This window comes from Molothrus aeneus, chromosome 17, assembly GCF_037042795.1.
Source record: "Molothrus aeneus isolate 106 chromosome 17, BPBGC_Maene_1.0, whole genome shotgun sequence".
NCBI classification, from domain to species: domain Eukaryota; kingdom Metazoa; phylum Chordata; class Aves; order Passeriformes; family Icteridae; genus Molothrus; species Molothrus aeneus.
Window position 1 is genome coordinate 4640053 of NC_089662.1, and position 140875 is coordinate 4780927.

The 140875-nt window shown below is 45.6% G+C and overlaps 4 protein-coding genes across 5 annotated transcripts; all 4 read left to right on the forward strand.

Annotated features, from left to right (window-relative positions):
- Nucleotides 1–1095: 1095 nt before the first annotated feature.
- Nucleotides 1096–64697, forward strand: PPP1R16B (protein phosphatase 1 regulatory subunit 16B). Its single transcript, XM_066561574.1, has 11 exons — nucleotides 1096–1174; nucleotides 19650–20052; nucleotides 50458–50528; nucleotides 52417–52562; nucleotides 54106–54209; nucleotides 54491–54615; nucleotides 56323–56448; nucleotides 56793–56868; nucleotides 57247–57376; nucleotides 58110–58278; nucleotides 58837–64697. Exons 2-11 carry the CDS (start codon nucleotides 19806–19808, stop codon nucleotides 59356–59358), a joined length of 1716 nt encoding a protein of 571 aa, XP_066417671.1. The 5' UTR covers nucleotides 1096–1174; nucleotides 19650–19805; the 3' UTR covers nucleotides 59359–64697.
- An 843-nt stretch (nucleotides 64698–65540) lies between these two features.
- LOC136564008 (protein FAM83D-B-like) lies at nucleotides 65541–70887 on the forward strand. The gene is made up of 4 exons (XM_066561738.1): nucleotides 65541–65990; nucleotides 68560–68727; nucleotides 69433–69557; nucleotides 69893–70887. Exons 1-4 carry the CDS (start codon nucleotides 65541–65543, stop codon nucleotides 70845–70847), a joined length of 1698 nt encoding a protein of 565 aa, XP_066417835.1. The 3' UTR covers nucleotides 70848–70887.
- Nucleotides 70888–72856: 1969 nt separating this feature from the next.
- On the forward strand, nucleotides 72857–75874 carry LOC136563970 (protein FAM83D-B-like). The gene is made up of 4 exons (XM_066561684.1): nucleotides 72857–73306; nucleotides 74215–74382; nucleotides 74963–75087; nucleotides 75310–75874. Exons 1-4 carry the CDS (start codon nucleotides 72857–72859, stop codon nucleotides 75698–75700), a joined length of 1134 nt encoding a protein of 377 aa, XP_066417781.1. The 3' UTR covers nucleotides 75701–75874.
- Nucleotides 75875–78984: 3110 nt separating this feature from the next.
- On the forward strand, nucleotides 78985–108920 carry DHX35 (DEAH-box helicase 35). Of its 2 annotated transcripts, none has more exons than XM_066561683.1 (22): nucleotides 78985–79062; nucleotides 80445–80578; nucleotides 80984–81076; nucleotides 81232–81309; nucleotides 82896–83000; nucleotides 83856–83917; nucleotides 84553–84622; nucleotides 85247–85306; nucleotides 87148–87260; nucleotides 87423–87519; nucleotides 88605–88763; nucleotides 90714–90924; nucleotides 93355–93479; nucleotides 93959–94013; nucleotides 98878–98973; nucleotides 99377–99471; nucleotides 100047–100124; nucleotides 101243–101372; nucleotides 102062–102143; nucleotides 102704–102775; nucleotides 104737–104875; nucleotides 107166–108920. In XM_066561683.1, the coding sequence occupies exons 1-22, from the start codon at nucleotides 79023–79025 to the stop codon at nucleotides 107208–107210; spliced, it is 2139 nt and encodes a 712-aa protein (XP_066417780.1). In that variant the 5' UTR covers nucleotides 78985–79022; the 3' UTR covers nucleotides 107211–108920. The 2 variants fall into 2 exon arrangements, with proteins under 2 accessions (XP_066417780.1, XP_066417778.1); XM_066561681.1 differs by having other exon boundaries at nucleotides 79016–79062; nucleotides 104737–104848.
- Nucleotides 108921–140875: the final 31955 nt, after the last annotated feature.

The window sequence follows — 140875 nt, forward strand, 5'->3', positions numbered from 1 at the left end:
CCACCTTAGCCAGACCTTCACCCTGTGGATGGTGTCTCACACTCCTGTACAGTGGAAAAAATTCAGGTTTGTTACCTGTGAACACTTACCTACACCTTGTCCTGTTTCAGGGAGTGACTCACATTTTGAACCTAAAGGCCTCTCTCGGGCTAGAAGGGTTTCAGTGAAACCTCACAGCTCGGTGTCACAGCTGCTCCCTGTGGATCTGTTCAGCCTGGGAGGAGGCTCTTTCCCAAGGAGAAATAGAGTCCATGGTGATTAATCCTCCAAACCTTCTGAAACCCATTTCACCCTGGAAAACGCAACGGATGCCAGACACAATATCTGACAGCAGCATGAGGAATCTGCTCTGCTTTGCTCCCAGTGGGTGAGTGTGGGCTCCCCAGTGCCACTCCCTGGCCCAGGAGGCTTCTTGACTTCTCTCCCAGCTCCAGTGACTGGTTTGACTCCCGGCAATGGCTCTTATCTGCCTATAAAATTGGCATAAGGCACACTTCAGGAATGGCATTTGGTTTTGGTATCAGTCACTGTGTTTAAAGCGATGTTACACTGCATTGGGGGGGGGGGCATGTTGTTCCTCCTAAAAAATTCTCTGGGACCCCATCATATAGGAACATATCCCAGCAAACAGGAACCTGCTGCCCGGCTCAGATATGCAAAAAACCGTGGCAAAACAGTTTCTAAACCACATATACATCTTCCAGGCTCAGTGGGGGCAGCAGCATCCTTGTGCTGAGCCAAAAGTCGGGGTGAATCTTACCCATAGGCAGCCGGGCGGGCAGGCAGGCAGGGGTGTGACCTTCCACCGAAATTCAAAGAGGTTTTTTTATTTAAAAAAATTTATTTATTTATCCGAATTACCCCTCCCGGCGACAGAAACCGCCCCGCCCGCCCCACGCGGGCGATCCCTCTCTGCCCGGAGCCCGCAGCGGCCGCTCCCGCAGCATCCCCGGGGATGCTCCGCGCCTTCACCTGCGGGGCGGGCGCCGCTCCCCGCCCGCCTCCGGCCTCGGCCCCTCCTCGGGGCGGAGCTGCGGCCGCAACCGGGGCCGGAGGCGGGCGGGGAGCGGCTCTGCGCGGCGCCGCCGCTGCCTCCCTGCGCTTCCCTCCGCTTCTCTCCGCTTCCCTCCGCCCGCCGTGCTGCGGGGCCGGGCCGGCTGCGCGCAGCTCCGCGGTGAGTGCGGGGCCGGGGCCGGGCGGGGATCGGGGCTGGCTCGGCTCGGTCTGGCCGCGGATGCTGCGGGGCTGCCGCGGTGCTGGCGGGCGCGGTCCCCGCCGCAGGCACGGCGGAGTTTGGGGAACTCCAGCCCGGAGCGGGCTGTGCCCTGCCCAGGAGCCCGGCCCGGCTCAGCCCGGCACGGCTCAGCCCGGCCCCTTCCCTGGCACATGGGTGAGGATGTTCCTTCCCCCTCTCTCCGCGCAGCTTTGGTGGCTCGGGTTGGAGCGGTGTTTGCAGCGCGGGTCACTGAGGATGGGGATGTGTTCTGGGATGTTCGTGGGTGGGTTTTGCTCGGTGCGTGTGGAATTCCGAGCCCTTCTGGCACGAAAGGGGTGTGGAAGAAATTTACTCGAGGTAGCGTAAATACGAGCAACCGTAATTGCTGAAATTGGCATCGCAAGTGCTGATTTCAGGTGGGGTGAAGGGCTTTTGGGGACAGTCTCCTTCAGGCTCGGGCAGACCCGGGGAACTTCAGTCTGAACTTCAGCCCCTTCTCCAGCACCAGGGCCTGAGGGAGGTGGCACTGGTGGTAGAGATGGTTTTGGTTGACTGTCAAGCCACCAAATTCTGGTTTATCTCTCTGCTTGCTTATCGTGAAAAGATCTGTGCTGCACGGTGAAAAGAGCTCGAGGAGGAAGATGCTTCAAGCTGCAGTAGAGTAATAGCTGGAAAAGTGGCTTTTCACAAATTATCAGAGAAAGGAGAGGGTTCACAAACCTGGAAAAAAACCCCAAACCCATCTCTGAGCCCTCCTGTTCCCTAACAAACCCTCAGGGAGCCTCGGGAGCAGCGGCTGCCTGGGCTGCCCTCGCTGTCACCTTGACCCAGCCTCCCCTGACCTGCTGTCCTGAGCCCTGCCATTACTGCTAAGTGGTTTTTCACAGAGGGAAGGGCCAAGTGCTGTTATGGCAGAAAGCAGAAGGGTTTTTTCTGGCTGGAACAGAACTTAGTCTGGAGGTGGGCCGTGTTTGTTGTGATAGATGTAATGTATTAAACCCTGATAGTGAAGAATACTTTTTTCATTCATGTTTTTCCTTCCTTTCCTTCTCAATGCTATAGGTTGGATAAAAAACTGTGGATGATATTATAATATTCTTATTACAGTATTTTCATGGGTTTTGCTTTATGCCCTGAGATCTCTCATGAGGTTGTAATTTAAAAAAAAAGCTAATTTTCCCTCTGACTGAAAAACATAAGTGACTATTTCATAAGAAAAATAAGATTTAAAGTGCTGAACTCCAGATAAGTGTGATGAATGTGATGAAATGCTGAGATATCACATCTTCTTTTTGCCATCAAGACCACGTGTCCAGGATGTGCATTTCTAACAATGTCTTGTTGTTGAGTCAGTTGTTGCAGGAAAAATGACTCTGTGTAAATGTGCTGGTACCAATTGTACCAGCTCCTCGGTGCTTCTGCAGTCACTTTGTTGGAACCTTATTTTCCCTTGGTTTAATAATTTATAAAATGCCTGTTGCCTCTAGGCACATTTCATCCAGCAAGAAGAAAAACATCAACCAGTGTTTACTGGTTACGAAGCCTGAGGTTGACAAATAATGAAGCTTTTGTGGATGAGGGGGTGTCTCATTTTTATTTTATATAAACTCACAAAAATGCAGGATTTGTGCTGAAAGTCTTGTTGGTTATTACTTGGTTCTTTTCCCCATCCTTTAAAAGGTCTCTTGCCTGCTGGTGGCAAAGTGGGTTTTAACTGTGACCTTCCTTACCCTGATTTTGGGTCTTCTTCTCCTTTTTCCTTTTACTTGTGTCTGACTTAAATACTCAAGAGCTGCTAAACTTAACAAATGTCAAGTAAGGTGGCGAAATCACATCCCACATCTTCACCAGCTGAGCTGCTTTGGCTGAAAGAGATCAACCTCTTTTTGGGCAATAAATTGCTCTCTCAAATCCTCTGCCAGATACTTATGAGCCACTATCATTAACTGCATTTTGAATCACTCATTGAGCTGGAGGGGGGAAATTGGCCTGCAGTTCATCTCATCTCCTTTGAAACTGCTAAATGATGATTCAGTGACCTCGGTGGGCAAATTATATCAGCAGTTAATTGGCCTAAGAAGAAAAACTTGCCTGATACCAAATAAACTGGCTGCTGCTGTTCATTATCCCGAGGAAGATGCTCCAGGTGAACGCTCCAGTTTCAAGCAGTGACAGGGTTTTGTTGTGGCACTGGCAAGGGGACACAGTGAGCTCCTTCTTTTTGCCATACCTGGATGTGGTGTCCACTCCACCTCGGGCAGGTTTTGAAGGTATTGTCCTTTGAAAATCTTAACACTTCAAGCTTGCCTTCCCCTGTGGACAGCCCTGTCTTCTTCCTCCTCCTCAGAGGGTGCTCGCTGGGGTGTGGTGTTTTTGGAGGACTTGGCTCTGGGGGGATCCTAGCAGAGCTGAATTTAGGAAGGAAGGCAAAGCATAATGCAGGGGCCCCTCATCACCTTCCCATTCCCATCCCTGCTTTGGCAAAGCCCTTTCCAGGAGCCATGTGCCACTTCCCAAAGATGCCTGGCAGCTTCGTGGCCTCATGCTGGGGACAGGGGTTGGGGTTAACCCCTTGTGGGCAGTGCTGGGTGCCAGCTGGGGAGAGCAGAGCAGGGCAGTGAGCTGTGTCGTGCTGCGGTCAGCCCGACCTCGCTGCTTGTTCTGAACGGTTCAGGGCCAGTGGCTTCTCTGCAAGGAGAGCTGGAACTGCAGGTGGGTGCCAGGGTAGAACATCCAGGTGTGGCCTGCTCAGCTTTCCTTGCTGAAGCAGCTGCAGGAGTGAGCAGGGATGTGTGAAAGGGGTCAGCTGGTGGCTTTTTGCAAGGCTGTTAGTCGACTTACACCACCTCCTAGGATGGGCTTGCCAGCTGGCTCATCCTTTAGGGAAGTTTCAAGAGGCTTATCACAATCTTACTAGAAATCTGTCGTCTTCTATTAATCTGCTTGTCTCTCTTTGTCTCCTTCCCGAGCGCTCCCCTGCACATTCACCTCCACAGCCCTGCTCTGCTGCTGCCCCACACCACCTCTGCTGCTTGCCAGAGCCTTGTCTAGGCCTTGCACAGTTCTGGACTGTCACTTTTTATTGTCCAACGTGTTTTTTCTTTATATATCGAGAGATATTGTATTTTGAAAGGTTTTTTCTGAAGGTGTTGCTCCTGAAAGGACAGTGGAGCCCGGGTGCTTTGCTGGCTGGGTGGAGGTGCAGGGTGGTACCAGCAGCAAGCTGAGTCCAGCTCTGATTAAGGCAAAGCCCCCTCCTAGGTCAGGTCCTGCTCAGCTGCAGGCTCAGAATGGAGCACAGGGTGCTTGGCCACGGCAGCAGCACCAGGGGCAACTGATGGTGGGTGGGAATCACCTGCACCTCGCCCCTGCAATCAGGATAGCTCCCAGGGATGAAATCAGGATCATTTCCTTGGCTTGGCTTGAGCAAAGAGCAGCAGAAAAGCTGTCAGATGGAGGAGGTGAGAGGAATGAGTGCAACACCCCGGATCTCACAGCACTGGGCAGGGGTTTGTCAGTGAGGCTCTGACACTGAGTCAGGACCCAGCGCTGCTGTGTGGGACAAACGACACCTGCAGAGTGGTGTGGCTCCTCCTCACAGAGCTTTTCCTTGCACTCTCAGAAGCATGTCAGCACTGGGGTTAACAGCCACGTGGGCACTGAGGAAAAGGAATGAATAGCTTGAGGAAGGCTAAGCCTTAATACCCAAACAAAGCAAAAAAAAAATGGTGTATCGTTTGACGGGGATTAAGTGAGCTGTGAGATCCCTGGCTCTAGAGGCCCAGCTGGGAAATGCACAGCCTGTGACAAAGGTGGCTTGGCTGTCCCTGCTCCCAGAGACAGCATCCATGTGCTGATGCAGGTGCTGAGCTGCTGGAGCCGCCCATCTGCCTCTCCCCTTGACTTTCACAGGGATGCTCTTTCTCCTGCACAACACATTGTTTGCTCTCCTTGAATGTTGCTGGCTGGCAGGGAAAGAGATCAGTCTGTTTTTTTCCAGAATAGTCAGCTGATTTATCCCATGGGAAGTGGTTGAAAAGCATGAGACAGGTGGGTTGGCATTCCTGCTTTGTAGCCCTCCATAATTCCAGCAGGAGAAGGATAAACGGGAGAAGTGCAGTTGCTGGGTACATTTCCGTGTTTGCATTTGAAAGAGCTTGATAGGCTGTGCTTAACGGGGCTAAATGGAAGCTTGATAAATGGTAAATTCAAAGGAACCTCAAACAAAAATGGCATTACAAGGAGGCCTTGGGGTGCTGTAAAGGGCAGGCTGTGGGTCTGCTGCAGTGCTGGTTGGTTATGGTGGGCAGAGAGCGCTGCAGGCTCTGTCCCCTGCCTTGTGTGTCCCGTGCACCTGCTGAGGGACAGCCCTGTGGCTGTGCAGACACTCCTGCAGGTGGCTGTTTTTCTCCTGGTTTAAGTTAATGTGATGTTCCCAAATTGAGAGTCCCACACCTGCATCCCAGAGCCCCCCGTGTCCCCATAGCCAGGCTCCAATTAAGGATGCTCTAAAAGCAGCAGGGCAGCTACCATGGCCTTGCAGATGAGAACCATTGGCCTAATCTATTTTTACAGTGAATTAAACTAGAAAAAGGTACTGCCACTCTAGAATAAGAAGCCACCTGGGGAGTTAACCCAGAATAGTTGTTCTGCTTTGAATTCGCGCCCTCTCTCACTTCAAGATAACTTTCCTTCCATCTATGCAGGCCCTGTAAATGCAGAATACAGGGCATGGCTCAAGCAGGATCCCCACCAGAGCCAGGAAAACACCTCCTTTTTCCTGAGGTCTTCTCTGCATCCACACACACGCCTTAATTCAGGCATCCTTCTCTGTCATGCTCTGTTTCATTCTCCATCCCCCGCAGAGAGCCGTGCTCCTTTCCCACCCCAGCTCTGTGCTTTGCTCCAGCAGCCTGACTGCAGCTCCCACAGCCACCTCTGCTGTCCTCCCCTGTCCCCATCCAGCTCCTGAGCAGGTGACACTCAGTGAAATGAGCATCCTGAGTGCTCAGTCAGGATTGTGCAAAGAGCTTTTCTCAGGCTCACCACCTTTCTCAGTGAGTCAGTGTGAGCAGCAGCTAAGAGGCAGCATCAGGTGGTTTTTCCGAGCTGGGGCTGATAATTTGGGCTGGCCAGGGGGTGGCAGGTGTAAATTATTTGCAAAATAATTAGCCAAAGGCTCTGCTCTGGTGCTGCTGTGGTCTTGTATCCATCAGGAGGAGCAGTGAGGATGTTGGCATGGTGGTTTGAGTTGTGCTGGGACATTGCTTCTCTGGATTTGTCAAGCTCAAGTTAAATGTATGTAATTTTAACATCTCCTGATTCTTCGGGGGCTGACTCATGCTTTCTTGGCCTGAATGATTCATTGCTCTTGAACTCCATTGCTAAATTCATTATGCAACAATTACAGGGTTGGGAATGCCACTCTAAGTGCACACAAACAAGCTGGCAGCAACTCCCCCCTCCTTTTCTCTCACCCTGAGTTGCCAAGAGACCTTCCTTGTGAGTTGGCTCTTGTCCTGCTTTGTAAGTGAGGGTCTGCTGTGTCTTGCTGATCTGCCCTTGAGCTGTGAGGAGCAGGAGTTGCAGGTTGGGTAATTCTGGAAGAGAGGAGAGCCTAGGAAGGAAGGATGGGGATGCACAGCTTCATTCATCTGGACCAGTTGCCTTAATTTTGTCCCAGCTGCTCCATATGATGATATGGCATCCTTTATGATCCATATGGGAAACCTCAAGTATCAGACCTTGCTCTGAGGTGCTCCATGTGGTGATGTTGGAGTTTGGCAGCATTTCATGGGCACACATTCTGCTTGATGACTGGCAGAGCAGCTCAAAGGTCAAATACTCCTCCAAGGAGAAAGACCAAGGAAGGAAGGAAGGCCCTGTGCTGGCTGTGGGGTGTCCAGCAATGCCTTCATTTTCTCTGCTTGGTGGGGCTAAGCTGAGATTTAGGGATTTGTGTAGGATTTGGCTTTTTACTAGTGAGGTGTCAAGCAAGAGTTCATCTGCTATTTGAAGTTAAGTGGGTTTTGTACTGGGTGGGCTTTGCTTAGCCCCCCCAAAGCAGTGGGTGGGAGCAGGGCTCTAGGGCTGTCAGTGGGATGCAGAAGGGTCATCCCCACCATCTGCTGGAGCAGATCAGATTTCAGGCTTTAAGGTGCCCCTGTTACCTGAATTTGACTTCTGCACTGGTTTTTCTGCCATCCAAAGAACATTTCTTCTCAGAGCAAATATTCAAGTGAGGTACCTGCTGAATGGCAGGGTTGGCACCTCTGCCCAGGAAGCCCTGCAGAAAGTCTTCCCTAAGTGTCACAGACACATTTTATGAAAAATCCTTTCCTTAGGATTTTTTCTCCTGAGAAGCTGAGAGGCCTCAGGAACAAAATGTAACCAATGGTTATCTGCTGCTGTGGAATGCAACAGGTGCATCTGGGATTGGTCTCATGAGGTTGTGTTTAATTAATGGCCAGTCACAGTCCAGCTGTCTCGGACTGAGGGCCACAAGCTTTTGTTATCATTGCATTCTTTTCCTTTGCTTGCTAGCCTTCTGATGAAATCCTTCCTTCTATTCTTTTAGTATAGTTTTAATATAATATATATCATAAAATAATAAATCAGCCTTCTGAAACATGGAGTCAGATCCTCATCTCTTCCCTCCTCCTGGGACCCTGTGAACACCACCACACCTAAGAGCAGCCATTCTTCCCAGCTGAGGCCCTTAAATCTTGATATCTTTGGGAAGAGTCTCTCCTGGAGAGCTCTGACTGTTTGCGCATTGGGACAGCAGAGAAGAATGGCTGAATGCTGGGCTCATCAATGCCTGAGGTTTGCCAAGGTTTTCCTTGGTCCTCCTTGGCCTGTGGCAGCAGAGCCCTTGTGTTGGTAATCCCAGAGATGGCAGAAGCAAAGTAAGAACTGGACTGGTGAGGAGGAGAGCTGCACCAGCAATTCTGGTTCCACGCTCACTAGTCAGGTTAATCTAAAGTATCAGAAATCCTATTTTCAAACGAGTAAGTGGTAAATATTTGATTAAACTAGATGTCAGAGAAATTGTATTGTCGGAGCAGCGAGTCAAGCCAACAACCATCCTGCCTGTGGCCAAGAGGAGATGCAGAAAGCACAGAAAGTAGGGCACGTATGGTGACGTGAGGGTTGATAAAATAAGGTTCTTCAGCAACAGAAAATCTGCCTCGCAAGCAAGGCAGTGGCAAGCTGCTCCCAGAGTCTGATTTCAGACTGAAACTGGCGATGTTGGCACCGCAGAGAGCCGTGCTAAGCTTTTGTTAGCATTCTGCTAGCAAAACATTTCGTTTCCATCTCCTGGCTCGCATGTGAGATAAGGCGAGTTCCTCTGGAGCGGGCGGGCGGCGTGGCAGGGAGAGGCGGTGCTGCTTTTCCCGTGCAGCTTTCTGCTCATCTGCATCTTAAGGAGCCTTTGTCCTCTTCAAGTATTGTGCTTCCACTTTTCTAGAGATGCTCTTGTAATATTCCTGCAGGCTTCCAGGGAAAGCAGCCTGGGTTGCCCAGGTGCAGGCGTGCTGATGGTGAGTGGGCTGGCCCTGGTACCCTATAGCAGCTATAGGGTGCTGCAGGGGGCCTCACCTGGTCTGTAAGTGTTGGATCAGCAGCTTCAGGGCCCCCTTCTTGCATGCTGGGGGCTAACCTTGGCCTGCAGAGTCTGGGGGAACTGGAGGATGAATTTTTTTGTGACATGTGCGTGGTTTAGGTCAAGAAGTCATCATGGAGTTCACCAAGGTATAAGGGCTGAAGCCTAGACAACAAATCCAGATGTTTGAGCTGTCTGGAACAAAGCATCCCACACTGTCACATGGATAATTCATTTTTTCCAAAGTCTCACCTCTTTACTCTCCCAGCAGAGCCTATGGGCACCCTGCTGGTCCCCCCTCAGCAGAGGCAGGAGGGTAACACGATCCTGAGCAGCTGTACGGGCTCCCTGATGGATGCAGGATGGGTCAGAGGGTGTCTTTTTATCTTATTTTGTTAAGACCTTTTGAGGATTATTTGAATTGTTATAATGTCAATAATGTCCATAAGCTTTAGGGTTGAAAGCATTTTGTTAGTGGTAATTAAATGCAAACGCTGTTTAAAATGGATGGATCAGATGGTCGGGAAGAGAATCCTCTCATAAATCTCCCACAAAATCAATATTCCTCCTGTCAGGTGTGTAGCAAATGCTTTTAAATTCTGCCAATCACTGGCTTTGTCACCGTGGTGCCACAAGGCTGACAGAATCACACCTTTCCTTGGAAAGGGACCAGCGAGGCAGGGCTTTCTTCTGGTGGCAAAAACCCCAGAAAATCAATAAAAATTGTGGAATGCAGTCCCACAGGATGGTAACTCCCTGTAAGGAGGCACAGCCCTGGGGGTGCACATCTGCATGGGAGATGCTTGGAGTGGGAATTCCCAGGGAAAGGCACATCCCTGTCCATAGCTGGGACCCTGCAAGAGCCCTGCTGCTGGCACATCCCTTTGGCACGGCCTCAGGTGCCCAGGAGCTGCAAATGGAAAATCCAGGCACTTATCTAGCTTGTTGCTGTGCCAGAATAGGGCTGTTCCTAGGATTATTTTTTATTCCGTGGGCCAAAATATGTGTAAAGGGCTTTAAACAATGGAAGGGTTTCTGTTAAAAAGAGCGGGGTGGGGGTGTGAATAGGGTTGTAATTTATATCTTGAGGGAAGGGTGTGGGCTCTTCCAGTGGTGTTTTTGAGATTCTATTGGAAATTAGCTTGGGGTTTGCTTTTTTTTTTTTTTTTTTTTTTTTAATTTTCCCCTTGTCTTATTTTCAAGGGGAAATGTTCAATTTCCCTGTTTTGAAGGAAAATTGTTGTTTTCCAAATTACAGATCTCTCAATGTGTAGCTGAAAATGTCAGGAAGAGGGATGCAGTTTTGGAAGCCTCCACACATCTGTCTGTGGCAGGGTTGATAAAAAATGGAAGCTCTAACCAGAAAAACAAATAAAAAGAGGTAATATCACTGTCACAGATGGGGTTGGGCTGCTTTCCCTGCAGGTGTCTGCACTGCAATCCCCACTCCCATATAATGTGCTGTGGAAAAAAATAAATTGAGAGCCCAATCGGAGACTTATGCCCTCAATTAATTTTTGTTCCACATAATCAGAGCTGCTGCATGCCTTTGCTTCAATATTTAACTGCCTGGCTCAGAGGATGGGGCTGCTCTCGTGCGAGGGAAGTTGGGATTCTCTTCGTGTTTGCACAGAAATCCCATTCTGATCCTTCTTTCTTTGCCTAAGGGCAGGGATCCTGCTGCTCCTCTGATGCTGCAGATAAATTTTGTTAGCAGACACTTTTCTGCTAAGGGGAGAGGGGAGTGGTGTGTGCTGGATTCTTGAAGGAATAAAATTTCCTTGTCTTCAAGCATCATCTTCCCTGGAGCTGTCTGGGGCAGGTCAGAGGGGAGAGCTCTGCTCTGGTTCCGTGTGCTGAGCCCTCAGCTCAGGGAGAAAAGCAATCAGGACAATTAGTGAGTGCTGTTGAGTGGGGTTTCTCTGCACTGGGTTAAAGGGGAGTGCCTTGTTCTGCTGTCCTTTGAAATTGAGCCCTGAACTTTCTGATTTTTAACTCGACTCAAAATCGCCGCTGAGATTTTCAAGTTCAAGCTGGCAGAAATGCCCCCCTCCCTTCTCCTTGTGGAATTTCATAGCCAGGAGCCCAGGGTGTCTGTTTTTACTGATTCACTGATAGACCTGAAAGCAGATGGGAGCCCCAGGTGTCCCCCTTGGGAGGTACAAGGGGGCTGAGCAGTTTTTACAGCTCCAGTGCATCCTTCAAGTTGTTCCCAGTGCCTGGAGTAGAGCTACAGCTCAAACTGGGGCTGGAAAAACCCATCCTGCCCATGGATGTGGAGGAAGGGCCAGTGAGAGTAGAGCTTGGCTGGTGGGGAAGATGATAGGGAATAAAAATAGAGAGGAGAGAAGAAACCCCCAACTATTAGTGAGTGGGAAAACCATCCCCATGGAAGTTCTAGACTTGAAAATACCCCCAGGCAAGGGCAGCTCAATGCAGAAAGGTGTGTGAGAAATGGTACTCACTTTCAAACATTTTAAAATGTTTATTAAAACCATATCAAAAATACAACAGAAGACTGAGTAGAGAAAATATTACAGCGCTGGGAGCAAAGGATTTTTCCCACCGTGTGCTCATCCAAAAAATTGATGTTCCAGTTTTTAACCCTTTAGCCCCTCCCAAAGGTCTGTCCATCAACTCCTTCTTGCCTGTCCAGTGGTGGACATCTCCTACATCTTCATTGGAGGTCAGGTGCTGCCATAATAACAAGCCAACCCTCCCAAATGCCCCAGGCCACCCCTGATGATAACAATGCAAGGAGGGGCTGAAACATAAATATAAATCTATTAAACTTCCCTTAACATACACATAATATTTGCCCTTTAATTGTGAGAGTCAGCCATGGCATTGCTCATCCCTCACAGGTGGCAGCTTTGAGGGGCTGTGTTGGAGCAGGGACAGAGAGATGCATTTGCTCTGCAGAGCTTTTGGAGGAAGGTTCTTGAAGCACCTCCAGGTGCTGCTGCTCTGCCCAGGAGCCACGTGGAGGGAAGTGAGATCTGAGCTGGTTTAGCTTTAATGCTGTGGGGTGCTCCTAAATCCTGGGGGAGAGCTGTGCTCAAAGCCCTGCCCTGCTGTGTCTGCTGAGCCCCCAGGTGGAGTCATCCTCCTCCATCCCCTCTGTGTCTGGGCACCATCACCAGGTGTGGGTCACTCCTCACTGCACGCTGATCTGGGGGAGGACTGCTTGGCACTGAAGGGGTTTTTAAATTTTTTTTTAATTTCTTTAAGGAAGCCCATGTTGACATATTGCTAGGAAAAAGAATGTATATTGTGCTGTGTTGGGTGTTTGCAGGAAATATATAGTGAAAATACTGAGGGGCTTTCCTCAAACAACTGCCAGTATTGTTAGGAGTGGAACAGTTGGGAGGAGGAAAGAAAGAGGCACCTAAATTTTTCTATTACCAATGTTGGCTCCAAAGAGATCTTTTTGACTTTCTTCTTCTTTCTTTTGCTTGTATTTTATTCCCTCTGCTGGGAAGGAACTTATTGAAGACAGAGAGATTATCTGGAATTAGAGATAAAGCAGCCAAACCAAAATCCTTTTAGTTCTCTGGAGCAGAATTTAGCTTGAAATTTTGAGCTTTCCATCAAGTTAGAAAAATATTTTACAATGATGCAACTTCACCACATTTTCAGCAGGCAGCAATGAAAGTTCCTTTGCTGCAGATGGTAAAACAGTATCTTCCCTTTAAGAAGGTAATTGGGGCACAGATTAAGTTACTTACTTTGCATACAAGAAACCTGTGGGAAAGCCAAGAATCTCTCCCAATTTCTGATGAGAGATCTCATCCAGAATATTTCTGTACATGCTCTTCCCCACCAGCACTCCAGGGCAGATGTAGGAGTTGTGTTCCCTAAGGGGTCCTGGCTGAAATTAATATATATTTATATATTTCTATATATATTTTAATATATATTTATATATTTATATATTATATTATATATTTTATATATTTATATTTATGTATTTATAATTATATATTTATATAAATATATTTCTTTATATTTATATATTTATATATATATATTTAAAAATGATGTTTCCTGTCACCTTCCCTGTCATTCCCTCAGGAGGACCCATTCTTCTGCCCATTCTTCTGGTAGTGCTGAGCATCTGCTGCTTAAAGTGTAGCTGAAACCCTGAGTGAGGAAAGGAGCTGTTTACTTCTAGGATACCAGTGAAATTAAATCAGGCAGCAACAATTTTCATAATTTTCACTCCTCCATGTGGTTAACCTGTGGCTGCTGTGGGGCTCACAGCACAACACAGAGAATCACACGGTGTGCAAGAAGGATTTGCCACCAGAGCAATAGCCAGAGCTCTCAGAGCAGCACTGAGGGGCTTGCAGGTTCCACCAGCACCTTGTGGCAGGAGCACAGGACTGGAAATAACAATCCTGAGGTGGTGATGTGGCTCCTGCAGTGACTTTGATCTGTGTTCATCTGCTCCCCTGTGGATGCTCTGGAGAAGGGTTTGCTGCTGGCTGAGGTGTGTGTCCAGCTGTGGTTTGATGTGCCCGTGGGCTGTGGGCAGGTTTCTGCCCTGCCACCAGAGGAGATGATGCCAGTGCCCACCTGTGTCACTCCATGCACAGACACCCAGACAAGGGACATGGTACAGCCTGCCTGGCAGGGTGATACTGGAGAAATAAACATTTAGGCTTCAGGAATAAAGGAAAGCCTTCAGGAGGCTGGAAACATGGTTCTGTAGGAAATGGGGCTTTGCAGGTGAAAATGAGTGGTTTGGGGCTGTGATTCTGTGGAGGAATTGTTCTTGTGATTTGAAACCCTTCCCAGTTTGCCATGTGGTGCTGTTGGTGTCACCCCCGTGTCTGTGTTTGTGTGAAAACCCAGTGGCCAGGTGTGGGTATGTGAGGCTGTGCCAGGTGGGGCTCAGGGCAGTGTCCTTTAATGAAATGTTTTCCCAAAAGGCAGGAAGTGACAGAGGCAGTTTTATAAAAAAAAAACCAAACAGTTTTAGGCTGTGGTGGTCTAAGCATGAAGGACCCTCTTGATTTGATGAACTCTCTGCTAATTAAACAAATGAACCACCCAAACCCCAAGAGCTCCTGTCCAGCACAGGGCTCCTGTTCCCATCAGCAGGGCAGAGAGGGGTTGTTGGTTTGTTTCCCATTTTCCTGCAGGTGCTGCAGGTGAGAGCAGCTCAGGTGTGCCTGGTGGGGTGGCGTGTGCCTGGGCAGAGCTGCTCTGGGTCTGTGCTCTGTGGGACATGGAAATGACTGGAGATGTTCTCCTGGGAAGGGTGGGAGGAGGGCTCTGCTGCCCTTCCCTCCCAGACTGGGCTGTGGGAAGGAGGGAAAGGACCTGAGCTCCTGGAGTGTGCTCAGCCCCAGGGCACATCCCCTGAGCCTTGTCCTCCCTGGGGATGGCTGAGCTCCTGCCTGACCCTTGGGCTGTCCCCTCCTCCTCTCTGTGCCTTTCTGGCTGGCTCTGTTTGACTTTTTGTTGTGCCTCATTGGGGACCAAGGGGTGAAGAGCTGCTCTGCTGCTTCCTCCAGCCCCTGGGAAGATCCTGGCCAGCTGTTCTGCACCCATGCAGGACACACATCTTTGGCTGGCCTGTGTCCCTAGGCAGGGACAGTGCTGAAGGTGATGGCCAAAGGAAAATCCTGGGAATTCTTCATTGGTGCCTGCTCCAGAGGATGGGTTCAGCAGAAGGGCTGCAGTGGGCTGGGCACCTTGCATTTCATGGGACAGGAGCATGCAGATTGGCCCTGGCCCTCCCAGGGAGCAGAAAAGGTGAATTTGGCAGCTGCTCACCTTGCCACGGTGCAGGTGTTGTTGTTAATGAAATAAATCAATCAGGCACCACCTCCTCTGCTGGCTGCTCATGCTCTCAGATCCCTGCTGGAGGCTTTGGTGCTGGGTTTCCAATTCCAGTGCAGAGATTAGCCTGGTGTGGGGAGGAGAGGGCTATTCCTGTCTGCTGTGCCACTGCCTGGACTTTGTGCTGCAGACACCTCACCTGACATCCAGGCCCAGTCCTGCAGGTGCCTCACCACGAGCACTCCAGTGGCTGGAAACAATTCCTTAGGCCCAGAGTAGCCACTTCTGAAATGTTCTGCTTTCCCTTTGCTTGAAAACTTCTAAGAATCTCCAGTCTTTCACTTCAAAGTGTACCATTGCTCTTCCATGGTTTGTGGGTGTTCTTTTGTTGTTTTTTTGTTTTTTTTTTTTTAAGTGGAATAAAACTGAAATCAGTTGATGACACTTAAGTGAAGGACTTCTGTGTTTGTGTTCTGCATCAGTGTCATGCTGTGCTCTAAGTGCTGCCTTGGGAAGAGGTGACAGAGCATTTGCAGGTCTCAGCTCCAGCTTCATCACCAGATGGGGAGATGAGGAGCCTCTCCAGCCTCATGGCTGCTTTACCAGACCCAGCTCCAGCCTCAGCAGTGTTAGTTAGGGCAAACTGCAAGTTGAATGCTTAATAGGAAGGTCAGGGGGCAGCTCTGAGTGTGTGCAGGTGGAGGAAATGAGTACCTTTGGTTTTGACCTTTGAGGGAGGCAGGTTCCAACCTCAAAGAGTGAAATGGGAAGGAGTTTGTGTGTGAGACAGGGTTGGTGGCACAGTCTGCAGCCCCTGACTCAGTGAACCCCCACTTCACAGAACTGCTGTCTCTTCTTGCATTGGCAGTGAGTAACCTCGCCTTGAGAGTCCTCTTGGGCTGAGTCAGGTGATACAAAACACACAGGAAATGCAAATTTACCAAAAAACCCCACGATGGTGTTGGCCAACACTTGTGTGCCCTTCTTGGGAGCCAATCTTTGGTCAGAGTGAGCCTTTCCCTGCTGCAGTGCTGGCAGGAGGGGGATGGCACCAGTGCCTTCCTTGCCTTCCTTTTGGCCCCTGCAATGCCCCCATTGTCCCTGCAGGGCCAGGGGCTCTGTGTGTGTGCGTGGGGGCCAGGATGTGCTCAGAGTGGTGGCACCACTTCTGCTGAGCTCATGGAAACTGCTCAGCTCAGTCCCACACGAGGAAGGTGCTTTTTTCCCTGCCCCCTCTGCTTCTTTAAATAAAACAGAAACCAAAGTGTGATGCCTTGCAAGCCACAGACACCCACACAGGCACTTCTGTGTCACTTTGCAGGTAAACAAGTGCTGGGGCCTCAACCTGTGCTATAGTTAGCCTGACCTGTTTGTGCCACAAGTCAATGTGCCATTTCTTTAGGAGCAGGGAAGGAACCAGGGCACTGGAAAACAGGCAGCCATGGGGACAGAGTCTTTTTTGGGGCTCTGGGGTCTGTGAGAGTGGTAGGGAATTAAGTCTGAGAGAAATTGAGCTGTGTCCATTTCAGGAAGAGCTCTCAGGGTGCCCTTTTAGCTCCTTTAGAGGTTGGTTTTCTGGTTGGATTGAGGACATGCTGGCATTTGGTACTTCCAGACATGTCTTGATGTCTGTGGATCTCCCCTCCCCATTCCACTCCCCTTTGCAGACCCCCTGAATCTCCCATTTCTTCTGTTGTGAGAGCAGAGGAGCTGCTGGAGGATAAAGTGGATGCAGGAAAGCTGAAACATGGACAGGCCCAGCCACGCTTGTCCTTTACTTATAAATTGCACTTTCCAAGGTGCACTCCTAAACCCACAAGAAAACTTCCAGCCTGTCTTGTGAAACGCTGAAATAAAGTTTCCTGCTTTAGCAATCCCGCAGAGTGAGGTCCTCATTTCTACTCCAGGTATGTTTTGGAAAATATTTGTTCATCTTTGAGCAAACAATGGCAGAAGTGGCCTGGAAAAGGAGCGAGGTGGGAGTGCCTGTGCAGTATCCTGAGAGGCATTTCCTGCCCTTATCTCCCCTCCTTCGAGGTATTGTGACTGGGCCCTCAGATCTGCAGGCTGTGCTGCTGCAGCAGAGGCTGAGATTGCCAGCAGAGATACTGCCCAGGAATGCTTGCCAGGGGCAGGAGCTGAGCTCACCAGAGGTGCTGAAGAGCTTTCCAGCTGAGTGCCTGCCTGGGGAAATGGCTGTCCCAAAAGGAAAGCTTCTTGGGAAGTGCATTCATGCATTTTCTGCGGGGTTTCTGGGGACTGTGGTGAGTCCCAGCCCGTGGGCAGGGGTCAGGGAGAGCTGTGAGTGCTGTGGAGGAGCCCTGGCACCCTTCCCTTGCTTTCCAGTGCCATTCTAAAGCACGAGTTGGTATTTTCCATCTCAAGCAACTGAATTGAGGTTGAATTTTTGAGTTAGTAGCTCCCTTATGAAAAACTTTGCAAGGATTTGGGTTTGTTCCTGTAAAACTAAAGCAATTTTTTGCATTCTTAAATTCTTGTGGGATTAAGCAGGGGTTTTTTTTCTGTTCAGGTCTATCCTGAAGCCTTCAAAATAAGGTTTGCAGGTGCTGCTGAAGCTGTCCTTGACCATTTGCTGGACAAAGCAGCTGCCTGGACCTGCCTGTGTGCTCTGGCTGAGTTTGTTTGTTTTCAGTTCCCAAACCAATTATCTGTTGGAGGAAATGGCCTGTCTCGCTCTCAGTCTGCCCAGATATTTATAGGTAAGGTCAAAGCCCTGTGGAAGGCCTGGAGCAGTGTTCAGTCGGTGTGGATGGCCTCAGGCAGGATTCCCTGGGATGTGGTGGATGTGCTGAGTGCTGTGGACACTGCCCTGCAGCCCCTCAGAGTCTCCTCCATGGGCTGCTCCACCCTCTGACAGGGAGGAGCTGTGGCTTTTCCTGCCTCCCCTGCATGGGTGAGGTTTGGTGTCCTCCCCATGGCTCTCAGCTGGGTGAGGTTTGGTATCCTCACCTGGATGGGTGAGGTTTGGTGTCCTCCCCATGGCTCTCAGCTGGGGAAGGTTTGGTGTCCTCACCTGGATGGGTGAGGTTTGGTGTCCTCCCCATGGCTCTCAGCTGGGGAAGGTTTGGTGTCCTCACCTGGATGGGTGAGGTTTGGTGTCCTCCCCATGGTTCTCAGCTGGGTGAGGTTTGGTGTCCTCACCTGGATGGGTGAGGTTTGGTGTCCTCCCCATGGCTCTCAGCTGGGTGAGGTTTGATATTCTTACCATGGCTCTCAGCTGGGTGCAGCTGCCTCTCCTCTGCTCCTTTTCCCATGGATTCTCTGCATCCAGTGCTTACAAAGCTGTTGCTTCCTCTCTTTTGCAGCAGCAGAGTTTAGCTTCAGCTGTCTTATTGAGGCTTTCTCAGGTGTTTGTCAATACTTCAGTCCTTGAGTCACCCTTTCCATCAAAACTTTATTTTTCTTTTCTCTTTGTCCCCTCCAAGCTGGCTGAACCACACAAGCTCTCATCTCATACCTGGTTATTTGCTGCTTACCTGGATTTTGCATGAGCCATTCAATGTGCTTTGCACAGGTCTGATTGGAAAGGATGAATTCAATTTGCTTGTGATTTCAGCTTTATTTCAAATTGACATTTCTTGAAACCTGGGCTGTGTTTCCTCCTGCTGTGCAGCAGGTGACTGGTTGGTCACTGTGGGTAGCCCTGCTTAGAGGTTTCTGTTGTGGTCACACCAAGGGTCAGGAGCTGTGAACTTGTCTGCTCTCATTGCTTGTGGACCCTGAACAGCAAAACCAGAGTGATTTAGTGTGTGGTGAAGAGAAAACCTGAGGGAAGAGAGAAATGAACACAACCCCTGTGTTTTTTAGAGCTGAGGTGGTTTAAGTGTTATTAATACCTGAGAGCCAGGTCTGTCCATCTGTCCTCAGCTGGGGCTGGATGGATGAGGCAGAGCAGCACAGATGATGCTCCTGGTGGGTAGAGTTCCTCTGGGCAAACCTGCCTGGCCTCGTGGCACCTGGCAGGTAGCCCCAGGTATGTCCAGCCTCTGGCTTCTGGTTTATTTGTGCTGGAATGGCCTCGTCTGGTGTCTGTGGCTGCCCTGGGCACTGCAGCTTGGTCCCCTCTGAGCTGTGCGTGGCTGCTCAGACTGAAATGCCTCAGGGAGGTGGCTGCTGGTGTGCACTGGAGCAGGACTGTGGGCAGGGGACACCTGGAACAGGGGTAAGGGGGAGGACTGTGGTCCTGTTCCTCTGGGGGCTCACCAAATGTGGAATTTGTCTTCACTCGGGGTCACCAAATGTGCTGGTGTTCACAGGGGTCCCAGGACGAAGGAAGAGAGGAGAATCTTGACTCCATGTTTCAGAAGGCTGATTTATTATTTTATGATATATATTATATTAAAAGAAAATGATATATTAAAAATATACTAAAAGAATAGAAGAAAGGATTTCATCAGAAGGCTAGCAAGGAAAAAGAAGGAATGATAATAAAATCTTGTGACTGACCAGAGAGTCCGAGACAACAGGACTGTGATTGGCCATTAATTAAAAACAACCACATAAGACCAATCAAAGATGCACCTATTGCATTTCACAGCAGCAGATAACCATTGTTTAGATTTCATTTCTGAGGCCTCTCAGCTTCTCAGGAGAGAAATCCTAGCAAAAGGATTTTTCATAAAATATGTCCGTGACAGAGGACCAGCCCAGGGAAGGATGAGAGTCTCAGTACTCAAACTGCTCCCAAGTTCTCTGACAAATGGTATTCAACATGTGGAAGGTCTTTGCTCATTAAGACTTTATTCTGCTCCTAGGAGAAGGTTAATGTGAGCAATAGACATGAACAAGCTGTACAGTGGAACTTCTGTTAATAAAGAGGGTTTTACTGGGATGCTTGGAGTGGGGGAAGAGGGAACTCACCAAGGCTGGTAAGAACAATTAAAGCAATTAGAGCAATTAAAGCCCAGTTAACTCAGCTGCCTTTTGAGGTGGGAGGTGTTGCCTGTTGTGTTTTCAGCAGCCTGAACTCAGGTGCTTGATGTCACCTGATCTCTCCTGCTTTTCTCCTCCTTTCAGCTTCCCACCGCCTTCCCACCGGACTCTGCCATGGGCCCTCCCCATCTCAGCCTCAGCATGCTGGTATAGCAGCAGGGGGCTGCCATCCAGAGGAGCTGTGCTGGGACATCCCTTCCCCCTGGGCCATCCTCCCCGTCCCCTGTCTGGGCAGGAGCCATGGATGCCCACGTGGACCTGCTGACCGAGCTGCAGCTGCTGGACAAGGTGCCCACGCTGGAGAGGCTGAGGGCAGCCCAGAAACGCAGGGCTCAGCAGCTGAAAAAGTGGGCCCAGTATGAGAAGGAGATGCAGCACAAGAAGAGGAAGCATGAAAAGAAGAGAAATGCTGTGAACAGAAAGAAAGTGTCCTTTGAAGCCAGCGTTGCTCTGCTGGAGGCTTCCCTGAGGAATGACGTGGAGGAAGGTATGGCACTGGTGCCTGGCAGGGTCTGTCTGGCTGCCCGTGAGCTCCAGGTGGTGTGAAGGCATCTGTGGTGTCATCCACGGACTGCCCTTGCTGCGGTGTTGGGCTCTAAAGCATTGCCATCCCTGACACAGCTCTGAGGTCCCCAAGGCCCCAGTGTTACCTTGGTTGGCATCAGGAGTGGGTGTGTGAGTGCCAGGATAGGAGTTGTGACTGAGGTTTGGGTGAAGGAAGGCAGTTTTCATCTCTTTCCTTCTCACACTTCCTACTTACAGGAGGTGTGAAACACTTCCTTGCCTTCTGGGTGTGCCTCTCTGTGGCTTTAGAGGAGTCTGTCACAGGGATTTGCATGTCAGTGTGAATCTCTTCACTTTCCCTGCTTGAGGGCATGCATTCAGAGCTACACGAGTGTATGATTTTTTCCCCAAAATGCTGGGAAGCACAGCTTTGCTTAGTGCTTCCTGCAGAACAGACCTGCAAATCGTTCCCAAATTGGTTTAATTGCACCATTTCAAAGTGGATGAAAGTGCTTCTGCTACAAAATCTGAAGGGAGGAGGAAAAAATATGTCTAAAAGTCAATAACCATTAGCCTCAGCACGGAGGAAAACCTGTGAGCTCTGGGGAGCCAGAGAGTGCTTCTGTGCAGAGGAGTGAAAATATCTCTTGCAGGAGAGCTGGAGCAGCCTTTGGGGTTGGTGCTCTGCAAGGCAGCAAAACTGGTGTGATCTCCCTGATCCCTTGGTGTGGCAGAGGAGGGTGCTTAGGAAAGCTGGCCAGCTGAGCAGCTCTGCCAGAGAATGCTGCTCTGGTTTCCAGCACTCTCTACAAGAGGCAGTGAATCCTTGCCTGGTACGTGGGTGGAAGGCAAGGACCTCGTCTTGTCTGGTGAAGAATCTCCCCAAAATCCTGTCCCTGTTTCTGAGCAAGCCTTTTCTGTCCTTGTGTGTGTGTTTTGCTCCTGTTTGGAAGCAGAGCATGGACAGTGGTGGCCCTGCCTGGGCATCGTCACTGCATTTGCCCAGCCCTGCTGTGGCTCTGGTTCTTTGTGCCTTTGTGACCCCCCTGGGACAGCAGACCTGTGATAATGCCCTGGAAATGCTGGCTTTTATCCATTCATTCCTTGCTTTAGAGGTTTCACAGCTCTCTCCAGCTCTCTGCCTCAGTACCCCCACGTTGTGTTTCTCACTCTGAGCTGCTGTGGTTTTCTAGGAGGGCTCCAGCAGTGCAGCCAGCTGTGACTGCTGGCATTGCCTGAGGGACAGGTCTGGGTTTTGTATCACCTCTGCCTGTGCTGGCAGGTTGTGTTTTGGGTTTCATACCCAGCTGTTCAGCTGCCAGTTGCAGGTCACAGCACTGGGACAGGTGATGAGAGTTTTATCATCTTCCTTGTGGTGCTGGTGCCTGTGCTCAGCGCGGTGGCTGGGGGTGTGATGGCTCTGCAAGAGGCCCAGCCTTGCAGTTTTGCTTTCAGCTGTCTCTGGTTTGGGATCTGGGCTGTTTGGAAGGAGGAAAGCTCCTCACTGTCTGTCCTACAGATGCTTTGTCATTTTGTGAGGCAGGCAGGAGTGGTGGAGGTGTTTGTGGTCAGGGCCTGGTGAAGGGTGGCTGTGCTCCCTGAGGGTCATGGGCAGGCATTGCTGGCCCAGTGTGTCCAGGCTGTGACACAAGTGCTCTGCTGGCGGGGTCCTGTGCACAGTGCTCTTGCACCACATGTGGACATGGATCCTTCACTGCTGAAGCTGCAGAGTTGATCTTTCAGCTCCCAGCTTCACTCTTTTCATCCTGTGAGGGAAAACCCATCACTGCAGGTCCCTTTTGGCACCATAATCCTGTTCACATCTTCCTGTGGGCAAGCCCAGGTTGTGGGCTTGAACCAGCAGCTGCTCTTTCGAATGTGATGCTGGTGATAAAACCCAAATGTTACACAGCCACTCCCCTCTGACAGAAAATCCATTTCCCAACCCTTTGGAGGGGACAAGGGACAGTAGTCCCAGGGCACAGGTGCTTCCCAAGTAGCCGGATTTTTCAGATGCCTCGAGTTTTTACAATGAATTTGTTTTGTTCTCAATTAATTTAAGTCCTAAAAGTAGTGTGTGGGCAGGTTCTGTGCCAGCTCTGCCCCCTCTGTGGTGTGGGACCAGTATAAAGGGAGGAGGGGACAGAGACAAACCCAGGTGCCAAACTGGCAAAATTCTTCATCAAGAAAATGTGGAAACTCGTGGGCTTTTGGAGGTCCCAGGTGATTATTTTGATATATGAATCATCTTTTGTTTCCACGTGGGATGTGGAGGGGGAGGTGAAATATAAATGATGAAGGAGTTGATAAGTCAGAGTGAGGAGGGTTGGAGCTGGGGGCGCAGCTGGCACGTGGCACCTCTGGGTGGCTGTGCCATTCCCATCCCTTGTGACTTCTCTGTTCATTTTTGTCATTCTCACCCCCAAAGTGGGAGAGGGGATGGTGGTGGGTGCTGTGCAATGGAATCAGGGAGGAGAAGGTGGAGTTGGGTGCTGGGTTGGCTCTTTGTCCACATGGTGTTGGAGGCTCTGGTGTGTATGGCACCTCCTGAGGTGGTAGCTGAGTGCTGTAGGATGGAGCTGGTGGGTGCAGAACCCAGCCCTGCTCTTCAGGGGTCCCAAGGTCCTGGACATGCTGCTTTCACTGTCCTTTGCCTGCCTCTGGCCCAGGTTGAGAGAGCTACTGTGTGCCAGCTGTCATGGGAAAGCCAAGACGAGATGGCCTCAAGGGGTAGGTTTAGATGGTAATTGGGAAAGATTTCTTCACCCAGATTGGTAATTGGGAAAGATTTCTTCACCCAGATTGGTAATTGGGAAAGATTTCTTCACCCAAAGTATTGTCCAGTCCTGGCACAGGCTGCCCACTGCAGTAACCATCCCTGGAGGGATTTCAAAGATGCATCCCTGTGGCACCTGGGGCCATGGCTTAGTGGTGGCCTTGGCAGTGCTGGGAGAATGGCTGGACTCTGATCCTGGAGGGCTTTTCCAGCCTCAGCTGTTCTGTGGCTCCATGGTCTCAGTGTGGTGGCCAAGCAGGACTGAAGGCAGGGGCTGCTGCAGACCATCAGTGTGGGCAGGAGCTGAGAAGGGGTGATGGCTCCTGTCTGCCTGTTCCTCTCATCTTCTGCAACACCTCTGTCAAAACATCCCAGGTTTACAAACAAGCTGCTATTAAAAGCTCCCTTGGATGTCTGCTGGCAGAAGAGGGGCAGGGAGCACACTGCAAACAAGCTGGTGGCAGATGTGAGCAGGCAGCCAGGCTGGGGACAGCGAGGTGACAGGCAGTGGGTGACCCCAGGCTGAGGGCACCAGTGCCCCTGGGCTGCAGGGGCTGTCTGGACCTTCAGTTTGGCAGGCTGGGACAGCTCCACACAGCTCCTGGGTGAGCCTGAGGTGGGAGCCCAGAGCACTCCCAGCTGCCAGACCAGACCTGGGAATGGGAATGCTGGGGAGGGGCATCCCACACCATCTCCACTTTACTGGGAAACATGCTCCATCCTCACCCAGCTCTGGGCTCAGTCCCAGCTGGTTTCAAAGGGATGGTGCAAAGGGAGGACCCCCAGCCCACACAGAATTTCCAGGGGTGTGGTGCTGGGTGCAGCCTCTGGGCTGTTCCGATGGCTGCAGAGTTCCTTTATAATGCAATAAAGGAATGCTTTATGTTGTATGTATGCTTTATACTCTAGTGATGGCAAAGGATTTGAGAAGATAAGAAATTGCTGAGGGGTGTGGCCCTTTGAGGCAGCTGTGTGAGGTGATGGACTGAAACCATGGAGAGGAGGCTGGTCCTGCCATTCCCAGGGCAGCACCTTGGCCCCAAAAGCAGCCGGGGCTGTCATGTCCAGGTCTTTCTACATCGCTGAGCTTTTCTAAAAGTAGCCCCAGAGCAGGGGGAGATGAGCTGGTGTTCTGTAAACTGAAAAAAACCCCAGATCCCAGAGGTGGGTAAAGTGGCTGCTTGTACAAACATGTGGCATTTGCTGTCTGGAGCTCCCTTTGCACACCTGGGCTGTTTGTGGTGGGAGCTCCTGCTTGAATGACACAAACTGGAGGTGTTGGCATTGGCTTCAGGGTGAGCTGGGCTCCTTCAAGAAGCCAGCAGATAAGCAGAGACCCCAAGGATTGATTCACCTTCCAGCAGCACCAGAGGTGCCCTGGTTTCTCCTGCTCTTGGGTGAGAGCTGCCTCCCCCAGGCGCCCGCTGCAGAGTCCTTCAGCTCCCACCTCCTGGCACTTCATCCTGCAAGCAAAACCTTTATCAGAGCCAGAAAGTTGCATAAAGCAGCAGATCCATGAGGATCTGCACAGTTATCCTCCTTCTGCAGGAGTTTAACTGTGCAGATCCTCATGGCTGGAGAGCCTGAAGGTGAAGGAAAGCTCAGCTTTGGTGACCTTGGACTTGGCATTCGGTGAAACGGTGACAGAGCAGAGGGCATAAGCTTGGAGCTCACTGTGTGGGGAAGATTTCCTTGGGGAGAAAGCAACTTATTCCTATCAACACATCCCTTCTCCTTCCCTTTGGGCCATCCCAAACCTCCTGTGCCTGTGCTGTGGTGCCTAGCATGGTTCATGCACCTTCTGGGAGCATCCCCGACCACGCTCCCTTTGCACCTCTGGAATAAACCCAACCTTGTCATTTGCAAAGGCACTTTTAAAAGAGGCCCTAATTAGTGTCTATAAATTGCTTTCTTTAACCTTTCCAAGCTGATGTGATCTGTTCCCTTGTTACTTCAAACCCTTTATGAGGTGCCTTAATTTTCCACCCACATTATTAATCTCCCAAAGCTTTTTTTCTTGGGGTTCCTGCGTCCAGGTCTGTGAGTAAGTGCATTAATCTGTCTGAGAAGCTTTTTCCCCTGGGTTTTGTGCCCTTTGAAGGGCTCTGAAAAGAAAAGATCTCTTATCACCATCAGTCTGAGTGTCTATCTGCGTATTTGGGAATGGTTTGAGTCAGAAATGAAAACGTTTCTTTTTAATAACAAAGGCATTTCTTGAGTTTTAAACTCACTGGGTGTGGAAATGAGAGCTGTCCTCTTTAGGAAGCTGCATGTGGGAGCCCTTGGCAATGATGAATTTTGTTAATTTTGTTAATGGGGTTGGTATGTCTTCCAAAAGCAGATTCACGTATTTGGCCACATTTTAACTTGGCTTTTTCATGCAGTTTGGATGTGATGCCAAAGTGGGGTGATTTGCATATGGCAGATAACTAGAGGCATCTGGGAGCATGAGCAATATTGAATCAGCAACTTTCTCTGTTGTCATAACAAGTAAATATTTTTAATTTTTTCCCCCTACTCTCTGAAATTCAGTCAAGTGGGGAAATTATATCCATAAGAAATTCAAATGCCAACTTTCCTGTCTCGAAATTAACACTGAAAGTCCACCTAAGGTCTTCCTGGGTTGAGGCCCTCCCCTCCCCAAATCTGGAGTCAACTTCACCGATTCATTTGACAATTTTTCTTTAAACAAAAAAGTTTGATCAGAAATACTTCTTTTATTTCCCAAAAGTTAATCATTTCCACATCATTTCACTTTCTGGCTTTTACACGTGTGCTCCCTTCCACCATTTCTGATACCACTGAAAATATTTCTGGTGTATTTTGTAATAGGATTACAGGGTAATGAATAAACATTGGATTCAAGCTGCAGTAAGAATTCTGTTTGGTTTTAAGGGGTTTTTAATCAAACAGGAATTGGCCAATTGCTGTTGTCAAGATTTTGTTTCTTACAAGAGGTAGCTTAAACCACTTAATCATCTTCCAACATTTGGCTGCAGTGTGTTTTGGAGGAGAAACTCAGTGTCTCCTTGGTTGCATGTGCACCTAAATACAAACTGGACATTTCCTTGCTTTATTGGTGTTGTTAATGGTGTTAATATGGCTGTGTGTGAGCAATGTTCTGCCTCCCAAGGAGATCTGGGCAATAGGGAGGTGTTGTTTTGATTTTTTTAAGGTTTTTTAAGTCTTTTGATGTTTATATTTTTGTAACAAACTTTCTCACACACTTTATGTAAATAACTTATTGTTTTGCATTCTTTTATAAAAAAAGAAAAAAATTAATAAACTGTTAGTTTGTCCAGTGTCATTGGAGAGGTGACACTGTCATCCTCCAATCCACTGTCACTTTTAAAAATCTATAAATATTAAAGTCAAAATTAAACTTCCCTTTTTTTACCTTAAAAAATCTAATAGCCACATCTTTCTGTTTCATATCCTAAAATAACAGGGAGGAGAGGCTGGACCTGCTCAGGTTGTGCTGCAAGGTGCAGCAGGTAGGATATGTCAGGTCACCATCTGTTCTCCAGCCCTGCCCAGCCAAACCACAGCAGGGAGGCTGTCACATTCACATTTTCTGAAAAATCCCCTTGCCCAGGATTCATCTCCTGGGAAGCTGGGAAGCTTCAGAGAAAAAGGAAAACAATTTTTATCTCATTTGCTTCTCCTGTGTTTTGCTGCTTTGGAAAGTGGTTGGAGATTGTTTACCCAACAAGTGGTTGGTTGATTGGATTGTTTATCCAGCAGGTGGTTGTTTGATGGGTTTCATGTGAATTGTTTCAACTTAATGACCAATCAAGGTCAGGCTGTGTCGGACTCTGGAGAGAGAGTCACGATTCTTTGTTATCATTCTTTGTGGCCTTCTGTAAGTATTCTTTCTGTATTCTTTAGTATAGTTTAGTATAGCATTCTGTAACACAACACAACACATAACACAAAACATAACATAACATAAAACATAACATCATAAAATAATAAATTAGCCTTCTAAGAACATGGAGTCAGATTCTCAATCATTTCCTTCCTGCCACGGGGAACCCCAAAAATACCACAGGAGGGCTCAGAAGAGGCATGTCAGACTTTAGTGAGCTCAAGGCAGATTATCAATGGGACCTTAATTCAACCAGGTGCCTGGAGATGTCCCTGCCCACAGGTGCTAAATCAGTGCCATTTAACCCTTCCCTTCCCTGTCCTGGCTGCTCTGCTTCCTGTGACATGGAGGAAGCCTCACATGCCTGCTGGTTTCCTGGTGTCTGCAGAGCTGCCAAATGTCCAAGCCAGGATTTCCAAATCTGCTGCTGCTTGCTGGTGTGTCAGTGGCTGTAGGAGCCTCAGGGGGTGGGACAGATGGAGACCAGAGATCTCTACAGCCAGGGCTGGAACTTGGGGGTTATTGCAAAGGGCCCTGCTGGGAGCTGCCAGGCACAGCCCAGAGCAGGCCCCAAAAAGGGAGGGGTAAAAAAAAGTGGTAAAGAGAAAGAAGGCAAGAGTGTGTTAAAGAGAAAATGAGAGAGCAAAGAGTAAAAGAGGATAAGAGAGTTAGAGAGCAAGGTTCCCATTACAATTCAATAAATCTTCTTCTGTGTTGAATATTCTAATTCTCACTAACCAATCTAATACAAGATACAAATCCCATAGCATTTCCATACAGCCTATAAGAATCATTACATTACCATCCTGTGTTACATTTTAAACCCTAAAAACTCCTCTTTGGGTCCCTTCTGCCAAGCCAGTGGGGTCTGCTCTGAGCCTTGGGCCTGTCTGCAAACAGAGGGTGTTGTTCCATCAAAAGGGGATCACCTTCAGCTGGCCACACCATTGTTTTCCTGTTGTTCAGTAACTGAGGGATCTCAAAGCTTGCTTTCATTTCAATCTCGCTTATATTTTCCATATTCTCAAAATCTTTTGCCAGGCAATCATATCTGTAAGGCGTTCCTGTTTCATCTTCCCCAACAACTGGTTCTTTCTAGCCTGTAACTTCCCAGCTTGGTTGTCCTGGTGTTTCCTGCTGAGGGTACCACTGCCTGCAGTGTGCACGAGGAGGGGCAGGGGGATGGAGCACTGGGAGCAGCACATCTGGCTCCTGCTCACTGGGATAACAGCTGGAAGGGCTGGTGCTACAGCCCAGCCAGGTCCTTGCCCCAGGAGATGGCACATGGGGGTTTTTCTTGCACTCAGAGTGTTTCTTGCCTGCTTGACTGCCTTCCAGATGAGTGTTGTTTCCAATTCATGGTGTGTTTTGTTGTTGCAGCCAGGTAGAAAAATTATCAAAGAAAGGTTTCATAAGATCAGGCCTGCTCTGTTGGGTTGATGGCTGGCCTGTCATTTCTTTTAAGTGCAGCAAGTACTTTGCAAGTTCCCCAGTGAAAACAATCTTGGTGTGAAGAGTTTGTTAACATAACAGTCTATTCCTAGGTGAAAAACAGCTAGCACCTACATAAACATCAAATCTGTCCCACGAAAATCAGTGAAAGAAATATGTAAACAATTTAAGAATAGAGAGATTTGATGGACAAGTAAAATACCTTTTACTAACCAATAGAGTAAAACTATTGGTTAGTAAAACTATTAACCAATTCCAGTTGCACACGAGTTCTGTAAAAAGAGTATAAAATGAGTTGTCTGAATAAAGAATAGGCTTTTCCACATGAAGAAAATGGAGCCTCACATAATTTATTCTGATATTTTGTCCCACTCCAGTAGTGAGGGATCAGAGAGCATAAACAGCAGCTCCACTGGGGACTCTGGTGTTTTCTGTGTAGTAAGCAGCACAATCCAGAGGGGAATTTTGTGTTTTCTGTGCTTGGCTGTGAGCTCTGAGAGCCAAGGCTCTGTCCTGCTCTGGGGCTGTGCTGTGGGGTCTGATCCAAGGGATGTGGGACATGAGCCTGATTGCTCCTCAGAGCTCACTGGCTTTTTGCAGCATCATTTTCTTTTCCAAGTGTATTTTGTACAGCAACCCACAACCAAAACCACAGGTCTGCAGCCACCTATCTGATTGTTCTTTGCAAATGAGCGTTGGTGGGGAAATGAATACTTTTGGGGGTGAATCCTTCCTGCAGGGTGAAACCTGATGTTGCTGCTTTACCCTTGCTACAGCTGAAAATGCATTTCCTTGCCTCTAAGCTGTGGTTGCAGGTTCTGCTTTCTGCCCCTTTCTCCTGGTCAAGGAGAACTTGAAAAGTGGATTAAATCTATTTTTTTTTCCAGATTTAAATTCCTGCCTTTCTGGAGCGAGGCCAGCTCAGCTCAGCTGGTGTAGATTTCTCCCTCCTAGAATCATGGAAAATAGAGGTTGAGAGGGCCTCAGGAGGTCATGTAATCCACCTCCTGCCCCAAGGCAGGATCAACTGTATCTAAAATGCTTGCTAATGAGGGTGGAGTTAGGTATCTTAGTGTATTTATAGGCATCTCCACATCTACCTGTGCAAGGAGCCCTGCTTCTCATTCAGTTGTGCATATTTTTCCTACTTGCTTATATTTATCCTCCTTATTTATTTTTTTCTTTTTTTGCTTTGCATCTCATCCTTACTCTTATTGACTGGGAGTTTTCCTACTTCCGTGAAGAATGCTCTAATTCTTTCTTTAATAGCAGTTGCTATGGCAGCTGGTTCAGGCAGTGCCTTATAGCCCAGTGCAGAGCTGCTTCTACAGACACTTCCACTGCTTGTTTTTTCCTCTGGAGCTTGGCCAGATCTTTGGGAAATGTTACCATTTGCTGAGAGTGTCTTGAGAAAAAAAAAAATTTAAAAAAATCAGATGCTGGTATATAAAAACACCCCCTAAGCCTTGCCCACCCTCTAACCCAGCACTAAAGGATGCTAAATAGGCCAGGAAGCCAACTGTTTAATTCTGGCTGCTGGTGCATTTGTAATCAAGAGCCAAGATGCAATCAAGCACCTTGCACTCCCTTTTAATTCGGGGAACAAGAGCCCATGTGCAGCTCTGAGCCAGTGGATGCAGTTTCCACTGAGGTCCCTGCAATTTGCAACTGTTTGGTGCTGGATTTGGCCTCTGGGTTCCCTGGATAGCATGAGGTGGGCTGGCTGCAAGTGCCACTTGTGTGGGAAATGGGCTTTAGTTACTCTGGGTTGTTTCTCCTGCTTTGATGCCTTTTTATAACAGTTCACAGCATTTCTCAGTTTGGCCAAGGTTTTCAAGCCAGGCCTTAATTCACATTTTCCTGGTGGTTTGGGCTGCTGTGCTGGGCTTTGCTTTCAAAGCAGCAAAAAGGTCCCTGCCTTGAGTGTAAGAGCATCAAGCTCTGAAATGTAGTGGGGAACTTCCAAAGTCTTATTTGTCTTTGTCTGCTTTTACCTGGGCTGACAAGAGAAATCCCATTAGTAAAAATAAATGTTAACCACAATCCTCCTCCATAAGAAAACCCCAAGCCACCCACCCACCAAACAAAACAACACTCATATTTTTCTGTCCTAAGGGCTACTGCTGTAGAGTTCAGCTCTAAAAAAGGGGGAGACTAGAGCTGGAATTAACCTCTAAGGCACTGTCAGACCTTCTCCTTGCTTGCACCAGCCCTGCTCTGGTTGGCAGCTGATGGTATCCATGGCAGAGTTACCTGCACACAGCTTCTGTTTTGTCCTTTGTGGCACCTCCAAAGCATTTCCATGTGAGCAGCAAGGGTTAGAGGTGAGGTGCTGCCACTGCCATGGCTCTGGTTGCAATGATGAGGGCTGAGACACCATGGCTTGGTATGTTCATGGTCTTTTAAATTATCTGATCTGAAGGATCCTCTGTGTCAAACCCATCCTTATCAATAGCAGCAAAGTTTTATCCTATTCAGTAATGTTGAATGAAGAGTAAAGTCCTTGCACAGAGAGCACCAAGGCTTCATTGCTGCAGGGTGTTTGTGGTTTGCCCAATGACTTGGGTCAAGGAATTCAGCTGGAAATCCATCCCAGCTCAGCCTTTTGGGGCTGGAGAGGAGCAGGAACCCTGCAGTAACGAACATTGCACTGGTGTTAGGGACCTGGAGAGAACTTCCCCAATCTGCCTGAAGTCAACATTGGCTTCAGATCCTGTGTGCTGTCAGGGAAAACAGGTGAGATCTGACCTGGGGTGCTGTGATTCACCCTCTGGAGAGCCCATCAGCTCCTCAGAGACCAGGAGCTCCCTCAGGAGCCTGGGGCTGGGCAGCACACAGTGCCCCCACAGAGAGCAAGCTTCAGCCTACTTAGAGCTCAGGCTCGTCCTGTGCCCCTCAAACTTTTCAGACCTGGTTTATTTTATCATTTCAGATCCTGTCAGTTTGTCTTTAATTAGCAAGGCTAGAGCAGGGCTCCATGGGAGCTTAAATGGGCCTCTTGTTTTAATTAAAATTTTGGTGTAACAGCCTGAAATAGCAGGAGTTAGAAAGAGCCAGAGCTCCAGAGAAGGAGGACAGTCCCCATGGATCTGCAGTGACATCCTCCTGCCTGTCAGGGTTGTTAGCACAGGGGTTCCTTTCCTCCTAAAGCTGATGCTGTCACAACACTGATGCAAGACCTGAGTGTGATAGGAAATTCTAGTCTAGGCTGTAACCAGCCAACTTCCAACCTGCTGCTGGATGCTGCCCAAAACCACAGCAGCTCTGGTTTGGGAGGTGGCAGTGGGTCATGGAGAGGTGCTGGAAGTCCATTTTGCTTTTATTGGAAGAGCAAATGAGTTTAAAATTTCATCTGAAAAGGCACCTAAGGAGGATTCCTTGTGCTTTCATAGGAAATTTATTTCTTATAACTCCAATCATGCAGTTGTAAAATAGCTATGAAATAGCTGCTGCTCTGTCCCCTGACCCAAATTACTCTCATTTATGGCAATTTTCTATCACTCTTCAGAGCCAGGAAAGGTTCATCTGAGTACAGGTCAGCACTGGATCTGTAGCATTAATTCAAGGCTTGGCTCATCACTGCACTGTCTCAATCAGTGCTGTAGGATTTGCCATGTGCTCAGTAATGGAAATGTTTGCAGCACTGATCGGTCAGTTACCCTGTTGGGAACAAGAGAACAGGAAATATTTCTTGCTTTGCTTACATCCAGACACTTGTCTTGTAGCTCAAGGGCAATATTTGCTGGCTGATTTTTCTCCTGTGGGGTGGGACTGACAGCCTTGATTGCAGGTGGAGGTGGGAGAAGCTGTGCCCAGAGCAGGGTGAGGGTGCTGAGCCAGAGGTGTGGCCACCTCGTGTCATTCTCGTGGGGTTCAAAGCTTCCACAAACACCTTCCTCACTCAGCTGTCCTGGGTGCTGCCACTGGCTGGGGGCTTCCTGGGGATCCCTGAGCATTTTGGAACACACCTCTGAAGATATTTGGGTGTTTTGCCTTTATTGCAATCAGTTTGGTTGGGTCAGTTGACACAGGGAATCCTTCAGCTCAGGCAATTTAAAAGACCATGAACACACCAAGCCATGGTGTCTCAGCCCTCATCATTGCAACCAGAGCCATGGCAGTGGCAGCACCTCACCTCTAACCCTTGCTGCTCACATGGAAATGCTTGGAAGGTGCCACAAAGGACAAAACAGAAGCTGTGTGCAGGTAGCTCTGCCATGGACACCATCAGCTGCCAACCAGGCCAGAACAGGGCTGGTGCAAGCATCCTAAAGCTCCATAGGATCCAGAGTCCACTCAGCTCCTTCCTGCTGGATGCTGCTCCACAGGCCACCCCATTCATCACTGCCCTCTGGTATTAAAATATATTGACACGGCATTTTGAGTCCTCAGGGATCACCCTGATCAGAGCCAGGAGTTCCCAGCAGCAGTGGAAACATCCTGTGTGTGCCATGGGCAGGAGGGGTTCCCTGGGACAGCCAGTTCCCACTTTTGGAAGCTGACCCCAGTGCTGTGGGCTCCCCAGCCTCCTCCTTGCCTTCCTGCAGGAAGGGCCTGTGGGTTTTCCAGCTGTGGAACAGGAAAGAAGTGGGGATCCTGTTTAGCTGCCCACTGAGCTGCTCACATCTGTTTAAAGCTGCTCCTCGTGCCGTGGCTGTGGCCTCGTTTGTCAGCTGCCCTGTCTGTGCTGTTCCTCTGCTAGGAGCTCTGCATGGAGCATCCTGAGGTGCCACAGCCAGAGAGGCTCTCCAAACCCAGCCCTGTTCCTGTGTGACTGGGACATGCCAAGAGCAGCTTGGTCACCCAAGATCCTGGCACTGGAGGGCACAAGAAGGGCGTTTGCTGGCACTGCAGTGGGCAAAGTTGTTTCTGCCCTGTCCCAAACCAGCTCCCCTGTTAGATCCTAATGACATGCAACCAATATCAGCTCCTTGGGAGGTGCCAGGTGGCATCTGCCACATGCAGGAGGGTGGAGGAAGGTGGGACTCATGCAGAGTCTCAGCTGCGTTTATCTCTTGTCACTGTCACATTTTCTGAAAAATCCCTTCTCCAGGATTTCTTCTCCTGGGAAGCTGAGAAGCCTCAGAGAGAAATGAAAACAATAATTATCTGCTTGCTTCTCCTGTGTTTTGCTGCTTTGGATTGTAGTCTGGAGATTGTTTACCAACTGGTCATTGTTTGATTGGTTTCATGTGAATTGTATTTCCTTAATGACCAATCACAGCCAGCTGTGCTGAGGCTCTGAGGAATCAGTCACAAGTTTTCATTATCATTATCATTCTTTGTAGCCTTCTGTCTGTATCCTTTCTCTTTCTTTAGTAAAGTTTTAGTATAGCATAATATAATATAATATGATATAATATGATATGATATAATATAATATAATTAATATAAAATAATATATCCCTTTTAAGAACATGGAGTCAGATTCTCAACTCCTCCTTCATCCTGGGGACCCAGCAAACACCACAATCTCTCACTAAAATATGAGGAGACTTTGGGCTCTTATTTTGGGCATCCCTTTGCTCTTGTTGGGGTGTCTGAATTCTGCACAGCTGGGGTGGAGGCCAGCATGGGGATGAAGCACTGAACTCTGAGAGGGTTTGCTGGGGAAGTGCTAATGGAGGAGGTGAGAGGGAGCTGGAGGTGTCCCTGTCAGAGCAGGGGGAGTGCTGCAGCCTGCCCTGGCTCTGGCACAGCCTCAGCCACAAAAACCTCTTTAGATTGGGCACATTTGTGGTGTAGAGCTGTAAAACACTGCCTTGGGGGCACGAGTGTTTAACCTGAACCAAGTGTCACAGGCTTGGCAGTGTACTTGCTTTGGAAAAATGCTGTGTACCTGTGCTCACACATCCCCTGGGACACTCACGGCTCTGGAAAGCAGCAGGGCTGCCAAGAGCACCTGGGGACACTGCCAGGGTGGCCTTCTCTGAGCCTGCTGGTGGCAGGGAGCTTTAGTGCTCTCGTTATCTCTGGGCAGTGAGTCCTTCCCGTGGGCTTTGGGGACAGCAGAGTGGCTTTGGGGACAGCAGGAGTGGCTCCATGGAGCTTTTTACCCTGGCAGAGGGTGGTGTAGCTGCAAAGGCCCTTACCCTGGGGCTGAGGGGGAGGCTGTGGCTGTGCTGGGGGTGGCTGATGAGGAGCCCAAGGTCACTGAGCAGCTGCATTCAGCTGAAATGAGCCCTGGCCAGCAGTGGTGGCAGCTGTGCAGCAGAGGGTTTGCTGCAGGAGGTGGTGGCTGGTGCAGGGAGCAGGGTCTGGCTCAGTTGTTCCTTGGGAAGGCAGCACAGAGCTCCTGGGGGATTGGGTGTGTTGTACTCTGCAGTGCTCAGAGCTGCAGCATCCCTCCAGCAGCACTGAGCTGCCCTGCCTGGGGTCAGGGACCCCAGAGCCACACTGGCATCCCAGAGCCCTGGGCCTGGCCACAGGCAGTGCTGGCAGCAGAGCTGGGGCTCTCAGCAATGGGCTGTGCCCAAAGCTGGGCTCTGGCAGTGCATCCCTGCCCTGCTGCAAGCAGGACAAGGTGCCCTGAGCAGGAGAATGGCACTGCCAGCAGGCACTGACTGTCACTGTCACCCACTCTATTTAATTGAATTTGGGTGGCTTTTTTTTATGGCCTATTTTAATTTTTTCTTTTTTTTTTTTTTGTACAGTTGCTTAACTGGGAAAGTAAACTGGAGAAGAGAAGCTGTCCTGGTTTAAAAGGGTCTACCCTTAGCCCATAAATCTGGGCCAGATCTACTGGTACATGCTGATGCTTTGTGCAGCCCTAGAATGGAAAACAGGCATAAATATCACTTTATAGCTGTTCTGCTTTGCTCCATGAATCTGGATCAGTGTCTCTCTCCCTCTTAATCGGGTTAGTTTCCTTTTGATCTCCCTCTGTTAAGGAAATCTAAACTGATTTAGCTATTCCCATCCATTTTCCATTTGCCTGATGGCTCTTTGCACAAGGCTGTCTCAGCTCTACCCTAATTACTGATGAGTTGTCTGATGCTGTAGCAGGTGACACTCTGCTGTGGAACTTTGTAAATCTTAACCAATATTCACTGGGATTTTTTTTGGCAGATGTTTTGTTTCATTTTTGGACAGATTAGTTTTAAATTGGCAAATGCACTAGGCTTAAGGAGAAGACAATTGCTACTAGCTGCCAAAAAGAAAGCACTAATTATCAATCATGTTTTATTGAGCCTCTGTTGAACTGATTTGCTGTAGAAAACATAATTTTCTTGTTCTCTAGCTTCAGGAAATCTGATTTTTGAGAGTTCTGCTCTCTTGATGGCGGTGATGTATGATACAACATAGAAGAGAGGAAAAAAATTAGCTCAGGATTAAAATCTGTGACATCTTGGAATTTTAATCACCTGCTTTTAGGGACATAAAACCATTTTCTGTGCTGATGTGCCATAAAACCATTGCAGACACATCTTCCTTGTCACTCCTGCATGAAGAGCCTGTCCCTGCAGTGATTTACAGCAGAGCTCAGTGAATGCCATGCCTTGTTTGTTTGCTCTCAGTAGGTCCCAGTTTCCAATGCTGTGAGACAAGATAAGAGCAGCTGGGGGAAATCTCAGTGTCCCTGCCTTGCTCTGGGGCTTGGCTGCAAATGGGAGCAGCAGCAAAGCCCTGAGTACTCCTGGAATCACCCACAGTTTGTGAAGCTGCTGCTACAGCCATTGAGTTAAATCAGATGTTCAGTGAGTTGTTATCCACTGGGGTTACATGTGCTGGCTAAAACCTCTCTGACTGTGCTCCTGGTGTGTGTGACACACTCAAACTGCCCACTGGGAAAGGCAGCAGGGGGTGAAGCAGCATCTTCCCAACTCATCTTCCTCACTGGCTCATGTAGCCCCTCCCTGACTGCAGACTGGGCTGGTTTTTCCCCTGGGATAGGTCCAAGGGCAGCTTTTATCCAGCTGTGAGGGGAGGTGCTGTACCCTGTGTCCCTGCACACATGGGGCTGGCCCAGGAGTGTGGCCAAGCAGGACTGGTCAGTGGGTCAGCACAGCCTGGCCCCTGCCCATCACTGCTGGGAATGGGCCAATTTCTCCTTATTTTCAGCAAGACTGTGGGAAAAGAAAGGATTTCTTTGAAAACAGGTTTCTCTGGGAAACCTTGTAATTCAAATCTAGTCCACTCTCTGAAGAAACTCCTTGATTTAAATATTAAATGTGTTGCATGGGGAAGGAGGGATCAGATGGTTGCAAAGCATCTCAAAGTGTAAGGACCTCCTTGGTCCTTACACTCAAAGCATCTCAAAGTGTAAGGGCCTCCTTGTGAGAGCTCCTGCTCCTTTCACAGTCCTTTTAATGCTTTTTGGAATTTTACTGCAGAGCAGAAACCCAAGGGAAGGTTTGTGCACCTTGCAGAGCTGCTCTGGGGCTCAGGGCTGTCCTGGCTGGTGCTGGGGTGGAGGAGGAGATGGCTTTGCCTCTTGTCCCCTTCCCAGGGTGACTCTGCAGTTCCCAGCTGCTGTGATTTGCCTGTGTGTGCTGAGCTTTCATCTCTGCTTTTATGGGTGAGTTATTTGTTAGACTCTCTGGTGCAATATAGTCTTCTTCTTAATGCCTTTGATGCTGCTGTGCATCACAAAACACCTCAAACCAATCTGGCATTGGGTCTGTGAAGAGAAAGAGCCCTCCTGAGGAGCTGGGGTTGCTCTGGAGAGCAAGGCTACAGCAGCTAAGAGGTTAATGCTGTCTGTCCCAACCTCTCTGTGTCACCTGGTTGTCACTTTGATCACCACACAGCAGTTCTGTCCCCAGCAGGCTGTGAGCTCCAGGAGGGGTGTGTGTGCTGGGGAATGTCCCTTGCTGCAGTGCTCACCAGCTGCTCCTTTGTGTGTCCTTCAACCCAGGAGTGGGTGGTGGTGTGTGGAGAGCTTGGCCACCAAACCACGTCCATCCCTGAGTTGTAGGAGGCACAGAGGACGCAATTTATGCAATCAGGGCCCATTTTTAACTCACTTTTTGCTGCTGGTCCTCTCCTGGAGCTTGAGCTGCTCACAGTGACCCCGAGATGTGTTAAGAGTCTCTTTTCCCAGCTGAGAGCTCGAAGAAGGAGTCAGAGCTCTTCAGTTCTCGGTCTCAAGGTTGTTTATTGTTTCTTATCTATAAAATTCTTTCTTTGGCCAGCTAAGGTCTGCTCAGCAGGTCAGACAGAGGCACTCTGGTGTTATCTTTTTATACTAAAAACTACGTGTACGTTATTTACCATAACTTCCCAATACCTATCAGCTATGTTAGACAGGGAGCTTCTACTCTAAACCAATCCAAAAGTGCCACCATCACAGCAGAAGATGGAGGCCAAGAAGAAGAAGGAGAAAGGCTGGACATGCCCAGATTCCTCCATCTTGCCCCTGAACCCCCATTCTAAAAACCCCAAAATCTATTTTTTCACCCCATGACAAACTAATTATTATTCTACTTAGACTTTTGTGGCTGGCAGATCCTCATATAAGGTTGGTAACTTGCTCCATGGGTCATAATCAAAGTCACAGGCATCTGTGCCAGGTCTCTGAGCCCCCTGGCAGGGGTTTGGGCAATCCAGGACAGCCAGAGGGATGTCCTGAGTTCCAGCAGTCCTCTCCCTGCCAGCTGTGCTGCATGGAGGAGAGGCAGCAGTCCTGTTGGGATGTGGAGCCAAGCTGGGATCACAGCTGTGGGAGGTGGCAGCAGCCAGGGCAGATGATGTGTGCAGCCTTCACGTGCTCACTTCTCAAAGGGGGACAGGCAGAATTTGGTTCAGGGTTTGTAGGCCAGGTTTCCATTACACAACTGTACTGGTTGCAGCTGCTTGTGTGAGAGCCAGCCTCGTTGGATGCTCCTGGTGGGGTGGGCTCCTTTCCCTGGGAATGATTCTGTGTGGTCAGATGAACAGAAAGAAGCAGGGTTCCTCTCTTGTAGCACTGATTGGGTGCTGATGGAGGCTTGGAGTGGGATTGCCTCAGCCTGTGAAATGTGGGAAACATATCAGAAACATTTCTTACAAACAACTGACTGGAAAAAATAATAATTTTCTCTAAGCCTGTGTTTTTCCTAGACAAGGATGAACCAAAACAGCTGGGGAGGGATCTTGTGCTGGATTACAGGTCTAGCAATGAGGATCAGATCTCCTGCATCTCCCAAAACAGACACAGGTGCTCTTGGCACAAGTCACACTGAGCCTGTGGGGGTCTCTGCCCATGCCTTCTTGTGTGAGGAATGTTCTAGCCCTGGTTTAGTGAGGGAGAGTACAACCCTCCCACTTCATTTCACAGGAGATGAAATGGTCCATGATGTCTCCAGGAACCAGAACGCTTGGATTGCTCTCCTCTGCAAGGGCCCTGTCCCCTTGGCTTGCCAGCCCTACTCCTGTTCCTGAAGGGCTTGCTCTCACAAACGTGTTTAGGAGGATGCTCCAGCTCTCTTCTGCTGGGTGTTGGTCTGCAGAAAAACAGCAGAAGCTGCAGGAGTTGCTCAGTTACACTCAGTGCTGGGGATGCTGAATGTTGGGGTTAGGAGCAGGAGGAACCAGGGGAGTGCAGGGTCCAGCCCAGGGATGGCACAGGGCTGCACATCTGCCCATGCCAGCTCCTTTGCTGTCACTGGGATCCACCTCTGCAGCCTGTAATTAGTGCTGTCAGCAGAGCTGTAAGCAGCCACTTCAGCGTTAATTACTTTAATGAACTTACCCAGGTGCGTTGAGCTACTAAAGCATTTTGTTGTTCCTGTAAATGTTCCAGTCAAAATATCAAACTGCAGAGTTGGTGGGGGATGGTGCAAAGCTGGAGCCTGGATTTCCTCTTGCCTTAATGTTCAAAATTGGGGTTATTTTAGTTAATTTGGTCATGTAGTCTGTTCTCCTCAAGCAGCATGGCAGGAGAGAGTAGGGAGGCTCCTTTACTCCCCCTTTACTCCTCAGTGTAAGGGGAGCAGCGAGCTCAGAGCAGTCTGCCATTCATGCCCAGAAGATGGATGTCACCATTCCTGCTCTGTGACAGCTCCAAGGTGGTCCATGGCACTCAGGATCTTGTAGTGTTAAATATGTAATGAAAAACTCCCTGCTAAGAGGGATCTGCTGGTGAGGGAGCTTTCAGAAACAAACAGGGTGGGATGAAATGGCTCATTAACAGCACTGGGTTTACTACAGAAATAAGCAGAGTTTTCACTGCTGCTGGGAGGAGAATGGTCCTGCTGCTGCTAGTGGCAAAACTTAATGGGGAATTTTAATGGCTGTTAATTATTTTGCAAACTGCCATTTTATTGGGAAATGTGATCTACTTTTGCAAACTGAAGCTGTTCTCCACTGGTGCAGAAAGGAAAACTAGAATTCCTCTGAGCTGCCTCTTGCTGCAGAGGCTGGGGGAGGCATTTCACCTGCAATTCTGACATGGAGACTTGTCTTTTATCTCAGCATAAGAGTCCCCTCACGGGGATGAAGGGAGAGAAGTCAACAGATGGTTGGACTTGATGATCTTCAAAGTCTTTTCCAACCTTAGCAATTCTATGATTCTAAGTGGGATATATTGTGCTGTCTCTGCTCCCTGCTGCTGCCTGTAACTCCTTGTTCCCAGCATCAAGGAGCTGTGGCTTCAGTGCTCAGAGATACTGCTCTGATAAGTGGGGTGCTTTAAACCTGTGTAGGAGCTGCAGGGATGATGTATTTTTTAATTTGCTGGTTTGAACTATGTGTTTTGTTAATATATATTACAACAATAGATTCAGATAATGCATAATACATATAATTATAATAAGCTCAGCGTGTAAACACAAAGCAATGAATTAAAAATAAATAAATCAGTGTGTGCATAGAGACTGAAGTGCTCATCTCACACCAGTGACCTGGTCTGAAGCACTAAGGCAAAGCACTTTCTGGAGGAGATTTTCAGTTCTTTTCCTCTTTATGTTAAGTAAAAGGCTCTCAGGCTGCTCCAAAGGCTGGTAGAGTCCTGAGCTCAGAGCTCCAGGTTTAGGTTTGGACCCCAAACCTCTCCTTGCTCAAGGGAGCATCCTTGTTGCCCTGCCAGGAAATGGAGAGCTTTTCTCTCTCTGCCCACCACTGATCTGAAGGGGTTTGCTGAGTTCAGGCTGTATTGTGCAGATGAAAGATGGAAGCTGATGGAGATGGCTTTTGAAAGTGAGGTGAAAAAGGAAAGTGCTGCCAGCCCCATGCTCAGTTCCTTTCTTCTCTGCATCAAAGTGCTGCAAGCTCAGCAGAGGAGAGCTGGCAGCAAAAGCTGTCCTGAGTTCACATGAGGCTCCCTTTGGCGTCTGTGCACAGGGCAGGGATGGGTGAACACAGCCAGCTGGGCTTTTTTGTGCCTTTCTAAGGTCTGAATGACCTGTCAAGCTCTGGAGCTGCCTCCCGTGGGCCTCCCAGCAGTCACAGAGCTGCATCACCCTGCCTGGGAATGCTCATCTTCTCCTTCTGCAAGTGGTGGCAAGCACAAATCATATGGAACTTGTGGCAGAAGTTGTTTGAGAGAGTTTTCAACTTTGTGTAATAGAACAGATGAGATAATTATTAAAACAAGGTGTGCACAGCACTCCCAGTCAGGTTATAGAGCAAGGCTGTATGACTGTGTGCCTGCTTGTTTTGACCAAATTTGAAGGCTTTTTTGCAGTCTCTGCCTCATTTATTGCAAGCCCCTCTGTAGCTGTGAAAAACCTGCATTTCTGCCAAGCTCAGGTGCTAACTTTTGATTCCACTCTCACATGTATGAGCTGGATTCCCTGCAGTGCTGAATGCCTCTGGTGATGATGTTCACAGAGAAAGTTGACTTCTCTGACAAGAGTTTGTTGGTAACCAAGGCACACTGGACTTTGGGGATTGCTTTGGGATTGGAGGTGTTTGACCTGGAGAGCAAATGTGAGTGCACTGCTTTGTTAACACAAAGAATAAATTGTGGGCTGTGTGATTTGTCTGGGTGACAGGTGCTGAAATGAAGGTTCAGAGAGAAGTGGTTGGAAAGTCTGGGGGAATAGTGAGATTTGATCAGCACTTAAAAATTGCAGACTTGGACTTGGGCATGTGAGAGTAGGGATAAAAAATTGCTGTTAGCACTGAGATTTCAGCTGCTTTGTCCAGTTCTGAACAACAGAAAGGATGGGAGAGAGCAGAGTTTCCTTGTGCTTAAAGGGCAGGGCTGGGACCTGGGCTCGAGGGCAGTGTCACAGCTGTGCCATGGACTGTCACTGTCACCTTGGCACAGAAAGGTCCCTGAGCCTCCAGAGCCTTGGTCTAACTTGGGCTGAGATGTCACAGCTGTGAAATGAGGCAAAAACTGATTGTAAAATCCAGGAGACAGCCTGGAGCTCACTCCACTACAGGCAACTGCGCTTTGGGAGATCTCTGGATGGAAGGTACTGTTGAAATCTAAATCTCTGAAATGTGTAAAATTTCCTGCTGAATAACTGCAGGTTGCAAAAGCAAAAGGATTGCCAAAGATTGCCAGTGCTTCTCTGGTAAAGTTCAGGTTGCTGCTTAACTTGCAGGAAAGTTTTTTCTGTAACGTTTGTTTTTTAAAGTGAAACTATATTCTGTCTTTATCTGATATTAGAAGAGGGGTTGTGGGGAGGTGATTTTGTGCTTTTATAGACATTTCCCTTCCCACACTGCACAGCATTTCCAGTTAGAAACGGTGCCAAGGAGCTGAGGTTTTAGCAGATTACTCTTTGACTGCTGGCATGTCCCTTGTGGTCTCCCAGGTGGGTAATGGTGTGAGACACATCTGGGCTGGCAGCAGCTCCTGCTGTGCCACTGTCACACAGAGCTGGGCATGTGTCCTGGTGTGAAAAACGCCAATCACTTGTTTTTAAAATTTTAAAAAGTTTCATGATAATTAAATGGTTATAAAAATAGCAATATAATTAGAGTAATAATAATTTGGACAATTTGGATTAGGACAATGTGAGACAATAGAAACAAAGAGTTATGGACAGTCCAAGTACCTCTTTCTGGGCAACATAAGCCCAAAAAAGGACTCACATTAACAGAGGATTAACCCTTAAAAGCAACAGCCTTTTGCATATTCATACACCTTATCCATGAAGCATAAACTCCATTCAAACACAGGATTCTGTCTGGGCAGTGTCAGCTTCTTCCTCTGAATCCTGACAACGTCTTCAGGGCTGAGGAGTCAGGAAGAAGTTAATTTCTGATAATGGGGCAATAAATTCTCTTTCTCTGAAAGATTGAGGTGTCCTGTGGCTGCTCTCTCAGTGTGAGTACCTCATTCCTTTCTTAAAAAAATACCTCACTTACATAATTTCTATTTTAACATTATGTTATAACCTAAACTATATTTAACACACTACTTAAGAAAATTAACACAGCATTACTTTCTAACACAACACATACAATATTCATTTTAATATTTGCGAAAAGCCAATCATAAAATCTGCATTTTTCACACTGGCACACCAGACCCTTGCAGGCATTCACACCTGGGGCAGGAGTGCAGCCATGCATGGGAGCAGACCTGAGGGTGTGATGTGGGTCTGTGGCTCTGAAACATCTCCATCCCCATTGTACTCATCTCCATCCCCTCTGTGCTCATCCTAAACCGAAAAGAGACAGCTTTGGAGGTGGGGAGGGGAAAAACCCCCAATAAGCAGGATTGATTGAGGTCAGAGGGGAGCAGGTACTGAGACAGCCAGAGCAGATGGAGAGAGCAGAGCAGGGCTCTCTGAAGATCAGAGTGTGGTTAGAGAAACACAGAACAAGAGTCCTGGGCAGAGGAGGAGAGCCCAGGCTGGCAGGAGCTCCTGGGATGTGGTCAGCAGGCTGTACCTGCAGGGAATTGTTCAGTATGAGCTCAGGGCAGCTTGAGAAGCAGATCTGCATTTCCCCACCCTCCAGCACAACCTCTCTTCTGTTACTCTGAGTAGAAAGTTTCCTGTTTTATAATTGAAACTCTTAAAAACGTTCCTGTGGTTCAGGTCAGCATTCAGCTGCTTAGCTGAGGCCAGAGGATGCCTGAAACACGAGCTGGGGGCAGAGGCTGTTGGCTCTGGAACCTAAGAGCACTTTCAAGTGGCAATAGGAGCTATTTCCTGCTCCACAGAGCACATCAGAGTATCCTCTTGCAAATCCTGGCAGTCTGGCTCTGCGTGGAGGTTGGAGGGGGCCTTTGCAATCCTGCTCCTCTGATCACCTGTTGGGTTATTGTGTTAATGTGGCTGGGGAAGCTCTTCACAGACAGCTGCAGAAGTTTTCCTCCTGACACCACTGCTCCCTTTCATCTAAACACTTCTCAGGTTGTCATTTCTATTAAAGCCAATTAATTTTTATGATGCATTTCCTTTTTAGTACCCTGACAGACTTAATATCTAATAAGATTAGTACAGACAGGTGCTGAGTGCTCCATGTCTCAGTAGATGGATTTTGGTCCAACACATCAAAAGTTGTTTCTGAACTCATGTACAAGTGAGATCCTTTGTGCTGCTCAGATTAAAGGCATGTGTAGTGTTGATTTTGTGTAGCCTGAATGGATTTGCTTGTGTTGTAATCACTTCCAAGGAGTGCTTTTTGTAGGGAGAAAGCTGGAAGCAGCCAGAGGAGGAGGAGATCAGGAGGTGCTGCTTGAGTTTCTGGCTCTGTAGGTGCCCTTTGTCCTGCTCTGCCTGAAGCTCAAATTCAAAGGAGATGTGTTGCTCACCTGCTTGGGCCCACCAAACCCAAAATTCCAGGTGTGACCTCAGGAGAGGGGGATTCAGGTGCCCCTGGAGCTGCTGCTGGAGAAGGTGGCTGTGCATCATCCCTCTCTGTGTTGCTGCTCCCTGCTCAGGCCACTGACTCGTGTGGTTCCACACAGCAGGACCATTCCCTTTGGGAGCTCTCACACCCTAAGAGCCAGCACTGCTCTGCTGGTGCCAAGCTCCTGTGTCATCCTTGGGAAACTTGGCCTTGGCTTGCTTGGTCCATGCCTCTTAAAGTCTGAGTTAATATATTTTTTAGTACTCTCTAAATCAGAACTGTTCAAATAACTCGTCTGAAATGCCTCTGAAGAGAGAGGAGGCTCTGCTGCAGCCCAGGTGTTTCTGTCACGGTGATACTGGGGAATCTGCTTTCCTGGCTCCCTGCCCACAGCAATCCTGCTGAAGGCAGCTGAGCCCAAAGGTTATATAAAACACTCATCCCTTTCAAATCCCATCATCTGTTTAAAAACCATCCCAAAATGATTTATTTATTCTTCCAATACCAGATGACAAATGGGAAGCCAGAGAAGTAACCTTTGACTTTAATTTTGCTTTATGTATTTAACATTTCCAGTGTGGACCAATTTCACTGTTAGCCTGACATGAGAAGAGGATCAGGATACTTTTGAACATGACACTACATCCTTAGAAAGCTGTGTCAGAGGGCAGCATCCTCTAATTTTTATTTTCCCAACTGAAATAAATGTGGCTTTGCTTCTGCTATGCCCTTCAAGCACTGTGGCTGCAGATGGGTAACTTGCACATTTCTTCATCCCAGTAATCCCAGGTGGATGGCAGCCATTGAGGAAAGATGCTTTATCATCACTAGCCCTAAGTGGGTTATCAGAGCTTGAAGTCCTGCATGCACAACAAGAAAAATGAGGGATGCAGAAGGGTGGGGGCCAGGCTCTCCCCATCCACCTGAGAAGCAGCTGTAGGAGGTTGTTGTCCCTTTGTAGCATTGCTCTTGTTGCTGTGGTGCTGCAGTGATGGGCAAGGGTGAAAGCATAAAGCACGAATGGATTGAAACATGCACAAACAGGGGAGAAAGAATTGGACTCTATGCATTAAATAAATGTACAACCTGTTGACTTGCTGTCAGAATAAAACTTGTATAAACCAGGCCCCCAACCATGCAGGAGGAGCCTGCTGTGAAAAACAGGCTCCTGGAGGCTGAGGAGGGCTGTGCCCCTTAACTAAGAAGCATCAAAGTCAGAAATAGATTTTCCTTGAGAGAAGCAGCCCCTGGACTGAGCGTGGCTGCGTGCAGAGTGCCTGCCCTGGATGTGGCACCAAGCAGATGGGGCTCTGCTGGCCTCTCTCCAGACTTGCCAGGTTTTGTGAGTATATTAGAAGCAGTGTGTGTGCCTGGCTATAAACTGGGTGGGAAGTGTTTAACAGGCTTTGAACCTTCCTGAGAAAGCTCAGTGATCAGTCAGGATGGGATGTCTCAGTCACTGGCTCAGCAGGCAAACTGGGCCATATTTATTTTTAGGTGTACTCTGTGTTTGAAGCTGAGTGTGGCATTTTGCTTTCTGAGAGGTTTTTCTGTCTTTCAGAAAGCTTTAGGGAGCTGTGGAGTTTATCAATGGGCCAGCATGGGCTATCAGTTGTACATTGCAGGGGGTGGAGGATAAGGCTGAGTGAGTTCATCCTGTTATTGCTCAGAGTTGAGACATGCTGTAAAATGTGAGTGTCATTGTATGCTGGGCTAGGGAGCTGGCAGAGCACTCGCAGCTTCAGTGCTGTTTTCCTGGCATTGTTTCTCCTGTGTAATAAATATCCCTGCACAACCACAGCAGTAAACATGCAGCTTTGAAGTAGCTGAGCTCCTCCACAGCCCCATGCCTGGCAGGCTGGGATCAGTCTTTGCAGACATTTGCCAGCACCCCTGTGTGTATGTCACTACAAATAATGCTGCAAGGAGCTGCTTCTGCTACACTGGGTCTCTGACCAAAGCTGCATTTGGGTGAAAGGGACTTGGAGCAATGTGTAAAAATGGTTTATTAACCCGAGTGAAACCTCATTTTATGTAGTGAAGTCATGTGTGAACATGCAGAAATTATTGTACTGTCATAGACACTCCACCTTTTAAAGGAGACCTGAAAGTGCCTGGTTCACCAAAAAGTGAACATGAAGAGTTTGGATGATTTCAAAGATAAATTGTTGAGTAAAAAAGATTGAGACAAACGTGGATTTTTGCAAAGTAATGGCCTTTGTGTGTATGTAAACTTGGAGCACACAGGTAAGCTTGCTTGCCAGGAGAGGCAGTTTGCCATTATATATTTTTGGGAGGAATCAGGACCTCCTATCAGGAAGGTGTCTGTTGGATTTTTTTTAATCCCTCCATGATATCCATGTCAGTTCCAGCTGGCTTTTTCTCTTATGAGTTATTAATGCTTGAGGTATGCAAGTGCTTGGTATAGATGGGAGTGTAACAGTATCCAGGATTTTATGGTGTAGCTTATTGACTTAGGGGAAACTGCACTAACAGAGGCTTTTTTTTTCCCCTTCATCTGGTTCAGAAACTTTTCTGGAAAAGCTGTTTCTAGAGTAAACTCAGTGGGAAGTAACACCAATAAAAAAATGATAGCACTGCAACATCTCTTCAGGCTGGAGAGTCAATTGCCCTGTGTTGAATTTTCCTTAAGACCTTTGCAGTGTTGTTTTTGCCTTTCCCCTGCTTTTTAGTTTTTGGGGAGAATAAATGAGGCTGGGAGGAAGAGGAGCTCCTGAGAAGTGGTTTGCTATGTTTGGGGAGGAGAATCTTTCTAAGGCTGCCCCAGGACAGTGTTTGAGCCTCCCTCCTCAACCGAGGCTGTATTTTTACAGCTGTTGTGGGAGCTTTTTCCATTTAACACAGCGCAGATGTGAATGATAAAATAGAAATTGAAGATTAATGTACACCATCTTGGTGTGTGAGAGTTTCAATTATAGGCAGAGCAAGGAGAATAATGGAAAATACATTTGAGTGATCGCTCAGTTAATACAATTTGCAATGAATTATTCACAACAATTTGTTCACCCAGCTCTTATTGCCATCATTTTCATTCCTTCATTTGCCATGCTTTTGGAACTGCTTCCCACAACTTGTGCTGGATGTGTAATGAAGAATCTCCAGGCACCCAGCCCCTGCTCCCCACCTGCTTCTGCCCACGTGCAGCTCTGACAGGGCTCAGCAGTTTTGGCCCTGAGCTCCCTAAGAAGTTAATCAGGTGTTAGTGTGGGGCCTGATGCTGCTCAACACGCTGATGTGACCCCAAAGAGCCCCTTCTGTGGGGCTCAGGGGCTCTCAGAGGGCTCATTTCTGTGCTGTTCCACGAGCATGGGGATGATTGTGCTTCCACCAGCTCAGGCTGAGGCTTGACAGAAGGCAATCAGCTGGTGCTGGGTGATTATTCTGTGTCCTTGGGAGTGAAGGGCTTGCTTCCTACCTGGACAGCATCAGTCATGCCTGGAGGTGGGGGAGAAGGTGTGGGCCTCTGCAGGGAAGCGTGGGACACCAGCAGGGCTTGAAGGGAGAAGCATTTTGCACGCTCAGGTCGCTGTAACTGATGCTGTGTGTGAAGCAGCAGAGCAGGTCTGTACTGCCACAGGTGAGGGTCCAGCTTCCAGCACTGCTCAGCAGCACAAAGGAGCCCCCCCTTTCCTATTCTTAGGGCACTGGATAACCCACAAATGCACATTTTCTCCTGAAGTTTATCAGAAAGGAGGACTTGTTCTTCCTGGCTCTTTGGGAAGGGCTGTTCCTGGGTGGTGGCCATGGAGAAGGTGTCCAAGTCCTCCCTCCATGTGCCTCTGCAGCTCACAGGGAGAGGGGGTGATGGAGCTGCTCTTTGCCACCCCATGCCCTGCTGCTGGGCTGCTGGGCAAGAATGGGGCTGTGTTCTGCTCTGAACCTGGGCTGGTGGGCAGGAATGGGGCTGTGTTCTGCTGTGAACCTGGGCAGGAATGGGGCTGTGTTCTGCTCTGAACCTGGGCAGGAATGGGGCTGTGTTCTGCTCTGAACCTGGGCAGGAATGGGGCTGTGTTCTGCTCTGAACCTGGGCTGGTGAGCAGGAATTGGGGCTGTGTTCTGCTCTGAACCTGGGCAGGAATGGGGCTGTGTTCTGCTCTGAACCTGGGCTGGTGAGCAGGAATTGGGGCTGTGTTCTGCTCTGAACCTGGGCTGGTGAGCAGGAATTGGGGCTGTGTTCTGCTCTGAACCTGGGCAGGAATTGGGGCTGTGTTCTGCTCTGAACCTGGGCAGGAATTGGGGCTGTGTTCTGCTGTGAGCTTGGGCTGCTGGGCAGGAATGGGGCTTATTGCTGCCTGACCCTGTGCTGCCCTGAGCCCTGAAATGCATTTCCCAAGCCCTGAAATGCAATCTTCAGTTTAGGACTGGACAGAAAGCATCTGATCTCTTCTTCATGCCTTGTTTGCTTGGACTCTGTGGTACCACATCCATGCCTGGCTGCATTATCTGACTTTTCTGGGCCCTTTTCTGGTGTCTTGGGGCTGTCAGTCCTCAGTGTGTTGGGAGGTACTGGGCAATAAGGGGAGCCTGTCCTGAGGGCAGAAGGGAGCCAAGGGGAGCTGCACTGGGAACATGAGGGCTGTTGCAGGGGTTAGGGAAGAATTCAAAGCTTCTTTAGGGTAAGATTAAAACTTCTCTGAATCTTAACCCTTCAGGGCTTCTTACAAGCTCTGTCAAGCCATGATCACAGTGCCTTTGACACAAAACCCTGTAACAAGCTGGGATTTATGCTGCTGCTTCTTCCCATGGAGAGACAGCACTTACAAGGTTAATTTGCCAGCATCTACTTGTCCAAATCTCCATAATCAGGCAAAACATGATTATGGAGCTGTGTGTCATTAGAACACAATGGCACTTAACTGACTGAGATTGAATTAAAACCCTAATGGCAGAGCATCCAAGGTAAATAAGAGACAAGCAGACTCACTGGTGGATGACTTGTCTATCACTCAGCTTGGATTAGGAGAGCAGGAGCTCAGGGCTGGCCAGAAACAGTAGAAGCAGAGTCATTAAATTGGATATACTGGCTGAGGTTCAGTGCTCCTATTACTGTTCAGCATGCAAGTGTTGGGGCTGTGAGTCCAGTGTAGGCGTGGGCTTCCTGCACTGGCCTTTGAGCTGGAAAAAAAAAAAGGCTTTGAATTCACTGTGGTGCTGGGTGAGTTTTGTCTTTGCTGTATTCTCCTTTTTTGTATCAGTTTCACCAAGCAGGTGTCAATGCCTTGAAATTATTTCCAGCAAAAGTAAATCCAAGCATTCATTTTGAGTTGGGTGAAACAAGTCTGTGATGTGAAGTGTTTTATTTCACTTCTGTCTGGTTTTGCCTTCCTTTGTGATAACGTCAGAGCAGTGGCTTCCAATCAAAATTTCACTTTGCTTTCAATTTGCCTTTCTTGCAAGTGCCTTTTCCAGATCTTTTAAACAAAGCCTCATAAATCATCCCTGATGTCATGGTGGGTGTGTTTTCCATGTTCTGTTTTGCGTGCCAGAAGTGCTCTGTCCCCAGGGACAGCCCTGCAGATGGTTCTCCCTGTGAATGTGCTGGGGCAAGAGCTCCCTCTGACAGCAGCTCAGGGATCAGAGGCTGCAGGATGCTCTGGGGTGAGCAGCCTTGCAGTATTTTTGATTGCCAGCTCTGAGGAAAGTTATTGCCCTTTTAGCTCTGTCAGTGTTCCTGGCTGTGCAGCTCTGGTTTCACTCAGTGCTTGCATGCCTGCCATCAAATCAGATGTGATGTGAATATCTGTTGCTGCTCTGGTCCTGGGGAGATGATTATGAACCTCTGGCTTGTGCTTGTGCTGTCAGTGACATTTGAGGTAGGAAAAGAATTAGGTGGTGACATCTCTGGAGAAAAAACAGGGAACGAGCAAGGAAACAACAGAAAATGGGCATGGAACATCAAGATCTGTCAGCAGTGTTGAATTTGAAGAGTTTGTGGTGTTGCTATTAATTTATGCCCTCTGCCAACCTTGTTGCTGTTGCCTTGTGCAAGTTTTTCACCTAGGGGCTAATGACTTTACATGTGTTTCAGAAATTTGCATTTTAATGGAATAAATGTTACCCTTTCCCCCCAAAGCAGTGATTAAAAACTGAAGCCTCTGGAAAGCTTTCTCCAAACACCCAGCAGCTCAAGTGCAGTGTCCAAAGCAGCCCTGGTATATTCAGTGTGGCAGGGCCCTGAATGCATGGGTTACTTCTTGAGGCAAAGCCTCATCCCTCTCATGGTGGGAGGAATCTCTTCCATGGTTGTAACTCGGGACCCCAAAATCCCCTTGGGGCTCTCCTGGGCCACAGAGTGCAGAGGTTGCACTCAGGCATTGTGAAGCACATGGCAAAAATGGAGACTGCTCCAGCACAACTGAAGGAAAATTGTAACTGTGCAAAGTCTCCTTTGGAAGGAGGTTGGGGGAAAATTGTGTGCTGGTGCTCTCTGCTGGATAAAGCCAGGAAGGCTCTGCTCTCACTGCGGTGGCAAGCCAGCACTCTGCCCACACTGGTGGTGTGAAATGCATTGCCTTGAACCTGTCCAGGGCTGGCTGGGAGCATGAGATGTGGCAGGGTGGCTGCTCTGACTCTCCTGTGTGCTTGCCTTGCAGTGTGTTACCTGCTGAAGAGCAACATCAGCCCCGACCTGTGCAATGAGGATGGATTAACTGCGCTGCACCAGGTGAGCTCACCCCTCCCTGCTGCCCACTCAGCCAGCCTGGCCAGGTGTAACTGGGAGACCTCTTAGATTTCTTTTTTTTCCCCTCTGTTAAAGCAGTGAAATTTCACCATGTTGTGCTGGTGATCTGGTTTCTTGGGGAGCAAACTGAGATCAAATCCTTTTCTTGCTATCCCAGACTTTATTCAGTGATAATAAGAACTCAGGGTCAGGGCTGGAATTCACATGTGAACAGCATTTCCCCCACTCTTTAATTTTTGTAGGTGGGACTGGGCTCTAAATTCTCATAACAGATAAACTCAAATTTAGAGACCTTGGCAATCCATGAGGTTTGAAAGTGATTTAAATAAATGATGCACAAGATGCTTGAAGAATCCCCTGCTGCTCGCTGTAGGGACTTCCAAAGTCAGTATGAGAGGGGAGTAGCTGATCACCAGTGAAATACAGACTTGCTAGAGTAGTGTGTAGGTCTGTGGCCTTCCTTGGAGCCCCTGTGCTGTTTCCATAAGGGTTTTTCTATTCTTTCTCAGGCACGTGGGACTGGCCGTGCCTGGCAGCTGCCGCCCCCTCTGCCTGTAACAACAGTGGCGTGGTTGTCACACGAGCACTCGGGGCTTTCTGGCCAGAACTCCCCGCTCTGAATGCCCCCATTGACTTGGGATTTTGGATTATTGTGCCAGTTGCCTGCTCTCTTCAAAGCTGCATGAATGTTGGTTTAAAAATGCAAACTGGCTCCTGGAAGAACAAAAGGTGCCACCACCATCACCTCTCCAAAGAGATGTTATCCTGCACTCAGAGAGACACTGACAGCTCCTTGCTTTCCCAGCCAGGCTCTGAAGCCTGGAGAATCCCACCTTGCCCACTGAGAGGTTGTAAAGGTGCATTTGGGAGTTCTGATGGGAGCTTTGTATCCACTGGAATTAACTGAATCCCTGAGCACAGAGAAGCCCCTCAGTGGGCACATTAGCATTCCTTCCAGTGAATGTGACTTCCTTCCACTTCTGTGATAATTTGGCTGTGTGTCAGCCATGACTGTAACCCCACTTCCATGTACAAATAATGAACAAAGTAGAAATACCTGAAAGGTCCTTGTCACTCAGCTCTGAAATGTTTGTTGTGTGCTGGAATTCAGCCCCATTAAAAGCCTGTAATGTGTGCTGAGCTGTGTGGGTCTGCAGCAATGCACGGACCACAAACAGCCTTCTTGCACAAGAATAAATCTTATTTTAACATCTTTATCACATGCACATTCATGTCTAAAGGTGAACAAGAGTTGGATCAAAGAGCAAATTCCACCTTCACCAAAGGAAGGAGGTTGAGGCCCTTCTGGCCTCCTGGGCTATACTCTAAATGCAGGAAGGAAGCTGCTTTTTTTCAGGAAGTGAAAAGTGCCCTGCAAAGTGCCCCATCATTCTGGGAATCCAGTTTGTGCCTCCCCAGATAACTGTGGTGGGTAGCATGAGCTCCTGAGAAGACTTTTGCTCATCACATGCCAGTGTGTGGGATTCTCCCTAAGAAAAGGGAATGTCAGCTTGTCAGCTCATCCCTTGGTATGTGGTTCTACTGGTTACATTGAATTTCTGCTGTGTTTGCTCTTGAATATGGAAGACCCAGTGGAATAGAAGCTGTGAGCATGTTTGCTTTTGTTCCCTGCTGGTTCTGCTAGAACAGGCCCTGGAAAACACCAGTGACCCTTTGGTCAGTGTAGGTGTTCTGCCTTTTTGACCTGCTGGGGCTCAATTTGGTGTTTAACTCTCCTTGCCAAGCAGTGCAGGATAAAGTAGGTCTCCATGTCCAGATGCCCTTTATTATTTTACAGCTGAGCAGGTATGAACCCTCATGTTCCCAAAGTTTAAAAAACCCCAATGTTTCTGCATTTCTTCCTCCCCAGTGCTGCATAGACAACTATGAGGACATAGTGAAGCTCCTCCTCAGCCACGGGGCCAACGTCAACGCCAAGGACAATGAGCTGTGGACTCCACTGCATGCAGCAGCCACCTGTGGGCACATCAACCTGGTGAAGATCCTCATCCAGCAGTAGGTGGCTTTTGGTGTCTGTCCTTTCTGTGGGTCTCATTCTAGCCACAGCTTCTGTGGATGGAAAATGAGGCTGTTTAGGACCTTGGGAGGTTGCAGCAGTGGTGGTGATTCCCTGCTTTCAGGCTGCTCATGGGGGTCCTTCCTGCTTGGGGGAGAAGGGAGTGAAGGAGTGTCACAGACATCTTTTATAAAAAATCCTTTCCTTAGGATTTTTCCTCCTGAGAAGCTGAGAGGCCTCAGGAACAAAATGTAACCAATGGTTATCTGCTGCTGTGGAATGCAACAGGTGCATCTGGGATTGGGCTCATGGTGGTTGTTTCTCATTAATGGCCAATCACAGCCCAGCTGGCTCAGGCTCTCTGTCCAAGCCACAAGCCTTTGTTATCATTCTTTCCTTTTCTATTCTTAGCCAGCCTTCTGATGAAATCCTTTCTTCTATTCTTTTAGTATAGTTTTAATATAATATATATCATAAAATAACAAATCAAGCCTTCTGAATCACAGAGTCAGCTCCTCGTCTCTTCCCTCTTCCTGGGAACACAGTCACATAGGAGGAAGAGCAGAAAGGCTCAGGAGACAATAAACCCTGGATGAATAGGCTCAGTTTTGTGAAGCTTCTGGAGACTGGGCTAAAAATTGCCCCTTTTTGCCTGTGTTCTGGTGTGTGTGTGTGTGCCTGTGGAACTGTGATTGCTGCGGGGTAGAAACAGGAGCAGCCAGCAGCATCCACCCTCAAGCTCCTAAACAGCACTTCAGATCTTCAGCCCCAGTCAAGCAGCCACTGGTGTATGAGGGCAGCAGTGTGCTTGTGTAACTCAGATACCTGGGTGAGCCTTGGGACCTTTCTCACTGGGTCTTAATTAGTGATCACCAAACTTCCTGCAAGATTTGATCCCCAGTGGTGACACAGGGTGCTTGACCAAGTCCCTAAAGCTCAAGTCTTGCCAGCAAGGAGGAGGAAACCAGGTGTGTTTTGAGCTGTGTCATGAGCACCTGTGGTGACTCCTGCCTGGAGCAGATAGTTGTGCCTGTGTGTGGAGCCCTCTCCTCCCTTTCCCAGAGTGCTGGTGCTTTGGGAGTGTTAACCTGCTGCCTTGCACAGCTGTGCCTGCTGCTTCTTCCTCAGGGAGGGAGACTTCTCCCTGTGGTGGTGTCATCTGGGACATAAGCATTGAAAATTTGGCTCTTCTATGACTGTATAATGAAGGAGAGAAGAGGATGCAGTCAAGCGTCCCTTGGAGGATGTTCCCTCTTGGGTTAGGAAATTTTTGGAGGTTATAAAAATGGAGCAGATGTGGAATACGGGGCATTACTGATTCAGGAAGGAGGTGTAGTGTGCTGCCTTTCATCCAGTTCTGGAATTAATCTTCTCCACTCATAGCTCCACAGCTTTGCTTCAAATCTTTCTTATGTCATTTGTACTTTGGTGGCATTTGGGCAACTATCAAATCCCAGGTGGTTTTTCCTAAGCATTTATCCCAGAGTGTGGCACTGTCTGCTCTGAGGTCCTTGCTGGTGTAACTCAGTTTTCCCCTTGCAGTGGAGCAGACCTGTTGGCAGTCAATGCAGATGGCAACATGCCATATGACCTCTGTGAAGATGAGCCAACCCTGGATGTCATTGAGACTTGCATGGCCTATCAAGGTGAGGAGACTGAGTTTATGTAAAATACAGAAATGGGTCAATGTGGTACTAAAAATTACCCTGTTTTTCAGCTCTTGATTGGCCTCTGGAGAAAAGCAGAGAGCTGCTCCTGGCATAATTTCTTGGGACCTGACTCTGTGTGGTTATTCTGATTCCCAAAGATCACAAGGGTGAAGGATGTGGGGTCATATCAACCAGGATCCTAAATCTTATTTTACTCAGCCAGTGGAGAATTTTACTCAACCTTTCCAACTGTCCTCTTTTAACTGGAATTTTAACAGGGATTACCCAGGAAAGGATCAATGAGATGCGAGCTGCTCCAGAGCAGGTCATGATCTGTGACATTCATGACATACTTGCCACTGGCCAAGACCTGAACAGGACTGATGCCCAAGGTGCCACGCTGGTGAGTGAAACTGCAGTGGCTTCAGTTTTGCTTTCCTTCAGCCCAGAGGTTGTGAAACCTGCCCTGGAGCAGGAGTTACCCAAAATCAACAGGTGCAAGTCACTGAGAGGAGAAGTCCCACAGAACATAACACATCTGCTGACCTGCAGGGAACTGGGCCTGCAAGACCTCCCAGTGACCTCTTGCTTCTCATGTGCTGATTGGAGTCCTGTGGAGGGGATGTGAGAGCCCTCTGGCTTTCCCAGGAGCAGGACCCAGTGCTGCTGGAGACTTCTTGCCTCCTTTCTGCTTTGTGTGGGTCTGGCTCACAGAGTTTCACTGTTTGTTCCCCCTGGTGGCACCTGGCCCTGGGCAGAGGTGGAGTGCAAGAGTGCAGCACAAAGCAAGCTGGCATCTCATTTGTCTGCCAGGGACTGGGAATTCTGAGCAATCCCAGCTCTTTTTACCCCACAAATGTGTCTCCCAAATTGTGTCTTAGAGCAGTCCCAGCTTAGGGAAAGTTCAGTAATGAGGTCATATGTGCTGGGAATTTCATACAACCGTGGTCATTTAATGCTGGGGTCCAGACATAACTGATTACAGGGCCAGGCCATGGCAGTGTATTCCAGTTTCTTAATCTAAATGTCACCTTCAGCATATACCAGAAGTGTAAGGGAAGGGCGGGTTCCCTTGAAGGTAAGCTTAGATGATTGAAGTTTTTATTGCAGCTTATTTTTTAACACATTTTTCCCTTTAATAAGGATTATATATACACATTTAAGCAGACCTCTGGGCTCCCCCTTTTGTATCACCCCCAACTGATTCCTTATTAATTTATGTGGCCTCTAGAAAGTGGCATAAAGTTTATGTAGAAATTAATTGAGTTGCTAGAAAGCATCAGGAAATATTTCCCGATGAAGTTTTAACTCTGTGTGGTGGCATCCTCATGAAAATTTTTTGAAAAGAAGCTTTGATTCTCTCATTTAGCACAACTGAAATAGGAGGAGCTCTGAGTGGAGTTAATCCCTTCAGAGCAGTGCATGGGTCAATGTTTTGCTCAGAGATGCAACAGCAGACTGCAATTAAGAAAATCTTCAGAGACATGAAGTTGGGGAACTGAAAGAGACCATTACTGATTGTCTCCAAAGTGGTGGTTGTAGTTGGAAGCCAATATCTGAAAAATCATCCTCCCTTAAGTTAAAGTGGCCAAAGTTTAAAATGTTTTTGACTTTCAAATGGTGAAAATAATTACAGTGTGATTGGAAGTGCAATTGCACAGAGAGTCCTGACTAAAGCAGGCTGTAAATTTGATTCAAAAAAATCACATCCACAGCACTTCAGTGGGGAAGAGGAGATGTTCTTCTGGCATAGTGTGGATGATGTTCTGCATTGCAGGCTCATGTTTTGATGGTGCTTTCCCTACAGATTAGAAAGCACTTAAAAGCCCCTGATTTAAAATGTGAATACATTATTTTTCTCATCCATATATCTAAGTTATTCTAAGAACTGTTAAGCAATTTCCTCTCCAAACAGAATTACATGCAGGCAATACTGAGCTCTAATAACAGGAACAACCTGCTTTTGACCTGGTGCCATCTGCCCAGTGTGAAATGTGCTGCCTGTCCAGCTCTAGGCTCAAACATTATCCAAGAAAATCCTCTGAAACTCTGTGTATAAAACCATCTGTGGTCCTTGCAGGCAGCTCATGCTCTGTTCCTTATCTCCTAGCTGCATATAGCTGCAGCCAATGGTTATCTGCATGCAGCTGAAGTGCTTCTTGACCAGGGGGCAAGCCTGGATGTTAAGGACTGGGATGGCTGGGAACCTCTGCATGCTGCTGCTTTCTGGGGACAGGTAAGGATTTTGCTGTGTCACGTGTGAGGGTGGCATTTCTTCCTTCCTGGACAAACTGTGGAATACTCTGCAAATGGAATAAATCTGAACTGGGGCTGGGCTCTCTGGACAGCATCAGAGAAGATCCCATGGGCTCCAAAAAGAACCGGTTGCTGAAAAATTTCAGGCAGAGCATGCCAGTGCAAGTGGATGGTGAGAACAATGTTTAACATCACACACATACCAGAGTTATTTGAGGCAAGTTGAACCTGCCTCTCATTCCAACCTTTCAGCTTTAGGGAGGAAAGCCTAAATTGCCTAAAATACCTCTATCAACTCAGCTTGGCTTTCTTTCCATTCTTTAGATGCAGATGGCTGAATTGCTGGTGTCCCATGGGGCTAGTTTGAGTGCCAGGACATCTTTGGATGAGATGCCAATAGGTGAGTTTATGAAGCTTAAAGAAAGAAATGTTTAAGAAATGGCTGGAGTTCTCACATGGTGCTTTCAGAAGCATTAACATCATGTTTTAGGTATCCTTTTAGAATCAAAGTTAAAGTTTCTTTAACCAAGACTAAAGTTTTGAAGCACCACTTTACTACAGAAAATGCTTCTTCCTGCTCATAAAAAGAAGGAAGAAGGCACATCCCAAGCACCAGGTCTTCCTGCTGTGTGTTTCCTCTGTTATCCCTTGTGCTTGGGAGCCTCCCTGCTGTTGTGTGCAGCCCTAAGACCTGGGTGTCTAACTAGGAAGGCACAATTAGCAACGTGGTGTTAATGAGAGGATCTGACAAAGGGCTTGGTCTGTGTGTGTGCCATAGATCTGTGTGAAGAGGAGGAATTCAAAGTTCTGCTTCTGGAGCTGAAGCACAAACACGATGTGATCATGAAGTCCCAGATGAGGCACAAATCCTCCCTGAGCCGCAGGACCTCCAGCACGGGCAGCCGGGGGTGAGTTCTGCTCTGCCCTGCAGGTCACCTGGGCCACTGGCCTGGCCACCCAGGTGTATTCTCACCCTGAGGTCAGTGAGAACAACCCATCTGTCCTTTCTGAATGAAAGGTAGTAGCTCACTTTGGCTGCTGAAAGCAGAGCTCCTTTGAAGTGTGGTTTTTTTCACTAGGAAGAGGTGCTCATTCTTGGGGGGGAAATGGTTTTGTGCTGGTCTGGTTTAAGAACTGCCCAGAGCACAGGACCAAATGGTGAGAATTTACTCTGTTAAACCACTGGAACTGGTGTTGGAAATCACTGCTTCAAGTGGATTAATTTGAGATTTTCGGTAGTATGTCACATGGCCAAGATGCAGTGCTGAGACACAGTTTGCAGAGGTCTTTGTGAGATGTTTCTAGACACCAAAGCAGTCCTGCACACCACAAAGCTCCCTAAACAGCCCATGGGCCATTTCCTTCTACATTTACTCCACTGGTTGCAGAATAGGTCCATACGGTGACCTGCATGAACTCTAAAACAAATTTGCAGTGCCAGTTTAGAGCTCCTCAAAATTCCTCCCACCTTCAGTATCCACCTCAGTGCCTTTGCTTTGTGTGGGTGCCAGGAAGCTGAATCCACGTTCCATTCCAGAGGGAGAGGCTGTGAGGAGGAGGAGCAGGTGAGAAGAGCTACAGGCTAAGAGGAAATGTCATGTCCTGCTCACAGCTTTGATGGCCCTTGTCCCTGTCCCACAGGAAGGTGGTGAGGAGGGCCAGCCTTTCGGACAGGACAAACCTTTACAGGAAGGAGTGTGAGAAGGAGGCCATGGTGTGGCAGCAGCTGGGGGCAGCAGAAGAAGGAAGAAACTCGGGTCTCATTGGAGAAATTGGGGAGACTCGGTCTGACCAGGAGAATACAGACCCTGTAAGGAATCTCTTCTCTTTCATGGGGTCACTGAGGAGGGCTGCTGGTGCAGCTTCAGTCACAGTGGGTGGAAGGTGGCTGAAAAATTTGTAGACCTCATCCACCAGGTATAAGCAAAAGACCAAATTCTCGTTTGGTATAAACTGGGATGTCCCACTCAAGTGGAAAGCCTGTTCTGGATGTACAGCTGCATACGTAGTTTTGAGATAAAAATGAACCAGGATGCTCCAAAAAAATAGTGTCTGCCTTTCATTCTAAAGCCCACAAGCTGGTAAGCACAAAAGCATTGCAAACATGCTTTGCAGTGACTTGTTTTTAATTAAGTCATTGTCATTTTATGTAGATAAACATATTATTTTTGTGTGTGGGGGGGGCCTTCAGAGTTAAGGTTCCATGTCATGATTGGGGCTCACAGTATTAGTGGGGGAATTCAATGTTTGTGCTGCAGCACCCGTCTGGTAGAAAGGCTGAGTGTGAGCAGACTTAGGAGGTTGTCACAGGGATGAACCCTGCAATGGGGAATGGTAGAAAATTCTCTTTCATGTCTCACTGTTACAGAACTCAGTGCTGGAGAACTCCTCCCTCCTCCCGGAGCTAGCGAACAAAAGCACCCAGTGTGACACCGAGATCCCTCTCCAGAATGGACTGATGGCATCTGCCAGCCCTTACCAGTACACCTTTTCCAACGGGGACATTTGGAGCATGCACCCTGAGCCCGACAGCAACCCTGGGCACGTTCTGCCCTACAGCAGCCCCGGGCTGCCCGAGGCACCGCAGCTCTGGGGCACCTACAAGGAGCACAACCACCAAACGCTGTCGGAGCTGAAGAGGCAGCGAGCTGCAGCCAAGCTGCTCCAGCACCCCTTCCTCAGCACCCACTTCAGCACTGGCATGGCAGGAGTTGCTGAGAACGTGGCCGAGGCCAAGTCGCACTTAATGGAATCCAGGACTTCTCCCTACAGCTCCAATGGGACCTCGGTGTATTACACAGTGTCCAGTGGGGATCCGCCCCTCTTGAAATTCAAAGCTCCCATGGAGGAAATGGAAGAGAAGGTGCATGGGTGCTGCAGGATTTCCTAGTCTGGTCTGTGTCTCACCCCAGAGTGGACAGCAGATGTGGGTTGGATCTATCACAGTGGCCAGGTTGTTTGCATTTCAAAGGGAGAATTTGGTTATGGACATCCTGACTGTGGCAGCCTTGTTCATCTCAAATTGTACTTTACCCTGCCAATTACTTCCATTGCAGCTGGATGAGTAATGCAGGTGGAGCAAGGCTCTTAGGAGGGATGCACATCAATGTGATGTCAAAGAGTCTCCTGAGTCTTGCTCCCTGGGGAAGAAGGTATGGTGGGCTGCCTCCCCATCCTTGGGAAGCCATGAGATGCCTTGGAACAAAGAAAGGATCTGAATTCAAATCTTTGTGTCTGAGCCTCTTGCTGTAAGTCACTGAGCAGCTGGAAGGTGACAGTTCAGACCTGTATTGTCACTCTTGGGGGCTGCACATATCCAGCCCCCACATGAAGTTTGCAAGAGTGGACAGAACTGTTTTCCACACAGCTGGATCCAGCACTTCCTGGGCTGGAGCAACAAGCAAGCACAGATGCTGCACCTAGGAAGTTTGCAAGGTGTTACATTCTTGCAGTGACAGCTCACCATCACAAACTGTGCACTGGCTGGGTCCTGTTCTGCTCTGTCAGCTCGTCACTGCAGACTGCCATCAGGTTTGAAGCAGAACTTTCCCTGGAACAGGCTTCACTCAATAGGCTTTAAAACTGATGTTGCAATAAAGGGGCCCTGGCAATAGAATTTTACTGCAATAAAATACTGACAAAGGTCTATATTGGATAAGTAATTTAAAAAACTTATTTGTACTATTTAGACTCTTAATTTGTTAAAACTGAAAAGACTTTTGTTGATCTCACTTTCCTATTGATTCTGTTTGTTTACTCTGTATGCTCAACACAGATAGTAGGGGCAATATGCTTTGTGTTCTGATTTTTTCTGGATTTCCAGAACCACAGGGCTCAGGAGGGATGGGAAGGAAAGGCTTGCCAACACTAACGCAGGAAGGCCATGAAAGCATTTCTAATCCCATAGATGTGAATGACACTTGCATGAACCTGCAGTCTTTGGCTGAGAAATAACTGTGACCATTGCTGTGGTAGCTGCAGCAGGACAGGAGATGTTTTGTTCTGTTTTCCACCTCCCATGCTGAAGCTGTCAGCAGTGGGTAGCATCTGGCAGAGGAAGGTTTAAATGCCTCTGTGTCTGGGGGAGTTGCCTGACACTTAACAAAGCCTCTGTGCTGTAGAGCAGCTGCAGTGCCAACACTGTCTTGGTGGAGTTCATGTGAGCTCTGACAGACACTGGCACGGGGTCACCTGGGAGTTTGGCTTTGCAGCAACTTCAGGCTTTGTGTACCTGGGGGAGGTGAGAGGAGAGTGTGGGGCAGCTCTGAGGAACTGGCCACACTTCAGTTGTATCTCAGAAATAACTGTAAATCTCTAATTCCTCTGCACAGGGGAGCTGTCACACACGTAACTGTTTGCCTGCATGAATATGTGTCTTCTTGGGCAGCTTAAATTCCAAATACTGAAGACATGAACCTGTTTGGGTCTCTGTAAGCCTCAGTGGATTAAATCCAGCTCATGTAGTTGTGCTTCAGCCAAGCAAGAGCAAATGCACCTTCCACTCATTTTCCTTTTATCTGGCACCTGTTGGACACCAATATTCCCTTCCACATGTACTCTCCCTCTGTGGGGATCCTCACAGCCTTAACTTTTTTCTAGGCTATAAAAAGTTGACTGAGGCTGCCAGTGACTGTTAAGTGCTACCCTCTGCCCCCCATCAAATCCCCCAGTGCTGGGGCTGAATACATTCCCATGCAGGGCTCTGGGCTCCTCGAGGCAGCAGAGGTGGCTGTTGTGTGTCACCACCACTGCCACGCTGTGCAGGTGACACCTTTGGACCTGGGAGGTACCAAGCTGACAATTCAATGGTTTGAATTGTAAGCAGATAGAATTCTCTTTCCTCTCCAGTTTCAGGTGCAAACTAGAAAGTGGTAGCAGTTGATCTGGTTCACTTAAAACCCCAGTTCTGCTACAGGCAGAGCTTGAAGCATTCAGGGAAGTTGGGCTCCCTCCATTGTTGAAACATAAGCTAATTATAGAACTAGGAAATGCTTCTTGTGCTTGACCTTAAGGGATTTTTAAAGTCATTCTCTAGTAGTAAGAGGATGATTTGGTAACTGGAAAGACTTACTGCATCTGTGTGTGGTTGACAGTGGATCTTCTGATTACCTTGAGTAAATTATTCTGGGATAACACCAAGTGTGGCCTGGCTGTTGTTCAGAACAGGGGAGATGATTCTTTCAGGTGCCTCTCTTCTCCCATGGTGGTGAGGTTTGTCTCTCCACATCCATCCTGATGAGATTTCTGAACTCTAACAAATTTTGGTGCCGCTATCTACTAGGTTGTGTATGGTGCAAAACCTGGGCCCAGATGTTGCCTTCCCTCCCAGCAAAGGAGGAGTAGGGCCCTTTTCCTTCTCAGAGCAACTTTGTGCTAGCAAGTGTATTGAACCCTGCCTGATTCCAAGGAAATGAAAAGGAGATCACTGAATGCAATAGTGTAAAGTAGTTGGAGGCTTCTTTTCACTGAGAGCTATTAATGGGTTAAAACTGCAGGAAACCAGTCCATTTTAGATAAACAGCTTTTTGGCTTCCACTGGTATTTCACATAAGTAAAACTCTGGGAACTCATCATCCTAGCTCGGAATCCAGTGGTGCTTGATCAAATGTAATCCATTCTTAATCAGACAGGAGAGTTATTAATGGCAAGAGGCAGTAATGGATAAATCTTGCAGGATATATTTCACAGCCCTGCCAAGTATTTACCTGCCACTGGCTTTGGGCTGAAGCTGCACCAGGGTGTGAGCCGGAAGGCTATTGAAGAATAGCCTGGACTAGATTCATGCTTCTGTGTGGTGACATTTGGGATATAATGGTCACTGCCTGTGCAGCACTGGCAGGGCTGTTGGTTGTAGGTCTGGGATGAGGGATTCTGTAAGGTGGATAATTAACTTGCTTCTGGTGGACTATTTTTTGGAGAAAAACGGGCTTTTGGGGGAATAAAAACACAGATTCTGTACATGGGCATTGTAGCAGCCTACCTCCAGGAATAACACTTTTCATTGTAAAATTTAGCAGTGTTACAACAATAGTGGGGGTTTGATATCTGTGTGTTTTAAAGGCCATCCCAGAGGAAAGCTCTGAGGTACAGAGCAGAGAGCACTTGGCTGTTTCATTGGATCTTAATATGGCTGAAAATCTGTAAAACCTAGAAATCATGTTGTGACTGGTATATCTTAGTTTATTAGGGAAGTGTTTGAGGTTTTTATGATTTACTGAATAGTTTTAAGATCAATAAATATCTTATTACAGATTCAAGGCCAGATTAGAGTCCCAGTTCAGTTACCAGTGAGCCAAAGGTTGAAGTTGTTCATAGAGACTGTGCAAAGATCTGAGGATGTGAATGTACTGACAGGTCTGTTGCAGGCAGAGCTGCATGAGAATAACCCTTCCTTTTCCTCACATTTTCCTGTGTGCTGAATTTGTACTGTTTCTAGTGGTTGATGAGAGCAGTTTTACATTCCACGTTGAAAGAAATGTGTTAGATAAAGAAAAAGGTGTCTTTCAAAACAATGTCTCTACTTTGGTGGGCTCAGCACTGAAATGTTAGATAAGGGCTTAAGTCCCATTGCTGGGATCTGTTTGAAATCAGACCTGAATCTGTGTTTCACATACCACATGATGTGATTTCAGCCCATTAAATTTCACTTCTTTGGTGCTCCTGAATCTTAAAACCCTCCCAGTTTTGGGAAGAACTGAGTCTAGCTGATGTGATTCTGTGCCATCTTGGAGGTGTGGTCGAAGAACCACCTGGATGAGGAACTCCTGGTAGGGAAGGAGAAGAGCATGGCAGGGCAATAGCAATAATGACTCAGTGCAATACTCAGTGGAGGCAGTGAATTCTTGAGTTTATTGAGCAGGATCTTATTTCATGGGGTTGAAATCCCTTAAAAGCTCCAGAATGACATTATAACTTCTGCCTAGTGTCTTTTTTCTTCAGTCTTGGAGCTCTGATTACCCCCATCATCCCTGCTGGAAGTAAATCAGTTACCATGGAAAGGGGAATATCCTGAGAAAGCAATAGCACTGGTCTCCAGTGAGCCATGGATGAACTGTCTGTCTGCTGGAAGGTTTCTCCCTACACCTGGGTTATTTCTGTGCCTTATACTTGCTAAAGGTAACTCGTCTCTGGAAGGTTTGTGGTGACTATACAGTTCTTGCTGATCTTTAACTTGGAGACTTTTGCCAGGGGATCACAGTCCAGAGCATGCCAGATTGTGACATTATTCTTTGCTCTTTCAATTTCTCTCATGATTGCCACTTCTCTCTTCCTAAATACACAGAAAGGAAATGCACAGGAGCTTCATTGTATTTTAACAAATCACATTGACTGCTTTGGTGTGTCAGTTCTCTACAGGCAGAATCCAGAACATGCTTGCAGCAGCAAGGTCTCATCCTTTACACCAGAACACATTTACATTTTTTGGTTTGTTTTGCTGTGCGACAGAACAGTTCTCCCTGGTTGTTCTTCACCTTTATTCTCTTTTCGTGTTGGCCAAACTGCCAATGGACTTCTCAGTTCCCTCACACAATTCAAGTACCACTGGGCTCTCTGGGCAACATCTGCCATGGCACAATTATGACCTAGAACATTTTGCTGTATTTCAACCACGGAAGCTGTAGCAGAGGAGGCTCTGCTCAAGATACCTGTTCCCAAAGCCACACCAATGCAATGATCTCCACCCACAGCTGGAGGGGACACACGGGTTTTTAAACAGTGCAGATGCAGCCTTAGCATTGCCACCACCACGTCTTCAGCCTTTAGATTGCAGTGTGAGGTTGCAGGAGTGTGGATAAGCCTGGTACAGGACAGTAAGAGATGATGGCAAGCCTTCTGCAATAACTCGTAATTCCATTGATCAGTAGTAAACCATGTACAGATAAAACTTGATGAAATGTATTTTATGTGAAGAAAAAAAAATAATGTAAGAACTGTATATTGTATTAGCAGCTTTGTGTATAAAATGGCATTTTGGCAATCAGAGTCTAATATATTTAAAACTTTTTTTAAAAAAGGATATTTGATATTGTATGGAATTGACTTTATTGCTACTGTAAGTATGAAGATGGTTTCTTAACATGTTGAAGCAATGCATAAAATCTTAAACTTTATGTAAAACTCATGCCAAAAGCGTATGTTTGACAGTATTAGCACCTGACTCAGTGTCTTTAATAGAGAGATTGAATTTTTTAATTTAAAAATTATATTAAATTTCTTTAATAATACAAACATGCCACTGAGGGTTTTTTTTTGGTTGGTTGGTTGGTTGGTTTGAGTTTTGGCACTCTGTTATATTTCTCTGCCTCTCAGCTGTCTACAACCGGGGGAGATCTAGAGGAATAAATCTAGGCAGTGGGTGGTTGTAACTTTTGGTTTCAAATGCAGATCTCAGGAAGTGTTTGGTCAATGCTCTCAGGGCCATGGTGGCATTCTTGGTGCTGCCCTGTGCATGGCCGGAAATTGGACTTTGATGAGTCTTGGCGATCCCTTCCAGCACGGAATATTCTGTGAAGTGGCAGCAGTTGGAGCTGGAGACAAGCTGGACAGCCAAACCTGTGCCTGCCTTCCCCTTCAGGGCAAAAGCTCCGCGATCCCTGCCCGTCCCCTTAAGGGCAGCGGGGCTCGGGCAGGGCTGTCCCCGGCCAGGAGCTCCATTGAAGGGCAGCGGGGCTCGGGCAGGGCTGTCCCGGCTCCACTCAAGGACAGCGGGCTCGGGCAGGGCTGTCCCGGCTCCATTGAAGGCCGGCAGGGCTGTCCCCAGCCGGGAGCTCCATTGAAGGGCAGCAGGGCTGTCCCCAGCCGGGAGCTCCATTGAAGGGCAGCAGGGCTGTCCCCAGCCGGGAGCTCCATTGAAGGGCAGCAGGGCTGTCCCCAGCCGGGAGCTCCATTGAAGGGCAGCAGGGCTGTCCCCAGCCGGGATCTCCGTCCCGGTCCCGCCCGGCGGAGGCGGTGCCCTCCTGCCGGAGCCAACGGCGGCGCGGGGCGGGGAAGGCTCCTCCAGAGGCGGCCGCGCTGTTTGGATTCAAACTCTGCACAAAGCGATCCCGGCGGGCTCGGAGCCGCGCTCCGGCCATGGCCAACGCGTCGCAGTGTCTGGAGGAGGGCTCGGGGCGCTGGCCGCCGCCGGCCGGGCCGTACAGCGAGGCGCAGCGGCTGGCGCTGGAGGAGCTGGTGGCGGGCGGCCCCGAGGCGCTGCGCGCTTTCCTGCGGCGGGAGCAGCTGCCGCCCTTCCTGTCGGAGCCCGAGGTGCAGGACATCGCTCGGGCCGCGCTGCCGCCCGCCGCGGGCCCGGAGCCGGCGGCCGAGCCCTCGGCCGGAGCCTCGCTGGACGCCTCGTCGCTCACCTACTTCCCCGAGCGCTCGGAGCTGGAGCCGCCCGCGCTGGAGCTGGGCTGGCCGGGCTTCGCCAGCGGCGCCTTCCGCGGGCTGACGCGGGTGGAGGCGCATTTCCAGCCCGGCTGCGGGGACAGCATCTACGGCTGCAAGGAGGCGGTGCGGCGCCAGATCCGCTCCGCCCGGCAGGTGAGTGAGTGAATGAGTGAGTGAGTGAGTGCCCGCGGAGCTCCCTTCCTTGCCCTGCCCTGCCCGGGGTCCCTCTCCCCTGGGTCTGCGAGCGCATCAAGAATCGGCACCGCTGAGCGTCGCCATGGGACACCGAGCAAAGCCAAGTGGCTTTAAAACCCTTGTCGAGCAGACAGCGTCGTTGAGGAGGACAAGCTCGAAAATGCAGAAGAAGTGGCACTCTGCTGCATCTGCGAGCCCTCCCTTTCCCGGGTGCTCTGGGTGATGCGCCCAGCGCTTCTGCCCTGGCCAGCATAGCCGCTGGATCCAGCTGACCCTGCTTTCAGGGAGCAAAAGGTCTCCTGTTCAAGAGTCCCCACTGATGGTCTCTGCCACACAGGTGCGCTTGCAGAAACTTCCTTTAAAGGTGTGACACAGAAAAAGCCTCTTCTATAAGAGAAGGGTACCTATAGATATAACACCGTGACTGTATTTTCCTTCCTTAGCTCGCTAAGTGACGTACAGAACTGCTTTTGACAGGACTTTCTCCCCACAGGAGTGAACGCTTTTGTTCTGATGCACAGTATGGCTTGAAAACCACGTGGCGTAGGAACTTGTAACTGTTCCCTGTAACTCATTGCATTCCCGGAGTTTATAGCCTGCAACTGTAATCCCAGCCGGGAACCACCCTTCTCCTTAGCAGCCATTCCATTGGCTCAGCTAAAATTTAAATGTGTAGCTTCCTTTTTGGGTGGCCAGATGAAGCAACCTCTGTCTCTTTGTGTAACGTGCACGGCACACCCTGAATCAACAACCGAGCTTAGGCTCTACTCCCTTGCGAGGGCAGGAGCTTAGGGAGTGTGCGAGGATGACATGAACGACGGGCTCCTTGCCAGAAACGGTCCCAGAGGAAGCTCTGTTCTCAAACAATCCCTACAGGTATATGAGACCAGTCTGGTAACTCGAGTGAACACCATAAAGGCATTCATTCCCCCCAAAAGCTGTACTTGTTTGTAATATTGTTCTTGCAGCATCCTGGCAAACCTTCCCTCACTCTGAGCCAAGAGCAAGGTAAGCTGCTCCTGCCCTGTTTGTGGCTGTGCCTGATCCAGGGAGAATTTTTGTGGAGATAAATGGGCATGTTTGACACACTAAGATTTACTGAATGTCAGATTCCGTGTGATACTTCTCAATAATTTCTGAGTTCCTCAAGTTAATGTGAAGACTGGGAAAACTCCAGATGCTGCATAATTTCTTCCCTAATTAATGCACTCAAATGCAGTTAGTTCAAGTGAGTGCTGTGATCTTGTCCTTGCCATCCTGAATGGATGACTGGAGAAAAGGTTTTTCTGTCTTTCCTCTAAACATTTTGGGCAAAACTGTATTTCTTTTTCAGCTGCTAATTCTGGGACTAGAATTATCAAACGTGCTGTGAGTTGAGCTGTCATCTGAAGGCATCATTGTTCCCAAGGATTTAGTGTGAATTGTTTTGTTTTCAGGGGTGGTTTTCTCACTTGTCTGGTCTTGTCAAAAGCATCTTATTGGTTTTTAATCTTCTTCAACACTTATACAAGTGATTGGGTGGCAAGAAACTCAGAACACACGCAAGAAGCACCAACATAAAGTAACTTTATCTAGAAATACCCATGTGCTTGTGCATGTTATATGACAGAACTCAGCCAAGCAGAACCAGTGCCTTAGGGAGCAGGAGAGAAGTGGGAATGCAGAGCTCAGCCTGTTCCTGTGGGAAAGGTTTCCTCTGAGTACAGGCTGTGCCACACACAGAGCAGCTGTGTTGCATGCTTATACACCTTGGGTGTGCTGCAGCAGCCTCCATCTGATAAGGGCAGGTGCCAGGTACTCACAGTGGTTGTATTCTCATTGTTCTTTACGCTGGTTTAATAGAAAAGTGGAAAATTCAGTCATAGAGCTGAATCCTTTATATCTTTGTGTCCCTACACAGAAGTGGTTTGGGAGGGTGAGAACTCGAGCACCAAATCAGTGTGTGAGGTGGCTCTGAATTAGCTGGAGAGATGGTTCATAAATGTGATATTCCCATTTTAGGATTTGCCTTTTTGAAAGAACTGTTGGGTGAGTGGAGGGACTTCCTGTGAAGGTAAGGGATATAAACTCAGTAAGACCAGGAAGAGTCTGGAAATCAGCTGGAGTTTGTGAGCTCTGACAGCAAGGAGCTCATTTGAGCTAATTCTCCTGTAGCTGCTTGAAACACTGGGAGAACAGGTGTGGAGATGGTTTATCTTGAGATTTGTCAGATTCTGCTGTGATTGCTTCCCCAGCCTAGCCACACTACAGGGGGTTGTGTAGGAAAGGAGAATGTGAAGGTGTACAAAAGCAGCAGACAGAGGAATAACCTCTTCAGGCCTTTGCTTTGCATGCTGGGGCACAATGAATTTACAGGAGTGTTGTGGGAATATAGAAGAAGAAATCTTTTAGAGCTTGCTAGAGCCTGTGCAGCAGGACAAGGAAATGCATGAGACCCTGATGATAACAGCAAGAGAAAATGCTTGGGGGAGGCAGTGGTCTTGTGTAAAATAAGTCCCTTGAGTAAGTGGTGTGGCTTTCCTTGCAGGTGATTGCCCTTGTGATGGATTCCTTCACAGATATTGAGATCTTCAGTGACCTTCAGGATGCCTATAACAACCGCCAAGTCCCAGTCTACATCCTCCTTGACCAGGACTCTGTACCCCATTTCTTGGAAATGTGCAACAATTTGGGAGTTTGTCCTGAGCAGGAAAGTGTAAGTACTAAATTGGGGTCGGTGTGGTTTGTTTTTAGTTTTGTGGTGCAGTGTATGCATATCAAAGAAGCCTTTCTACAAAGCATCAGACTGCCTTGAAAGGCCAAAGCAACCTGTCTGTTGCCCATATGTAGGAGCTACAACCCTGATGTGTACCAGCCCCATTTGCTGTGTGCACTGGGATCCCTATCCTGAGGATGCAGCAATTTTCAGGGATTTAATTTTGCAATGTTTAAATAGTTTTATTCTTTGGCTCAAGGAACTGCTTGCTAAGCAAAACAGAAACGTGGGAAGCTGAAGGGTGGTACAGCTCTGGTACCATCTGCTTTCTTTCCTAATACTTTCTTTTAAGAGGGTTTGGGTGATGTGAGCCAGGTGATTTGCTTACTGCTGTGAATATAAATGGACATGGCTGTGTTATGGCTTGGATAGGCTTCTGTTCAGTGCAGTAAGTTTCTCTGGAGAGGGAAAAACACTCCTGCCTTCCTGTGCAGTAACTAATTGGAACTGACTGTTGTCACCTAATCTAACAGCAATTTAGCACTGTGTGACTAAAAACACTCATACACAGCCTGTATAAAAAAGTTCATTTCATTCCTATCTTCCATACTGTGCTTAGGTGCTTTTAAGTAAAATTGCTAATCAAAAGTTTTTGGAAGTTAACTTAAATTTGATGTCACTTTTTTCCTTTCTTTTCTGAACCAGATGATGAGAGTTCGAACTCTCACAGGGAGCACGTACTACATGAGGTCAGGTGCCAAAATTGTTGGGAAAGCCAAGGAGAAGTTCATGTTAATTGATGGCATTAGAGTGGCAACAGGCTCCTACAGGCAAGTATTGGGGGTCTGCTGGTGCCCAGTGAAGCTGTAGAAATGGAGATTTGCTGCAAAAGTATGCATTAACTTTGCTGTTTGTCCTGTGTTAATGAGTGCCAATGGCACATGGACCAGCTGAGTCCAAGTGGGGCTGACACCAATCTGAAAACACCTTTGGAAAACTGCTTTACTCAACTTTTGGCCATGGCTAAATAGAGTTCTTTCTGCAGAAATTAATAGCCTGTTGACTTCTTCTCTTACCTTCATTTTTAAGCTGAGTCTTGCTGTCTGTAGCTGCGCTGTTGAAATGCATTGGAGATTAACTGTGAGGTTTGGTTTGTTTTCAACAGTTTCACATGGTCTGATGGGAAGCTGAACAGCAGCAACTTGCTGGTGTTGTCAGGTCAAGTGGTTGAACACTTTGACCTCCAGTTCAGGATTCTTTATGCCCAGTCACTGCCCATCAGCCCAAAGCGACCGTCCAGCTGCAGGAACAGTGGCATGTTTGATCACCTGCTGACCAGAACAGAATCCTCCAAAGAATATACTGTGGAAGGCAACTTGAGAGCAGAATTTGCCAGACTGTCTAGCACGCCAAAGAAATTGCTGGAAAAAGCAGATCAAACTGAATATACTCCTGCAGGAAAGCTTTGCAACCTGCAGCTTTCTTGCCTGTGTGAAGAGGAGTCGTTCAGCAATCAAGTGGGCACAGTGGAACAGAGAAGTGCATCAACTCAAACTGGCCCGTGGGAAGAGATGGCAGCTGTGACCAAATGCAATGCAGCCACTCAGGCCAGCACTGCCACAGCAGACAGTGGCACTCAGGCTTCTGTCACGGCCAGAGGGACAGGCACTCAGACATCCATTTTGCTGAAGACTGCAGTGACACAGACAAAGGAAGAGGAGGGCACAGAAACACCCCTCCTTCCCAGAAAGTTTTCAAAGGAAGAGTATTTTCTGTCTGCGAAGGCCGTATCCAGCTCTAGTCTGCAATCATTGTCTTCATCATCGTCCCAGTGCTCTCTTGCAAGCTCTACAGGCTCAATATCCTCTCTCCGCTCCTTTGAATATTCCAGTAGTCACAGGGCACAATATTTCCAAAAACTGCACAAAGAGAGGCAGTTCCACTACTCCACCATCAGGTCAAAGCTGAGCCACATGGTGGCCATCCTGTCCCGGCGGGGCCGTGTCCCTGCCACCTACCTGAGCCAGGTCCCTGCCGGGGGCAGCCTGAAGCAGAGGCGCGACATCAGCGCCAGCCTGCACAGCCTGCGCCACGCCTCGCTCTATTCCCTCAGTAAATGATTCCTGCCCTGACCACACACCACGCAAAGCCCAGGCTCAAGTTGCTGTCACTTTGTACCTAAAATTCTTCCATTTCCGTCCAGCACTTTTATTTCTTCGATACTTTTTTAATACACCACTCTCCAGCACTTTGTTTTATAGTATGCAGTGTAAGTGATGAAAAAGAGACATTATATAGTAACAACTTAGAGGTTCCTCTTGTATGGATTAGAGGTGAAGATCATTTTGATTTTGGGTATTTAACTTCAAAACTGAACTTGTTACTGCTTTCCAGGATTGCTAATGCCCTAGTTTTAATTTATGTAAACTTGGAAAAATCTGAGTCACACTGAACTTGCTCAGAGTAGCTTTGGAGATCTATGTTATATCAAGGAATTATATTATATCAAGGAATTCTCAATCTTTTTTTTTCCAATACTGACTTTTATTTCTACTTTATCTTTGACAGGAGAGGAATCAGCTTTTACAAAGAGCCATGAAGCTGATTTTATTCTAACTTCTGTGATTTATATGTTACTCTTCCACTCAAGTTGCAAAGAGGGTTGAAACAGTTGCAGGTTATCTTCAACTGTATTATTTTTCCTTTCTTTAAGCCTCCTGAAACAGAATGAGCTAACTAGCCCTCTGGTTTGATCATGCTCAGGTGCCTTTGTTTAGAGATATATAAATATATGTGTGTGTGTGTGTGTTTCCTTCTTTGCAGTGGGCTCCAAGGCGAGACAGTCACTGAGGGCATGTGACAAAGCCCCTGTTCAAAAGTAAACTGACAAATGCACTACAGAATGTTATGGGTTATGTTGGGTAATGTTAATTTACAAGTAACTGTAGGAAATAAATAAACATTTTTCTCTTTTTAACTTTGCTGTCTGAAATACTCTTTCCTGCTCATCATTTTTTCACTACTAACTTGGTTTGAGGAGCTAAAGTGCCACTCTAGTTTTTGAAGATACTTCCAATACTGAGTGGACCTGAAGTTTGGTTGCTTTGCAAAGCCTTTTTGTGACTGTTTGCAGATTTCTGTGTATGTCTGTTCTTGCTGGGTCTCTTACCTGAGCAGTGTGTGCAGTCTCTCCCTGAGATCTGGCCTGTACTGTTGTTCTTTAGACCTGATCTAAGTACTTCAGTGACCAACCACACTGAATTCTGCCAAATCAAATCAGAGTCTAGGTTATGTATTTTTTTATTCAGGAGCATGTGTGTCCAGTAGATGGCACATTTCAGCTGTTTGCTTGAACACCGAATGAATGAATGAATGAATAGAAATATCCATAACTCAAAAAGGCTGCAAGTGTTGAAAGTAACTAACTTTAGAATTTCTGTCTGAAATCTCTAAGGACAATGAGGCTTAGCTACTTTTATTGTTTGGATTTCTAAGCAGCCACTCCTTCACTAAAGGTGGAGGTGGGGAAAAAAGTTCTGTCTGCACTTGTTCAAAATGATAAGGTACTTTATTGCTTGATTTGTGGATCTGGAACACTGGCACCAAACCAAGCTGCATGGAGGGAGCCAAGATTACACCTTCAAAGCCAATATCGAGTTGTATTTTTAAGAGCCCAAGTCCTGCAGTTCCTGAATGTATGTAAAATTACCTTGTTTGTTCTATGTGTTTTTTGACTTTATTATGCCGTGCAGCTGTTAAGGTACTCTAACAGGAACAAGAAACAGTTTACAAATAAACTCCTTTTTGCCTTGGGGGCTTTCACCTGATCATCGCTGAGCTTTGCTTTCTGTTTATTTGGCATTTTAAATCGGGGTGACTAAGTCACTTCGTCGCCGCTCGGTCCTTTCCGGCTGGGGCCATTTGCCCTCTCCAACTTTTGGAGCAGCCTTTTGATGCGGGCTGGGCTGATCTTCCTCCTTCGAGGCTGGCGCTTCCCTGGGCGTGGGGAAGGCTGCGGGCTGTGCCACCCGTGACTGTGCCGTGGGCGAGCGGCCGGGAGGAGCGGAGCCGGGCGGGGAAGGAGCAGGAGCGCTATAAAGAGCCGGGGCAGCGCCGGGGCGCTCCGGCCATGGCCAACGCGTCGCAGTGTCTGGAGGAGGGCTCGGGGCGCTGGCCGCCGCCGGCCGGGCCGTACAGCGAGGCGCAGCGGCTGGCGCTGGAGGAGCTGGTGGCGGGCGGCCCCGAGGCGCTGCGCGCTTTCCTGCGGCGGGAGCAGCTGCCGCCCTTCCTGTCGGAGCCCGAGGTGCAGGACATCGCTCGGGCCGCGCTGCCGCCCGCCGCGGGCCCGGAGCCGGCGGCCGAGCCCTCGGCCGGAGCCTCGCTGGACGCCTCGTCGCTCACCTACTTCCCCGAGCGCTCGGAGCTGGAGCCGCCCGCGCTGGAGCTGGGCTGGCCGGGCTTCGCCAGCGGCGCCTTCCGCGGGCTGACGCGGGTGGAGGCGCATTTCCAGCCCGGCTGCGGGGACAGCATCTACGGCTGCAAGGAGGCGGTGCGGCGCCAGATCCGCTCCGCCCGGCAGGTGAGAGAGTGAGTGAGTGGGTAAATGAGTGAGTGAGTGCCCGCGGAGCGCCCGCTCCCGCTGCGCGGCTTCCCGGGGCCGCCTCGTCCTTTCCCGCTTACTCTTACATACTCTTACTTACATACTCTTCCGTTTTTAATTACTCTGCTGTTTCGTATTGCTTCATGTCTTTTCCGCCCTCTTTTGTAGTTATTTTTTAATCAGGTTCATCATTTGCCAGCTTTTTCCACTCCCACAGTGCTGAAAACCGGGTCCGGGCTCTCTGGGTGCCGCTGAGTTCTCTCGGATTTGGCACCCGGAGTGCCCATTCCCGGCTCTCTGAAAGAGTCGTTGCTTCCCTATCCTACAGAGGATCCAGAAATCCACAAATCCTGGGGTTCAGATCGTGGGGGAGATCTGCGAGGGTAGGAGCTGGCTCTCAAGGGATGTTTTAATCAGATCTTGACTTGAAATATGAGAATCTGAATAGTAAGGTGAGGATGAACCTGACTTTTATCTCAAACAGAGAGCTGAGATATAAAGAGCAGTCAGACACTGGTGGTTTTGGGTTTTCTTACTGTTTCTTTTTATATTTGAAATGTTGGAAGATGGGAAAACTGTAGTATTGGAAGTAAGCTCAACTTTTTCTTCTGGCAATGCTTTTGAGGAAAAGTCATCTGTTCTCAAGAAAAAAACCTCTCCTGCTTAGGAAGAGATCAAATTGCCTAACATAGGGCAAAACCAAGGGTCTAGTTCTATCTCAGGGTGAGGAAGAACACTCTTTATCACAGAAGATTGTACCATGTTCCATAACCACCTGAAAAAAAGTCAGGGGGGAGTATTTAATTTGAAACTCAAATTTCTCATGTGCTATCTCTTTTGCAATGCTGTGGAAACAGTCTAATGGTTTCTTCTGAAACTCATTTCAGATGATTGCCCTGGTTATGGATTCCTTCACAGACACTGATATCTTCACAGACCTCTTGGAAGCCTGTAGCCAACGGCAAGTTAAAGTGTATATCCTTCTAGATCAGTCTTCATTTTCCCATTTTCTAAAAATGTGCAAGGATCTGGGAGTTGACCTTGAGCAGGAAAAGGTGAGCCTTGTCATATTTATAGGGGTAGGGAACTGATCATCTTATGGCTGTAATCTTTAAGCTGTGAAGTGAAGAAATTATTATACTTGCTGCCACAACTTAAAATGGGTGTTATGTAGCTCCAGCTCTATCTTGGAAGATTTAACTATTCCTACATAAGATAGTAATTAATAGAAAATCTGAAACCTTTGTAATTGGATGTCACAGCTGCTTTCTGAGCACAAATACTAATTGAAAGTTCAAGGAAATGCAGGAGGAATGTCCAACTCCTAAAGCATGACTGGAGTTGCTTGGGCTTGTCGAGACTTTGAAGGATGAGGGAGAAGCAGGTTCTCAGGAGTCTGTGGAATTTGGATCCTGATGATTAGGTGACAGGAATTTTCACAGTCCCATTCTGCACGGTCAGTTTATGGGTTTGCCCCTAAATGTCACCTCTTTGCCTACAAAATTCTCACTTTGTTCCCTGTGGGTGACTCTTGTGCCAGTGCACAGTTCATCAGGGATGGCTGTTGCTGTGTTACTCCTTTAATGCAATCACTGAACTTTGCAGTGCACCTGACTCTTGCTGTGTCATTAACAGCTGATGAGGGTTCGGATTATCACGGGGCGCACGTACTGCACCAGGTCGGGCACCAAAATCATTGGAAAAGTCCGGGAAAAGTTCATGTTGATTGATGGCATTAGAGTGACCACAGGCTCCTACAGGCAAGTGCCAATTTCTTTCTGTTGCTTTACATGATTTCTCTCCATAGAAAGGAAAACTGATCAGATTTTATGACCAACTTTTATCCTTAAAAGCGCCCACTGCTCATCAGTTGGGTTGTAAGAACAACATAACTAAACGTGATGAAGGAGAATTTCCAGTGAATATTTTCTTTACTGATTATTTGGAATTAACTCATCATTTTCTCACTCTTCCTTTGCTAGTTTTACGTGGACAGATGGGAAGCTGAACAGCAGTAACATTTTGATCCTGTCAGGCCCCGCAGTTGCACACTTTGACCTGGAATTTCGGATTCTTCATTCACGGTCAAAGCCTATCAACCTCAAAGAGTTTTCTAGCTGCAAGAAGAACAGGGTGTGGGACCAGCTGTTCAGGATAACAGTGGCTTCCAGAGACATGACCAGGGAACACTTCCTGAGAATGGAATTTTTGTATCTGAGAGCATTTGTAGGAGATCTGAAGAGGAAGAGGAGCTGGCTGCACGCCTCCAGGGAGGCCCTGTACAGCCCAAATAACACGCTGCACACCTCTCCCCCGCTGACTAAGAGGAATGGCTCCCTGGTTATGAGGCCACACTGGATCATAGAGAGATGAACTGCATGTCCATGCAGAGCAAGCAGCAGAAACTCAGGAACCACGTCTGTCCATCCCTGCCCAGCACTGTCCTGCAGTGTGTTTGTGAGGGCAGCTGGGAAAGAAACCTCAGACTGAGAGAAAGTGAGACTGGAATTGTGGCTTTGTTTGAAGAATACTATACAGCCATTATTACTTCTACTACTACATTATGACTTCTACTATTCTGTTAAATTTTCATTTCTCAACCTGTTCATGCATGTTTTAAACTTATGGGTTGGCATGGGTTGGCAGTGTCACAGCTCAGTAGCTCAACCCTTTTTTTTTTTTTTTTTGTTTAGAAATCTAGGTATTGAAATTCATATTGCTTGAAAGTCTGTTCCAAGATGAAAGCAGGCTCTGAAATCAGTCTTGGTCTTGTACAAACTCTCCACCAACTGGTTCATGACACAAACCAGGAGTAACCCTAATCTAGAAACCAGTAGGTCAGTACCACACTACTACTCCTCCAATGTTACATTTTCTTCATACAAAGCTATGCTGGCAGGCAGAATGAGCTAATGTGTCAGCAAACAAGGCTTTAGTGTGACTGAATTTCAAATGGCCTTTATATTAGACTGCTAGGGTTGTTGGACATCATGCAATAAATGTGTGAGTGATAATATCCTAAAGGACCCACTATGTTTGTAGGAGAGCCAAATGAGACCAATTCCTTGGCATTACCAGACAGACTTTTTGTTATCTTTGTGTCTGCTGCTGTTGTCTGGTTGTGTGGGAAAAGCTGAGTAGATCTGAAATCTGTGAAGCTGCTGCCTCTTCACAGAAGTCCTAATTTCACCAGAAATGCAATGACACAGAAGTCAGTGGCAGAACCATTTTTAAGGTCTCTTGGAAGCTCAATTTTATATTATTATTTTTTAATCCATTCATTTCTGGAGAGAAAAAAAATCACCCTCAAAAGAATAAGTTATCCTCACAAACAGCTGCACATTGAGGCACTGAAGTTACAGCAGCCTGCCAATGCAGATACTCATTAGCCAAAACAAAGGTTTATCATTTCTCAATTTATCTTGTGGCTCTTCGACTACAAAATACTCAGATATGTGCTTGTGTGAGTGTCTTGTGGGTTCTGGGCTTCAGAGGGGAAGGTTAAAACTTGGCAGAGGAATTTCACGTGGGTTTCAGCTAAACAGCAGCAAGGTGACATTAAACTGGACAGATGGAGCTTGCAGAAATGTACATTGCAAAAATGTACTGATTAGTATGCAGCTAATCTGGGCCCTCTTTCTTCTGCACTGACAATCATGGAAATGTAATCACTCTGGCTCTCCTAATCTGTAAATATTCAATAGTTCATAGCTTTGTACTATTAACTTCCATCCAGATGTAAAGAAGTTTGAAAGATGTATTTTTATTCTTAGCTCTATTTTCCATAAAGGCAAACCCCATACAATGTTGGACTCTATGCAAAATACTGTTTGTGCAAGTCTTATTTTCATAATAATTATCTGTATATATTTTCTCAAGCATAACTTCTCCACTTGCTATTCATCTCATTACTTTAATAGGCAGCTCTTTCCATGTGGGATTTTTTCTCAATGATTACTAATATATTGATGATACAAAATACTGTGAGTTGTGTTTATTTTTGATAGTGTGGACTCAGTATCAAAAGTACATTGAAACATATACTTAGAACGTTAAAGAACATCATAATTATAACTTAATAACCTCTTTTACATATGGTTACTCAGCATAACAGGGAGGTAGAGTGTTGTGAGGTACAGTTTGTGTTAATCACCATAACTGCACTGCTAGTGTGGGAGGTTATAAGAATATAAGATGTGATTAGATTTTTACTTTCCCATAAGCATGAATATATGACAGTATTACTAAACTTACTAGAAACAGTTTGGGCTTTCAATTTTTTATATTTCCTTTAGCTTCTACTTAATTAACTCAAAGCCTACATTAAGTTTGATTCAATATTAACTTCCATGGGCTTTCATGGCTGTGTTTGTAGTCTAAACAGGCTGTAAGCAGGCTGTGGTGGGGCACAGCTGTATCTATTCACTATTAGTATGATAATTTTCTTTTTTGTCCTTTACACCTTGCCTGGTGTAAAGTGCAGCAGCTGTGGAGGCATCCTTCACTGGAGAGGGAATCAGCTCTAATTAATTAATTAATGAGCAGGGACTTTCTGGCAGTGATCTTTCGACCCCGTTAAATGCTCCCCCAGGTGACCACAGAAGGGGTGGGGTTGGAAAAGACCTTAAAGCCAATCTCATCCCAACCACTGCCATGAGCAGGGATGCATTTCACTATCCCAGGTTGCTCCAAGCCTCAACTTGGTCATGGACACTGCCAGGGATCCAGGGGCAGCCCCAGCTTCTGTGCCAGGAAATAAGGTGCAAACCTGATGCCAGTTTGAACCTTATTCCCTCATAGTCCACTGTTCCTCGGCCAGCCACTGCCAAGCCACCCACTGCACTGCAGTTTGCTGGGCAGTACCTGTTCCTAAGTGCTAACAGGAACTCTGGTGTCTCTCGGCTGCAGATCTTTGCCTTGTGAGGGAAGAAAGGCAGAGAGAATGTGAAAAATGCCAATCACTTGTTTTTTAAAATTTTAAAAGTTTAACAGTAATAAAATTATAAAAATAGTGATACAATTAGAGTAATAATAATTTGGACAATTAGGATTAGGACAGTATGAGACAATAGAAACAAAGAGTTACAGATGTCCAGGTACCTTTTTCTGGGCAGCATAAGCCCGAAAAGGGACCCACGTTAACAGAGGATTAACCCTTAAAAACAACAGCCTGTTGCATATTCATACATGATGCATAAATTCCATTCAAACATAGGATTCTGTCTGGTCAGTGTCAATTTATAATCCTAACGGCATCTTCATGGCAGAGCGAGGCAGGAAGAAGTTCCTTTCTAGTGATAATGCAGCAATAAATTCTCTGTCTCTGAAAGATTTAGGTGTCCTGTGGCTGCTATCTCAGTGTGAGTCCTTTCTTTAGGAAAAAACAGTATCCTAAATAGCATAGTTTCTATTTTAACATTTTGTTACGACCTAAAACTATATTTGACACGCTACTTAAGAAAATTAACACAGCATTCCTTTCTGACACAACACATATAATATTCATTTGAATATTTGCGAGCAGCCTATCATAAAATACGCATTTTTCACGGGAAGAAGGGCGGATCTGCCACGGGCCAAAACCTTCGGGCACTACGCGTGAGGGGAGGGCCCGGGGGGGGGGGGGGGGGCGGTCTCCATGGCAACGCGGGCCGCGTCACGTGGGCGCCGCTTCCGGCCGCCCTCTCACCCCAAGATGGCGGCGCCCGTGGGGCCGGTGAAGTTTTGGAAGCCGGGTGAGGGATGTGGGGGTGCGGGATGTGGCGGTGCGGGGCACGGAGCCCCGCCGCGGGCTGCCCGCGGTGAGGGGTGCGGGGAATGGAGCCCTGCTAGCCGGGGTGAGGGGGACAGAGCTCCGAGCTGGCTGGCCGTGGTGAGGGGTGCGGCGCTGCCCCCCTCGGCTCTTTGGGGTCGCTGGCGCGTTTACAGTGAAGGGCAGCAAGGCTGTGAAAGGATTCGAGAATGTGTCTTATGAGGAGCGGCAGCTGGGTTTGTTTGCTTCGTCTCCAGAAGAGGAGGATTAGGGGTGACCTCATCGCTCCCTACAACTCCCTGACAGGAGGCTGTGCTGGTCCCTTCTGCCGTGTCTGCCGTCAGAGAACCGGGGAAATAGCCTTAAACTGAGACTCGGCATTAGCTATTATATTTTTTCCATTAGCTATTATAATTTTTTATTTCACTGTTCAGGTGGTCAGGCATTGGAATAATTTCCCGGGGAGGTGATGGAGTCACCCATCCCTGAGGGTTTTTAAGAGGCATCACAGTCCGATGCTGGGTGATTTACGGATTACAGTGGTGGTGCAGGGGTGATGGTTGGGCTTGATGATGGTGAAGGTCTTTTCCAACCTTGATGACTCCACGAGGGCAGTGGAGAAATGGCTGTTTCCTCCCTGCCCAAGCCCAGGGGGTGTTTGTGGCTCCCCTGGGTGCTGCCCGGTATGGGGTGGCAGGGGAGGGGATGGAGGGGGGTGGTTTGTAGGGTGGGTGTGCTGCCCTTTGCCGGGGTCTCCAGGGGATGTGAAGAGTGCAGGGGGATCCCAAGGAGTTCTGAGGGAGGAGCAAAATCCTGGCCATGGGTGGGAGTAACCGTGGTTAACACCAGGGAGAGCAGCTCCGAGAGAAGCACCTTGGAAATAATGTTGGTAATTGTTGATTTGTGGTAGAACTGCTTGGCAGCTCTGAAAAGGAGTAACCTTTTAACAGTGGGAGAAGTGCAAGCAAGGAAATTCTACAAAACAGGGAAATCCTCCTCTTTGCTCTCAGACTTTCCTGGTTGAATCTGCAGCTGGAGATGACCCATTCTGTTACTGAGATGAGTTTTTGTCTCTAGTTCCCTTGTGTGATTCCACAGTTTCAGTTGTCAGTAGCTTTGTGATAATTTGCAGCAGGAATAAATCAAGTTTCAGTTCCTGAGGTGAATTCAGAGCTGAAATGGGGGGCATATCCTTTGTTTATTGTTAGGTAATATTTCAATTGCTTTCACAGAAAACTTGTTTGGTTTTTTTTAAATGCTGTCACCCATGATTCCTACTTGTATGAAACATATTTCTTTTGGCTGTATTGTGATGTACCAGGCAGATGTGTGTTGTTCCAGTTAAAATTCACTCCTGTTGTGTAGGCTCAGAAGGTCCTGGTGTCAGTGTCTCAGAGGAGAGGCAGAGCCCTGCTGAGAGCAGCGCTGTCACTGTCATCTACAACCCTTATGCTTCCCTCTCCATTGAACAGCAAAGGCAAAAGCTGCCTGTTTTTAAGGTACAGGGGTTCTTTTTGATGTATTAAATGTGTTGTATGATGCCTGGTTCTTGTGGGTTTTTTTGTTTGTTTGTTTGTTTGGTTTTTTTTTTTTTTTGAAAGAGCAGTGTAAAATCACTTTGCAACATAAATAATAATTTTATGGCTTTGCTCTCTATTTGTTGGAATTTATTGTCCTGTTTGGCAACTGTAACTGACACTTCTCAGGGCTTTGTTGATGGATGTTATTTACTATATGCTGTACATGTCATTTATAGATTTTAAAGGACTCTTTAGCTTTTGGCAGTGAACTCCATGTAACAAGAAGCTACTGTGTCTGCCAGATATATAAATATTGTAATTTTAATAGTTTTCTTATTTTTGTACTATTTGCTTTTTATGTTTAAATGTCATCTTCTCTTTCAGCTCAGAAATCACATACTTTACCTAGTGGAGAACTATCAGACCCTGGTGATTATTGGGGAAACAGGATGTGGAAAATCAACACAGATTCCACAAGTAAGTGTCTGTTGGGTTGGTGAAATCAGGTAGTCCCTCAGGGGAATTCATGGGATATTGAGCAGAACCAGGTGAAAACACCAAGTGTGAGGGGCTGACACCTTGGTGTAAGCACAGCATGACAGTGTCTCTCTTCTCCCCACTGTTGTTTGCAGTACCTGGCAGAAGCTGGCTGGACAGCTGAAGGCAGAGTTGTTGGGGTGACACAGCCTCGTCGGGTCGCTGCAGTTTCAGTGAGTGTCCCCATCTCCCCAGTCTGCTGGCATTAGAACCTCCAGTGTATCAGCAGGTTTTGTTGAATGGCAGGAATCTGCACAAGCTCCTGAAGGAAAAGATGTTTCTGCTTGTCTTTCTCTAAGAGCTGCTGGTGTTACACACTGAATTCTACCTGATTAGTGGGTCTGGACAAACATTCCAGCATTCCAGAACTGCAGATGTAGAAGCTTTGAAGTAAAACTGACTGATGTCAGCAGAACTGTGTGCAGAACTTAGGGCTGAGCTGTGATTGACTCAGGACTAGGACTGTGCTTGTGTGACCCTCAACTTCTTTCACAAGGTGAAACAGTGATGTAAATCTGCATATAGTTATGCAGCCAGTGGAAGAAGCAAGAGATTGTGTACCTCTTTCTAGCAATTCATAACCAAGTTTTTAATATTTTTTTTTTGTGTTTGGTTTTGTTGTTTTTATGGGGTGTGGGTTTTTTTTTTTGGTTTCCCCTTGTAAAAATGTCAGGCAGAAGGAGAAACAGTTTTATTGTGAGAGATGTTTGCATATACATATTTTGTCTTGGAGAGCATAACATCATCTGGATGTGCTGTGAGGGGGAAAAGGAGATGCTGAGGGCAATGACTTCTCTCTGTTAGCAGGGTGCACAGAAAGCATCCACTGCTCTTTTGTCTTCACAACTGCTGCCAGGCTCTGATTTGGGTGAAGTTTCTGCTGCAGCATTCTTTTTATACAGAGAGCTGAGGTGCCATTTTATAACCCTCATTTTGCCTGTTCTCTGTAATATAGTAACTGGTATGTACAACACAGCAGCATTTACCTCAGTAGATACTGTAGAATCCAGTACTCCTTGACCAGATCCAGCCTGGTTAAGGGGACAGTCTCTAGCAGTGCTCTGCATCCTGTGCTTTGGGCAGTCTGCCTGCAGTGTCCTCCCTTTTCTCCTTCATAGGGCATCCAGCTGACAGAGCACAAGTTTTACAGGAGATGTTGTGAGTGCTGCAATGATTTCTCACAGCAAACTCTCTTCTCTTTCCCTTTCATGTCTCAATGTGTCATTTTTAAGCTTAAAATAGAAAGATTATTCCATTCAGGCTTAGTACATGGACACAGCAGGGTTTTTCTTTGAGACTGTTGTTGCAGCCTGCCTGGACTGTGGCTGTTACTGGAGATGAGAAATATAACTGATGATTTATTGCTTTGTCCCGAACTGAAAATGAGATTTTATTTTAATAGGTGACTTATCTGCTCTCCCATCTAGAGCATGGGGGTTGTTAGAAATAGAGCTAGGTAGCTGCAAAGATATAAAGCATAGTTTAGAAATTCCTGCACTTCTGCTTGCATTACCCAGATTGACAATTATCCTGAATTCTTGGGTGATAAGATTCCAACTGAAATCATGAATTCACTGCCTGTAGGCATGGGCTAGAGTGTCACTCAAATGACTGCCACTAACTTGTGGTTGGAATTCTACAGGGACTAATTCATGTATTGTGGAGTTTCATTGTGTCTTTAGATGTCTTTGTAGCTTGCCATGACACAAGGCTGCAGGGTGCTGAGCTGTTGGTTGCTCATGAGGATCTCTTTTCTCAGGTTGCAGGCCGAGTTGCTGATGAAAGAGGGGCAGTGCTGGGACATGAGGTTGGATATTGCATCCGCTTTGACGACTGCACAGACCCACAGGCCACAAGAATTAAGGTGAAACACCAACAGTGTGTGGTTACTCTGAAGGGATTGGTTGAAACTCTTCAAGTTCTTTTGCAAAATTAATGAGAACCTTGTGATGCCCACTTAAGAGAATAGGTAACATTTTGGTTTCCCAAGTGGGTACCCCAAAATTGTGCTTGAAATGGCTGTGGCAATCCAAACCTTAATAAAATGAGTATCTATTCCATTCTGCTAGTCTAACAAGCACCATTTTAAATCTAGAGGACAATTTCAGGGTATGGCCAGCTGTTGGTACAGCACTGGTGTGACCTGTGTGTCACTCAAAGTCATAGGGAAAGGCTGTAGTGAATCACAGATTAAAAGTATCCTCCTCTAACAATAGATTTTGATTAAAAGCACAGATAAAACCCAAGATGAGTAGGCTGAGAGATAATTTGGTGGATTAAATAGCAACTTTGCAGCTGTTTTTCAGTGCTATGAGCAATGTGAGTGTTGCTTGTGTTCTGCAGAAGAGGATTTGCTTTAGTTGTGCTGGAATAGCAGTGATGATGAATGAGACAATTTGCTTTGTGATTTTTTTTTCAGAGGTTGGTTCCTTTTACAGTGAAAGAAATGGAGATATTTGTTCATTAAATAGAGCTGAATTTAACTTTTTTAAGCGTGATTATTCATTTAGAGTTGGAAATTTGGAGGGTTTTACCATCAATTCTTACCTAGCTCAAGACCATATTTGCCATCACAGTCTAATTTGGTAGATCATTAGAAGATTAAAGGCCAGGAAACATTCAGGAAAAAGCCTACAAAAGCATCTATAAAAATCACAGTTAGTGGAGACTATATAACAAGAATTGTTTTACTTTTTTTTTTTTTTTCATTTACTTCTAGTTTCTAACTGATGGTATGCTGGTGAGGGAAATGATGGCTGATCCTTTGTTAACAAGATACAGGTAAGAAAACGTAGAATGAGTGCTTTCTGAAGTGCAATTTGGTAAAAACCTGCTTTTTTCAAGCTATTATGATAGCAGTTTTTATAAATCATTAGTGGCTATTATAAATTAAATACCAAAAAAGTGAAAATTATTGTAGAAGTCTGAGTTTTTTATGTTGTAAAAACAACATTGTTTTTAGCAAAACATACTGTTAGTTGATCATTGCAACACCAAAACCAACAGGATTTGAACCTGTAGTTTTGAGACAAAAGCTAAGAGGGCCTAATGGAGTCTGAATTGTTTAATTCCCTGATTTTATTTTTTCTTCCTTATACTAATAAAACAAACCAACAACAAACAGGCTTTTCTGATATCCAGAAAACCTATGCAGTACAGACTTGTTTTCTTCTACTCCTTTCCAAAAACTAGCCTGATTAGAGAACAGTGTGTATGTCCCATGTGATGTCAGGTACATTTTTCTCCCTGCTTCACTGCTGGAAGCTTTTTAAACTTCACCAGTTCTGTAAGTGGCTGTGAACAGTAACAGTCCAGCAGCAGATTTCAAATAATGCTGTTCCTAGAGGACAGGGAGACACTGATTCTAGTGTCAGTCAAGTAATTTCTGAAACCTTACCTTTCTGCTTTTTTCACAGTGTCCTCATGCTGGATGAAGCTCATGAAAGGACTCTTTATACAGACATTGCCATTGGCTTACTAAAAAAGGTAATTCTTTAATTCACTGTAAATCTGTAATTTTAATTTGGTGATTTTAATACAGCTCTCTGTAACTGTTTTAATTTCCATCCTTTTCATTCAACCTCTGATCCTGATGGCTGGTAATTGAGGGAGTGTGATTGCTGCTTCCTCATTTAGGGAGTGTGACTGCTGCTTCCTCATTTATCCTGCAGCCTGTTGTACATACCCAGCTATTTACTTTGGTCATCTGACATTGAGGATCCTCTGTTTCTTTCCCCTGATGCTGAAATGTCTCCTTAGCTGATAGTTCCAAAAATACACTGTTGATTCTGCTGTTGCTGATCATGTGAAGTGATCTGATTGGGGCTTGTTGCTGACTTTCAGCCTACTAAAGATCTGACTCCTACCAGAAATCAAGAGTAAATTAAAATAACTGACTGAATGCCCTTAAAATAAATACATAAAACTATTAAACAGTCATTGGGTTCTTAGACCTGTGTGGTGATATGGCTGCTTCATTCATCACCTGTCTTGTAGTTTAAAGGAGTTTTACAGAGAGGTTTCTGGTAATCTGGATTCTCTAAATCTTGGTTCTAGTCTTATATTTCAGAAAGCAGTTTGAACTCTGGCTGTTGTTGGTCTCTCTCCCAGGTTCAGAAGAAGCGTGGGGATCTTCGCCTGATTGTGGCTTCAGCCACCTTGGATGCAGAGGTACAGCTCAGAGATTTGGGTTGAAATGAGGTGACATTAGGTGACAGCTCCACTGCTGCTATTCATGTACAGCTTGTCCTCTGTGCTGCTGGAGTGGTTGCAGGAAAAAATCTGCTGTAGTTCAGTTGCTCTGTTTGGTTTTCATGTTCTATTAGCAAACTGTTTTGGATGTGAATTTAAATATGAATCTGTTTTTTATGTATTGATATCTTTTTTCTCCTTGTTTGTATTCTTTATGAAATTATGTTCTTTTGGCTTAATTTATTAAGGGACATTTAGCTCAGTTTTGCTGATAGAAATAACCTGAGGCAACTATAGACAAGTAAAACTAAGTGATAAATTAATAGATTGAGTTTCAGTGAGATCTTACAACATCCCTGATTGACTCATGGCCTGTGGACACTTATGTAAACTTACTTAAAACATCCTGAATTTCATTTTGAGTAGGAAGAGCAGAGGAACTCTTAGAGCTGAGCAGTGTTTCACCCAGCCCTGTGTTCTGCTTGTAGCAGCAGCAACAGGAGATGCTGTTCAGGGAGAGCACGTGAGGCTGTGCACCTGCTGTGGGTCTGTTCAGTCTGAGCTGCCTCAGCAGCTGCAGTAGCTGTAGTACAGATATTAGCACCTTCCTGCTGTTTCCCTCTACTGTGTGTTTATGGACCTGCTGTTTGTTCATTTGTCTTTGAATCTGTAAGTCTCCAGGACACCATGAGTAATTTTCAGGAGTTTGCCACCTGCTGTATAACGAAGTGCTTGGTCTAATTCTTCCAAACCTGTTAGTTTCATCAAGGATCTCCCAGTTCTTGCACTGGGGATTTGTGTTTAAAAAAAACCACCCCCAAAACCAGTTTTACATTTACTTTGTCACCTTTGATTCTGTAAACCTCAGCTGTGTCTTCTCAACCTTATGCTCCCCAAACAAAGCCTTTTCAGTCTCTCCTCATATGGCAGCTATTCCATCTCCTATATCATGTTCATTCCTCTTCTGCCCTTTTCCTAACTGCTCTGTCCTTAATAAGGTATGGTGGTGAGAGCTTGCATGTGGCACTGAAGATGTGGGCAGACAGACATTTCCTTTAATGACAAATACCATGTGCCATGAATGTTGGTAGTGTGCTGTGCTCTGGTAGTGTTTGCACTGCTGTGTATCCTGTACATTACAATGCAAAATTTTAACTGCCAAAATCCACATTTCAAATAGATGACAGTTAATCTAAAATGAGTTAATATGAGCAAAATGATTGGTGTGACTATATAAATATCTTTTTTAATACAGAGAGTTGATGGTTATCTCTACAATGCTCATAAAAGTTGAGATGAATTATATGGGTCCTTAAGTTCCATCTTTTGCTGTTATTTATTCAAAATACTTCATGACAATAGATCTAAATTTATGAAGGGGTCTCACAATACATAAATCAAAAACTTTCATAAATCATGCCTAACTCTGCTTTTACAAAGTGAGGTCTTGGTGTTCAGTAAGGGCTGTAGAATTTACTCACTCACCCAAAAATGGATGAGAATATGCAGGCCCTACACAAACCTTTTTGCACCAATTATTTCTAAGTTCTTCTTAGCTTTGACTTTGCTAATTTAATTTTATTTCCCTTTCCAATTTTTACTTCTCAAAGTAATAAACATGCAATGCTATTTGTGCTAAATGCCTGAACCCCAGACAGAATAGAAGGCAACAAAATCAAACTTCCACATTTTTTAATTGGCAGTATCAAATTGATGAAGTAAACATCCAGGTAGTAGTAATTTAACTTCTTTGTCTTTAGGTTTTTCTCTCCATTCCTTGAAATGTCAACCTGAAACTGTTTGTTTGTATTTTAATGCAGAAATTCAGGGATTTCTTTAATCAAAATGATACCGGTGACCCCAGCAAAGACACCAGTGTGATCCTCACTGTTGAGGGGAGGACGTTTCCAGTGGACATCTTTTACCTGCAGAGGTGTGTTCCTGGTCTGGGCAGTAGTGACACTGTGCAACTGTGCTATCATTTTGTCTAGATGAGAGCTCTGGTGTCCCAAAGCTGCTCTGTTTGTCCCTGCTGGAGGGGAGCAATCTGTACCTATTTTTCTGCTCATGTCTCTGCTGTTTTCTCTCCCCATAGCCCTGTTCCTGACTATATAAAATCAACTGTGGAAACTACAATGAAAATTCACCAGATGGAGAATGATGGTGATATTCTGGCATTTTTAACTGGCCAGGTATAGACATAAGCTATTTTTTTTCCTTTTATTTACAGTGCTGTATTGTGAGCTTTGCAAAGCTGCCTCAGTCTCCTGAGGCTTTCCTTAGTTGTGCTTACTTTATCCTCAGTAAAGATGACAAACATTTCTCTATTGATGGGAGCAAAACTAGGCCAGTCCCAAAGATGTGAAGACAATATATGGCCTGAATTTGTCAAAGCTAGTGATGGATGGTAGTTTTTGTCATTTAATGCTGTACTTCTCAGCCTTGTTAGTGAGTGGAATTCTGTGTGGTTTGCTGGTGCAAGTCACATATACCCAGTTGTTAAATTGACAGTGAGTCATCATTAATAGTTAAGGCAAATGGAATTTCCATTTGTTAGGCTTAACATCTGAAGTGTTTGACAGAAAAACAAATTGACATGAGATGGAAATGTACTGGTCTCTTCTGCTCTATTTATGCTTGTCAGCTCACTTTGCAGCTGGGAAGAGCAAATGGGAGGCAACTCATTTCTCCAGTGAGGAGCTACCTTGAAGAACTTCAGTAACATCTTGCATATTTTCAAAAGCAATTCCTCATCCCCTTTATTGATTTCATTTTGGAATAATGAATTTGCATTTTCATGAGGCAATGTTTGAACATCTTGTTTTCTATCTTTAAGAGTGAGATGCCACAGCTGAGATTAAACATGAAACTGAGCAGGAGGTGTCAATGCTGTTCCTGTGCCATTCCTGATCCAGGCCCACATCATTCTGCTCTGCCAAAATATTTTGGCCTCCCATTTTGCTCTCACCAGTTGAGATAGACAGGAAAATTAACCTACTTCCTCTTAAGCTTGGTTCAGTCCTTCCCCCTGATTTTGCTCATGTTTTTGTGATATGACATTGACTCAAATAACAGTGAACACAAACATGTATATAAAACTTTATTTATTTATTACTAATAGCAATTTATCTTAAGAATATTACAGCATGGAGTGAGCTAGTCAAAATCCTGGAGTTTGGACAATTACAGTGGTATTATTTGGTGCAGTTTCTGTATCTAGGTGACAGGAATGTGCTGTTAAAGTGCAGCCTCTCACTGTGTGCTGCTGTGGCTGCAGGAGGAAGTGGAGACTGTTGTTTCCATGCTCATAGAGCAGGCTCGGGCCCTCGCTCGCACCGGGATGAAGAAGCACCTCCGTGTTCTGCCCATGTACGCTGGGCTGCCTTCTCCTGAGCAGCTGAAAGTGTTTGAGAGAGTCCCTCACACTGTCAGGAAGGTGAGCTCTTGTGTCTGTCTCAATTTCCACCACCCAGAAGGGTGTCTGCAGCACACAGGTTGCATTTATCAGGTTCACATCGTGGGACTATTGCAAATGGCACTTTGAGGGAGGCTTTCTGCATCTCCCATCAGTGCCTGCCAGCTTTCAAACTGGGAACCAAGAACATGTTCCTTGGCTTCCCTTTTCATCTTTGATCACTCCTAGACATGTCAGTTCCAACTCTCCTCTGTGCCTCATCAACTCTGCAATTTTTAAGCGTCTCCATACAACTTTGTATTTTCTTCTTACCCTCTGAACTCCTCTGCTTTTGCTTTTTTCTTTCTTTTTGTGATCTAAATGTCCATGGCTGTTTTCTACCAGTAGTAGAAAAATTGGTGACAGAGTGGGTAAGTTCTGTATTTTCATCTAAGGAACAAGTTGAAGCTTACTTGATTTTAGTGGGAAAAAAAGCTTTCTTTTGACTTCTGAAAGTCTCATTTAGACATTTAATGTCACAGAAGTATATAATTGGATGTGATTAGTGCTTTCTGCTTATGCAGAGCCTGTGTTGGGGCTGAAATAAGCTGACAAAACTACACCAAGGTGACTTGTAAGTCTTGTACCTGCTGGGGTTTGACAAGTGAAATTGTTCATCTGCCATTGAAGAACATTTCATATAAATACTTCTCTCTAGTCAGTTACACTTTCAAAATTTACTTTTTAATTTCAGGTGAAATAAACATTAGATTTCCCACTGTTGTCTGGGAATAATTATTTTATTATTTTAGGGCATACATATATAAGTGAATCCTTGCAGGAATGCTGAATGTGAAACTCCTAATCAGCTCTGTTCCCCTCCTGTCTCCTACCTCATTCCTTACATAGCTTTACATCTTCCCACCTCACCTTACATAGCTTTGAGAGTGTACAAAGAACAGTTCAGTGTAACTGAGAAGAAAGAAAACATTCTTAGTTTTGTGAAAAACGCCAATCACTTGTTTTTAAAATTTTAAAAGTTTAATAGTAATAAAATGGTTATAAAAATAGTAATATAATTGGAGTAATAATAATTTGGACAATTTGAATTAGGACAATATGAGACAATAGAAACAAAGAGTTATGGACAGTCTGGGTATCTTTATCTGGGCAGCATAAGCCCAAAAAAGGACCCACATTAAGAGAGGATTAACCCTTAAAAGCAACAGCCTGTTGCATATTCACACACCTCATACATGATGCATAAATTCCATTCAAACACAGGATTCTGTCTGGGCAGTGTCAGCTTCTTCCTCCTAATCCTAACCAGCATCTTCATGGCTGAGCGAGGCAGGAAGAAGTTCATTTCTTCTGATAATGGAGTAATAAATTCTCTTTCTCTGAAAGACTGAGGTGTCCTGTGGCTGCTATCTCAGTGTGAGTCCTTCATTTAGGAAAAAAGTATCCTACATAGCATAGTTTCTATTTTAACATTTTGTTATAACCTAAAACTATGTTTAACATACTACTTAAGAGAATTAATACAGCATTACTTTCTAACACAACACATAAAATATTCCTTTGAATATTATATATATTATATATATATATATATATATATAATATATATATTATTTGCGAAAAGCCAATCATAAAATACACATTTTTTGTAGTTTGCTACACAAGGACACTTGATTTACAGTCAGTTAATCTTTTTCTCTGCAAACACTGCCAAAGATTTTCTCTGCAAACACTGCCAAGCTCTTCTTTTATGAAGAGAGAATAAATTTGAATAAGAAAGTGGTTATGAAGCTGTGAGAACTGCTGTACAAACTGGGCTTATTTCAAGCTGACAACTCCTTCTGCTTGTACTGTAGCTTTTTATGCTCCTGAGCATGTCCTGGAGCTCTCATGGCTGAGATGTCCCTGGCTGTATTTGGCTGACGGGCTCACTGAGAGCTCACAGGATCCTCTCTGTGCCCGTCCCCGCAGGTGATCGTTGCCACCAACATTGCCGAGACCTCCATCACAGTGCACGGCATCTCCTTTGTCATCGACTGTGGCTTTGTGAAGCTGCGTGCCTACAACCCCAAGACGGCCATCGAGTGCCTGGTGGTGGTGCCCGTGTCCAAAGCCTCGGCCAAGCAGCGGGCGGGGCGGGCCGGCCGCAGCCGCTCCGGGAAGTGCTACCGGCTCTACACGGGTCAGCAGCTCGGGGCTCCCCGCCCTGCGTGCGCTTCTCGTGCAGTGCGAGACGGGGAGAAAGCGCTGGGCTTGTTCGCTCATGGAAGGAGCAATAGCTCCCTTCGTTATTTGTTATGGTCGCTGTTACTAATGAAGGAATGGATTACTTTTGGGTTAAGAACCGTTTATGATTTAGATAAATGTTAGTTTTAGAGGTTGTGAGATTTCTGAGATTAAGTAGCTGGTTATAGTTTAAGAGTAGTCACAAGTTTCTTAGCTACAAGATAATATATGAACTTTCTAGTTATATATTTATAGAATATATAGAAATTCTATATAATATCCATATTACACAAATATAATCTTTATATAATATATAAAATAATATTTATATATTATTTATATTATATAAAGATAATATAAACATCATACTATATAATTATATAAATATTATATCTTTTATATAATATATAACTTTCTAGTTATATATTTATAACTATTTATATGCTTTCTAGTTTAATGTACAGATATTACAAGGTTTATTTTGTTTTTTTAACTTATCACTTTTACTTCTACTGCACTGTGGATACTTTTGTCTAACAGGCTGCTTTTGTACATACACACATGTTTCTATTATAATTTCTAAACTCTTAGCTTATTCTGTATAACCTCTACACACATATATATATATATATATATTATATATATACTTATATATAATCTATGTAACCTCACCCCTGCATTATAAACCCTTCATTATCTTATCAATACAATTTCTCACTTACTTAAGGTATAGTCTTACAACTATAGAAACATAAGTTTATGATTTTTCTCTTTAATTTTTTTTTCTGTGTATTGCATTTTTGAGTTCTTCTGAGGCTGTAAATCAAACTCTTTAGTATCTGTGGAAGTTTCTATTTTTCTGATTCCACAGTTGTTCCTCTGGCTTGTCTAGAAATACCTCGTTCTTATGTGCTAGGTGTTAGAAACTGAATCTTTTTGTGACTCAGAAGCACAAATGGGGTAGAGTCAGCAGCTGCAAACATGAAATATTGATGCAGCTCTTAAAAGTGGTGAGCTTATTAAGAAGTTTGTTCTTTAAGGATTTTGGTTTCTGAGCAGTTTCAGCTTTTTATATTTACCACTATTATAATCTCTCTTCTCTGACTGAAGTCTTTATAGACCTTGCATTTAACAAAGGGGCTCTGGAAATCCTTTAGGTAACTCAGAGAAAACTTCATGTCTCTTTTTTTCCTAGGAACAGCTGCCAGCCCCAAATTCTTCCCTTGAATCAATGACCCTGGCAGTGCACAAAAATTGCTGTTACAAATAAATCCCTTGGCCACCTCACACTGTCCAGAGAGCTGCAATCAGTGTCTGTTCTCAGCTGCTTAATGAGAAAAGGCTTTGCAGCTGAACACTCCCATTGCTGATGGGCTTCAGGTCCCCTCTAGTTTTACTGGAGCTCTGAGATGTTGGAGATGAAGCATTTTCCTTTAAAATGTGTATGTGCTTGCCAGCAATTGCCACATTAAACCAAGCCATGATTTATGCTCTGAATTTATATGTATCCTGTAAGAATCAGGAGACAATATGTGCTACACAATATCCCAAGCTTACATAGCTTTGGGAGTGTTTTACTGGAGAAACCATGACTACACTGAAGACATTTTTGTATGCTCAAGAGCTCAAGGTCTAGGGAGTGCTTTAAGAAGTGTTTTAAAATAGGGAAAAATAGAAAAGAAAAGAAGAAAGTGCACAGAGTGAACAACAGCAGAGAAACAGCACTGTCTTTGTCCTAGGGAAGGTTTGAGATAGAAAAGGGTTCTGTAGAAATGAAAATAATGTAGAATGTGCCCTTTTTTTACTGCAGAACCATTGGTTAGTAGAAGGTTTTATCCTTACATGGAGTATTTTTCCAGACTTGGATTTTATAGTGAACGTGATTTTAAAAAGGCATTGTTAAATAAATTGTTTTTCCATCCTAAATCTTTATTTAAAATATATGTTTTAAACCATTTGAGTAGTTACAAAAACAGTGTTCTTATACTGAAAGCATGCTGCTTTGAAACTTTTCCATGTCTCTTTCAAAGAATGCTTTTTTTGTAGTATTGCACCCTGCCTTTTATTTTCTGACAAAACCATGAAACAGAAGAGAAACAAAACATTTCCAGATTTCTGTGAAGAATTTTTAACATTTCAAATTGAAATGTGGGTGGGTGAACTACAAAATCAAAACTGTAGCCAAAACCATTGAATTTATTTAAATAAAAGTAATGTAAAATACAGTAATTAGAGAAAGATCATCTTTAGGATAGAGATTGTCTTTTAACAGCTGTTAATTATCCAGATGTGATAATTTAAACTCGAAATGGGTGTGATTCTGTCATGGTGAGTGCACAGAATGGGAGCTGAAGCTCAGTCCCAGCTGTGTTTGTCTCCCCCACAGAGGAGGACTTTGAGAAGCTGCCCAAGTCCACGGTGCCGGAGATGCAGCGCAGCAACCTGGCCCCTGTCATCCTGCAGCTCAAGGCTCTGGGGATTGACAACGTGCTCAGGTTCCCCTTCCTTTCGGTGAGTCCCAGCCTCTGAAGGCTGCCAGCTTTCCTTGGGCTGAAGGGAAATCAGGGCATGGCTTGGGGATAGCCACAGAACCATTCACCATTGCCCTGCTGGTTTGGAAAGTGTAGCCCTGTCAGGCAGCAAAGTGTGTTCCTGGGAATCAATAGTGCAAATAATATCTGTGACCCCTTAGAAACAACCATTTGGATTCCAGAGTTTGATGTTTCAATTGTTGAGAAGTCAGGAAAGTCTTAAAAATAGAAACTGCCAGGAAAGTCTTAAAGAGATGAAAGACAAACTTCTACAGTTCTGTAGAATTGTAACTGCAGTCCCTTTGCACTGAATTTATGAAGGAAGGAAGGAAGAGTGTGAGAGCTCTTTGTTCATTTTGCAGCAGAGAGTAGGTAGTTAAGGATTTTGCAAAAGAGGAAGGTCTATGAATTCATGTTCTGTGCTGATAACTTCAATCAATGCACATTTTCTCTTCACAGCCACCCCCTGCACAGTCGATGGTGCAAGCTTTAGAGTTGCTGTATGCTTTGGGAGGTGAGATTTTAATGCTTTGCTTTATTTGGAGCTATATTGCAGGAGTTGTGAAAAAAACCCTCTAATTTGTATTTGGTGTTGGAGGGACATTAATAAAATTTGCATTTCAGAACTGTGCTTTGAGAAAGAAGGAGAAACACAGGTGTGACTGGGGCAAACTTTTTGTTGGTGGGTTTTTAGAGTGTACCTCTTCTGGATTTACTGTCTTTTCTTTTGGTTATTTCAGATGGATAAGCAAACAAACAGCAGCAATGGAGTTTAAACTAGAATTTAACTATTTAGATTGGGTAAATGAATATTCTATAGCTATCTTATCTGTATTTCCTGGCAATTTCATGGGAGGAAACCAGCTATTTATCCTTGCTAGGAACAGGGCTCTGAGCTGATGAAGGTGTTTTTTTCACTGGCAGATCCTCTTTGTGTTCCTTCAGTCCTTACAGAGTGGTATGAAGATAAAAATGGAGTTTGGACACTAATTAGACCAGTAGAGGAGTTAGACACTAATTTTACCTGCATCCAGTTAGATAAATTGGTAAATTGTTAGATACCTAAGACTTGGTGTGGTGGTCTTTTATTTCATGTTACTGATCCAGCAATGGCAACATGTAACACTTGCAGATATAAACAGAAAAAGTTGTAAGCAAAGGTTTGACTGTAATAACCTAGAATTTATCAAGGCTGATAGAATTGCAACTTTGTTCCTTAGTGGGACTTTGATAAGCATAGTCTGTCTATTGTAAATTTTCCTGTTAACACGTTTCAGTCATTATCTGACTTGCTCTGTGTGTGCTGGAACTCTTCCTAAGCATTGTGAGTCAAATGTGATGCCTGAATTTGGGAGAGCTGAGTCCCTGGAGGCTGTGCATGAAACCCCACAGAGAGTGTGATAGTTTTCAAACTGCCTCCTTGCTATGATTTTGAAGGTTTTACTGACAGAAGTTATTAAGAGCTAATTTAATTATAATTTTTTAAATGAATCCCAGTCTGTTCTCTGCTCTGGATGCAGGATGGGCTGTGGCTAAAAGGCTACACCTGCTGTAGTGTAATGCTCTTCATGTTTGTGCTGTTGGTCCTGCAGCTGAGGCTCAAACCCACAACAAATCAAACTGTTCTGATTCTATTTGCTGTGATTACAGGATACAGCCACTAATAAAAACCCCTGATCATCCCTAAAACCAGCACATTTTCTCCTGGATGAACTGGAACTGTGTTTCTCAAGGCAGTGTGTGTGTTTCAGTGAACAGCTTTCTGTCTTTTCATGCTTTTGAATGCCTGCCACTTGCAAAGACTCTGCTCTAGTTTTAGTATTGAACTTGCCAGTTATGGACAAATCAACAGATACACACAAACTTGTAATGAAAAGAAGAGATTAGTCTGAGAGATCTTGAGAGCATAATTCAAAGTACTTTTATACTATTAAGCTACTTAAAAGAGTATCTTTTAAAAAATTCTGTTCTCTGTGTCACTAATCACAGCTTGTTCTCCAATTCACTGGAGTCTGAACAACACTGTTGGCATATGGTTTGGGTTTAGGTGGTTCTGTGAGGAGCAGGGACTTGGACTTGAGCCTTAGGGGTGGGTCCTTTCCAATTTGAGATAGTCTTTGATTCTAAGTGTGTTCATTCTGCTTTTATTCATTATGCTGCTGTTGGCTACCTTTTAACACTCAGATCACACTGTAGTAATATGTTTTTATACACAGTTTTCAACTCCTTTTAGTGTGGTGAGTGGGATGCCTGCTTCCAAATTTTGTTTATAGGAAGAACTGTTATATTGTTGAGTTTTTTTGACAGCTGTGTAATCTTTCTGAATGCAACAAACTAAACAAAACAGAAACTTGATATGAGGCCAAGTAGTCAAAACTAAGCTGTGTTTGACTTCAGCTCCTTGTTTGTAGCTAATTCAGTTGACAATGTTTGCTCCAGAATGTGAACATGAGGCAGCATAAAGGAGATTGTGTAAGTTTTGGAAACTTCCAGAGGTTTGTGGCTGTTTTTAGAGCACTCACAGATGCTGTGCTGTAAGTTGTGGCAGTCTGCTCTCTTTTTGTTCTCATGGAGCTGTAACTCTGCTTGGCCAGGATTGTGCCCTGTGCTGGTTCAGCTCCATCTCGCAATGGAGGGTTTCACTTAAGACACTTGGTTCTTGGCAACCTCTGCAAGCTTGGAACAAGGACCTTCACAGTGGCTCAGGAATGTGTAGCAAGGATGAATTCACAGCCAAAACCACCTTAGGGAAATGGAGAGGAAAGCTCAATAAACTCACTGATTAGCTGGGTGATGTTTTGGCAGAAGTGTTCTTGCTCATGTAGCTTCAAAGAGCTCTTATTCTCTTGGCTGTACAGCTTTGTAGCAGAGCAGAGAAGTGCTGATCTTGGTGTTTCAGATGGAAAGAAATGTGCGTGCATGTGTGTGATACACTCTTCAGTTTTTGCTGAAGTTTAACGTGAAGTTAAGTTTTAGGTGGTTTATTACGAAGATTTTATATAAAGTACAGAGGTGAAGCTGCCCAAGCATTTGCAGGTGCAGGGAGGATTAAATTTCTCTTGTGCAAATAGGAACATGAATTTCATCATTGGCATTGCAGCCACATTCAAAAAGGCAGTTTGGGGTCAGGCCCCTGTTGTGGCAGCCTGGTGCCAGCTCGTGCAGGGCAGATGCTCCTGAGGTAAGATAGCTGTGTTGAATAAACACATCACTGTTTGGAGAGGGATTATTTTTACAGTGGTGCAAACTGATTACATCAGGACTATCTCTCCTCAGCCTTCTCCTTTGATGCCTTTTTGAGAGTCTGAGTTGTCAGTTGGAGTTTATTGGTTTTAAGCATAATTTAAGAAGTAAATAAGCAGGCAAAAAGTGGCGTTATTTTTAGGGTTATTTCAGGTGTTTGTTGAAGATTTGTTTGAGAGTTGTCACCTATCAGAAACAACCACTCTGCCTAAGTTTATAAAGGATAGTTTTAGTCCCTCAGCCTGTCACACACTAGTGGTTGTTACTTTAAACATTTTAGTGCCATGGTACTTGAATAATCTCTCCTGAGCACATTTAATTAAAATGTTTTTAATATCTTTTTCTAAGATCTTTCATTTCCTGTATATATGTGGATTCAGTGATTGCTTCCAGGATTATTTGAAGGAAACTTTCACCTATTCCAAACCAATATCCATTGCAGGCTATATTCAAGCTTATTACTACAAATAGATCTGTGAACAACCCATATATAGATCATGCAAAATTGTATTGACATTTGTAGGATGCAGCAGAAGCCAAAGGATTTTTGCTTGGTGAACCTGTAGAAGGTGGTGCATAAATATATGGAAATTTCTCCTTTTTCCTGCCTAGGAATGCAGTTCTGTAGATGAAAACCTATCTAAGATCTTAGTTGTGTTAGAACTTAAACTTCTCCTATGGCACTAGTCAAATGAAAGCTGTCATACCTTAATTTTTGCAGGTGCTGTGACTTTGTGTTTAAATGTTAGTTCACCATTTCACAAAAGCTGCCTTTGGTACCTGTTTCTGGGGAAAACTCTGTGACATTGTGTGAAAAGCTTGGTAGGTTTTGTGTGACAGTGTAGGGGTGTGTGAGTGAATCACTACATTGTCATGAGTTGGTAGCATATCAAATAATAAAATAAACACTGGCTGGAGGGATCTGTGGGTTCAGATATGCTGACATGAGTTATAGGAGATCTCATTCCTTGACCTGATTTGTGGTTTTGCTTTTCTCTGTGAAACAGAGCTGCAGTGCAGCTGTGGCTTTGTTACCAGCACACAGTCTGACAAATATTGTGTTTATATAATGTGAGAGCTGTGGTTGTGTTTCCTCAGGTCTCTTTGCTGTGGTTGGTTATGCAACCTGCAGTGCCCCAAAGTCCTGCTTGTGTAGCCTTTCTCTCGTGCTTTACCTCTTTGTCATACCTCATACAACTTAGCCTCTTGAAGTTTTTTCTTTCAATTTTTACTCTTTGCTGCCTTTCTTAGCAAGCTTTTTTTCCTTATTATTGTTCCCTGTGTATTGTATTTTTTTATTCTACATTCTCTTGCAAAGGAAAGGCTTTTCCATTTAAATCTTTCCCTGAAATCTCAGCATAAAGCTCAGAGTTAGACTGTGACCTGTGCTTTGCATGGGTCACCCTTGCTGCAGGGGTTTGACTGGAGGGAGCCAAAGCTCTAAAATGGTAAATGTGCAGGGTTGCTCTGGGTTGCTCTGGCCATCACAGATCAAGCTGTCAGGCTTCCCTCCTGTGCCATCTCCAGGGAAAAGGCTACAGCTGGAACATTGCTGGCAGTTGAGTGGATGGTACTTGAAGCAAACTAAACTGTAGGAAAGCTTCATCAGCTGTGCATCTCTTGTTTAGATAATAATACATTATTTTCCTCCATGACCTAAGTAGATGTGCTTAGAAAAATGACACCCTACCATCAGCAGTGCTTCCTGTTCCTGCAAAATGCCTGTTCCACATTTATCCCCATTTTCATTCTCATCTGCTTTATATCCCCATGAACAAAGATGTTACTAAATATTTAAAAAAAGGATCAGAGGTCTAACAGCTAATATCCTCTCTGGCCATGGCATTGACTTACATTGCAGGTTTTTACAGTTATTGACATAAGATTGAAACTTGGTCAAAATCAAAAAACTTGTGTGTTCAAGTACTTTTGAAAAATAAATCTGGTGACCCATGGGAGAGTAAATGGTTATCATGGATTGCCTTTAAGCTAAGTGCAATATACACTTAGCTACTCTAAGGTGCATTTGCCATATTTTATCTTGTAATTCTGCTCTTTAGTACAGTTAAAGTGTAAAAGAAGCCTTGCTGTGCTGTTTTGCCTGTGTCCCAGCTACATTTCTTCCTGTGCTGCAGGTTTGGACATGCACTGCCGGTTAACAGAGCCTCTTGGGATGAGAATAGCAGAGTTTCCTTTGAATCCTATGTTTGCAAAGATGCTTCTGGAATCAGGTAGGAGGAGAAAGATCAGTTTCTTCACCAGTTTCAGTCATGGAGTTGTAATGCATGGCTAGACATTTGCTAAACTCAAACTGTACTTCATCTTGGTGTGGTCTGCAGTGAAAAGAATTGGTTAAAATCTCTATTTTATCCATTTAATCTCTATTAAATCCATTTATCTATTTAATCTCTATTAAATAGTCTAAGTCATTTCACAGTCTAAAAAGTCTACCATTCATCTCTTAAGTTTTCCACTGAAAACATTCACTCTTACACTAAAAAAAAATCTAGGAATTTATGTATTTTTGTTTTAAATACTATAAAAAACATATTCTGCCTCTTTTGCATTTTATTCTCTATGGTGGTAAGTTGAATGGAAGATTTCCTTTATTGAATTTGTTCATTTACTCTTTAGGAAATTTTGGCTGCTCCCAAGAGATTTTGACAATTGCTGCCATGATGCAGATTCAAAACATCTTTGTGATCCCTCCAAATCAAAAAAACCAAGCTGTGAGTTCAGTTGTGTCTCCTTTTCTGTTTGTTGGTTCCACATTTCTGGACTTCTGGCAAGTATTTTACTGGTGCCTATTACAAACTGCAACTTTGTTTGAAAATAAAATAAGGTCTGGTATTGTATCTGTTTGTTGTAGGTAGAAGAAGAAACCAAATAACAGGAGAACATTGGAGTCTTTTAGTAGTGCTAAAAACCTATTTGTGAGGGCCAGAAACATGAAAAGTTATAAAACAATATTGGTCAGTGGAAGGGTTTGCAAAAAACTCCCCCAAAACCTTCCCACACACCATTTCCCTTTGAGATGAACAGAACAGGAAGGATGTAGCAAATTCATAATAGTCTAATTTTAATGAATGGAGATTCTCATCTGTTCATTTTTCCAATTTCAGTTTTAAGAGTGTTCCTGAGTTCAGGGGGCTTAGTAAAGTATTGCTGTTGCCCAGAGGAGCTGCCCTAGATGATAAGAATTTAACAGTCCCCAGGAAACACAGAGCTGAAGGGAACTGGGCATGTCAGACGTGATTTCAGCAAGAATCAATCTGCCTATAAAATGGTATTTCTTGTTCTGCAGGCCAGGCAACACAGAAAGTTTGCTGTGGAGGAAGGTGATCATCTGACCATGCTGAATGTTTATGAAGCCTTTGTCAAAGTAAGTCAGCTCAAGTGGATGTGGATTTGCAGGAGCGGGAGGAACCTGAGGTTCTCACTTCTGAATCTGGAAGTTCTGGATACAAAAAAATCCTCAAAGCTGAGGACTTACCAAGCCTATCAAGTGATAAGTCTACATTAAAAGACTCTCTGGTCACCATTTGCCACAGACCTTCCACAGTTCCTCTGAACAGAGAGTAAAAGAGAATTTTGTTGGGGTACAGTGTGGAAATCTTATGGGTAGACAGCTGTGTTTTCAAGGAGACAGGGATTTTGTCTTGGGGCTTGGGGAAAACAAATGTCCAAATTTCCAGTGAAATTAATACTTTTCTCATGTTTTACTGATGATAGTCTGCATTTAAATCTAGCAGTCTTTTTTCTGGTGTTAAATTAACTCATTGATCATCATACCCTGAGGTCTAGCACCAACCTTAGTACTGCTCTGTAAGCTGAGGTTTATTTATTAGTTTTGAAGTTGCTACACCTATTTGGGAGAAGTATATTTTACTGGTATAAACAACTTCTGTAGTAAAATTCTTGCTGCAGTGCTGAGTTGAAGCAGTACAACCACCCAAGTGTTCAAACATGACTTTTTTCCCCAGCCACAAAGCAGCCAGGCAGGCACCAGCTGAAATTTTGCCCTTCACATTTTCTATCTGTGTAATTCTCTTAGAAACAGTCAGATGCAAAAGTTCTTGGGAGGGAGTGCTGGGTTCTGGAGAAACAGCCCTTTGCAGAGAGAAGACCAATGAAAACAGCACTGAAAAGGTTGTTTACATGTTGAGGTTGAAAACAGATGAGTTTATGATCTGAGAGAATTAAATGGAATGACTGATGCTCTTCTCTTTCACCACATGTGAAGAAATGAAGCACATCTGTTTGAAAATACCCCACAGCATTTGTTCTGCTGCTATTTACAAGTTGTTTGAGACATGTTTTTTAGTTACTAGTGCCACATACCCTAGTTAGTTGCTCTGTAAATAGGTAATTTTCAGGGAAAACCACAAGAAATGTGTTGCAGTAGACCAGAATTAAAACAGAACAAGGCTATCCAAAAGAGATTGGGTTTGTTTTGCTGATGATATCTCATTAAGATTTTTTTCTCTTCTCACTGTACAGCACAGCAAGAGCTCCCAGTGGTGTCAGGAACACTTTCTGAACTACAAAGGGCTTGTGAGAGCTTCTGTTGTAAGAGAGCAGCTGAAAAAACTTCTTGTCCGCTTTAAAGTGCCAAAGAAGTCCAGTGAAGGTGATTTTTTTTTAAGCTCTTGTCCAATACATAGTGAAGGTAGTTTCCAAACTGTCAGTCTGCTCCCTGCTTTTCTTGTAACCTTTGGAGTATTTTTATCCTGGCCTCAAAATAATGCTAATTTAGACCAGATTTTTTTTCCTAAAAGTGGCTGCAGAAGAGTACTTTAGCCTATTTGTACAATTAAATTTTAGTCCAGCCTTCATTAGTTGAGATTTCCAGCAAAAGTTTTAACCACTGATTATCTATTTAATGGACAGATTTTCCAAAAGACTCATAAATAGGTCATCCTGTTCCCTCTTTGTCTTTTCAAAAAGGCCATTTTTGTTTAAAGTGCTGTTCAGCATTTGGGATGTGATTTCCAGCTGCGCTGTGTGTGCCTGGGTACTGGGACTGGTTCTTAGCACTTGTCTCTACCTGCTCTGAAAAATCAGCCTTCAATGCTCAGCTGTCACACTGGGCTGCTTTAGGGACTCTTCATGGAGACACAGGTGGCAACATTCGTTTTTTAGGCAGCAATTTTTGCTTTGCTGTGAAACTGAAGTCAGAAGGAATTGCAGGGTTTGTCTGCTCTCCTGCCTTTGCTGTCAAAGCCTGATGCACTCTGAAAAGTTTGAGATTATTAAGTGGTATTTTAGGGGTTTTTGCCTTTCCATTGACTCATCTTACAGAAAAAATCTTCTTTCCAGGTGATCCAGATCCTGTTTTGAGGTGCATAGTTTCAGGATTCTTTGCTAATGCAGCTAAATTCCACTCCACAGGAGCTTACAGGTGACTATATACAGTTTCACTATAACTGGGGCTTGGTTGGAAAGCTCCCCTGATGAATAAATCTAAGTTTAATCAACAAGCAGATGTTTCTCCTAATTTGCAATTAGGAATATGTGCTAATCAATGCACTAAATATTGGAAGTTCTGTGTTTGGAAACTTGCCTCAGTGTTTATCTCTTCTCTTTGGCAAATAAAACTAAAAATATTAATAGTGGGAAGCTGCTACTGGTAGTCATTAGATTGCTTTAAGTTAAGCAAGTATAGTTGTAGTGCAGTAGTGTTGTAGCACTCCCAGAGCACTGAGTAAAAGCCTGAAATGCTGCTTTTTCTTTTAATGTAGATAAAACTCTTTTAGGACATCAAATTCTTGATTGGTCTTTTCGCCAGCATTTAAGCCTGGTTTCATCCGTTCATTAAATGCAACTGTTGTTAATTTACTCCAGCCCTTTCATTCTTGCTTTTATTAAACTGAGGAACTATCTTTTCATACTGGGGCAGAAAGGAACCAAATGTTAAGCAATAAAGAGAGGCACAGTCTGAAATAATATCTTGTTTTCAAGGACTATCCGTGATGACCACGAGCTCCATATCCACCCCAGCTCAGTGCTGTATGCAGAGAAACCTCCACGCTGGTAAGTTAGAGCTGCTTCCTCTTCTTTGGGATTTTTTAAGGGATTTGCAGCATCTAAATTGAATTGTTTCTGTCCATCAGTGGAGGAATAGATGTAGAAGGTCATAGTTCCCACAGGGAGAATCCAAGTAGTGTTTCCTTTGCAACATTTTCTTGGGAGTATCCAAATAAAGAAGGGGAATAGAGTGATGTTTGAGTGTCAAAGAAACCTGCAAAGGCTGGAAAGCAGAGCCAGGTGACCCTGTTTAGTGGGCATCTTGCACTGCAGATTGTTCTCCAAGGAGTCTCTGTACCTAAACAGAGCTAGGGTTAATTTACTTTTATTAAGCCTATTAAGGAAGTATCCTATCAAACAGGTATCACTGACATCTTTTCTGAAAAATACCATTGCCAGGATTCCTCCTGGGAAGCTTCACCTTCTCCATGTTTTGCTCCTCTGGAATGTGATTTGGAGAATTGTTTACCCAGCATGTGAAATTGTTTTTAATTAATGGCCAATCACAGCCAGCTGTGTTGGACTCTATGAGTCTGTAATGAGCTTTTATTATTTATTCCTTTCTAGCCTTCTGATGAAATCCTTTCTTCTATTCTTTTAGTATAGTTTTAGTATATAATTTTCTTTTAATATAATATATATCATCAAATAATAAATCAGCCTTCTGAAACGTGGAGTCAAGATTCTCATCTCTTCCCTCATCCTGGGGACCCACAAACACCACCACAAACAGGTGCTGCAGAAATGGCAAATGGATTGCAGAAAAAGGGCTTACACATAAAATGCATGATGTGAAAAGTTAGGGATGTCCAGCAGATTGAGGAAAGAACTGGCTGTGCTTCCCATTAGCTGGGATATGATCATCCCATATGCAGGTCAAAGGTCCTCAGAAAACAAACAGAAATGTGTGTGGAACTCTCAGGTCAGCATGATTAGCCTGAAGTGTTTGGACTTCCATCCTGCACTGCCTGCTGCTGAAACTTAGAGGGATATTCTTGGCCTGGTGTCATCCTGTCACATAGGGGTTAACCTAGTCAGCAACCTAAATTTCAGTGCTGCTGCAGCCTGGGCAGCCATCCTCTATTGAGGGCTTCAGTTCTCTCTGCTACAAGTGTATAGGAAATGTCTTTTCATTCTGGTTTGTTTTCCTCTGATTTATTTTTAGCTGTGTTAGTTGCCATGTCTCAAGATGCATCTGGCAAAGAGAATTTTGGACTCTTTCCTCTTTGCTTTTGAGAGCTAAATAACAATTCATGAGAAACCACAAACCTCAGGTGTTTGCAGCTCTGCTCTATGTAGAAGGCAGATGGTGACTTAAGGATTTGGTAGCTGCCCCTTCAGTGCAAGGGTTTGTACTTCTTGGGGAAAATGACCTTACCTACTGAAGGTGACCTCAGAAATAGATTGTCCATACTGCAACCTGACTCTACTGGCAGTGGGGATGAGTCCACATGGTTGGATGTTCCTAAATCTCTCCCCAGGAGATGTTCTGGCAGGAGTTAAAGCTGATTTCTTCCTCTGATGCTTATCTCACCTGTCTGCAGACTGGCGCCAGAGATAGTCATGCTGGGGTTTGTGCCCTCCTTGTTGTGGGTGCAGGGTTTTGGTGCTTTGGACATTTTCCCTTATGATATCACAGAGTAATTCATATCCTGTCTTCTAAAGCATCACTTGTGAGTCCCCCTTGACCCTATTATAAGAAACCTTTCGTGTATACCTTGCACTCATATGGTCTGGTAGTATGTGAAGTTGTTTTTATGGCAATCTGAAGATTTTTTTAATGTGGACAACTCTGACCAACCAGAGAGAAAGAGGCAAGAGGCTGAATTACAGCTTAAGGACTCTCTTGTCACTCTGTAAGTGCCACCTCTGCCATCATATACGTGAAACTGTTTAAGTATGTGTTAATCAGCTCTCCCTCATTGCTTGACAGCAAACACTATTCATTTTTGTCTCCTTTCTCCCAGGGTAGTCTACAATGAAGTCATACAGACTGCTAAATACTACATGAGAGATGTGACAGCTGTGGAATCCTCGTGGCTCTTGGAGCTGGCCCCTCACTTTTACCAGCAAGGAACGGTACGGAATCGCCATAAAGGCCAAACGGTACCATTGCTGCTCAGCAGCTCTTGTGTCTGACCTTTCTGAGGGGTTATGTTCTGCTTGCTCTGAGGGGACAGAAGTTAACTTGCCTCTAGTCATTGTAGTGCTTGTAATATAAAGGAAGAGGATAATAAGTTGGTGCATGAAATGTTTTTCCCTATGATCCAGCCAATGGATCTCCGAGTTACAAAATGAGATCAATTTGCTGGTGAAGTTACATTTACCATGGTATCACTTACTACACTTCAATACAGGCCCTTGTTAGCATTTCCCTGAGCAGCACTGTAGGTAGGCAGTGGTCACACTTTGCATAATAATTTTAGGAGAGCCTTTGCATGCTTTGCAAAAGTTTGTGAAAATCCTGAGCCTTTTTTTTGAGCATTAATTATGTTTACTGCAGAAAAATCAGTTCTGATTTGTTCAAATGTCAAATGGCAAATTTATTGCAAATTGCTGTGTGTGATACTGATACCTTTTATTTATAAGTATCTTTTAGTAGTTGTCCCCAACCTGTATTGACTGTCCCATGTGAATCTGTCCATCCAGACTTATTCACTGGTCATTCTGAGAATTGGTATTAAATATTATCTAAATGTTAGTTCAGCTGGATCTGTTGGTACCACATAGCCTATCAATACTGTACAGATTACCAAATTGATCTTTATTTGACTTTCTCATGGGACATTAATATCTACTGAGCTTTATATTTTAAATTAATGAAATATTTCCAAAATCTGAGTGAAAAAAATGCTTTTGCATAACAGGTGATGTGTTTCTAATTTATACATCTGCTTCACTGTTTGGCTTCTTGGAGAATCTAATGTTTGTTTTCTTCACTTCCTTGGGATTTTGTCAAAATGGAGACTCCTGTGGTGCAGGGAGCACCTTAGGACACCTCTGTGGTTACAGTTCCCAACAGTTTGGCATCTGCTCTTGTGATTGACTCAAGAGAGGGGTTTTTTATGCTCATCTTGGATAATTAATCTCAATTATCCAGACAATTCTTACCTATAAATGGACTTACTAAGTAGCTGAATATTTTCTGCCTTTTTCCTGTAAGACAGTGATGACCCCTGTGGGGCAGAGCCTTCAGCTGCTGGGAGATGATCTGCAGACATGGTGTAAAAAGGAGCTGAGCCAATGTTGTAGCAAATCTATTCCTGCAATAATTAGTCCTTTGACTCACATATTTACAGTTGGCACATCATTTACATTTTGCAGCCCACACCCACACCAAATCCTGTTGTGATTTCTCCATGGGCTGAAGTTTGGGGTGAGGTTTTCCTTTAGGTAGGTGGTAGCAAAGAGGACTTGTCTTGAATGAGGGAACATGCTCTTCAGGGCTACTACTGCTGTAGATATTCTAGGAAATTGCATCAAAACCCAATTTTTACCAAGTTTTTTACCTTTTGATCAAGTGAAGTCAGTTTGCAGTGTGATCTAATCATTGCTTTCATCCTAAAATAAATGGTAGCTCTCAAGGATGGTGCTGGTTTGGAGGAAAATTCTCTCTCCCAGCCTGGTCAGTTATCCATATCAGCCAAAAATCTTGGGTGTCCTTATAAAATGTTTGAAAAATTAGAAATATTTCTTTTGTGTAAAACTTTCAGTCATACATGTGAAATTTGAATAAGTGAACTGTTGCAAATCACACAGGTTCATGTTAATTTACAGATATTCAGACCCTTTTTCTACTGAAGGATACATCTTTGTGCTAGGAAGGAAAGGTTTTATTCCTTTGTCAAGTTAAAAACCAATTACCACTGAATAGGACTCTGTTAAAAAACGTTCTTCTACAGCTTGATCTTGGTCTTTTATTTCTCATTCCAAGTTTTGCAGAGCTCCTTTCATATTTCCTTGCACATTTGTAGGTCTTTAAAGGCACAGAGGTTCCAAAGATCCAGTACAACTTCAGGATTAATACAGCTGTTAAAATCTTGTCCTTCATGGACATTCTCCTGGTGCTTTTTGCAGATGTATTGTTGGAAACACATCTTTCTGTGCATTTTTACACCTGGAAAATTACTTCCAGTGGGAAATTGTTCCTATGCTTGCAGCTAGTACAGAAGAACTAGGAGTTATTTTATTACAAGCCAGAATATCACTTTAGGGTACATGTGGGTTTTTATTTAATTGGTTTATTTTAGTTGTGTCAGTAACAAGCAGAGGTTGGATGGGTGTGGATATTTGTATTTAAATTGTGATTAAGGATAGAAAGTGTTGTAGTTGATTTTTTCCCCTCATTTTTGATGTATCTGCTAAGCAGTTTTTTTGGTCTTGTCTTTTCTTGCAGCATCTTTCCTTGAAAGCAAAAAGGGCTAAAGTAGATGACCACTGACATAACTTCAATTATTGTGACATCAGAAGCAGAACCTACCAGTGATTTCAAGCTGGCTACAGTCCATTCAGCAGTCAGTTCATTAGCAATTTGATCTTCCATCAACCTAAATGTTTAAATGCCTGCCAGGATCTGTAGGGGTTTATGCATGACCAGTACATTGTAAACCTAGAGCTTGCATTGTGGACATTTTAATCTTTGCCTACTTGACCTCTCTTGTTAATCTGGGCATGTTGCTCCTTTTAAATAGCTAGAAAAAACAACTTAAAAAGTAAGAGGACATACAGGACCACAAAAAAACCTGAAACCTTCAAGAAAGAAACCGATTTCCTGGAGTGGTACTGCCTTATGAGCGTGGGGAGTGGGGTACCCTGCCTCCTGTCACCCAGAGCACTGTGACTTACACCGGCCAAACTGAGCCTGGCTCCTGCCAGCAGGAGCTCAGGGCAATCAACTACCCCTTGAAATGCAAGGTGCTGCCATGGAAACGTGGATTTCCTGTTGGACCATCCCAAACTGGTGCAGCTTGTGCTCCCTAGCAGTAAAAGTGTCCTGCCCGAGGCTGAGCTGGCCCAGCCCACTGTGCTGAGCACTCCCTGGGACCCCAATGTCTGGGTTCTGCTCATGGGAGTTGCTGCTTGGGGAGGGGGAGAAAGGGCAGCTCAGTATTTTTAAGATGGATTAATTTTCTGCTCAATCAGGGGACTAAAGATGTATGTTCACAATCAATCAAGTTCACAGACAGGGCTTTACTTTTCTTTTTTATCCTATGAGAGAAAAAATCTTGACCTTCCACTGGCTGGAAATACCAGTAAATTTCATTAGGGAATATCATGGAACTCTGTTTTTAGCCTCTGTTGATCAGCAAAGAAGGAAATGTTCTGTACTTTCCTATAAGGAACACAGTCCTTTCTTTCTATTTCTTTTATTACAAATCTGCTCTTTGCTGCTTGGGACTTGTTTTCCTCTGTTACTGAGGAGAAGGATGCTCTGAACAGTTGCTGCTTTAATTGGGATTCCATGGCTACTTTTCAGTAAGCAATTATGCTTGTTTGTGTTTTAACAAGACAGCTTGGATACAGATGTTTATTTATTTCCATTTTCCATTTTTACCTATTGCTATTTATTTTAGAAAGACATCGCTTGAAAATTTTATTTTTGTAATTCAACTGATTTGATGAATGTGTTTTTTGGCATATTAACTGTTTTATTTTCTTAAAAAAAAAGGGATGTAAATAGGCAAAAATTTCTACATGGAAAAAATGCCTTCCTCATCACAGGACTGCCTTGAAAACTTTCTTGAGAGCTTCTTTACCTTGTCCCTTCCAATACCTGCAGAGAGAGCACGTTGTGCCACGTGCACTGTGTGCTCTCCTCAGTGTGTCCATCCTGACTGCCAGCACAAACACATGTACCAGTCTCCAGGAATGGCACCAGCAGCATGAAAACTCTGTCACCTTCCTCCTTGTTGTCCCTGTGCCCCTCACCTTTGTATCAATCACTCTCTTAGACTGGAAGCTCCTTGGGGCAGGGACTGTCTCCTAGACAGAGCTGAGAGCAATGTTGGAATTCACTAAAAAGATTTCATTTGCAGGTTTTTTTCTCTTAAAGGATCGGAGAAAGAAGTGAATAGGAAGACTTGTCAATTGTCTGTGTTTCTCTGTCCTCTGGAAGTATTCTTAAGAAAAATAAAACTGTTGAATTGAGGAAGCTTGGGAATGCATCACTTGGGCCTGAGAAGGGGGTGATTTCAGGGGTGCTGGGTGGGTGTGTTGGGCTGGGCTGGCAGAGGGTGGCCACTGCATTTGCCAGCTCTGAGAATTTTGGGTGGCTCTGGAGACCTGTCTTGTCCAGATGTTTTTTTACCTGGCTGCACAGCTGCAGAATTTCCTCTAGGAATGATTGTGAGTCTTGCTGAGGTCAGAACCCAGGGGTGTGCAAGCTTTGTCACACACTGCAAACCATCATGGTTAGGTAAGAATGAGTGCAGTAGGTCTTTATAAACAAACAAACAAACAAACTTGAAACTTTTTAGCAGTTTTACATACTGAGTTATCACCACACCCTACACTAGAGATGCAGGCTAAGAACAAGTGTTACTAGGATCCAGACTAAGGTCACCTTTAGAGAGAAAACACTGCTGGCACCAGAGATGTGGGCCTTTGGAAGGTGCTGGAAGACAGAAAACTTTAAAAACTCCTGAAAATCTCTTTATTTTGTAAAGCTTTGGCCTCCAAAGATTAGTAGAGAGCATTCTGCTTTAACTAGCTTGGTGTAAGGAGGTGGCTCAGTGCCTTGGTGTGGCTCTTGCTGCAGTAGCAGGCTCTTGTGGGCAAGGTTGGAGTCATTTGAAGATGGTTGTCAGGAGTTTAGGGAACATTTAAGGATTTGAACCCTGGCTTTTAGAGAATGAAGTTTAAATATCAGTCTGTTGAATCAAAATACTGCTTGGAATAGATGTCATTCCAATGCTGACAAGGTGACAGATTTTTTTAAAAAGTAAATTTACTACCCATTGACATCAAATGATTGTGGGGTAAAAAAAAACAAAGTGCAACTCCTCGAGCCCCTCAGGAAGTGCTGTCAATGTTTCTACTCAGGACTTTAGTATTGTCAGCTCTAGAAGAAAATCAAATTAAACTGGAAAAAGATTCAGCCAAGAAAATATTAATTGAAATATGTTTCCCATCTTGTGGAGTAAAAGTAATTCTGATAAACTAATGGGAAAACAGTCACAGCCCTTTCTGGTTAATCTGAAGAGACAAGTAATTAAAAGTTGGGAGCCTTGGTTGTAGGGAAGGAGGGAGAGAAGAGAGCAGGGAGCCTTTCAGAATCCCTTCTTTTGGGAGCATCAGTGTCATGGATAACTGTGCTCATCCTAGAATTCTGCTAATTGTCACTGAGCTCAGGCAATTTTACTCAAAGCAGCTTGGAAACAGCTTTATTACTCTAATTTCATAATGTTCATCTCTGTCAAGTGATCACACAATCAACAACTGGCAAAGAAAGTCGACACCCGAACTCAGCACTTCGAGTAAGTGACTTTGGAATAAAAAAGTTGCAAGATGAATGTAAGTAGCTTGTGGAAAAACTGTTCTTATATCCAGGTTTTGGCTGCATTTTGAGAAAAGTGCCAGTAGATGGCAGGCACCGGTTTCAAAAAGTACCTTGGGCAAAAACTAATTTGCCAATTCTTCAAATGTTTCCCTCATTCTTCAGTTTTAACAATTAATTAGTTTAATGGTAAGTGGGATGAAAAAGGGTAAAGGACAAAGCTGTCGGTGGCTGTGGGATAAAGGCAGCATTTGAGGTGCAGAGATTAGTGAAAAGCCCAGGGGGCTGAATGTCCTGCTGGTTTAAAAGCAAACAAACAAACTGTCCTAAAAAAACCCCAAAATTCCCAACCAGGACATTCTGGAGTGGTTCTTTCACTTACACTGTGAGTCATAGAAAACGGCAGTTTGTCCACACCTCATATTCACTACCAAGGAATCTTTCAGCTCTGTTGGATTCTAGCCACTATTGCAATAAACAAAATTAACAGTTCAATGCAAAAACAAAACCAACCAACCAAAGAAAAAACCCAAAAAAAGCCCAAAACCCCAAACCAAACTAAGAAATCCTCCTGTTTTGTTTGTGGCAGATGTGATTTGTCTCAGAGGATGCAGAGTATCTTCCTACTCCATTCCAGAATTGGTTTGCAGGGCTGTGGATGTGCAAGGCTGTGAGATGCAGGGGTTGAATTTGGCTGTGTTGCCAATTATGAACAATTAAAAATTTCCTACAAAAAAAAAAAAAAAAAAAACAGAAAAACCCTCTTTGCTCCTTTCTAGAACAATAGCTAAAATTTAAAATAACTAAATGCATTTAACTTGTCTTGCAGATTTATTTGAACTGTCCTTTATGGTTCCTGGAGTGCACAGAGCATCAGGAGCTCCACTCCAGGAAATCCTGCTGAAGAACTCACTGTGGCTTCAGGAGCTGCTGCAGCTGCACATCCCATCCCTGCTGCTTCCTTCTCTCCCAGCTGCTCCAAGGCTGCTCCCTGTGCTCTCCTCCCAGGCAGAGGCACAAGGGGGGGAAAGCTGAGGCAGCAGCAGTCAGAGGAGGACATTTCCTGTCCTTGGGCTGTTTCTGATGCCCTCCCTCAGATGGAAGTGGGTGGGTGTCTCTGCAGTGAATCCTGCTCTGCTTGTGCAGCCTCTGCCTGCAGGGCTCCCTTCAAGGCCTCCCACCTGAGCAGGGATCAGCCACCAGATCCTGGTAGAGTTTCCATCCTGTACTGCTTGGAAAAGTCAGAATTTACAGGAGGGAGCAGGACAGAGAGCAGCAAATCACAAGAGCTTCTTGGTTTCCTTCAGCCAAGAAACAGATTGTTTATGGCAGGTGCCTGTGACAGAGAGATGATTCTGTTTTGATGTCAGGAAACATCTTCCACGAGCCAGGTTTTCTGGAACTCCTGCTGCTTCTCCCTTTGGTGTCTGGGGAGATTCCAGGCTTTCACAAGCTGTGCAAAGACCCTGCTGGGACCTGGAAGAGCCAGGATCATGTTCAGTCCTGCCCCAGGGAGCAGGACCTGCCTGGCCCTGCTGTGCTGGCACAGGATGGGGCAGTGCTGGTGGGAGGCACCCATCACAGAGGCAGCTCTGGGTGTAAATCCAGCCTGGGCAGGGTGAAATAGTGGTGGCCATTAGGAGCTGGCAGAGCAGCCAGGACCCCAGGAAGGCTCTTTGCAGCTCCCTGGGGATGCTGGCCAGCCTGGCACATGGAGGGGGGTGTGTCAGAGCTGCAGCACCACTGTTGAACAAGTCTTGTCTTACTCAAAATCTGTCTTTTTGGCAATTGCAGCTGCTGCTGGTTTAACCCTTTGCATTTTACAGGTGCTACAAGAGTGAGGGATCCATCAGAGAAGCCTTGAAGCCTCTTGCTTGAGCTAGAGAAGCAGAAAGTGATTCCCCCTGCAGCTGTGTGCAGGGGAGCTGCTGCACTGGGGCATTTCCAGAGGAGGAAATTCCTGTTTCTGGTACAAACCCTGCCCTCAGAGCTTGCCTGGCTGAGCACCACCATGGCAGGGAGTCAAGGCAGGGTTTGGACACCTGATCTGCCTTGCAGGGCTCACCATGGAGAGAAGGAGACAGTTCTGGTGGGGTGTGTGTGTGTGTTTCTTGTTGGCAGCAGGGCACATCTCCCTTGCTGTGCAGGGAGGAACCAGGCTGTCACTGCCCCTTTGTCTGGCCAAGGGTCCCCCCATGGTGATGCTTGTAAGATCTCCACATGCCCTAGCACTGATTTTCCAAGCAGCTGTCAAGACTCATGTTATGTTCTGTTCCTCATCCTGCCCCCAAAATATATGTGGAAAAGGGTAATTTTCAGTGAATTCCGTATGGCAAATGGTCCCATTCAAGCCTCATGACCCCCTGCTCAGAATGTCCCCAGTGGTGCCATTTTGGGAGCAGGATTTGCAGTGACAGTGTGAAGCCCACTCTGGGCAGGTTACTCTGGGGGTATTTGTGCCCTTGGTGTGATTCATTGTTCCACCTTTCCATTTCAGCCCCGTTTGGAGGCCTCCTGAGGATGTGCTGTGCCACAAGGAAGGTTTGTGAAGATGAGTGAGGATATCCAAGAGGGAAGCACTCACCATTGAACAGGGAATGAAGGCAGCAGGGGCTGGTACACATTGGTAAGAACAGCTGCTGCTCTCCATCCAAAAGCTGCTCCCAGACACCTCCTAACTCTTGTCCCTTTGTCACAAAGTCCTCTTGAGTCTATTTAAGGGTTGTCTTGTGAGAGTGAGGAGTGGAATACAGAGGGAAGATGTATTGTAGCAGGAAATCTCAGGGACTGGGGAGGCTGAAATATGTGGGAACCCGCTACTCAGTCATTTGAGTGAAGTTCCCATTAGGGTTTGGAAACTTTCCAGGAGCCCTTGTACCTAAGCAAGCAATAACTTCTGGCAAGACAGGAGTTTTAGGCTTTGCCAGAGTTCCTACATCAGCTGCAGCGAGAGGAGAATGGAGCTGAGCCTGACAGAGCTTTGCCCAGGGCACAGCCACAGAGGCAGGCACAGCGCCCGTCACCATCCCAGCTCTTCCCCAGGTGGGTTCTCCAGGGAAAAACACCTTCAAGGACACCAGAGGCTTTATCCACCACTTTGGAGTGGTGTATTTTATATTTGCTTGGTGTATTTTTACTGAAGCTGGTAGATAAACATTGACTATTCTCCTCCTCCCTCCAGATTTTTATTCTGGAATCACTTTTTGGTTGGAAACAAGGAACTGGAACATGTGAATTTCGCTGTTGACTTTGTCTCTCTCTGGGTAAATCTATTTGTAGTTCATTTTACTGAAGTGTAAATATGGGTGAAATTTTATCTCCCACAGCAGTAGGAGCCTGCAGTGTCTGTCAGATTTATTGACACCCACCAACACGACGCTTTCTGGAAGGCAAAAATGGTTTTGGCAAGTGGGTTTGCATGTTTGGAGTTTTGTCGCCAAAACTGGCTGAGATGGTTTGAGAGAAAACTCTTCTTTGTAAAGCTGGAAGGAGCAGATTGCTGACATCTGATATTTCTCAGTGCTGACTGATCTCTAAATGCTGTGCTTGAGTTCAGTTGCACTTTTTTCCTCACTTCACTCTCTCTGGCTGAGTGGCAGAAAGTATTTTGCCACATCCCTCTCCTCGCTGTGCTTTTCCACTGCAGAAAGATGCAGAGCTGCAAAGGAAGCTTTTCCCCCCTTCCATTTCTTTTTAAAAAAACTGTGAAAGAAACAGGATGAAACTTCAAAACATGGATAGAGGGTTAGGATCTTCCTTGGGAAAAAAGATCAAAAACGTTTTAAATGCAAGTTTTCAGTGAAAAAAAGACAAATTAAGATTATGGCACTGCCTGCCATTGCCCAGCTGTTGAGGTGTGGCTCCCCAAGCTGTGCTTTGCACACACACACCCCCACAAGAGTCCAACTCACTGAACCTTTGCAGTGAGATGAAAATATCCTTCTAGAGACTTCCAGCACCTCTCATTTGCTCCTGCAGGCTGGCGCTGCTTTGGCTGAAGGGTTGGGAAGGTGGGAAGCAGTGAGAAAGCTGCAGTCAGCAGGCTGCTGTTAAGATCTTGCTGCTTATGTGATGCTGGACAGATGATATGGAGCTCCTCATGAGCAACTTGGGGCAAACACACCAGGAAAAATGGCAAGGGAATCAAAATTAATGATTATGAGGAGCAGCTTCTCCAGGCAGTGTCTTGTCTGTGCAGCCAGGATGGTTTGGTGGTTTGGAAGCTCTTTTAACATCTTTAAAGATTAAATCCCTCATCGCTGTAGTGTAAACCTGCATGAGTTACTTACAGCTCCCTGCATGAAAGGGCTCAGAGTGTGAGTCAGGGAGCTGTGAGGGCTGACTTTGGGGTGTCTGGCTCCTGCAGGGGACACCACAGCCAAGTGTGGGTGTCTGAGCCTCCATGCAGTGCAGAGGGACTGCTGATGCCAAAGGATAAGGTGCATGGCACCCAGTTTGCTAACTGAGATACCTGAGGTAGCCGGGGAAAAGGGAGTTTGAGGTGGTGGTGCCAGAGCCAGCTCAGCTCTCTGAGGTGCTGTGAAACCTCCTGTGGAACTGAGTCTCTGAAAGCTTCATCATAAAGTGATGTAGAGAGAGGCAAAGCAGTTCTAACACTGAAAGCCAGAGCTCAGACACCAGTGAGATGCTGATGGCCAGCAGTGCTTTGTGCATGAGTTCCATCCATTTCACTGCCTTTGCTAGTGAGTGTGCAAAGAGGAGTGAGGGTGGTGAGCTCCTGCCCCACACTGCTGCAAAACAGTTAAAATTCCAGCTATGGCAGGAGATAAGTGATAAATTCCTGGCCTGCATGTTGGCCCAGATACATTCACTCAAACTGGGGTGGGTCACCAGCTCCAGGAGAGGGGTCAGGGTGCACAGAGGAACCTGGGCGCCCCCTGAGCACAGATCAGCTCCTCCTCATTGAAAAGAAACCAGCACCACAGCACCCTGGGGAAAGACTGTGGCTGCAGCTGGGCAAAAGCAGCTTCACAGAGAGCCCCAAACCCTTCTACAAGTGCTGAGGTGTGTTTGGTGTGGGAGGGATGCGGGACAGAACATCTGGCTGGAGGTTTGGGACATGGCAGGGGCTGGGACCAGAGCCTGGCCCCATGAGCTGGGGCAGACCAGGGATGCCTAGCACAGGCACTGGGGTCAGTGGGGAAGGCTGGGGAGCCCAGGATGCTGACAGCAGGGCCAGCCAGACCCAGAGGCACTGAAGTAACAAATTGAACAGTGAATATCTTAAGATGACTTTGGTTTATTGTCCAGATCAGGTCAGCGGAAAAATTATTGGGAGACTGAACAAAGAGACAGGCTGCTTTAGCAGATAAATGGACTGATCATTTTGTATTGAGGAACAATCTCTAAAACATAGTTTACTGCACAGCTGAGGGCTGAAGCATTTGCTGATGCCAAGAGCTCCTGCTCTGACCCTCGGCACGCGTGGAATTAAACGGCGCGCTGCTTTTTGATGGTTAAACTCCCCCAAGAAGACACTCCATTTGTTACCAGGGCTCTGATGAAGTAAAGAGTGCTTTATATGTACAAGGCCGGCCTTCAACTCATCTCAGAATGAATGGAGAGGTAAAATTGAATTTTACACTCCTGCTGCTATGATTAATGTGCGGGCTCCGCAGCCGGGTGCTGGCCGCAGGAGGGCAATGCAGGCTCGCTCTGAGCAGGAGCCTCCTGCCTCCCTCTGCTTGGGAGCCTGCAGAAGTGAAAAGCTGCTCCAGGAACAAACCTGTTAGCACAATAAATCCTGCTGTGCATGTCCCAGCACAGCCCTCCCACGTGAGGCTGCACCTGACAAAGGGATAAACCTGTTAGATGAATAAAAAAGCACGTGGACATGAAATCAGGGGCTAATGGCAGGGGCTGAGAGGGTGGGCAGGGGGTACAGCTGCTCAAACCAGGCTCAGTGGACAGGGACCTGCAGGTGGCCCTTCAGCCATGCAGCTCCATCCTCTGGGATGGCTCAGAGAAAGGTGCAGGAAGACCCCAGGGGTTTGAAAGCTTCTCATGAGCAGGACAGGGACAAACTGCCCCCCAGTCCTGTGTGTGTGTGTTGTTCTCACCCACCAGAGGAGAAAAGGAGAGGGTGAGACCTGTCCATAACCTCCTTTGGGACTGGGTGGCTGCTGCAGAAGGGAGCTGGGAGGCCAGGACCTGTGGAGCATCCTTGCCCTGGTGGCAGGTGATGGCAGCAGCAGCACCACTGCACCCTTGTTCCATCCCTGGGCCCTGCCTGTCCTGCTGGGCAGAGTGTGCTGTGTGCCTGTGGTTCCTTTCCCACAGTCCCAGTGAGGAACAAGCTCCTGTGAAACCCTTTCCTGGTCAAAAATGTTCCCTGGCTCTCCTGCATGTTCTGCTGCTTCACTACATGGGGGTGACCACCTCCTCCACCTCGAGCCCCAGCTGCCTCAGCCATGGCTGGGCTACAAATGAGGGCTTCACCTGGCTGGGCTACAAATGAATTCTCCCTTCAGGTTAATTCTTGGATGTGGGAATGATCCAGCCCCACTCACTGCTCAGAGCCCCAGATCTCCTTGGCAGCATTTGGACCCGTGGTAGGATACTCACCTGTTAAAGGGGGGTGTGTTCATTCAAAATATACATTTCAAAAGGTAAAAATCAGGAGAATGTTGGGTTAAGTACTGCAGAGGACAGTTCCTATGTTAATTCAGGTAGTGGAATAGTTTCCCTGAGATTTACTGTGTTATTTGCCTAAAAATGGAGCAATGCAAGCCAAGGACATGCATTAAAAGTAGAACAAGGTAAGAAATTGTCTTGTACCATCTCTCCAGCCCTGGGCTCAGGACTCTGAAAGGCTGAAGATCAGAGCTGGTAACAGGGAAACAACATGGAAACTGTTAGATCTGCTCTGCTGAAACCAATGGATTCCCACTTATGGGACTGAAAATAGAATTATCATTGCTAAATTATAGAACTAATAGAACTAAATCATTGCTTCTTTTTCCTTAATAAACTGAACTTTTACATGTCAAGCATCAGGTGAAACTTATTTTGCTTTTTATTTTTCTGTTGGGATGCGAAATCAGGAATACTGGTTTAGATCTTAAGATTCTTTTTTGTTTTGTTTTTAATTCTAGATGAGTTACTTTGGTTTGCTTTTAGATATTTCCAAATTGAGGTATGTTTCTAAGGTTCTCTCACTAGAAATTATTTTCTCAGTCTCATCTTAAGATGTGAACAGACTCTGCCCTCACCAAATGTGAGGTGGATAAGGCAGAAAGGCCAGAGCTCTGGAAATGAGGAGGAGTGGTTCTTTGTGGGTAAATTTCTCAGATGCTGGGAATGGAATGAATTGATTCTTTTCAGGCAGCACCTTGCTACTTTCGAAAGCAGCTCCCTGCTTCCAGGCATGGCTGGAGAGACTCCTCCATCCTGGGGCCAGGTCCAGTGGAATTAAACACTCCCTGCCCTAAGGAGGGCTCTGCTTTCCAGTGTTCCCCAAAACAGCTTTGGCCTTTCAATTGGTACCATTTAGAAGGTATTAAACTTTATCATGCTGTTTGTTCTACCTCGCTGTGCAAAGATAATTTTGTTTTGTTTTCTGATCTATGCAGCTGAGAGGAAAAGTTCTATTGGTGAGGGAGACAAACTTTCTGTGGTAAATCTGAGCCCTCCAGCCCAGGCTGGGTGGTGTGGCTGGGGACAGGGGAATTTCCAACATCTGCTTCCACTCAGCCCCTCTCTGAGCCCAGCCAGGGCTGACAAACAATGAACGGCTGAAGGATAACAATGAGTCAGGTGAAAAAAGGAAATTGTTTTTTTGACAATCTGCTGTTGGGCAGGGGAGGGGGGGAGGCAAAAGACCCCGTAAGAATGAAAAGCCTAGGAGAAAGGGGATAAGTTAACATTAAATGGGCATGTGGTGACAGGGAGGGAAATGGTGGGACAGCTGGAAATGCAGCAGGAGCCCGGAGAAAATCGATACGAGATAAGCGTTCCAGGGGTAGTGCTGTTCATCAGGTGACAAAGTTAAAGGCAGGGAGACACTAAAAGTGAGAAAATATCACTGACCCCCTGCAGTATTGATCAAACAGCTGAGACACTCAAGGCCAAAGTCACTAATAAAGTGAGATGTATCAGCGAGAAGCCCATGAGAGCAGATGAGTTGGCTTCCGAAGGTCTTAAAAATAAAAATAAAACATATCTGCAAAAGTTCTTGTTAACCATCTTCTTTGTCTTGTTAAGTGCAAAGGAGACAAAGCAGCTTTGTTGGCAGGCACAGAGGAGAGGCACGAGGCTTGCCGTGTTATTTGAAAACTGAGTGGATTTTGTAGGGAGAGAAAAAAGGATCCCCTGTGATGCTGGGGAGGCACAGAACCTGCAGAAGGCACCTGAGCTTTGGGTCATGGCCCTTAAATGGGTCAGTCTGGTCACCTGTGGTGACACCTGGGCACATCTGCCCCAATACCCCAAAGCACAAGCCTGAGTCAGCTCTCACAGGGAAGATCAGGTGATTTGTGCTCCTTGCTCAGCTGAGGACAGGCCTCTGCCAGCACACAGGCATTTCAAATAGGAGCAATAATTAAATTAACACGAGTTTAATCCCTGCCTCCTCCCACTTGAAGTGCCTGAAATTGTGCCTGGAGGATTTGATGCTCTCATTTCCTGTGTGAAACAGGCTCAGGTTAGGTTGTTGTGTTGGTGTAGGTACAACCTGCAGCTATCCTTGACCACCTCAGGAACTAAAACTTGCCCCAGAGCTGGATAAGAAGATGTTTGGGCACTGCTGTGTGTTGGGAACTGTCCAAATGTTCCAACTCCAAGAGACTTCAAAAAGACTTCTAATGGTGAGAGGACAGTGTGAAAGGAGAGATGTAAGTAGCTGTAAAAAGAGCAAATGTGTTTAAAAATGTGTTTAAAAGTGTTGCCTGGATAAGGCAGCAGGAGAGATGAATGAGGCTGGGTGGTTGGCTACAGGGCGGAAAGGAATTACTTTATTTTTGGGTCTTGATATTGGATGTTAAATAAGAAACCTTCTCTCCTCATTAAAGGGACCATGAGAGTCTTTTCACCTCCCCTGTTTTTAATGGGTGCAGTTCCTGAGTGGTTGTTCTCTGCTGGGAAATACCCAATTCAAAGGTTTGACACAGGTCCAGCTACTCCCTTGCAGGTGTGTGGATTTTGTGTGAATAATTCTCAGATATGAGCATCTGTGCAATGAAAAACCTGTAAATTAGAATAGCTCCTTTTGTTTACTATTTTTATCTTCTAGCAAAATCTTTCTGTTTCACACACTTCAGAAATAGGTGAGGTAGGAACTGAATGTTCTGCCTGCCCTCTTCAATGCTGAAATGGCCTTTTATTCCAGTGCTTAGTGTGTCTAGGAAGAGCAGTGTCCCAGAAGCAGTCAGGAACAACAGAGAGGGTCTGATCAGGTTATTTTGCTGAGCTATTTTAGTTATCCCAGCTTTTGCACCATGAACTGTTATCTTGGTGCACTTTTACCTGCCTTTATTGTGGTTGAATACTGGGAAAACAGAGCTACTTGGGAAAGAAAAGGAAAAAGTCCAGCCTTTTGTTAGTTGTTTTATGAAGGATAACTTCCCCTGGCTTCTGTCTTTCCTCTGGCTTTTGCCCCTCTCCCTTGTGGAGCAAAGCAGGAAAGGAAGATGAAATAAATACTGGATTGTTAAGGGAGGGGAGACGTGAGGTGCCTGCAGTGGTGGAGATGTAGAGCCCTGAGAGCATTTCTGCTGTGAGTAACTTCAGCTCAGAACTGCCAGGCCCCCAGAGAGGCATTTTTGGGGAAGAGAAGAGTCCACAAAGGAAGCTGAAAGAAGAGAAGGGATTTATGTAGCTCAGCTGTAGGGAAGAGGGGTTAAAGGAATTGCTGGATTCATCAGGTGTCTGTGATGGTAGAAACAACTGCACCTTAAATTCCTGTTGGAAGACTCTAAACCCAGAGACAGTGGTGTGGGGGGGTTTTTTTCCTTTTTTTTTTTTCCTTTTTTTTTTTCCTTTTTTTTTCCTTTTTTTATCCTTTTTTTTTTCTTTTTTTCCTTTTTTTTTTTCCTTTTTTTAATCCTTTTTTTTTTTCTTTTTTTCCTTTTTTTTTCCTTTTTTTTTCCTTTTTTTTCCTTTTTTTTTCCTTTTTTTTTCCTTTTTTTTTCCTTTTTTTTTCCTTTTTTTTTCCTTTTTTTTCCTTTTTTTTTCCTTTTTTTTTCCTTTTTTTTTCCTTTTTTTTTCCTTTTTTTTCCTTTTTTTTTCCTTTTTTTTTCCTTTTTTTTTCCTTTTTTTTTCCTTTTTTTTTCCTTTTTTTTTCCTTTTTTTTTCCTTTCCTTTTTTTTCCTTTCCTTTTTTTTCCTTTCCTTTTTTTTCCTTTCCTTTTTTTTCCTTTCCTTTTTTTTTCTTTCCTTTTTTTTTCTTTCCTTTTTTTTTCCTTTCCTTTTTTTTTTCCTTTCCTTTTTTTTTTCCTTTCCTTTTTTTTTCCTTTCCTTTTTTTTTTCCTTTCCTTTTTTTTTTCCTTTCCTTTTTTTTCAGTGGGTAGGGTTACCATTGGAAACATTTGCAAAATTTAACTGGGATGTTGGCCATTTTACAGACAACAAGGTCAGATCAGCCAGCAGAGAGAGATTAATTTAATTAAATCAATATGTGACTGCTAAGCCCCAAAATAAAATCTTGACTAAGAACTTTGGAGTGAAAAAATGATTACATTTGCAGGTTATAAAATGGAAGAGTTGTTTGTTTATGAAATACTTTTGCAAATGTTTGGAAAATGATTGACTTCTTCCTCTCCCCATTTCCCCATGTGATAGAAAAGTTGGTAACTTGTTTTGCTGTTGGGTCTTCCAGCCTTACAAGTTTGAGCATGTAAGCACTGCTTGCTTTTTTCCCCTCTTGATCCAGAGGTTCCCAGAGTGGTCCTGCTGATTTCCCACAGGGATCCTCCCTGTGCTTTCCTGTGGTGTAATTTGGGGTCAGGGATCCTGTTCTAGTGAAATGCAAATGTTTTGGCCTCCTGGAGATTTACAGGGGTGGGGAGAGGACAGGATATTTTGTGAGGGTGGAGAGTGGGGTGTTAATTCCTACTTCATTGAGAAGCACACAAATGAGAAGTCTGGATGTGCCAAAAGAGAAGATTTAGCTCAGTATCAGTTCAGCCCAGCTTTTGTTAATTTTTATTTGTGTTTCACCAAGTTCCTTGTGATGGCTTTAAACACTTGCAACAATCTAAATTCCTGAATCAGTAAGGGGAGTGGACTCCTTTGGCCACATCCAGGTAGCAAAGAACAGTTTGTACCTTGCCTAGCAGAATTTGTACGTGATGCCACAAATCTTCCCCTTGTTTTGTGTGATGCTTAAACATCTTGGACAAAAAGAAAGCTCCACAACTTAAAACCTGGCTCTTGTCTCACATGTGAGTTACATGTGGAATGTTTATAGGTGCAGTGAAGGGATTCTGTGGGATATTTATAGATGCAACTCAGGAATTTTATCAAGGCTCATTTTTATACTGTGGAGCACATGATTTTATGCAGTTTCCTGTTTTGTTTTATCTCTCTACTTATTTTTTTTGCCACCTGATTCCCAAGAAGAGGCTTCTTGACATCTGCACAAGCTCATACCATGCCCTAACCTGTGAATACAGAGAATTTCATGCTTACATTGCCCTCTGTGGCTGTGGGGTGTCCTGGGCTGTTCTGACAGAGAGGTTTCCACCATTTATCAGAGTTCAAGTGAGGTGGACAGTCCAGCACTTGTGCCCCTACCCTGGGGAGGCAGCAGTGGAACCAGCAGCTGAACCCAGCCTTTGGGATGCTCCTGGTTTCTGTGGAAGCACAGCATCTCCTTACAGAGGAATGAGAAGGAAGATGCTGGGCGTGGATCAAAACCAGAGGGGCTCCTACCCCAGGGGAACACAACTTTGTTCTGGTGGCATCTCAAGCAAAGCTTTGGAGGGTGTTTGGAAACCAGTACAGCCAAATGCAGTGTGACCCAATACAGGTTTTCCACAATGAAAAAAACCCCCCTCACAGAACTTTCCCCTCTGGAGGTGTGTGCACTGTGCTCTCTGTAACACCCTGACCCCTGAGAACCATGAATCCACCCCAGGGCGGCCTCTGAGGCTTGGGAGTCAGAGTAGCCCTGTTCTTTGTCCTCTGACAGAATAGCCCAGAATTATTGGAATTCATGCTGGGTAGGCATCAAAGCAGCATTTCTTTCCCCTTGAGCAGCTTGTTCTGTTAACTGCTAAACCTTGTAAAGCAAAGCCATCCTTTCCTCCGGGGACAGGAAGGGTTTTGAAGCTCCAGAAGAGTGAAGGTGTATTGTCTCTCACAATCAAAAATCAACGTGTTCAAGCATAAGAGCTGCTTGTACTTGAGCAATTCCTTGGTGAAGGAATGGGAGGATTGTTGGCTGAATTTCCCAGCCTTTCCAGCTCATGGCTGAGCATCCCTGCTCTCCCCTTGCCTTGGGGGGCAGGCAGGTCCTGGTTCAGAGACCTCTGGGGCCAGGTTTGACCTGCTCCTTCAGTTACCTGATCTGGGAAGGAAAGAAACAAAAGATCCCAGCTCTGAAAGGCCCCACTCAGCCCAAGCCAATCCGAGGGCATGCGATGGGAATGGCCAATTATGATGGGATTATAAAAGATGGCATTACAGCACTGGAAGTATTGATTGAACCTTTAGCCATAGAGACATTGAGAGAGAGAGAAGGAATGAGTGGGAGATCAATATATGCATCTTTAGGCCTATTTATCTCTGGGTGATTTTTCCATTCCCCTTCCTGTTCGATATGGAATAATTTACCTTCATAAAGTGTTCAGCGTCAGGGGTCCATTATCAGAGTAATCAGTTTTGATTAGTAGAGAAAGGGTACAAAATTGTTTAGCCTCTAGATAGAACTGTGAAGAGTGAGTAAACTATGCTTGACAGCACCTAATGCAGTTAGAATGTAGACTTAATTTGATTCCAATTCTTTATGGCTTTCCATGATTTCAAGCATCTATTGGTTTGTTAGAAAAATATAATAGGAAATGGGCTGTGGCAGGTGGGAGGGGAGAGGGAAGAGAGAGATAATTTAAGTTTGCAGGATGCAATTTCCCTCAATATAAACATTCTAATGCAATTTGATGCCTGTTGTGTTTTGGTGCGCCCGGCAGGAGCTTTTATTTTTCAGATTTATTTTTAGCACTTTGAGGATACTCAGGGGGTAACCCAGTCTGTGGGGTTGGATGTTTATTGCCAATGCCACGAGCTGAGCCTCTGAAACTCTGACCTGCAGCTCAGAGCTGGGAGTCAGAGCTCTTGTCTTCGCTTCCCTGCTCTTTCCCTTGGATGGTGCTGCAGCATTGGCCTCCTCCTAACTTGTGCTTGTTCCTCTTAAAGTGGAGAGGAGAATCCTGTGAAATGTGGTGGTCTTGGAGATCCTCTAGGGAAGGGGCTGTCCTTTGAAGTCAGTCATTGATCAGGAGGGGGTTCATGCTGCTGGACACACCATCAGTGCCAGGGAGAGCCATTAGGGTTTTACTGGGCAATGGTTTCACTCTTCTCCAGTCTCAGACCAATGAGCAGAGTAGTGTTACAAACTCCTGCAATCAGCTGGTTTGAACCCAGTCCATCTCAGTCGTGCCTGAGGCAGCTGTTTCACCATGGTTCCAGCTCTGCCAGGTGGGCACAGAGGTCAGTCAGGGAACAACTGACAGGAGAGCTCGAGTGGGGACAGTCCCTTCCTGTGGCTGAGCCCTGGCACATCCCTGGCTGTGGTGGGAGGTGATGCTCAGGGCCCAGTGTCTGTCACACCAGGGTGCAGAATTTAGTCCTGAATGCAAATGGAGAAATCCCCATCCCTGCTGCCCCTGCTCTTCTCTCACAGTGAGCTGACATGAGGATTTCACCTCAGCCCTGAGCTGGGTCAAGAATCACCAGTGCAGAGGCAGGAGATGTGGGAGCAGAGTGGGCAGGCACCTCCTGCACACCCATGGCAAGGGGCACAGGGCAGCTGGCTGGGTCATCTGCAGCTGTAAAACTTTATGTGAAGGCAAAATTGATGATAAAACCTGAGTGTGCCAACTCCCATTGCATTTAGCTGAGGCTTTTAAACTCTTCCCAGATACCCATCTTGTTCTAAATCCTCCCCTGGCACAGACATCTTTTATGAAAAATCCTTTCCTTGGAATTTTTCCTCCTGAGAAGCTGAGAGGCCTCAGGACCAAAATGCAAACAATGGTTATCTGCTGCTGTGGAATGCAACAGGTGCACCTGGGATTGGCCCATGTTGGTTGTTTCTCATTAATGGCCAATCACAGCCCAGCTGGCTTGGACTCTGTCTGAGCCACAAGCCTTTGTTAGGATTCCTCCTTTTTCTATTCCTAGCCAGCCTTCTGATGAAATCCTTCCTTCTATTCTTTTAGTATAGTTAATATAATATATATAATAATAAATCAAACCTTCTGAAACATGGAGTCAGATCCTCATCTCTTCCCTCATCCTAAGACCCCTGTGAACACTGTCACACTTCCCCAGTGTTTTCCTCTCTGTCTCCTTTTATTTTTTTTCTCATTTTTCAAGAGAAGTTGAGCAGTTGGAAGAAAACCAATCAGAATTCTTGAAGTTGTCCAATGAAGTCCAACAGAGGACCAGCCTGGATCTTTCATCCAAAGCCAAGCTGAGCCTCTGGAGCTCCCACCCAGCTGGCACAGCTGCCTCTGCGCATCTGGGAGGGTCCCTGACCATGGGACAGATCTCCAGTCACAGATCCTGTAGGGTTTGGTTTATACCCTCTAAGTGACCAGGGCTTTTAGTGCCTCTTAACACTGAAATGGAGACAGTGCTGCTTGTTCCTGTGCTTTTACTGAGCCTTGGGATATTTGGGCTTGTGTTTATTATCCCAGCTCCTGGATGCAAGGGACTGCAAGGGAATCTTGGCTTTTGTTTTAAGCATTTCTAGTAATTGTGGTTTGTGAGAATGGCTTTAAAATGGGATCTGGCTCCACTGTAAAGACTCAGGGACTAGAAGACAAAGAAAAACTTAAGTTAAAAAAGCTCAATTAATTTTTGAGCTACTTATGTTCTTTTTATTTTTAGAGGGTGGACAATACACTCACAATACATTCATATACATATCATTTTATGTATGGAGGTGTTCACTTCTATTTTCTTTTTTCATTTGGAAAGTTGTGTGTAATGTAAAGAATTGGCAAGCAGCTACCATCAGGTACAACAAAAATATTTGAAACTGCTTTCCTCCTGTGATGCTTCACTTGCTCCACATCCAATGCAAGCCAAAGAATGCTGGGCTTGGAAATGACTTCTCATGGTGAATTCATGTCCAGTTGGAAGTGGCTGTAGGAACTTCTGCTACTGGAATTGAGGAAATGCACCTTGGTATCTAAAGGGTTGAGCAAGAGGTGGTGAGACCTCGAGTGCTTGGATATAGTGGTGGTTGGGTGATGATTGTGATCAAGAAAGAGCTGTTATAATCCCAAAATCATAACTATACTGGTGCTGGTTTTGGGGTTTGTTTGTTTTCTTTCAGGCATGAAAATGGTATGAATTAGTTTTTCTGTCTGTTATTTTTGGTTTTATCAACCATGTATGGATATTCAGAGGTAGCTGCAGATTCTCAGTGCACCAGAGTAGCCTGCTGGATTGTAAACACTTGTGAAGAAAACAGAATTGGTGCAGTTAATTGTTCACAGAAATTCCTCTGTGAGCTGCTTCTGCTCACAGAAGTGCTGTTTTCCTCTTTCACTTGGTGAGAAAGCTGTGGTACCTGCCATCTCTCCAGAACGGCTTTTGGTCTCTAAAGGTTTTGGTTTCTAAATAGAAACAGGCTGAACTTGGAGGGGTATGGCTGGAATGGGACATTTCCCACCACCTTTTATCTGTTCTGCAGCTGGCCTTGCCTCACCATGTAAATGGGAGAATTTTGTGGTGAACATTAACTCTGCTTTTGCAGACCTCTGTCAGAAACTTCAGCCTGTGTGTGGATGGGCCAGAAGCACTAAGACAAAATTTCAGAGTGAACAAGAAGGATTTCTGTGACTGGATTTTTGGTCCATAGCCCAGCAGAACCCTTGAACACATGTGCAATCTGAGGGAAGTGTGTAACATCTTAAGTGAATTTGTTTCAGCTGTGTTCACGCCTCTATGTCAAGTACTTCCCATGAAAATTGGGGCTATAAAACCCTGCTGGTATGAAAGTTTTTTCTTCTATAAAGTTTAAAGTTGTGTGCAGCAGTATTCCATATCCCAAACTAATAGTTTGCATGTGCGAACCAAGGTATTAAATTCACAGTTTTTGAGCAAAGCCGATGTTTATGATGTGACACATCCAGAGTGTCACTTACCTGCTCAATCACAAAGCTGCCTCAAATATTGTGAAATTGGGATCTGTGGGATAGCAAGGCTTGCTGCTGCAAAGAGGTTAAATTAAGGAAGTTGTTTGAATGGGATAAATTATTAGCTGATCAAAATATAGAGTTCATTTCTGTAGCAAAGTGAGGTGGATGGCTTGCTCATCTCAGTGTCCACATGCACGTATTCCTGTTTTTTTAGGAAATTCATCTCCAGTGCAAATTCACAGATTTCCTTTCTTTGGACTAGCATAATTCAGATTTCTGGCCATGAAAATGATTCCAGGCAAAGCCTAAGAAACTAGATCCTGTTTAATATCTGAAAGTCATCAGCTGTGCTGGGGAAGGGTCACCACGTGTTGTGTCAGCAGAGTTACCAGCTTTAAGCACACACATATATCTGGGGCTGCATGATTTAAAGGGGTAACATTTTTCAGTAGTTAAAAGATGCCAGCTGGGTAAATAAACCCAGACCATCATGCACAAGTCCTCCTGCTTCCCAAAGTTCATTAGAGATAACAAGACTCTTGGCATTTGGATAATAAATCCACGCTCTAAGGGCTGCTGTGTGCAGGTTGAGGAGCTCAGATGGTGACATTAATGGTGCAAATACAATAACATTTGAAAAGAAACTTCTTGGAGGGGAGAGGAGGGAGTAGGAAAGGGCAGCCAAGTGTTGGAGCACTGGGGGGAATTTCATTATTGCACCTCTCTGTGCAGAGCACCCACCATGGATGGACAGGCTGCTGGTTATCTCTGTGTCGGAGAAAAGTGTTGGAGGCAGTGAGAGGAAGGGAATGGGGATGTTCCTGCCTGAGCTGGTTTGTCTGGCCTCACCAGCTGCAGCAGTGGGGTCAGATGGGCTCAGGGACTGCCTGGGATGGTCACTCCCAGCTCTTCCTCCCTGCAATGGTTCCATTTGCACTGAATTACCTGCCTGTGTGCCTGGGCTGTGGGTATATGGCTGTAATACCAAAAGAGTTCTTGAAGAGTCCATGTAGGGGAAAGCTAAAAACCTCCAAAAAAACACTGTGAGATACTCTGCACCTCAGTGAGGCAGGGACTACGTGTGATTGTTGGTAATAAGCCCCTTTTTGTTGATTTAGTGCTAATTACCCACTCCTCCATCAGATACAGAAACTGTATGCATCTACATTTCTGCTGATCTGATGACACCTGGCTCTGCACCAATGCTCTCCTTGGCCAGCAGAGCCAAAAAAAACATGAAGAAATGTAATTTTGAAACTTTGTTCAGTGAGAGAAGGGAGAGAATCAGGTGTGGACTGAAGAGAATGGGGGAACCAATGCTGCTGCCCTGCCAGGGCTCCTCACAGGTCAGTGCTGGCTCTGGCTTTAAAGTCAGCTCTCCTAGTTTTGCTGAGAGCTGTGCAAATGTGTTTAAACTTAATTTTATATTGTTCTGGGCTTTTATTTTTGTTGTTCTGGAGAGCAAGAGACATGCTAGCACAGACTGATTTGTTTTCCGCCATGAGAAATGCTGAATTTACCTCTAAAATACTCCAAACTGCTTTATCTCAGGGAAATGTTAATTGTTTGAAAGCTTCATGCTCTCGTACAAGGAGGTTTAATGGGGTTCATCCGTAATTTAACAAATGTTAAAACCAAAATCCTTAATCCAAAATCAAAACCATCTAAACATCATGGGAAAAAAGCAGAACAATGGGTGACTAAATCCCTGTTTTGCTCAGAAATAGTCACAAAATAGCTCCCCTATGCCTGTTAGCTGGGTAAGGATTTTGCCATGACAGGATTGAATGTTGGTGAGGGTCAGGAGCTTGGTTTGCTGCAGGCAAAGCAGGTGCTTTTATAAATTGCTCTGCAGTGTTTGCAGAGTAGCTGGGAGGATATCAGCTTCACCTGGACTCCTCTTCTGTGGGCAATAGTCAGCTCTTTGACTCTTGCTTTCTGTGGGTTGCAGCTGCATTAATTAATTATAAAAACTATGTCTTTTCCTCCCTAAATTTTAGAACAAGTGTGGATGACAATTCATACACAAGCTAGGACTGCAGGCCTCCCCCCAGTTTGTAAGTCACTTTTGGAAAAGCAACCCATGCCAAGTGTGATCCGCTCTCTGATCAGGTTACAGCTGAGGAAAGAGCCTCAATTAAGTTTTCATCTCATAGGACTAAGGTGGAAAATAGAATCAAACTTAGCAGATAAATGAAAAACGTCTCAAGGACAATGACAGAATAAACATGTCTGCTAAGCAATTTGGTAAGAGGAAAATCTGGCACCTTTTGTTTGAGGAGAAAATGTGAGGAGGAAATATGGGCAGTCCTGAAGTGCCTTTATATGAGGGAGAAGCTCAGGCAGAGGTAGCTGTGGTGCCTCTCATGGTGGTTTGGTGGTGGACTTGGCAGTGCTGGGTTACTGGCTGGACTTGGTGCTCTTAACAGGTCCTTTCCAACCTTAGAGATTTTGTGATTCTGTGATTCCAAGCTGGTTTGAAATGTCAAACATCAGATTCTCTGCCAAAATAATCTTAAACTGTGTTGTAGTGGAGACAGACAGGAATGTCTGACTCTGGATGGATTCTTGGACAGCCCAGGCCAGGTGTTCAATTGACACCCTCTGTCACTACAGCCTCTATCCCACACACCCACCTGAGTCCTTTTGGGTCTTTGAAATACCCACTTTGGAGGTAATCTATGCCCAAAACACATGGGGCCTCTGGGCCAGTCACAATAGGACTGAGTTAGGAATGAGTTTATTCCACTCATTTCCAGTCAGAGCCCACAATGCAGACTTTTCTGCCACCCAAACCCATGAAGAAGAAACCCAGGATAACACCCTGTGCCCTCCATCTTGCTTCCATCCACAACACACTAAAAATGCCAAAACCTCAATTTCTCACCAAGTGCTACACCTACACTACTCTCTAGAATCTATTTCACACTTTTGTGGATTCCAGTCTGTCTTGAAGTCTGGGAAACTTTCTCCATGAACGAGGGTCAAAGTCAGTGCTGCCCTGGGGGTCAGGGCACCCCAGAGCAGACAGAGAAACATTCCCAGTGCCCTGGGTTTGCACAGTCCAGGGAAAACTTCTCAGCCTCAGCTAGCTAAACTAGCTAAAAAGCAAAGGAGGCTGTTGTATTTGAGTTGCCCCCAGACGAAGGCAGGAATGATGAATCTGACTCCATGTTCTCAGAAGGCTAATTTATTATTTTAAGATACTATATTATATTAAAGAATACTGAACTATAGTATACTAAAGAACACAGAAAGGATACTTACTGAATGCTAAAAAGATAATAATGAAAACTGGTGACTCTCTCCAGAGTCTTGACACAGCTTGGCCCTGATTGGCCAAAGAGTGAAAACAACTCCCAGCAGAATGCAATGGAACAATCACCTGTGGGTGAACAATCTCCAAACACATTCCACATGTGAGCACAACACAGCAGAAGCAAATCAGATAATTATTGTTTTCCTTCTTCTCTGAGGCTTCTCAGTTTCCCAGGAGAAAAATCCTGGGCTAAGGGATTTTTCCAGAAAATATGAATGCCACAATCCAGCATAAACAGAACACACAACTGGAGATACAAGCATCACAACGTGACCCTAGGACACACCCCAAGCAAAGTATCAAAGGCTTTTTTATTGCTGCATGTCCTTTTTTATACAGTTTTACAGACCTCCTCTCTGACTCCAGTTGGTTAGTAGCTTTCTTGCCAGTTACTCTATTGGTTAGTAAAAGGTATTTTTCTTGTCCATCCGATCTCTCTATGCTTAAATTGTTTACATATTTTCTTTACTGATTTTCGTGGGACAGAATTAATGTTTATGTAGGTGCTAGCTGTTTGTCACCTAGGAATAGATGGTTGTGTTAACAAACTGTTCACACCAAGATTGTTCTCACATGGAAGCTTGCAAACTGCTAGCCATTGCTCTAACACAGCAGGCTTAATTTTATGAGACCTTTCTTTTATAATTTTTCTACCTTACTACAACAAAGCTGTGCACAGCAGAATGTTTTTTTCTCAGCCTGCTGTGAGTGATCCATCTCTTCCTGCCACTCCAACCCCAGTGGAGTTGGCGCTAATGCTCTGCTGTCCATGGCAGGGCTGAAATGGCCGACATGAGCCTAAATCACAGAGTTTAGGGGACAAGGACGTGGGTGCAGTGCCCTGGCTTTGCTTGGTGAGATGCCAGCAGATTCCCTTCCTCTTGTCCTCGCTGATTTGAATGGAAATTGGAGAAATGCTAAGAACCATGCCATATTTCCCAAGGAAAATGTGTGTTCAGGCTGGTGTGCAGGGCCTTTTCCAGAGGCAGTGCTGCTGTCAGACAGTGATTGCATTTCCTGAGGTTATGATCCCACGTTTGGAGTTATCCCCAGACCATCAGCCTCTAATCAGCCCATGTTCAGCTGGTCCAGAGCCCCTCTCAGGAGCTCTTGGCAGGATTTGGAGGGACCCAAGTGTTATGGGCCAGGAACAAACTACAGGATGTGCCCTTTATTTCTGGGGGCTCACAAAAATAAATGTGTTTAATAGCACAGAATGAAACAACAAGTTGAAATGGTGCTGAAATCCAATTCTGGGGTTTTATAATCCACAGAAATTTATTAACTTCAGAGACCTGTGAGAGCTAGGGGGGAAGAAGTGAGCTTTCCACTCCATCCCCAAAACAGAGAGAATTTAGAGCACTTTTATGGTGCATTTTAGGACAATGACCTGGGCAGTGTGTTCAGCTGCTTTGCTTGGCTCGTAAAACCCAGTTTATACAGTCCTGGAATCAATCCTGTTCTCTTTGGGGCTTTCCAGAGCAGGGACTGCCAGCAGAAGCACTTTATGATATGGAGTTGAAGAGTCACTGGGACATGAGCAGAGTCATGGTGCTCACCTCTGTGATCAATAGGAAAGGGATATTTAGACATAAATAACCTTTGCTGTGGCATGGGCAGAGCCTCTCCCTGCAGCCCAAGGTTTGAAGGAACTTCTTTGCTCTCCAGGACCTGATTTTTTTTAAATGTTTGCTTACACAAGGTAGCACAGCTGAAATAAGAGAGACCCCTCAAAAAAGGATGTGAAGATGACACTCCCAGCATGTTTTACTTGATTGTGCCAGGGATCTCCACTTCCTGGTGCTGGATTTTCTGTAGCAGCGTTTGAATTTTATTGTGTAGCCATTCCCCCAAGAAATTTCTGTTCAGAAATACCAAATGCATTTTTGGTTGCTTTATACTTCACATTGCATCATTTTTTTTTTTTTCAGGGGCTAAACCTCCTTTCCCTGTTTCCAGATCTAATTCTGAATCTGTGTTTTAACGAGGTTTTCCAGTTCTCCATTCCAAAGCAAAAAGGGGCAAATTGTCCAAAGGTTGCAGGGTGGGAAGGAGCTGAATATTGCACAATTTGAGGTGAGAAAAAGGTGTGGTTCCTCAAGACAAATTCCTCACTGGCTGGTAGTGTCTTTACTCTGAGTTTTTTGAATTCTGCTTGTTTTTCCTGCTGGAGAAGCTAAGGAGGAAAACATCTGAGCCACAGGAGAGGTTTGACTTAACAAAGAAGAGAAAATGAATTTGGGAGAACTAACTCTATTTCAGCCACACAAATAGACCAATTTCTGGCCTTAAATGATTGAACTTGATTATTTTAGTCAAAGGTGTTTGCTTGTAGTTAACATTTCTGCAGTTTCCACGAGTATTTAGCTCATTTCTCCTTGCAATGACACAGTAACTGGCATTGTGGCCACAGCTGTCACTGTCCCCCCAGCCCGTGTGCACACTGCCACAGAAGGAAAGGAGAAAAATCAGAATTCAAGTCCTGTCTGAAAAGTAAAAGGGACAAATTAGTTTCTTGTCACTGCACTGCAATAAATACATTGTCATTTTTATACCCCAGTGAATCATATTCTCCATTTCCCCCGTAACTATTATACAGTCTGCTGGCAGTACATCATTTTTTGGTAATTTTATTTTCACCAATTGTTTTATGAAATTTTTGAGTTTTATGGACACTAAAACAAATCTAGCCTGCGCGTATTATAGCCTTTTAAATCACCAGCAGGAAATCTCAAGGTTCCTCCAGACTGTGAGAGAAGGAAGCTTTAGGAAAGAAAGATTGCTCCTAGCTTATAAACTGAGCAAAAACCCAGAGATAAGTTTGTAAAAGGGACATACATCATCACTGGCAAAAAGCAGGACGTAAAACAACATCTCTCCGCTCAGCTCCCTTAAGAATAAAAATGGATTTTTATTTAGCAGAAACACGAAAGTAGTTGGGGAAAGGAACACACAAGCTTTTCCATGCTTTCTTAACCATAACAAACCTTATTTCCTGCAGAGCTGCAGTGTCAGGCACTGCCTTGGCTAAATTATGGTTGGTGTAGTCCCAAACCAGAGGAAAATGGGAAGAAACCCTGAATTCTGAGCTGAATGTTGGCAGTGCTTGGCTGAGTTTGAGCCTCCTGCTGCTGAGGAAGTGGAGCCACCAGGGCATGGGGAAAGGGATTATCCAGGTTCTCCTCTTCTTATCCATAACCTTTGTTAGTGATTCCATGGCTAAACAATCTGCACCGGTTTTTTGAGAAGGTTTTGCTTAAATCAGTGCTGAGTTGGGATATGATAAAACTATTTACCTTTTTTTTTTTAAATAAATAGGATTTTTGTTCTCAAAACAAAAGTGGATTTTCTTGGTCCACTTTGACCCACTCTGCATATCCCTGAATATAAGAAAGTAAAAGATGAGATGGCCTTGCTTAGATGGAAACACTGAACAAGAGCTTTGTTAACTGTAAATCTGACAGGGTCAATGAATGAGCTCTTACCTCAGTTCTGACTTGGACTTTGCAGTTTTGAATGATCTACTCCATTTTTGCTTTTCCTTTTTTATTCACCTCAATATATTTAAGGGCTCGGAAGAGATTTGGATTATATATTTGATTTGTAAATTGGAAGAAAGATTGTTTTTAGAGCAAATTGAATAATTTTTGTTTCTAAGAAATTTAAAAAGAAATATATAGGATAAATAAGAAATTTGAAAACTGGTATAAAAATGGCTGTTCTGAGTCAGACCTGTGGTCCACTGTGGCTGGAAGTGGAATGGTATAACTGTGTATGCACATATTTCCCTCAATATATCCTTCCAGCAATCTATTATATGGGAACTTATGAGCTAAAGGGAACACATTTGTTAATGGCCCTTGATGGATTTTTCCCTCTGTGAATTTATTGAGTTGAACATATGTACATTCATTACTTCCCCACTCTAACATGTGGTGTGATGGGGAAAATAAAAGCCTCTTTTTTTCTTTCCTGCTTTTAGACTCCTTTCTTGCCTCCCTTCACCTGCTGCCCCACTTTGTGCTTTGTAAGGAGCTGTGCTCTGTCACCATCCCTTCACCTGCCCCATGGCACCCATGAGCCTAAAGATTCCTACCCTTGTCTTGTGTGGCCATCCCATTTCCAGCTGGAGAAGCCCAGGTTTATTACTGATTTGGGACAAAAAAAAACCTTCCTGAGGTAACATGATGCTGCTCCCAGACTGGGCCTGGCTTCACATGCTGCAGATTTGGGAGGCTGGAGCTGCAACTCTTTTCACTGGCATCAAGAGTGGGTTAAAGCTCAATTCAGCACTTTTCACTCAGAAGTCCTGAAAAAATGAAACCAGTAAAGACATATCCCTGAGGGAATGGTGTTTTGGTTGCAAAACAAAACTCTCTGAAAGAGAGTTGCAGAAAAAGAAAAGTGCAAGGTAAATTCTCCATTTGTTAAATTAATATTCCCAGACCATGGACTTCAGACTGTATTTTGTGAATAAATGAGTTAAAGATAAACAAGGGCAAGTTTTCCAGCTCTATTTTTATATCAGCAGAAAAGAAATATCTACAGGTTTGAACTCCAGCTGGCTGGGACTCTGCACTCCTGGTGTTAGGAGTGCTGTGCATTCTCTCTGTCCAGAACACACCAGAGCTGCTCTGTGTCTCTGAGCCATTGCCATTTGAGTGTTTCAGGGGAAGGTGTCTTTAACCACCTGAGGATCAGCCCCTGGCCACATGGCTGGTGATTGGATGGAGGATCAGGATGCCACAAGAGCATCCTGAGGGTTTATAATTGGTTTTTATTCCTATTGTGGCTGATGGGGTGGCAGAGGTGAAGCACTTCCTGTTCTGAATGGTGGTGAGGAAAAGGTACAATAGAGAGTAGTGAGTGAGTAGATGTGCTCAGCATGCCTTGATCCCTCCAGGAGCTCAAAGCAGGCCATGGCTGGACAGTAGTTGTGAAATTTCGAGCATAGCTGGATTAGCCAAAGGTTTTATGTTGGTATAATTGTGCTCTGATGAGAAGGAGTTAACTCCAGCTTTCTAAAGCATTTTCATGCCTCTGGGGCTGTAGTCATGCTAAAGGCATGGAGGGCTTCAATGAAAAGTGTTCTCCTCAGGGTTCGGGTCACAGCCCTCCCACTCTGGCTCAGAGGTTTGGGAAGGGCTCTGCACAGCTCCAAGGGAATTGTGAGGAAGGAAATGGCCATGAGAGGAGGACCCACAGCTCTGCTCCAAGTGCTGGAGAGAGAAACCACAGCAGCAGCCAAGATCCCTAACCCTGGTTTGCTGTGTGGGGGCTGCTGTGTCCCTCCTGTGTCACCCCCTGAGCTGAGCCCCATTCCTGCAGGAGATTTGAGAGCACAGGGTGAAGTGCTGTGCACCCCGTTTGTGTTTCAGGGACGCTCATCTGGGCCAGGTAACAAACACACAGCTCAGCTTCTCTGCTTTACCAGCTCTCTGAAACCTCTTTTAAAACAAACCTCACTCTGCTGCTCACTCTCTCACCTCCCTCTTTGTTGCTTTCTCCTCACTCCCCTCTTCCCTTTGCACAAAGTGCATTTCCTAATCTTTTGCTTTTGCTCTCTGTAGCTAAACCTACTTTTAAATTTTTTCCTCCATTTTTTTTCTCCTTTTCTGCCTGTTTAATCTCAACTCAGCCCCAGCACTGGTGCAGTGTTACAACAGTTTTGTCATGTTGGCTGTCACCGTGCTGACAGCCCTGTGACAGCTGGCAGATGTATGGATGATGGATGTTTTCTCCCTTGTGCAAGGACGATGGGATAAAAGTGCAAACAAACCGGGTAATAGATGGGAAAAGCAGAGCAGTGTTGATAAGGCCTGGTCCCCACTCTGTGATGTATGGGAAAGCAAGCTGCAGGCAATTTGTTTCAGAGAAATGAGGGAGTCTTTGTAGAGAGGGACACAAGCAAAAGAAGTGGGGGGAAAAAAAAAGGAAAAAGAGAGAAAATAAAGTAATAATAATAAGAGAGGGAAATACTTAAAGCTTGTCTGTGTTGTGCCAACACCGGCCTGTTGTTATGGCAATAGGAAAATCTCATTTCAAGGACAGGCTTGGGGTTTTTGGCATCCATGAGGGACCCCAGGAGGAGGTGTCTGGCATGGGAACATTGAGTTTGTCTGGTTTCTGCTCTTCCCTCACCTCCCTGCTGGCTTGCTGAGGCACCTGCAGTTATTTATGGGGCCTGGTGTCATCTGAAAGAGCTCCCAATGGGAGCTCACTGCTCACACTGCAGAGCCTGTGGGCAGACAAACTTCTCAAGCCACTCACCAGTGGAGCTGAGAAGTTCCTGCATGTGAAGAGGCTGCTGCTCCTCACCACGAGTATTGCAATGCTTGATGGCCCCAGCAAGGAGGGAGAATGATGCATCTGACTCCATGGATAGCGGGAGGATAATGAATTTATTTATTGTATTATATTGTTCTATACCTCTAAACTGAACCTGCCAAGCACACAACTGCTCACATTGCTCAGAATCTCGTGACTGTCCTGACACACACACACACACACACACACTCTTGGCCCTGACAGGTCAAGGAAACAAAACAGCAGCACTTTGGGTGAACAATCTCCATGTTGCATTCTACGTTTGCACAAACACAGGCACAGCAAATGATAAGAATTGTGTTTTCCATCTCTGAGGTTCAGTGAATCCCAGAAATATTGTTGGGAAGAATTGTGCCTTGCTTTCCTCTGTGAAGAGAAATGTGGAGCTACCCATGAGCTCAGCCCTGTGGGCTCTGACACTCAGGAGATCCCTGTGCTCAGCTCTGCCCTGGCTCCTGCCTGCCCAGCAGGAAGGAGGCAGAAGCTGCAAACAGGGCACTGGTGCAGGTGATCCTGAGCAGAGGGTGGCATTCCCCGTGTCCCTGAGGGCTGGGAGCTCCAGCCTGGGCCAAAGGCAATGCCAGGAGAGCTGCCAGGATGCTGCTGCACAGCCATGGGTGTGGTGCTTGGAGAGGGTCAGGAATCCTTCAGCAAGTGAGCAAGCAGGGAGGGGGATGCTCCCCTACAGCCTGTGAGAATCCCTTTGAAATGCAAGGGATGTCTCCCAGGGCTCCTGTGTGGATGCTGATCATTAACCCCTTGGTGACTGGAGCTGCCAGTGGGGATGTCCAGTGGCTGTTTGTGCCCTCACACACCTGCACCCCAGCACTGATCTTTTCTGGATGCCAGCACCTCCCCAGGCTTCCCTTCCACCCTTGCTTTTGTCACTGCCAGGGACTAACTCAGGCTCGTAATAGTGATAATTTATTACAGCACACTTCCTACCGTGAGTAAATAAGTCTGTCTCCCTTAAACTCCCTGGGCAATTAGAAGAATGAAAGACTGTGCCATGTATTAGCATTTATTTTCTCCCAGCATTTATACAAGGCCATTTTCTTGCTGACAAATTGTGGGCCAAATTGTTCTCGAGGAAGTGTGTCAGATGGAAAGGTGTTATGATTAAACTGTTGGCATAAATTTAGATGACAATAAATCCTTTTATTGCATTAACTGGATTTATTTCCTTGCAACTACCATTAAGGATTTGAAGAAACAGTAATGAACAGGTTGATTTTGCACCTGCTTAAGGGTAATTAATATGCACTCTAAAAACAAAGAGTCTGCTTTAAAAAATCTCTCCAGTGATCTAGAGGCTGCTGCTCAGGAAATGGAATCAGCTCTATGTGTTTGGTAGCATTGCATCGACAAAAATCCCGAAGTGCAATAGTGACGTGGGAATTTGGGAAGGGATCTGTTCAAATATGAGCTGGAAGGGCTGGATTCTGCAAATCCTTCCATGGACAAACAGTGCCTGCAGTGAGGAGCCTTGCCTTGTGCAAGAGGCCACTGGCCCAGGGGATTTAGGCTCTTTGAGTGTACGGCAGTTTTATGTCCCTAGTGGAAAGGGTTTGTGTATTTCAAGAAAAGAAAAGTTGATTTTGTTTCACTAGGACTTTATCCATAATTATCCCTATTATCAGTTTGGATAACAGGAAATGGCAATATTAATTTATCTATGATTAAAAAAAAATAAAAGGGATCAAATTGACAAAAGCTTGGCAAGGCTACTAGAATGGAAACCTCTGTGTGTCAAAAAGATGGGGGGAAAATGTATTCCAAATTGATATGATGAGCACAAAAGGAGAAGGTAATGCTAAAATAGAGCTATCAGGATCAAAAATGTTTAAGCTGGTTCTATTGGCAGGTGGGGAGTTTAGCTAAAGGTAAAACTTTGGAATGTCTTTTCCAGAAAGCAGCAGCTGCAATAGCTCCCATAGGTCCCTTGGTAGCCCACAGAAATGGCCTTGGCCACACTTTTCCTCATTCCCTATAGAAATCCTTGCTTTTTTTGTCCCAGCTGTTGGGTTGCTTCCTACCACCTCTGGGGGCCTCTCAGCAACCCTTGTCCCCAGAGCGAGTCTGAGACATTTAAGTCAAAACTAATTTGAAGAGAACACTGATAATTTGTAACAGGCATTTTTTGGTTTTGGGTTTTTTGTTTGTTTGTGTTTTTTGTTTCTTTGTGGGTGTTTTTTGGGCTTTTTTTGGTTTTTGGTTTGTTGGTTGGTTTGGTTTTTTTTTTTTTTTTTTTTGTTTTTTTTCCCCAGGAATATATCAATTTGAGTAATACCTTCAGCTGGAAGGTTTCATAGACATAGGATTGCCTTGAATTAGGCTTCTGCCTTAACCCAGAGAAGCCTCCCTGGGGCAGGAGGTCTGGCAGGTTCAGGTGCTCAGGGCAGGCTGTTCCAGAGTGCTGCTGTCAGAGGCTATTGACCATTTTGGGGCAAAACCACCACTTTCTACTTCTCTCTGAATTTTCCAGTAAGTAGCTCATGGTTTAAAATCTGAACTCATTTGTTAAAGCAGTGAGTAGAGCTGGCAGCCAGGGGAGGGCTCTCAGGTCTGAGCTCCCTCTCTCCTTGCTGGGACTGGGAAGCTGTGACATGTTGCTTTTCCTTTCTTTTTAAAGATTTCTCACCCAGGTGCAGAGAAGACTCCTTCCCTTTAACCCTGACCATTTTCACAGGGCAGGCACGTGCATTTCTGTGCTTTTCTACTCCCACCATTGGCTTCTGAAAAATTGTTGCATGTTAATTAATTTGGCACAGAAGTTTTTAAATGGCAACGTGTGGGGCAATGTGGCTCCTGTCGTGGTTTGACAAGGTTACCTCAGGGTAATGTGGTAAATATTTTTCATCCATTAGCAGATGATGAAAATGGTGCCTCGTGCTGCTGCCTGGCATGGTGGGGGGATGCAGAGCAGGAGGCTGTTGTTAACTAAAGAGAACAAGGAACCATCACTCATCTGGCTGATGGGGGAGACAGAGCTCCCAGTAACATCTGACTTGTTCACCAGTGTGAGTTCCTAGTAAAAATAAATATTCAGATAAAAAAAAAAGAAAGCAGCAGATCTCTTTAAATTTTCTATCCAGACCCTTTTCTTCTCTTCTTGGGATTCCATTAATTTTTATTTATCCTAGCTCCATAAAAACAGCACAAAATATAAGAAACACCATGGACTGCATTGGTGTTTGATCCATGTTCTCCCTTCCCTCCTCCTGTGCAGCCTGGCCTCTCTGTTGAGACCATAAAAGGATTTCCGTGCTCATTCTGCATTGGCCCCTCATCATTACTTTAATAAAAAGTATTAATAATATAAATCATAAACTATTTACAATAGTTAACTACAGAGTGCTCTGATTCTGTGCAGATTCCTACAAAAAGCAGGATTCAACCTCTTTATGTGTAAAAGATACTGAGCCATAACTATCTTATAACATTGCTACATAATACTGCAGTTGTAGTCCTGATCTCCACAGCTTTTATCAATTTTACTGGGTGGGTTTCATTCCTACCACTGAAAAATCCAGGAATTTTTAGTAGTGGTAGGTGGAGGCAGAGAAATATGACTCATGAAACACTTCTGATGGACTTGGCTGTTCAAAACTGGGACTCAAGTCTTCCTTGCCTGTCTTCTGAAGGAATTCAATTTTCCATTTCATTTCCAATTCAATTTTCATTTTCATTTCCATCTCCAAACCTTCAGTGATCTCTCCTTTGTGTTTGGTTGCTCAGAGATGTTGGTAGCCACGGGCTTTCTGGGCAACCTTAAAACTGGGGTGTGCTTTGGATCAGGGAGGCACTAATGAAACAAAACTGGCTATCTCCACTTACAGGGGTTGGAACTAGACGGTCTTTAAGGTCCCTTCCAACCCAAACCCTTCTGTGATTCTATGATTTTGGTTTGATTTCACATCTCTGAGTGTCTGACCTAAATTCCTCTAAAACCAAGTGAAATGGGAAATGCTCCTCAAGCATGTGACTGTAGCCACTAAGGGGCATTTAGACCATGGGAGCAATCTGGAGCAAAAATCCTCTGAGCTGTGGCTGCTGTGGGTGCCAGCTCCTCAGGAGCCTGGCTGAGCAGCTCCTCTGCTCCTGCTCTGCCTTCCCTGGGAGTGCAAACACAGCCCTTTGGGGTGGGGACACCACCACTGACTTTCCACCTGAGCAGGAGATTGATGGGGCCACCCAGCTGGCTTTGGCAGTAACCCCTGCCAGATTTGGTGCATTTTGGGGCACAGGAGCCATTCCAGAGGGCAGTTTTGGCCAGAAGATGTTTATAGCTCTGTGCTGTGGGCTGGTTTGGAACTCACTCCTGCTTGGCTGACAGGGAGCTTTCCCAGCAGGGAGAAAAGAGCCAAGAGCAGCCACTGAGCACAGGCACGTCCTTGGCCTCTGCCAGGCTTGTGGCACCTTCTGCAAGGTTTGCTTTAACTGCTCCTGGCTCATATAACGTTTTGGGGTGGTTGTTTCTGTACTGCTGCTCCCCTTGCTCCCCCATGGCCGTGCAGACAGACAAACTCCCTCCAGCACCCCCACCCTGAGGGATCCATGGGTGCTCAGGGAGCAGCTGCATTGTTGGTGAACACCCTGCAGCAATGAGGCTCCACTTCAGGGGAAAACTTCTTTGTG

Bases quoted from the DNA above. Each gene is read 5' to 3' on its own strand.
- DHX35 (XM_066561683.1), top strand. From the start codon at position 79,023: ATGGCGGCGCCCGTGGGGCCGGTGAAGTTTTGGAAGCCGG. The intron at 81,310-82,895 runs GTGAGTGTCCCC...CTCTTTTCTCAG, and splicing joins GTCGGGTCGCTGCAGTTTCA to GTTGCAGGCCGAGTTGCTGA. The intron at 83,001-83,855 runs GTGAAACACCAA...ATTTACTTCTAG, and splicing joins CACAGGCCACAAGAATTAAG to TTTCTAACTGATGGTATGCT.
- PPP1R16B (XM_066561574.1), top strand. From the start codon at position 19,806: ATGGATGCCCACGTGGACCTGCTGACCGAGCTGCAGCTGCTGGACAAG. The intron at 52,563-54,105 runs GTAGGTGGCTTT...TTCCCCTTGCAG, and splicing joins GTGAAGATCCTCATCCAGCA to TGGAGCAGACCTGTTGGCAG. The intron at 56,869-57,246 runs GTGAGTTTATGA...TGTGTGCCATAG, and splicing joins TTTGGATGAGATGCCAATAG to ATCTGTGTGAAGAGGAGGAA.
- LOC136563970 (XM_066561684.1), top strand. From the start codon at position 72,857: ATGGCCAACGCGTCGCAGTGTCTGGAGGAGGGCTCGGGGCGCTGGCCG. The intron at 73,307-74,214 runs GTGAGAGAGTGA...AACTCATTTCAG, and splicing joins AGATCCGCTCCGCCCGGCAG to ATGATTGCCCTGGTTATGGA. The intron at 74,383-74,962 runs GTGAGCCTTGTC...TGTCATTAACAG, and splicing joins TTGACCTTGAGCAGGAAAAG to CTGATGAGGGTTCGGATTAT.
- LOC136564008 (XM_066561738.1), top strand. From the start codon at position 65,541: ATGGCCAACGCGTCGCAGTGTCTGGAGGAGGGCTCGGGGCGCTGGCCG. The intron at 65,991-68,559 runs GTGAGTGAGTGA...CTTTCCTTGCAG, and splicing joins AGATCCGCTCCGCCCGGCAG to GTGATTGCCCTTGTGATGGA. The intron at 68,728-69,432 runs GTAAGTACTAAA...TTTCTGAACCAG, and splicing joins TTTGTCCTGAGCAGGAAAGT to ATGATGAGAGTTCGAACTCT.